Source organism: Leptodactylus fuscus, chromosome 10 (genome assembly GCF_031893055.1).
Source record: "Leptodactylus fuscus isolate aLepFus1 chromosome 10, aLepFus1.hap2, whole genome shotgun sequence".
Lineage (NCBI taxonomy): Eukaryota > Metazoa > Chordata > Amphibia > Anura > Leptodactylidae > Leptodactylus > Leptodactylus fuscus.
Window position 1 is genome coordinate 76,808,499 of NC_134274.1, and position 144,179 is coordinate 76,952,677.

A 144,179-nucleotide genomic window follows, 5' to 3' on the forward strand; every position below is an offset into this window, starting at 1 on the left:
GGCGAAGATGAGGGGTTAATATACCCCAGAGCTGCATATGGGGCCAATGGGAGCAGCGCGTGAGCGCCGCGCCGCTCGTCCGGCCCGCCGGCGTGATTGTGCCGCGGGACCGGAAGTGACGCGGCTGGAAGTACGCATGCGTTCCACCGGCGGCGCGCATGCGCACAAGCGACCGCAACACAGAAGACGCCGGGCACCGAGAGGGGAGCAAGTAAATAGATAGGAGAAATGCAATAATGGGACAGTACTGGAAAGGGAGAAAAGGATGGAGATGAGAAGTAAAGGCTAGAATGGGGGGAAAAAGAAGAGAAGAAAGAAAAGGAGGTGTATATAAAAGCAAAAGATAAGGGAACAAAAGAAAGACAATGAAAAGTGCATTACAAATAAAGGCACATAAAGGAAAAACAATGCACAATGTGAGGTAGCATAATTAAAGGTAAAAGCACAATAAAAAGAAAAAACATTAGAAATACACTCATGAACCTAATGTGATGATAATAAGTAAAAAATGAAAAAAATGCTGAAAAATAAAAATAAAAAAATAAAAAATAAAAAATAACGAAACAATAGTACAAAATCCCGAAAAAATAGGTAAATAAAGAAATAAATGGAAAACGAAGGATAAGGAAATTGAAAAAAATTGAAAAAGATTGAAAAAATGAATGAATAAAGAAATGAAAAAAACTAAAAAAATTAAAAAAATGATGAACATTAAAATAAATATGAGAATACTTAAGGAAAAAAAAGGGGGGGGGAAGGGGGGAATATAGTAACAATGGAAGGTAATACTAGCTTATGCTACCATATATCTCTACTATACCAGGGAGTGGCTGTGGGCTTTCATTTCATCTGTAAGAGATGGAAAAGATAAGCATTAGTATAACTGTAGTGGGAAAGCATAAGAAACGCACCAGCCGGCGAGAAACCTAAGGACAAAAAAAAGTATATGTCATCGACATGAACAAGACAAATGGAATAAATATTACAATCTTCTTGATACAGTATATAAGGAGGTCCGTATATGCAAATGATAGTGCAAACGATAACAGTAGACCGTGTCGTCCGTGTCAAAAGGAATAAGTTCTGTCGTAGGCCCGATTGAGACCCATAGGTTCAATCGTGTTCAGAGTGTGAATCCAAAAGGATTCCCTTTGTTTGAGTCTAGCAATACGATTTCCACCGCGTCGAGATTCAGGAACATGTTCGATCACTTGGAATCTTAACTGTGACACATTATGTCTTGCCTTTTTGAAATGTGCTGGTACCGGTAAAGCATCCACTTGATTGCGTATTGTAGACTTGTGTTTAGAAAATCGGTCTCTTATATGTTGGGTTGTTTCCCCAACATACAGTAATCCACAGGGACATTTACCGTATTTTTCGGACTATAAGGGTATGGATAATATGGGAGGAAAATGTGTGTGCGTCTTATAGTCCGAATGCAGCGTGCGCAGCGTCTGTGTCCCGTCTGTGCGAATGAAAAGAATAGCAGCATGGTGCCTGCCTGCTCTGCCCCTCCTTCCCTGTCTGTGTCGCGTGTTTGCAGGAGCGAGATCTGAGAGGCAGGGAAGTAGGGGCGGGCCAGACAGGTGAAGGAAGCGTGGTTTCAAGCTTGCCGAGAAAACCATGCCTCTTTCACCCGTCTGGCTCGTCCCTCCTTCACTGCCTCTCAGATCTGGCTCCGGCAATGAAACCACACAGACAGGGAAGGAGGGGCGGGCCAAACGGGAGGAGGAGGCGTGGTTTTTCTCAGCAAGCTTGAAACCACGCCTCCTTCACCCGTCTGGCCCGCCCCTACTTCCCTGCCTGTGTGGCTTCATTGCAGAAGCAAGATCTGAGAGGCAGTGAAGGGGGGACGAGCCAGAGAGGTGAAAGAGGTGTGTTTTCAAGTTTGCTTAGAAAACCACGCCTCCTTCACCCGTCTGGCCCGCCCCTTTTTCTCTTCTTACATAGCTTCACTGCAGGGTGTCTCTTTCCATCCATGGATGAGATTAGATAGAATAGACAGATAGACAGACAGACAGACAGACAGATAGGATAGGATAGGATAGATAGATAGATAGATAGATAGATAGATAGATAGATAGATAGATAGATAGATAGATATGTTCAAATCACCCCCATAGCCCTACAATACATATAAAACAAAAACATTACTGTGAAACACATACACATTTGGTATCCCTGTGTCCGAAAGCCCCCGGTTCTATTTACATTGGTGAAATATTATATTATTAGGTTATTAAATATTTCACCAATTTTTTTTCCTTAAATTTTTTTTTTCCCTATTTTCCTCCTCTAAAACCTTAGTGCGTCTTATGGTCCGGTGCGTCTTATAGTCCGAAAAATACGGTAAGTAGATAGACAACAAATGCTGAGTCGCATGTAAAGAAATCACGAATGGGGAAGCGATGTCCAGTGTGAGGATGAAGGAAGTGATCCCCACGGATGACAGCGGAACACTGTATACAGTGCAGGCACGGAAAAGTGCCCCGTTTGGGGGTAGCCAAAAATGTTTGTCTAGGTATTTTGATATTGCTACCGAAGTCGGCCTTGACCAAAGTATCTCTAAGGTTTTTCTCTCTCTTAAAGCTCATAAGAGGGGGATGTGAAAATTCTTCGATCTCTGGAAAAGATCTGTGCAAAAGGGACCAATGCTTACGGACAATACTATTGATTTTACTGGATAGGGGATGGTATTTTTGGACGAATGGGATTTGCTTGGGTCTGAGTCTACTAGAAGCGCTAGAGGGCTGATGGACCTCATGTGTAAGGGCTTTATGGAGAACTGGACTAGGGTAACCCTTTTCCCTAAATCGCTGTGTCATTTCACTGAGACGTGTTGTCTGGACCACAGGATCAGTGACAATCCGTCGTACCCGCTTGTACTGTGAAATCGGTAGTGAGTTCTTGGTGTTTGGTGGATGGTTACTGGAATAGGCTAGCAGGCTATTTCTGTCAGTGGGTTTGGTGTACAGATCATAGCTAATATATCCCAGCTCATCTTTAAGAACCCAAGTGTCTAAAAAGTTAAGTTTAGAAAGATCATGATGGATTGTAAACTGTAATTCAGGATGAATACCATTGAGTACATTGTGGAATGAGAGTAACGATGCGAGGGATCCATTCCAGACACAGAAGATGTCATCAATATAGCGACGCCAATAAATGGCGTGCTCTTTGAATAGAGAATGGGGATAAACATGGTCAACTTCAAACATGTGCATGTATATGTTGGCATAAGGTGGTGCCACGTTAGAGCCCATTGCGGTGCCCCGGATTTGCAAAAACATATCGTCATGAAGAAATTATTATGCAAGATAGTATGGAGAAGGTCAAGACAGAAATTAAGTTCCTCGCCAGATATGTTGTTGGCTAAGAGAAACCGTTTAGTGGCTAGAAGACCCTTGTCGTGTTGAATGGACGTATAGAGACTAGTGACGTCCCAAGAAACCAAGATGGTGTGACTGGGGCATGGAGAGATAGCAGTAAGTGTGTCCATAAAATGCGAGGTGTCAAGAAGGAAGGAGGTGGTATTGCGAATAAGCGGAGTGAAAATTTTATCAAGTAGCTTAGATAGAGGAGCAAGAATAGAATCTGTGCTAGCTACAATAGGACGTCCAGGTGGTTTGTGTAAGTTCTTGTGCACCTTAGGTAATATGTAGAAGACAGGAGTGATAGGATGATGATTGGTCAAATATTCAGAAGTTTTACTATCAATGATACCTGTCTGTAGATAATGTTCCAGATGTGAATGTATGAGGGCCGCTACTTGCGAGGTAGGGTTGTGAGATAATGGAAGATATGTATTAGTATCAGCTAATTGTCGTCTCACCTCCTCAAGGTAGTCTGTCTTGTTCATAACCACTAGGGCGCCCCCTTTGTCCGCAGGTTTGATTATAATGTCAGTATTGTTTTGTAACTCACTGAGGGCTACACATTCTTCGTGTGAAATATTAGACCGTTGCTTAAACCTTCCTAAGTTGACATCATGTAGGAGATTCCGTGTATCTCGTTCTACTAGTGCAATGTATGCCTCAATCGGATGACTATTTTTAGGTGGCAAATAGAGGCCCCCCTCCCTCCCTGATAATGCTCGTCTATGGACGAGTACTGCGAGCAGATGGAGGGGGCGTTCCTCCCCACTCACACAGAAACGCCCTTCTGACCAGAGAAGAGCTACGGTACCGGGACCGTAAGCTCTTCACACTGGGCCCAGATCGGGAAAGCCGACAGTGCGCTGAACTCAGTATATAGAACTGCCTGTGGGCAAAATGGTGAAGGGTCTTCTTTAAGTTGGCTTTTCCAATGACCATTAATAAATCCCAAGGACAAACGCTGAAAGTAACAGGAATACATTTGGCCACACCAGGCTCCTCACATGGACAACTTTATGTGGCTGCTCAAGAGTATCCTGTGCCCAAAACTTACATGTACTGGCGGAAAATAACAAATCATACAATGTCGTATATCCAAGTATATTCACCTGTAATACCTCTGTCCCAAAGACACTATGTACAGTTTATAACAACACCGTATAGCGGCTGAAATACAAATTATATTCAACACAAAACTCTCATGTATTCTCAGAATGACAGCAACAACAAGATACACAGTTACATTTTATATCCCATCCCTTATACGCAGTATGAAAACCTTACCCGCTCCTGTATTTACCCACTGCTACAATCACCGCAGACGAAGTCGCGGGTACCAGCTAGTAAATAAATAAAATGTAAAATAAGCCTTACAGATCATTTCATTCCTCTGCAGAGTGAGAACGTTCCCCAATACTTACACATGCACTATCGCACTTACCCTCTGGACAGAAGGCGGCTCATCTCAGCTACTTGCATCATTTACAAGATGGAAAAGGCTGAATGTCAGATAGTAGGCCTGAAAAACAAAATGGAGAGGGAAATCAGATGAAAACCAGCGGCCATGTCACTTTTTTAGTAAGAGATCTGTACAAAAGGTGCCGGAAAATAGTGAAACAGAGAATTAAGAAAAATATCCTCTTCTATATTGGTTGTAGGAAACAATGGCAGAGGTAGCCGGATGCGGGTGTCAGGCCCCTCCGATTTCCGATACTGATGGCCTACCCTATAGAAACATTAAATATACGTACACAAGCTTCCATTATATGCAGCCAAATACACTGAAAAAAAGGGGGCGCCAAACAAGGCTGGCGGGGGCATATGGCATATTCAGAGTGAGTCATGCCACAGTGTACAATCTTCTTGTATTACTCCAACGCTGCACAACTAGATTCCGAGCAAGGACACAAAAATTCCTTCAGGCCAGGGAAACATTGCAACTCCCCCCCCCCCCCCCTAGCGCTACTTATCGATATGAACTATCGGGTCACAGTCTACATTACTGCAAGCAACTTAGACTGAACACAATGCCAGAGAGGTTTCCAAACTAGCTGAAAGAGGAGACGTTGCTTACAGGACCCAATCCAACCTCATATTTCACAAAACCCTTGAAAGGATTAAGCAATGACCTGTTTGTTACCATGGCCGGCTACTCCAATTTTTGTTGGCGCAAGTCTTCATTCATTGAACCAAGGGCAATAGATTTGTTGTATTCTGTCACAGCAAAGTAAAAACCCCAACAAAATGGCTAAAGCTCCGTTCACATCTGCGCGGGGCCCCCTGAAAAACGGCAGATGAAGATATCCTGCATGGAGGACTTTCCTCCGCCAGTTTCAGTTTAAAAGCGACGGACACCTAATAGACCCCATTGACTATAATGGGGCTCCACTGGGCTCCATGTGTAACCGGTAACAAGGGATCAATTGTGTTATTGCACAAAGAGTTAAATCCATTGACATACAACCAATTATTCCACATTATCGTCTCCCAGTGAGCGGGAAACGGACTGCGGAGTTTGATGCCCAGGGGCCGGTTCTGTCGACTCTACACCATCATCTATTTCCAGGATCTTGACCAGCAGAAGATGAAGTGGATGTGCCCCTGCCCCCCTTATCAGATTTGGACATTACAGAACTTTAGCGCTACGAGTATCACATATGTTAGAAACACTATTATATAGGAATACTACTATGGAATATTATTGTATGGTTTCTAAGCGGTTTATTTTGTATTGGGGATATTTTCGGGGGATAATACTGTATGCAGGAACGCAGTTTGGGGGTTGATCGGTCGGGGTGGGCCTCCATATCAAATGTTCACCCTGGGGCCCCCATTCCTAGTTACGCCACTGTGTGATGATGTCATGATATTAGCCATGACACCCCCTAATAGCATTGGCGTAACTAGGAATGGCGGGGCCCCGTGGCGAACTTTTGACATGCCCCCCCAAACCGACGACCTCAACCAACCCCCTCCTCCGCACTCTATAATGCCCCATAGTGGCCCCTGCACACAGCATTATGCCCCATAATGCCCCCTGCACACAGTATTATGTCCCATAGTGGCCCCTGCAAACACTATTATGTCCCTCAGTGGCCCCTGCACACAGTATTATCCCCCATAGTGGCCCCTGCACACAGTATCATCCCCCATAGTGGCCCCTACACACAGTATTATCCCCCCATAATGGCCCCTACACACAGTATTATCCCCCATAGTGGCCCCTACACACAGTATTATCCCCCATAGTGGCCCCTACACACAGTATCATACCCCATAGTGGCCCCTGCACACAGTATTATACCCCATAGTGGCCCCTGCACACAGTATTATACCCCATAGTGGCCCCTGCACACAGTATTATACCCCATAGTGGCCCCTGCACACAGTATCATCCCCCATAGTGGCCCCTACACACAGTATTATCCCCCATAATGGCCCCTACACACAGTATTATCCCCCATAGTGGCCCCTACACACAGTATTATCCCCCATAGTGGCCCCTACACACAGTATTATGCCCCATAGTGGCCCCTACACACAGTATTATGCCCCATAGTGGCCCCTACACACAGTATTATGCCCCATAGTGGCCCCTACACACAGTATTATGTCCCATAGTGGCCCCTACACACAGTATTATGCCCCGTAGTGGCCCCTACACACAGTATTATGCCCCATAGTGGCCCCTACACACAGTATTATCCCCCATAATGGCCCCTGCACACAGTATTATGCCCCATAGTGGCCCCTGCACACAGTATTATCCCCCATAGTGGCCCCTGCATACAGTATTATGCCCCATAGTGGCCCCTGCACACAGTATTATCCCCCATAGTGGCCCCTACACACAGTATTATCCCCCATAGTGGCCCCTACACACAGTATTATCCCCCATAGTGGCCCCTACACACAGTATTATGCCCCATAGTGGCCCCTACACACAGTATTATGCCCCATAGTGGCCCCTACACACAGTATTATGTCCCATAGTGGCCCCTACACACAGTATTATGCCCCGTAGTGGCCCCTACACACAGTATTATCCCCCATAATGGCCCCTGCACACAGTATTATGCCCCATAGTGGCCCCTGCACACAGTATTATCCCCTATAGTGGCCCCTACACACAGTATTATCCCCCATAGTGGCCCCTACACACAGTATTATGCCCCATAGTGGCCCCTACACACAGTATTATCCCCCATAATGGCCCCTGCACACAGTATTATGCCCCATAGTGGCCCCTACACACAGTATTATCCCCCATAGTGGCCCCTACACACAGTATTATGCCCCATAGTGGCCCCTACACACAGTATTATGCCCCATAATGAACACTTATAAACAATTATTATACTGTGGGGTCTTTTCAGACTCCAGAGTATAATAATCGGAGACCCAGGGGGAGAAAAACATTAAAAAATAACTCTGTTACTCACCTATCTCCCGGTCCCTACGCTGTTGGCCTCCGAAGTAGTCGATCTTCAATGACGTCAGACGTCATCGTGGAAAGGTAAGTAACAGTGTTTTTTATGGTACTTACCTCTCTCGGACCACCAATCATTATACTCGGGGGTCCGAAAAGACACCCCCCCCTCTCCCCCCCCCCCCCCCCCCCGAGAATAATGATAGCAGCGGAAGCGGTTGTCAACGGGCCCCTAATGTCCCGGGCCCTGTGGCAGCTGTCTCTGCTGTTATGGCGGTAGTTACGCCACTGCCTAATAGTTATTGTGCCCCTGTACAATCCAGTTCTTTGTCATTTTCAGATCCCTGAAATTGATTTTAAAGGCCATCAGTTTTGAAAATATGGATAATCCCTTTAAGTACGTCTAAGCAGACACATTATATCACAGTTGAATGAACCTGGAATCGGTCAACGCTCTCACGTGTGAATGACGTCCTCCCGACTCTACAGCAAATGTCAGGTCAAAGGAGAATCAGACACGTTAGACTTCAACATGTACAATAGTATGCTGCGGGGGTAGATAAGGAGGGGTCTTGCTTCTTGCCATCCCCTTAGTGAAAAACCATGCATGCTCAGCGCAATGTACTAGCCATTAAGGCTAGGAGTGCACAAGACTGAAAAGCACTGAGCCACATAACCCTAAATCTGCAGATATCATGGTGTGGCCGTATGGCTAGGGGATCGATTCCTGTCTAATGGAAACAACAGTGCTATATATTTACCTATGTATCCACTAATAGGGAACTGGTGGGACTGGATCCAAGGGTACATGGCTCCTTGGGAAGACTCTGTAATACAACATGCAGTGAGGTATATCATATCATCTTATATCTATATGGGTCCATATTAGACCATAACCCTTTCACATCCAGGTCTGCATGGCAATCTAGAGATATGACATGGGCCCTGCCACCTGGCACACACAACACAATCTGAAGACATCTTAAATGCCAGAGTTCCCCTTTAACACTACCGTCACCAGGTATGGCACACTATTACACGTACGCCGCACGCACACATATATACACACACATATATAGATGTAAGCGTTGTCATCAGTGGGTGGTGAAATATCAGTTTATAGTGCGATATACACACAGATCACCGGCGTGAACCATTACGTTGCAGGTAACACATTGTGTAATGTACGGTGTGAATTGTACAATTCTGTAATGAAAATGAAGTGTGAATAAAAGCAACGACCGGACTACAAAGTGATCCGCCACAGGTTTACAGTACGGCCACTCATCTTACTTTACCACATGACTGTTTAACCCATTCTCCGCCATAAAAAAAAACCCCATTCACAAAAAAGTGACTGCCGATAAGTGACCGCCGAGTCAGCCATCTTGTCACAATATGGATTGCGGTATTGTAAAGATTTCCCTATCACCGGCCTGGTCACCATTTACATTTTCACGCGATCGATTCACTAATCAATAACAATTGTATTTTGCGGATATCGGCGAGTTATTGTGTCCTATGATCAGGATGGGGGTCAATGTCTAGTGGAACACAACTTGCTATGGAATAGGAAAATCCTGCGTAATTGCTTTACATTCAGGGGTTAATAAGCGAGTGAGCAAGCAACAGCGCGTGTCCTGCAGGGGTAACTTCCATTGCTGGGGACCTATAGCATATAGTATTGCAGTCCTATAGGGACTCCATTAGGAAATTCAGCCATAGAATGGATGCTATGCAGGATATCACACCTGTGTAATAATGGAGGGCAAGACACAAGAGCACATTGGGTTCAGCCCCCTTGGAGGTGACAGGGGGGAGCATTGCACAGGTTAGGCACTGAAAGGGTTACATGCTGGTTGCATGAGGTAAATGTATAGGGCTAGGCAGGAGTGAGGGCAGTATACACAGTGCAGGGCACGGCACTAAACCCTGCTCCACCTGTACAGCTCCTACCGTGTCCGTGCAGGCTGTGCTCACACCACCGGCTCCCAGTCACATAAATCCCGGGGAAATCCTCTGTCACAGCCCGGCTGGCTCCGGCTTCCTCTTCCCTGTTCGGCTAGAAGACATAGGCAGCTTTCTGAGGACTCACAAAGACAGCAGTGCGGCTGGGAAGTGCAGATCACACATTAGCAGACAGGTAGCGATGCCTCACACACGCCCCCTAGTGGCGGCCGGGGAACTACAAGCTCAGTGCCCAGACTTCTGAGGAGATTGTCAGCACTGTATATATGGAGTATATATATACTGTATATGGAGTATATAGCCCGTATATACAAGCATGTCATACACAGCATAATAGAAGATGGAAAAGTTCTCTTATGTTACACTATACAATGAATAGAATACAGATTACAGACTAGATGAAGCTTTTTCCAGTCACAGTTATTGTCAATGATATATACAGGACAGGGCTGCACTTAAAGGGGCATGCGCACACAGGGAACCCAATTTTGGGCATAAGTGTTGACACACCTCAATCACATATTATTGGTAAACCATACACCCCAATTTTTTCATGTGACCCCTCCCAGTATAATCCTCCTACAGTCACCCGTAAATTATATGTCCCCCCCTCCATCTCTGCCCTCAGATTCATGTCTTTCGCCCCCTTTATCTGCTCACAGTTTCATGGCCCCCTTCATGGTCCCCTCAATGTTTAACACAAAAAACACTTATACTCACCTTCCAACGCTCCCCCGCCGCTCTCTCCGCGGTCACTCACATAGTTGTAGGCGCAATGTGACGTCATCACATCGCGTCTACACATGCAGAAGCCGGAGCGCAGCAGTAAGGCAGGAGCTGAGCTGTGACAGTTCCTGCTTTACTCGCTTATGTGTTCAACTCATCGCCGACCAGACACCAATGAGTTGAAACCGGGACATACTTCCCAAAATCCGGGACCGCGGGACAAAACACCGAATTCTTGAATGTCCCGCGGAAATCGGGACAGTTGGGAGGTATGTCAATGGTCTGTATACAATGCATAAAACCCAGGTACACTAAATCTAGAGTAAAGCTCATTGTAAGAGGGGGAAGAATTTTCACATGATCATTTTCTGTACCCTTAGTGCCAGAGTGCCCCCTAAAGATTAGCGTGCCCCTAAAGAATATTAGAGTGCTCCCATAAAGAACATTACAGTGCCCCGATGAAGAAAATTACAGTGTCCCCATAAAGAAGAGTAGAGTGCCCCAATAACCATTGTCCGAGCCCTTTCAAATGATTGTTTTTTATAGGCACCCAGGAACATGTATTACACATATATTCTTTCCATACATATTAGTAGTAACACTTTCTATAATAATGGACTATGGGCACGGCCGGCCCTCATACAGCGGTCACTTCTTCCCCATCTACTAATAATGCAGCACTAGAAGTTGCCATAAAGGTCTCTCCCAATCTTCAGGACACTGGACGGTCCCCCATGATGCCAACCCCACAGTGTATGTGTCAGTGCAGGACAATGGAACACTGCCAGGCAGGAGCTACCTGAGGGTCTCACGGCCATGACATCACGTCACCTGCGCACGGCCAACTGACATTCAGAACTTAACTGTCGACGGCGGAGAGAAGACTTTCTACGGATTGCTTCAGATTTTATTGAACCTTTTGGACATATTTTGATTGTGAGAGACGACCAGAATGGCGTCCATTGGAAGAGGAGAGGAGAAGAAGAGGAAGAGGGAAGAGGAGAGCGATGAAGAGGAGAAGAAGAGAGAAGAGAAGAGGAAGAAGGAAGAGGAGAGTGACAGAGAGGTGAAGAAGAAAGAAGAGAAGAGGAAGAGAGAAGAGAGTGACGATGGATTAAAGAAGAACAAGAAAAGAAGAAGATCCCAGGATAAAGGATCGGAGGACCTGGAGCTGACCCCTGACAGCAGCCAAGACGCTGGACCATCAGGCCCCTACCCCGGCCTTACCATCGGCCGCTTCATCCTCCACAAGGAGTTGGGTAGGGGCAGCTTTGGCAAAGTAAGTTTTATCACTTCTTATTCATTTTGACCCCCATATTATTTTCTGTTGTCAACATTGCGGGCTGGGTAGATATTAACCCCTTAACCACTTCAGTCCCGGGCCAATTTGCGGTTTATTTTGTACGTGCGGTTTTGAGGGCTGTAACATTTTTCCCGTATGTCTCACTCAACTAATTTTTGCGTCTTTTTTCGGGGACACATAGGGCTTTATTTTTATGTTGTTTTTATTCTCAAATGTGTTTTAATTTTTTTTTATATCCGGGAAAATATAAATATAATAGGAGGGAAATTGTGTCTGGTTTTCAATGTATTATTTTTTATTATTATTATTTAATAACACAAAGTGTCACTGAAAAACTTTATAAAATAGTTTTTCCTCTCCGTTATGGTAATTTTTATTTTGCATGGTGTCGTCGGGGGTGGGGCTATAAACTTTAATAACAGCATTTTATTAGCGTATTATTGTTTTTTTATATTATTATTATTTTATTTAAATTTTTTAAAAACTTTTAATTATATTTTTATTTTGTTTTATTTTTTCAGATTGTGTCCCCATAAGGTGATAAAAGACCTTTGGGGACATCTGATCACTTTTTTTTGTATTGGAGGCCGATTTCCCCTGCAACTGGGGCTGGTACATTTAGCCTCAGTTGCAGGAGCAATACAACCTCCTGCACGCTGTATACACAGTATACAGAGCTGATCTGGGTCCTGTAGCTCTTGCAAGACGCTACTCCCGGCGGATCACGTAACCGCCAGGTCAGAGGGTGGCCGCATCATGGCGGCGCCCACAACCATGTATACAGCGCTCATTGAGCGATGTATACACAGCGATCGAGATGGCAGGGAAGGGAATAAAGCAGAAGAGATGACAGAATTCCGGCAAATACCAGGCATGGATGAATAAAAAACTTGAACCTTTATTCTTCAATCTGTAAAAACCAACAAACCATCCTATTCACAGGGAGTAACAAAGCTTATTCACCTTAGGCTACGCGTTTCGGAACGGCGGTTCCTTGTTCATGGCATGTTAGCAGATTGTGAATACCTGACTTAAAGGGATTCTACAATTAAACTACTTTTTTTCTAATTACCACATCGGAATAGCCTTAAGAAAGGCTATTTGTCTCCTACCTTTAGACGTGGTCTCCGCCACGCCGTTCCGTAGAAATACCGGTTTTAACCGGTATGCAAATGAGCTCTCCGCAGCAATGAGGGCGGGCCCCAGCGCTGAAAGGCCGATGAGCGCATCCCCAATGCTGCCTGAGAGCTCTTTCCTGCGCCGCCTCCTTCTTCTGCAGCAACTCCGCCTCTTCTGGCTTCTCTTGCACTTGTGGTTCTATAGAGGAGCATAGAGAGGCCACCCCAAAATGGCCGCCGGCCAGCTCCTGTATTGAACTGCAAGAGCGGCTACCCAAAAATGGCCGGCGGCCATTTTTGGGTAGCCGCTCTTGCAGTTCAATACAGGAGCTGGCCGGCGGCCATTTTGGGGTAGCCGCTCTTGCAGTTCAATACAGGAGCTGGCCGGCGGCCATTTTGGGGTAGCCGCTCTTGCAGTTCAATACAGGAGCTGGCCGGCGGCCATTTTGGGGTAGCCGCTCTTGCAGTTCAATACAGGAGCTGGCCGGCGGCCATTTTGGGGTAGCCGCTCTTGCAGTTCAATACAGGAGCTGGCCGGCGGCCATTTTGGGGTAGCCGCTCTTGCAGTTCAATACAGGAGCTGGCCGGCGGCCATTTTGGGGTGGCTTCTCTATGCTCCTCTATAGAACTACAAGAGCAAGAGAAGCCAGAAGAGGCGGAGTTGCTGCAGAAGAAGGAGGCGGCGCAGGAAAGAGCTCTCGGGCAGCAATGGGGATGCGCTCATCGGTGTTTCAGCGCTGGGGCCCGCCCTCATTGCTGCGGAGAGCTCATTTGCATACCGGTTAAAACCGGTATTTCTACGGAACGGCGTGGCTGAGACCACATCTAAAGGTAGGAGACGAATAGCCTTTCTTAAGGCTATTCCAACGTGTTCATTAGAAAAAAAGGGTAGTTTAATGGTAGAATCCCTTTAAAAACCCACATGTGATGGTGTCTCCACCCCTAATAAAAAAAAAAATCTGTGAATAAGCTTTATTAAGCTGCTCCCATACTGACATGAATAAACTCTATATAACAGAATTGTGTATATGTGCTGTCAGTTATTATGGATGAAGGTTATAAGTGAAATCCATGAATAAAGATGTAATAATCACATATCACACAAATCCATCCCAACCACAAACATACAATAGTCGTCAGTGCTTATGTAACAATCCTACCTGAATAGAACTCTCACCATAACCCCCGATCATCTTATAGTATGACTGACATGTAGACTGTCACATTGAATATGATTACACTTGCTGTTATACTGTCGCTGTGACACTCACCTATGATTATAAGAAGGCATCACCATGGTAAACATTCCCATACTGTGTGCGATCATGTGACTTGCTAGGGGCGTGTCTATGAGGACGGGAAGAGAGATCATCCAAGATACCTCTACTGTGGTGAGTGACTACATTCTAGTGTGAAATGCTCTCTATCTCCCCCTAGTGGTAACATATGGTAATGCGTAGGTCATTATGACTGCTTGTAACTACATGATAACAGATTTATCAATGTATAATTCACGATCTCAAGCACACTTATTAATAGAAAGTTCCCAATACATTACTCATAGGCAACCTGCAAGAAATTAAGATATAAATATATGTCTATAGGGTCTCCAGTCCACTGAAGTTATATAAACTCTTAATAGTGCATAAATGTGAGATAAACTAGATCTACTCTGCACATGTCTTATTAATACATAGAAAGGTAATGTTATGTACATATCGTTGATTTGATCTACAATAAGCACACTACTATGTAAAATTACCATGCAAGCACAATATTATAATTCTCCATGTGCACTTATGGGGATAAAAGAATAGACAGGAGCATATAGAGATGGAAATCCATATGTCATATTATCCTGCTTTTGAATCGATACATCATCAAATCCATCAACCACAAGGGCACGTTGTAATATTTAGTATGAACTATAGTGCAATTGGTCTATGGGCAAAAAACCATTAGTATACGTAAGACAAATCGGTCCGTATATTCAGTCCGTTAGGAATTCTGGAATTCAGTTCCATAATCCAATACGCTTCTCTGAGCATCAATTTTTTCCTCCAGTTCCCTCCCCTAATGGGTTTAGGAACTTGTTCAATGGCATAGAACTTCAATGTGTCTGTGTTACCATTGTGTTTAGTTGAAAAATGTCGGGAAACATTAGATACGTTCTCTGTATTTCTACTGCTGTCGGATATATGCTCTGATATCCTAGTTTTAACATTTCATATGGTGCAGCCAACATATAGAAGATTGCACATCTCACATTCAATCACATAAACCGTATGATGGCCATTACAGTTTAGGAAACTTTAATACCATACATTTTGGTGTTATTAGAGTCTGAGAAGGTTTTAGTTTATTTGACGTATTTGCACATAGTACAGCGATTAAGGCCACAACTGTAGAAGCCTTTAATGTCTAACCATGTAGTGGAAGATGTTTTGTTTCTGACATACAGACTGGGAGACAACCTGTCTCCAATAGTGCAGCCTCGCCTAGCTACTACTTGTATACCGTTTTGTAAAATTTGTCTCGTTATGGGATCTTGCATAAGAATAGGCATATTTCTGTGTATGAAGTTTTTAATAGAGTTAAACTGATTACTAAATGGGGTGGAAAACACTACAGCGTTTTGTGAACTACTGGATCCATTCTGCTGTTTATTATGTACTTTGTCTTTAAGTAAAACCTCTCTGGGTAAGGAATCCACTTTATTTGCTGCTCATTGTAATGACCATTTGGGGGAACCTCTCATATGTAATCTGTCCAAAGTAATCTGTTTTTTGTTCTTGGTATGAGGCATGAGTAGAACACGCACGTCGCGTGCGTATCAATTCGCCAACTGGGATGGATTTGAGTGTGTGATTAGGATGATGACTGCTGGCTAATAAAAGAGTATTGCCTGCTGTGCTTTTCCTATACACACTTGTATTGACACAACCAGTATTTAGATCCCCTTCCAACCAAACGTCCAGAAAGGATATTTTAGACGCCTGGTGGGAATAAACCTTCCCTGCCATCTCTCTGGGAGCTCCGGCTGAAGTTACAGCCGGGTCCCAGCTTCAGCAGCTGCACGATCTCCGTGCAGCTGCTGTGTTCTGACTGGACGTACCGGTACATCCTGTCAGAACTAGGCAAACACTATCCGGACATTTATAGTCTATGGGCGGTCCGCAGTGGTTAACCCCTTAAGGACGCAGGGTACTTTGGGCCGTAAGGCTCAGATCCCGTTCTTCAAATATGACATCTTTTACTTTATACTACAGTATTGCAGTGAATAGCAAAATCCCAGCAGTTCTATTAGAGGCTGCCTCTGGCATCGTGCAATAGAACCAATGCTATGACAAGCCTGGAAGTCTTCATAACAACCTCTGGTGACGTTCAGGAGGGCGGCGATCAGCGGAAAATGGCGCAGTTTACACGCTGCGGTCGCATTTGACCGCAGTCTGTAAAGGGTTAACAGCACCGACCGCTGCTGTTAGTGGCATGTCCTGGCTGTATTATACAGCTGGCATCTGCCGTGTATGGAGAGAGCTCAGCTCGTGAGCTCTCTCCATACATCCCCATGCGACCCATGACGTAATACTACGTCAAAGGTTGCTAAGGGGTTAATTGTATTCTAGGTCTATGGGGCGACTGTAAGGACACCCAGAGACTTTCCTGCCCCCATGACCACTGTTGTAGGCCCCATATCTCATCTGCTCTGTGTATCACCATAGTTAGGTTTAGTGTTAATACACCCAGAGACATAAGTATGGTAGATTACCCTTCTGTGTAGAAAATGGATCCATTTTGTTTTGAACATTGACCTCTATGTATACGGATGACCATCTGTTGGCATTCATTAAACGGATCAGAAAAACAGATGAAAAAACAAAAAAAACGTGATCTAAATTGAGCCGAATGCTAATCCCAAACCGATCCATCCCCCCATCTTGTGCCTATTCTGTTCATTCCCATATGGTAATAGTAGAGACCCCCTTTATGGCCTTTCCATACACAATCCCAGAGCTGACACTACATGATGCCTATGAGCCCCTTTTCCTTTTCGATGTAACAACCATTTTCTATTTGTCTCCTTCAGGTTTTCCTGGCATCAGTCCCTGGCCGACAGACCTTCATGGCCATCAAGACCATCGAGAAAGGAGAGGACGACATGGAGACCATCCTGAGAGAGCAGCAGATACTCGCCGCTGCCAGAGAATGCCCCTTCATATGCCACCTCTATGCCGCACACCACTCTGAGCAGCGGGCATACATCATCACCGAGTATCTGTCTGGAGGCAGCCTGGCAGATTTGATAAAGATGTGCGGCAGCCTGAACATCGGGAACGTAAGGTAAGAAAAAGGGGTAAAAACCGGGGGAGAGGGGGGGGGGGAAGGGGGAGAAGGTAAAAGCTGAGGTCAAGGGTTGTAGTCAGGGCTTTGCTAACACTGAGATTTCTCTTTGTTCTTCCCATGAGATTCTACACGGCAGAGGTTATTTGCGGACTTCAGTTCCTCCATGGACACGGCATCGTCCATCGGTAAGAACTTTCTTCCTTCTATGTCTCTCCTTTACATTCTGGATTTCATGCACCCAGCTTTCCTAGGGTCCTGCCTGGCTATTCTGCCTGGTCTTGTATTTACCCATCCCCTGTCTCCATTGTCACTGGGCAGATTCTCATTTTCTTCTCTTATTTCATTACAGTGACATCAAACCAGCGAACATTATGTTGGATGCAGAAGGGCACACCCGAATCATCGACCTGGGGCTGGCCCGAGATGGAATCACCGCCTCCACCAAAATCTGTGGCGTGACGGGCACCTTCAACTATATGGCCCCAGAGGTGCATTTCAAGCAAGGATACGGCATAGCAGTGGACTGGTGGAGCTTAGGCATCGTGGTGTCCCAGATGTCAACAGGACGCCACCCGTTGTATGAAGGATCAATCCGACGGGAAGGCTTTATAGCCAAGCTCACCAGACAGCCCGAATTTCCACCTGACATCGATGCGGACTTGAAACAACTCATCGAAAACCTGCTATGCAAGAATCCGAGGCAGCGCATGGGTTTGTGCAGGAACATCAAGGAACATCCATTCTTTTCTACCATCAGCTGGGAAGAACTGGAGCAGAGGAGAACACGGCCACCTTTTACACCATTTCAGCCAGTTCTGGAGAAGGAACATCTACAGTGGCCTGAGGATTGGAGCGCCCTTCACCCAGCGGAACATCAGGACTATACATCACCAAGCTGGGATGCCTTGCAGAACACACCGGCGCCCACAGACCAGAACTTGACTCCTCCATGTCTCTGCTGCTCTGTACGACCACGGCTGCAATGAAACACCGACTCTCTCCTCCATCATGCCACACTTGCCAGGCCAGTGTGAAGATCATCTATGTCACCAGGAGCGGCCTGTGCTCAGCCGAGCACAGGCCTGGTAAGTATGATGCACAACACACATCACATACACTACATGATAGGTATAGGCACCACATACACTACATGATAGGTATAGGCACCACATACACTACATGATAGGTATAGGCACCATGTAGACACATAGAGATAGCAGCCATTGATCCTGGGATTTATTCCGATTGCCAGATTTGGGGTCAGGAAGGAATTTTCCCCTATGCTGAGGATAATTGGCCCATTCCTCACAGGGTTTTCGCCTTCCTTAGGATCAAAACACGGCCTTAAATAGGATTAGATGAGAAGTAAGTAGTAGTAATAGTAAGCTAAAAATAGGAATTAATAGGAAAAAAATGTAGTTACAAAAATATAAAGATTAGATAAATGTATAAGAAACATAAATAGTATAGAAATCTAGGAAAAAAAAAAACTAAAAAAAAAAAAGATATAGCTTATAGTTCAGACATAAACACGCACACACACATATAGAATATATATACATATATACACTAGCTTAGTATAAAAAATAGGATAATATGTACCGGTAGTTCTAATATTATAGTACAAAAAAAAGGAAAAAAAAATAAAATAAAATATAATTTATAGATCTCATACACATATACACTAGGTTAGTAGACGTAGCTAAAAATAAAACTTAATACATAGTTTTAAGATTATAGATTGGAGGGAAATATAGAAAAATTAAAATAAAATATGTTAGAACACACACACACACATATATATATATATATATATATATATATATATATATATATAGTAGCTCAGTAAGTAAAAAAAAATAGCATAATATATTGTTATACTGCATAGTAATAAATAGTACAATATAATAATTATATAATATCATACATATACATATAGACATAATATAATAGTAATATAGTAATATAATATAACCCCTCCCCCATCTATAAATAAGATTAGTAACATACACATACATATAGACATAATATAATAGTAATATAATAATATATGACCCCTCCCCCATCTATAAATAAGATTAGTATCATACATATACATATAGACATAGTATATATAATAGTAATATAATAATATAATATGACCCCGCCCCATCTATAAATAAAATTCTCCCCTTTACCGCTTACATCTTTGTCCTTGTCTTTATTCTCATTGGATGTCCTTGTAGTAAATCTTGTACAGGCCTCAATGTCCTTTCCCCAGCACTCGGGATCTTCAGGGGTTTCCAATCACACTTAAGTCATTTTACCTATAGATGTCTATAGGTGGTGTGAACAGAGCCCCAAAGGGTTGTCAGCTCTTTACCATCCCTTCCTGTAACCTGTGGTCAGACCTGACTGCAGGCGTTCACATTCCCTACAGCGCCTCTAGAGGTAATGAAGTATAACACACTTCTCACTAACATCACTGGGTTGTCCATGGACGTGTTGGGTCTTCTAGAACAAGAGGCTCTGATTTTAGACTTTTTCCAATCTCGGTAATAGTTGGGGGTCCTGGCTGGAGGACCCCCCTCTATTACCTCAGAATTCCCTGGGGCAGTATGAAAATGGGTTTTCTAAGAGAGACAGCAACTTTATTGGTTAAATCATAAACAGAGTGTCTGCAGAAGACGGAAACCTGTCAGACTGTGTCTGGCTGTGAGCGCCGGTGAGCGTTTTATGCTCTCCGTGGTGAAACTGTTTTTTTTTAAACCAGACACAAAATCCTGCATGTCCGATTTTGTGTCCGGTTAAAAAAAAAATGGTTTCACCGCGGAGAGCATAAAACGCTCATGGGTGTTCACAGCCGGACACTTTTCAAACCCATTCAAATGAAAAATGCCTGCATAGCGGAGATCGGGCGCTGGTGTGAACGAGTCCTCACCAAACTTCTACAAACTCGTGAACAGTAAATCTGTCCAGTTATGTGGTGACATATCCTCTGCTCCTAGAAGGGCGAGTCCACTCTGCTTCACCATTTGGCCCGTCTCTGCTCCCGGAGTCTTATGAGCAGTCGGTGCGATGTAGTGATGTCATTGAAGTCTCCAGGAGCAGAGACAGGAGCGAACACAGGGGGATCTGGGAGAGGTATTAGTTTTTTGGTGTGATTGTTCAATACTGTGGTGCCACACGAAGAGCGACATAATACTGTGGGGGAACCAAAAGATACGCATGATACTGTAATGTATCATGTATTACAAAAGGTAATGCTTTCTTCAGGCGGATTCCGCGGCTGAGTCAGCCCCAGCGTCTGCCTCGCGAAAGCATCCTCCGGACTAGGTCCATTCATTTGGGACTACTCCGGAGCGGGAAGCTGTGACTGTCGGAGGCCGCAACAGTCGCATTTTGGTCGTATTCTCACGCAGCTTCCCACATCAGAATCAGGACCAAAATACGTGGTCCCGTGCCCCATGTGAATGGGGCCTTAGGTTTACACTATCGTTTGGCTCCTCATGGGAACCTGAAAAACAGATAGCCCATCCGCTAAAAAAGCGGTTACCCGCGGACCCCGAGGAACCCATAGACTGTAAAGCCATGACAGACTTTGCTCTAATGCAAATGTGAACCTCGCCTAAAACACTTCTATTTAACTTTTTTTTCACCTGTAAACATACCTCCCAACTTTTGAAGAACAGAAAGAGGGACAAAATGTGCTGCGTGCATAGCGCGCCGTGGCAAATTTAGCTCTGCCCAATTATGTTGACTCATTTTCATTCATTTTTCAAATGCCCCCACACAGTATAATCCTCCTAAGTCACCCGTACATTATATGTCCGCACATTGTAATGTTCCCTTCCAACTGCCCCACAGTATTAAGTCCCTCTCCTGGTGCCCCAGTTTAAACTGGTGGAAACTAGAGGGGACATGAAACTGGGGCAGCTGGAGGGGGACATTAAACAGTGCGGGTAGTTGGAGGGGGACAATAATTAATAGCAGCTTGAGCCGGACATTAAACTGGGGGCAACTAGAGGGAGACATTAAACAGTGAGGGTAGTTGTGGGGGCAGTAAATTAATGGCAGTTGAAGTGGGACAATAAACTGGGGGCAACTAAAGGCAGACATGTCCAGATACCTTCACGATTTAATGCCCCCTCCAATTGTCCCCAGTTTATTGCCCCTCCAGTTTAATGGCACCATTCATCTACCCCCAATTTCATGTCTTCACCCCCTCCATTTCTCCCTCAGTCTCATATCCCCCTTCATCTGCCCCATTTCATGTTCCCCCTCCATCTGCCCCCAGTTACATCTCCCCTCTTCATTTCTCCCCATTCTGCTTAAAAAAACAGTGAGACAAAAGGGTTTCCGTTTTTTAAGTGGATTGGGTTTCTGTTTTTCAAGTCCGCAAGTGGACCCGATGAACGGAAACCCGATCACAGGTGCGTAGCTAGTGTCCCTTGTACACCACATCCATACATCTAATTCCCCTACCTTTCACCTGCCTATACACATACTCCAATGTAAGGTGGCATTCGCACAGAGTAAAGTGGCGCTGATACTGCCATGATAACTCGTGGCAGAATCAGCACTGATAAAACGACTCCCATTGACATTGTTCTTCCTTCAGCACTTTTGACAGAAAGTTCACAGAGGTTTCCTTTGCGGACTTTCTGCTTCAATTATACCTATGGGGAAACCGCCGGCGTTTCCGTAGATATAATTGACATGCTGCAATTTCCAAAACCACAACAATTTTGGAAATCGCCACCTGTTTTCAGTGCATATTTTAACACAAAGTAGGGATGGAATACACTAGAATCCCATCCACTTTGCAGTGATTATAAACTTTTTCTTTCCATGGCTGTTCCGTCACAGGCGGATCGCAACGTTTATGCCACATGGGGCAACGCCAAAGGCTAAAGCCCAACACTGCAGAAAGGCAGAAGAAAAAAAACGCGGCATTTTACAATGAACATCCATATTATAGCAACAAGATCTGGACCACTCTGTACTGAACTACTGAGATCTCTATAGGGATCTATGTGAATATGTTAGGTTTAGCAGAAGCCTTGGTTGACCAGATGTCTTACCCCTCATTCACATCTGCGTTGGTATTTCATCCAGGGGAGTCCGCATGGGGACCCCCAAACGGAATACCAAACGCAAGTGCAAGCGCTGGTGCAGTAAAAGTACACGGACCCCACAGACTATAATGGGGTCCATGTGCTTACCGCCAGATCTCCGCAGGGAACATGCAGACAGGAAAGTAGTTCACCATCTACTTTCCTGTCCGCACGATTCGTGTGGGCAGTGCACGGCAAACACACGGACCCCATTATAGTCTATGGGGTCCGTGTGCTTTTACTGCACGAGCCCTTGCGTTTGTATTCCGTTCGGGGGGTCCCCATGTGGACTCCCCAGACAGAATCCAAACACTGATGTGAACGAGGGCTTAGACTAGCCTTACCCACAATGCATCAAGGTTTTTGGCTTTATTATATTTCCAATGAACTACGACTCAATCTGTAGAGGTTTCCATATTGTGTAAGTGTCACCCTATTAGATTTGCACGGTTATCTAGCATGTGACCTCCTGCCTACATGTAATGTTTAACAATCTCCTGCTGGTTTAGGAGTTTTTGGTGCAAACAAACCAGATATGGACACCGAATGATACTGAGTAGGCGTCTGCACAGAGGTGACATAAGAAATGTGGTTATAGTGCTGACACCACAACATAACCTCCTCAGATCAGCTATATCTTTACATAGCAATACAGTAACTTTACAGTAAGTACTCAATGTGGCCCCCAACCTCACCTAAGCTACAACCCCCGTGTATCAGGCGCTATATGCATATGTATCATATAGTTCCAGTAGGGGATAATTCCCAGTGACACTATTGGCAGACACTCAGACCATCGGCTTCCACATCGCTTGTATACTACTCCAATGACGGTCTACTGAATATTCATGCAGCTTATTTTCTACACCGCAGCACTTTCTGGGTTTCATTATATTGGTAAACAATGTATTGGATGGATTTAGATGACTCAGAAACAGATTATCTCAGCAAATGTCAATCTCAATTTATGGAAAATAAGAAATTAATAAACAAGAAAAAAAAAACATAAAAAAAAATCAAGCCTAAAATTGTTACAGTGGAATAAATTTCCTCTGACTTCTATAGGTGAGCCGAATTCTAATGAACCTTTACAATGTACTTACAGCACTGGGGATTGTTCAGGTACAGTTTGGCAAAAAGTGAGATTCTATCCGAAAAGGGAAAATACAGACCATTGTACTTCATATGATTTCCACGCAGAATTTCTCAGAAAAGAACCAAAATCTGTAAATAAAGTATATGACAATATTTCTTAATGTCACAAATGCTATCAAAGTGAAAATAGATTTTGCTGCACACACTGTTTTGTGATCAAAGGAATATAGAGATTTATTCTACAATATAGTTAACGCCTTTTGACACAATGCAAAATATTGGCATAGAAAGACAGGCTAGATCAATTGGATATGACGTTTCGGTCCTTAGACCTTCATCAGACGCGATCTAGTGTGGTAGCAGGATCAGTATAAGTGTCAACCTCATGCCTTGACACTTATACTGATCCTGCTACCACACTAGATCGCGTCTGATGAAGGTCTAAGGACCGAAACGTCATATCCAATTGATCTAGCCTGTCTTTCTATGCCAATATTTTGCATTGTGTCAAAAGGCGTTAACTATATTGTAGAATAAATCTCTATATTCCTTTGATCACAAAACAGTGTGTGCAGCAAAATCTATTTTCACTAGTATATTTGGGTCGAAGGACCTTTTTTCGCTAACACCACATATAATTTTAGAGTGTGCGGTACCATTGACTTTTTTGCTACAAATGCTATCAAAGTCAGAAGCTGGTAGAAGGTTTATTATGCTTTAAAGAGGACCTTTCACCACCTCCAATGAGTCCAATTCTTTACATCATGTAATAGCTGTTGCTCCACTGATTCTGGCACAGTTTTTCTCTAGCCCCCACCATTCCTGAGCTATCAGTGCTGTTAGTTTTGGTGGCTGATATGCTATTTAGACTCTGTACAGTCAGGGGGCAGTGTCAGGCAGGAGCAGTCAAGGGGTGTGATCCTGAGCACTGACACTGGCTGCCTCTGATTGGAGCTATGAATCACGCCCCCTGCCTGACACCGCCCCCCTGATATTACAGAGCTTAAATAGCACATAAGGCAGCCAAACTAACTGCACTTGTTACTCAGGAATGGTGGGGACTAGAAAGAAAATTACAACTGTGCTGGAATCACTGGAGCGGGGCCTATTAACAGATGCTTAGAGCTTGAATTTCTGGAGGTGGTGAAAGGTCCGCTTTAAGTCTGCCATACACGTAAGACATCTGTTGCCTGAACCATCACACCATCATCCCCTTTAAACTCTACACATGACTATATCGAAACTAGCACAGCAAATCTTCTGTACCTGCAGAAACACTGAGCTCCTACCTGTATCTTTACTGCTATTATATTTAATAGTATTGTCCGACCTCAAGGCCAACCCCTAATGGTGTAAAATGGCGAATTTTACGTCGTCTTTCGTGTTGGTACATTTAGTTGTGCACTCAAGCACTCGACAATAACTCCTGGTCAGAACTACAAAGGGCTGCGGCTCAGGTCCGCCGTGCACTTGTGTAGCAGATAATGGAAGGTGTGCGTCTTTCTTAGAAACTCTATAAATGTTGTAAGTGTAGGCTATGTGATGAACGAAGATCACTGCGAGTGAAATAATTTGTGAATGGCTTTTAATATTAGCAGTGACACAACTAAAGGTTTGCCAGGAAAATGAGTAATGAGTCAGCGAGGAAATCTATTCTGTATGTGGATAAATTACCTGTCACACCAGTGACTCAGGGAAGGAAAAGCCTCCCAATTACATTGTACGCTCCTGAATGAATTAAAATGGGGATAATCTGGTCACTTTGTTTCTCTCATTTACGAAATTAATCATCCTCTTCTTCTAAGACACAACAGATCAGAAGTGGTGCCGGGCTGCAGAAAACTGGCCTACTAGTCATGGCGTGGCTGAAATTGGTAGCAAAACAGTAGGAAACCAGTAAGGGTACACTTCACTCCAGGGGTCACAGTGGCGGTGTAGGGTGGGAAGCCAAAACTATACCCCAAATCTGGTAAGACCATCCATTTTTGGGTGTTTTGGTAAGCCATATCTTTCTTATGGCCTGGAACATAGTTGAATGTGTTGGAATTCTTTCTGGAAATTTGGGACAGTCCTGGCAAATATTTGAGATAGTTGGACACTATGAACAGTGGCATAAAAGAGAGGGAGCCCCAAGACACAGACCAAAATGGGCACCTTCATGACCCTTGGGTCAATTTTCATCATTGCTAAAACGTGATGGTTAACAACTTATCCCAAGGGACCCCATGGGGTCTATTAGTTATCCATTGCGTTTTAGGTCAAATAGACCTGCATGCAAGACTTTTTCATCTGTGATTTTAGGTGGACTCTGGACGGACCCTCCAACACAGATCAGAACATAGCTTAAATGGATCCACTAAGTGCATGGTATAAACACAATGTGAATTCCCCCATTAATGTTGATGTCAGATATGGGGGCTTCAAGAAGATAGTAATACGGCAAATTATACGAATCCCACACTGTTATAGTGGAGAAGGACTAATCTCTACAGCCTGGATATAGGGTGGGTGGTCTCAGCTGACAACTAGTTTAAACATTTTGACATACAGTAAACCTATTACCTCTAGGCTTCATTAATATGTCTTTGAGGATAACTGACCTTACCAAAAAAGGGGGTGTATTGTAAAGAGAAGCAAGATGGATATATTGTGATGGCTGGAAGTTTCACCAGGAGACAAAGAAAGATGACAAAGATGGAAACTCATGTTTTTCAAGGAACCTTTAGCCAAGTACTGCAGGCAAGGGTGAGCCATGAGGGGTGCAAAGATAGTGGTCACCTTGGAAAATGGCATAACTAAAGTCTTGTGGGCCCCGCTGCAATCATTTGTCCGGGACCCCCTACCCCATCCCTACAGCAAATTCTTGATAGTGATGGTTACTAGTGCTAAGGAGTTTAATGCACCTTAGTGTGGTTGGGTGTAGTGCAGAGCTGTGTGTGTGACAGGAGGAGTAGCTGGAGGGATGGTTGGCAGTAGTGCAGATCTGTTTGTGTGTGACAGGAGGAGTAGCTGGAGGGATGGTTGGCAGTAGTGCAGAGCTGTGTGTGTGACAGGAGGAGTAGCTGGAGGGATGGTTGGCAGTAGTGCAGAGCTGTGTGTGTGACAGGAGGAGTAGCTGGAGGGATGGTTGGCAGTAGTGCAGATCTGTTTGTGTGTGACAGGAGGAGTAGCTGGAGGGATGGTTGGCAGTAGTGCAGAGCTGTTTGTGTGTGACAGGAGGAGTAGCTGGAGGGATGGTTGGCAGTAGTGCAGAGCTGTTTGTGTGTGACAGGAGGAGTAGCTGGAGGGATGGTTGGCAGTAGTGCAGAGCTGTGTGTGTGACAGGAGGAGTAGCTGGAGGGATGGTTGGCAGTAGTGCAGAGCTGTGTGTGTGACAGGAGGAGTAGCTGGAGGGATGGTTGGCAGTAGTGCAGATCTGTTTGTGTGTGACAGGAGGAGTAGCTGGAGGGATGGTTGGCAGTAGTGCAGAGCTGTGTGTGTGACAGGAGGAGTAGCTGGAGGGATGGTTGGCAGTAGTGCAGATCTGTTTGTGTGTGACAGGAGGAGTAGCTGGAGGGATGGTTGGCAGTAGTGCAGAGCTGTGTGTGTGACAGGAGGAGTAGCTGGAGGGATGGTTGGCAGTAGTGCAGAGCTGTGTGTGTGACAGGAGGAGTAGCTGGAGGGATGGTTGGCAGTAGAGCAGAGCTGTGTGTGTGACAGGAGGAGTAGTTGGAGGGATTGTTAGGTGTAGCAGAGCTGAGCTCTGCTTCCTCTCCGGTGTCTGAAGTAGCCGAGCTGAGCGCACAGCTAGCGCTGCTTCATCTCACCATAGGAATGCATTGACCAGCATTGATTGGCCGAATGCCATACAGAGGACAGCATTCAGCCAATCAACACTGGTCAATGCATTCCTATGGGAAAAAGACAGCTCCAGCATATCGCAAGCTGACAGGGATCCCAACGAGATGGAGCCCCAAAGAGCTGGGTGAGTAACATTCCCCCTAAATAAAGGTAATCTCTAGCTAACCCTGCCTGTAGATCTGTCCCTGTCTCACAGTCACATAGTTCACAGTCCCAAATTAAACGAATGTTAAACCCGCTATTCGTCTAAATTGGAGGTCACCTGATTCCGGCCGCCAATTCTGTTTTCCGATTTTTTTTCAATGCCTCCGTTGTCGTAGTTCCTGTCCCATCTCCCCTGCACAGTTATTGGTGCAAAAAAAAGTGCCAGGGAAGGTGGGAGGGGGATACAAATTTTTATGGCGTTTGCATCGTGGTGTTCAATTGGAATTGAACACCTCGAACGGCCTGATATTCGATCGAATATGTACTCGATCGAACGGTGTTCGCTCATCTCTAATTGTGACCATTGTATGGTCCTATCTTTGTGGGAACAGTTTGGAGAAGACCCCTTTCTGTTCCAGCATAACCGTGACCCAGTGCACAAAGCAAGGACTATAAAGGTATGGTCGGGTGACCTGACTTGCCACAGAACCCTGACCTCAAACCGATCAAACACCTTTGGGATATACTAACACTCAGCCCTCTCACCCAACATCAATGTCTGACCTCACAAATGCTCTTCTGAATGGTCAAGAGAGGTGTCCTAATAAGTCTGTCCATATCGTGTTTGACGCTTTGCCAGATCCATCCCATGGAAGTTCTGACATAAATGTGGACATAGGATAATTTTGCTTCTATTGAAAGCGTAACTTAAAGCTTCTGGGCCCCATTGTAAAATCTCTAACAGGCCCTTCTAACCTTGTGTCATTTAGAATAATGGTACACTATGTGACAGCGGGACCTTTGGGACCCCCACAAGGCCCAGGACCCGGTAACAACGGCTACCTCTGCACCCTCTATAGCTATGCCCCCAATATGCCCCCGCTAGTGATCTCCAAAAAGAACGCTAGTGATTTCCATAGACCATGATTGTATGGAGGTGGATTTTGAGGCGAAATCCACTGTCAAAATCTGCCTCCTTGCCCCCGTGTGAACTAGCCCTAACAGTAAAGTAAATGGAACACTGTTCACACAAGTGCACTACAAAGACTTACTCTCCCGTACTCCTTTTCGCTCTTGAACCCCTTCAGCCATTTAACGCTGCTAGGACGTTGCGATCTATCTTTCCAATGTTAGGCGGCTGCCGTTACTACAGCTGGTTTATTACCATCACTGTGTACACAGCTATGGCATCCGCCATGATGCAGCTCCCCTCTGACCCGACGATCATGTGATCCAACAAGGCTTTGGGAACTACAGGAGTCCCCGCCAGCCATCGGCCCCCGCTCCCATAGTGACGGCCGTACAAGGGTCCCCACCAGCCATCGGCCCCCGCTCCCATAGTGACGGCCCTACAAGGGCCCCCGCTCCCGTAGTGACGGCCGTACAAGGGTCCCCGCCAGCCATCGGCCCCCGCTCCCATTCACTGTAAGGTAAAAAGCATGACAGTAGTTTTTACTTTTGTATTGGAAGAAAAAGTCCTACAGGAAAAACAAAGTATCAAACATGAGGAAGGAAAGCGGCCATCTTGTGTCTTATACTGTTTATACATCAGCCCTTCTATGGCCACTCAAGTCTGTTGCTCTGATAGATAAGAGCAATGGACTGTACTGACAGCGGAGTGAAACATAAAAGACATACTTAACAAGGTTACTAGATGTGGTAAAGAGGACCCAAGACAGGATACTCAGAAGGAAATTACGAAAAAGGATACAACAGAGCACAATCTGAAATGTTTTTACACAAACGCACAAAGCATGGGAAACAAACAAGGAGAACTAGAGCTGATGATACACAAGGAAAACTATGACGTCATCGGCATCACAGAAACCTGGTGGAACGACATGCATGATTGGAACATACAGATGGAAGGATACAACTTATTCAAAAAGAATAGAACTAATAAAAGAGGGGGTGGAGTTGCATTGTATGTTAAAAAAGAACACATCTCCACAGAAATGACAGTTTTACAGAATGATAATCTACTGGAAATTATTTGGGTAGTAATTCAAGGGAAAAACAATGATAAGGACATCATACTAGGCGTTTATTACAGACCACCAGGACAGACAGAAGACATGGATGAGATTTTTTCACAGCAAATGACCACGCTCTCAAAGAAACATGAAATAGTGATCATGGGAGACTTCAATTACCCTGACATTCATTGGGAAACCCACACAGCCAAGAGTAAAGGCTCCATCAAATTTTTATCCTCTCTAGCAGACAACTTCATTGCCCAGCTAGTAGAAGAAAACACGAGAGGAACATCCATTTTGGACCTAGTCCTAACCAACAAAGAGCACATGGTTAAGGGACTACGGGTAGCAGGGACACTGGGATTCAGCGATCATGCTATACTTGAGTTTGGGGTTGCAAGAAGAAGAAGACCTGAGAAGACACAGACTTCAAGGCTCGACTTTAGCAGGGCAGACTTCAAGAGCCTGAAGGCAAGGGTTAGCAGAATTCCATGGTGCAAAATTCTTAAGCACAAAAATGCACATGAAGGGTGGGAAATCTTCTGTAGGGAAATCATTAAAGCACAGGAACTAACAATACCTAGAAGGAAGAAAAATGGGAAGCACCTAAAAATATCAGGACGGATGACCAAAAAATTACATAACCTGCTAAAAAGGAAAAAGGAAACATACAAAAAGTGGAAGATGGGAACTATACCTAAGGAAGAGTACACAGCAGTCTGCAGACTCTGCAAGACAAGCATCAAAGGAGCTAAGGCTGAACACGAATTGAAGCTTGCAAAAGAGGCAAAGAGTAAGGTAAAAGGATTTTGGGGATATGTTAAAAGCAAAAGAAAAGTGAAGGAGACCATTGGAGTCCTGAAGAATGACAAAGGAGAAACAGTTAACATGGTGGAACAGCAGGTGGAGCTACTAAATTCATATTTTGTATCCGTCTTCTCCCAAGAAACTAATGGAAATATCAACATTAATGGTGATGGAGATGAGGGGAAGGAGGACTCCAAGCTGACTATAAGCGAAGGTCTGGTAAGAGAGCACTTAGCCAAGTTACAGGAAACCAAATCCCCAGGACCAGATGATTTACACCCTAGAGTCCTGAAAGAGATAGCAGAGGAAATAACAGAACCCCTTGCTATAATCTTCGGTAAGTCATGGGAAACAGGAGTGGTCCCTTTAGATTGGAAAAGGGCAAATGTTGTCCCCATCTACAAAAAGGGGAAAAGGGACTATCCAGGAAATTACAGGCCGGTAAGTCTGACCTCGATAGCAGGAAAAATCTTTGAGCAAATTGTCAAGGAACATTTACTTCGGTACCTGGATGGGAAGGCATTAATTAACCAGAGCCAGCATGGCTTTATGACCAATAAATCTTGTCAGACTAACCTGATTTCCTTCTACAACAAAATCACTGAATGGTTGGACCAAGGGAATGCCGTGGACATAGTATATCTTGACTTCAGTAAGGCATTTGATAAAGTATCACATAACCTTCTTATTGAAAAAATGATTAAGTATGGCTTTGACAAAAAATTAGTTAGGTGAATTCACAACTGGCTTAATGATCGGGCACAACGAGTAATACTAAATGGCTACACATCGAACTGGAAGAAAGTCAAAAGCGGAGTGCCGCAGGGCTCTGTTCTGGGCCCAGTACTTTTTAATATCTTTATAAATGATCTGGACGATGGAATTATTGGGGAACTCATAAAATTTGCAGATGATACGAAGATAGGAGGAATAGCCAACACTAGAGAGGAGAGAGAGTGTATTCAAAAGGACTTAGACACACTGGAACAATGGGCTGAGGCGAACAAAATGGTATTTAACAGGGACAAATGCAAAGTTCTACATCTGGGTAACAGAAATGTAAAAAACATATATAGTATGGGAGGAATAGAACTAAGTGATAGCATAGGGGAAAAGGACTTGGGCATAATAGTAGATCACAAATTCAACATGAGCCAACAGTGCGGTGCTGCTGCAAAAAAAGGCTAATAAAATTCTGGGATGTATTAAGACAAGCATTGAATCTAGATCAAGAGAGGTCATTATTCCGCTGTACTCTTCCCTGGTCAGACCACACCTGGAATACTGTGTACAGTTCCGCCTCAATTCAAGAAAGACATCGATATATTGGAGCAAGTCCAGAGAAGAGCAACCAAAATGGTGGAAGGTCTGCAAACCATGTCCTATGAGGAGCGGCTAAAAGAACTGGGATTGTTTAGTTTGCAGAAGAGAAGGCTGAGGGGAGATTTAATAGCAGTCTACAAATATCTGAAAGGTAGTCACAGTGCAGAGGGATCTACCCAGGGTCGGACTGGCCCGCCGGTGCACCGGGGAATCCCCCGGTGGGCCCCCGAGCCTGACTATTAGTTTTAGCTAAATACACTTGTCAGGGGCCCGATCGGGATCTTCAGGGGCCCGATCGGGATCTTCAGGGGCCCGATCGGGATCCTGACCGTGCCAAAATGGGCCCCTGTAGCAATCAGTGCGAGTGTGCGTCTCTGCTCCCTGCACTGTACACTGCCGTCACTAGCAGGAGCTGTGCTGCCCCTCCCCCACACAGATCGGAGTGTGCAGGGGGACGTCTGCCGGCTGCTGTAAATGAAGAGCTTTCACCACAGCCAGACAGGACAGACAGGACACAGCCAAATGTAAGTAAATTTTTTGAGTAAAATATGTATATTTAATGTGTGTATATTTGTGTAAAGTGCTGATATACTGTGTGAATCCTGTATATTTGTAGATAGGTGTGTGTGTGTGTGTGTGTGTGTGTGTGTGTAAATGTATGTTATATGTATTAGGCCTGGTTCACATCTTCCCTTTTCGGGAAGTCCACTGTAGGGAATAATACAGTGTGCAGGGGCCACTATGGGACATAATACTGTGTGCAGGGGCCACTATGGGACATAATACTGTATGCAGGGGCCACTATGGGACATAATACTGTGTGCAGGGGCCACTATGGGACATAATACTGTATGCAGGGGACACTAATGGAGATAATACTGTGTGCAGGGGCCACTATGGGACATGATACTGTGTGCAGGGGCCACTATGGGGTATAATACTGTGTGCAGGGGCCACTATGGGGTATAATACTGTGTGCAGAGGCCACTATGGGGGATAATACTGTGTGCAGGGGTCACTATGGGACATAATACTGTGTGTAGGGGTCACTATGGAGTATAATACTGTGTGCAGGGGACACTATGGGACATAATACTGTGTGCAGGGGACACTATGGGGTATAATACTGTGTGCAGGGGCCAATATGGGGGATAATACTGTGTGCAGGGGCCACTATGGGGTATAATACTGTGTGCAGGGGCCACTATGGGGTATAATACTGTGTGCAGAGGCCACTATGGGGGATAATACTGTGTGCAGGGGTCACTATGGGACATAATACTGTGTGCAGGGGCCACTATGGGACATAATACTGTGTGCAGGGGCCACTATGGGGGATAATACTGTGTGCAGGGGCCACTATGGGACATAATATTGTGTGCAGGGGCCACTATGGGACATAATACTGTGTGCAGGGGTCACTATGGGACATAATACTGTGTGCAGGGGCCACTATGGGACATAATACTGTGTGCAGGGGCCACTATGGGACATAATACTGTGTGCAGGGGCCACTATGGGTATAATACTGTGTGCAGGGGCCACTATGGGACATAATACTGTGTGCAGGGGCCACTGTGGGGTATAATACTGTGTGCAGGGGCCACTATGGGGCATAATACTGCGTGCAGGGGCCACTATGGGGGATAATACTATGTGCAGGAGCCATTCTGTGGGATAAGTACATTTTTGGGGTAAAATATGTATATTTAATGTGTGTATATTTGTGTAAAGTGTCTGATATACTGTGTGAGTCCTGTATATTTGTAGAATGGTGTGTGTGTGTGTGTGTGTGTGTGTGTGTGTGTGTGTGTGTGTGTCTGTGTGTGTGTGTGTGTGTATGTATATGAAGGTATGTGTGTAAATGTATGTTATATGTATTAGGCCCGATTCACATTTTCACTTTTCGGGAAGTCCACTGTGATACATAATACTGTGTGCAGGGGCCACTATGGGGCATAATACTGTGTGCAGGGGCCACTGTGGGGTATAATACTGTGTGCAGGGGTCACTATTGGGGATAATACTGTGTGCAGGGGCCACTATGGGACATAATACTGTGTGCAGGGGCCACTATGGGGGATAATACTGTGTGCAGGGGCCACTATGGGTATAATACTGTGTGCAGGGGCCACTATGGGACATAATACTGTGTGCAGGGGCCACTGTGGGGTATAATACTGTGTGCAGGGGCCACTATGGGGCATAATACTGCGTGCAGGGGCCACTATGGGGGATACTATGTGCAGGAGCCATTCTGTGGGATAAGTACATTTTTGGGGTAAAATATGTATATTTAATGTGTGTATATTTGTGTAAAGTGTCTGATATACTGTGTGAGTCCTGTATATTTGTAGAATGGTGTGTGTGTGTGTATGTATATGAAGCTATGTGTGTAAATGTATGTTATATGTATTAGGCCCGATTCACATTTTCACTTTTCGAAAAGTCCACTGTGATGCATAATACTGTGTGCAGGGGCCACTATGGGGCATAATACTGTGTGCAGGGGCCACTGTGGGGTATAATACTGTGTGCAGGGGTCACTATGGGGGATAATACTGTGTACAAAGGCCACTGAGGGACATAATACTGTGTGCAGGGGCTACTATGGCGCATAATACTGTGTACAGAGGCCACTGAGGGACATAATACTGTGTGCAGGGGCCACTATGGGGCATAATACTGTGTGCAGGGGCCGCTCTGGGGTGTAATACTGTGTGCAGGGGCTGCTCTGGGGGATAATACTGTGTGCAGGGGCCACTCTGGGGTGTAATACTGTGTGCAGGGGCCTCTCTGGGGGACAATACTGTGTGCAGGGGCCACTATGGGGGATAATACTGTGTGCAGGAGCCACTATGGGGCATAATACTGTGTGCAGGGGCCACTCTGGGGTGTAATACTGTGTGCAGGGGCCGCTCTGGGGGACAATACTGTGTGCAGGGGCCGCTCTGGGGGATAATACTGTGTGCAGGGGCCACTCTGGGGTGTAATACTGTGTGCAGGGGCCGCTCTGGGGGACAATACTGTGTGCAGGGGCCGCTCTGGGGGATAATACTGTGTGCAGGGGCCACTAAGGATTAGGCCCTACTGAGCAAAACACAGCTAACACTAGGTTCACACCAGCGTCTGGTCTCCATTCTGAGGTTTCCATCTTCTGCATGTAGAAGACGGAAACCTATCGGTTCGAGTCTGGCGGTGAGCGCCGGTGAGTGTTTTATGTTCTCTGCGGCAAAACCGTTTTTTTTTTAAACCAGACACAAAGTCCTGCATGTCCGACTCTGTGTCTGGTTAAAAAAAAACGTTTCGCCGTGGTGAGCACAAAACGCTCACAGGAGCTTACGGACACACACTTCATTTGAATGGGTTTGAAAAATGCCTGCAGGGCGGCGACCTCGGGCGCAGATGTGAACGAGCCCTTAAAAACACTTTCTATTTTTTTAAGCACACTTCCGATCGGAGTGTGCAGGGGGAAGTCTGCCTGTCCCAGTGTCTCCCAGTGTGGTCCAGTCCGGCATGTAACTAGCAGCAGAATTGCAGGACCGGAGCACTGGGAACAGATGATTGGGGTTTTTTTTATGTGTACTTTGTTTTTCTCCTCCCAGAACTAATTATAAACAAAAAAAAATAAATTATGCTGGACAACCTCTTTAAAGTGTGGGTCATTTGGGGGGAAAATTAAAGGGGTTGTCCAGGCATAATTTTCTATGGTTTATTGTCAGCATAGGCTATAAATGTCTGATCTGTAGGGGGCCCACACCCAGCCCTCAGACCGATCAGCTGTATGGAGCCACTTCTGGTACCAGTCCTGGGAGTTCCCAGAACAGCAGAGCCAATATGCATGCTGGGAGTTGTAGTTTTGCAACAGCTGGAGAGCCGTACGTTCCTTACCCCTGGGATAGACTATCAATATTACATCTGTGATGACACAACAGCCAGGACCTCTGCAGATCAGCTGTTCCAGGACAGCGCGGCTATAAGTAATGGTAACATTTCTAGGAGCCACGCTGTTCACTTTCCATACAGTATGTAGCAATAGGTTTAGGTAGTGCAGTATTGCACATTGTATGGCGGGTGAGCAGCATGGCTCCTGATATGTTATTACCTTCAACCGCCCTGTCTTGGTATCGCTGGTTTGCAGGGATCCTGATGGTGGGCCCCTAGAAATAATTCCACTGGTGGGCCCTAGACACCCCAGTCCGACACTGGATCTACCCTATTCTCATTAGCACAAGGAAGTACAAGAAGCAATGGGATGAAACTAAAGGAAAAGAGATACAGATTAGACATTAGGAAAAACTTTCTGACAGTGAGGGGAGTGAGAGAGTGGAATAGGCTGCCACGGGAGGTGGTGGGCGCTCCATCAATGGAAATCTTCAAGCGGAATCTGGATAAACATATAGCTGGGATGATTTAGGAAAACCTGCACTCGCAGGGGGTTGGACCCGATGGCCCTTGAGGTCCCTTCCAACTCTACCATAAAAAAAACCAAGATATATATAATGGCAGACATATCCCCCCATACAGTGATATACATGTGCCCCCTCCATATACAGTGACAGACCCATGTACCCATATATATATAATGGCAGACATATACCGCCATACAGTGATATACATGTGCCCCCTCCATATACAGTGACAGACCCATGTACCCATATATATATAATGGCAGACATATACCCCCATATAGTTATATACATGTGCCCCCTCCATATACAGTAAAAGACCCATGTACCCATATATATAATGGTAGACATATACCCCCATACAGTGATATACATGTGCCCCCTCCATATATAGTGACAGACCCATGTACCCATATATATAATGGCAGACATATACCGCCATACAGTGATACACATGTGCCCCCTCCATATACAGTGACAGTCCCATGTACCCATATATATAATGGCAGACATATACCCTATACAGTGATATACATGTGCCCCCTCCATATACAGTGACAGACCCATGTACCCATATATATAATGGCAGACATATACCCCCATACAGTGATATACATGTGCCCCCTCCATATACAGTGACAGACCCATGTACCCAAATATATATTGGTAGACATATACCCCCATACAGTGATATACAGGTGCCCCCTCCATATACAGTGACAGACCCATGTACCCATATATATAATGGCAAACATATACCGCCATACAGTGATATACATGTGCCCCCTCCATATACAGTGACAGACCCATGTACCCAAATATATATTGGTAGACATATACCCCCATACAGTGATATACATGTGCCCCCTCCATATACAGTGACAGACCCATGTACCCATATATATATACTGGTAGACATATACCCCCATACAGTGATATACAGGTGCCCCCTCCATATACAGTGACAGACCCATGTACCCATATATATAATGGCAGACATATACCCTATACAGTGATATACATGTGCCCCCTCCATATACAGTGACAGACCCATGTACCCATATATATAATGGCAGACATATACCCCCATACAGTGATATACATGTGCCCCCTCCATATACAGTGACAGACCCATGTACCCATATATATAATGGCAGACATATACCCCCATACAGTTATATACATGTGCCCCCTCCATATACAGTGACAGCCCCATGTACCCATATATATAATGGCAGACATATACCCCATACAGTGATATACATGTGCCCCTTCCATATACAGTGACAGACCCATGTACCCATATATATATATAATGGCAGACATATACCGCCATACAGTGATATACATGTGCCCCCTCCATATACAGTGACAGACCCATGTACCCATATATATAATGGCAGACATATACCCCCATACAGTGATATACACTCACCGGCCACTTTATTAGGTACACCATGCTAGTAACGGGTTGGACCCCCTTTTGCCTTCAGAACTGCCTCAATTCTTCGTGGCATAGATTCAACAAGGTGCTGGAAGCATTCCTCAGAGATTTTGGTCCATATTGACATGATGGCATCACACAGTTGCCGCAGATTTGTCGGCTGCACATCCATGATGCGAATCTCCCGTTCCACCACATCCCAAAGATGCTCTATTGGATTGAGATCTGGTGACTGTGGAGGCCATTGGAGTACAGTGAACTCATTGTCATGTTCAAGAAACCAGTCTGAGATGATTCCAGCTTTATGACATGGCGCATTATCCTGCTGAAAGTAGCCATCAGATGTTGGGTACATTGTGGTCATAAAGGGATGGACATGGTCAGCAACAATACTCAGGTAGGCTTTGGCGTTGCAACGATGCTCAATTGGTACCAAGGGGCCCAAAGAGTGCCAAGAAAATATTCCCCACACCATGACACCACCACCACCACCAGCCTGAACCGTTGATACAAGGCAGGATGGATCCATGCTTTCATGTTGTTGACGCCAAATTCTGACCCTACCATCCGAATGTCGCAGCAGAAATCGAGACTCATCAGACCAGGCAATGTTTTTCCAATCTTCAATTGTCCAATTTCGATGAGCTTGTGCAAATTGTAGCCTCAGTTTCCTGTTCTTAGCTGAAAGGAGTGGCACCCGGTGTGGTCTTCTGCTGCTGTAGCCCATCTGCCTCAAAGTTCGACGTACTGTGCGTTCAGAGATGCTCTTCTGGCTACCTTGGTTGTAACGGGTGGCTATTTGAGTCACTGTTGCCTTTCTATCAGCTCGAACCAGTCTGGCCATTCTCCTCTGACCTCTGGCATCAACAACGCATTTCCGCCCACAGAACTGCCGCTCACTGGATGTTTTTTCTTTTTCGGACCATTCTCTGTAAACCCTAGAGATGAATGTGCGTGAAAATCCCAGTAGATCAGCAGTTTCTGAAATACTCAGACCAGCCCTTCTGGCACCAACAACCATGCCACGTTCAAAGGCACTCAAATCACCTTTCTTCCCCCCCATACTGATGCTCGGTTTGAACTGCAGGAGATTGTCTTGACCATGTCTACATGCCTAAATGCACTGAGTTGCCGCCATGTGATTGGCTGATTAGAAATTAAGTGTTAACGAGCAGTTGGACAGGTGTACCTAATAAAGTGGCCGGTGAGTGTACATGTGCCCCTTCCATATACAGTGACAGACCCATGTACCCATATATATATATATATATATATATATATATATATATAATGGCATACATATACCGCCATACAGTGATATACATGTGCCCCCTCCATATACAGTGACAGACCCATGTACCCATATATATAATGGCAGACATATACCCCCATACAGTGATATACATGTGCCCCTTCCATATACAGTGACAGACCCATGTACCCATATATATATATATATATATATATATATATATATATATATATAATGGCATACATATACCGCCATACAGTGATATACATGTGCCCCCTCCATATACAGTGACAGACCCATGTACCCATATATATAATGGAAGACATATACCGCCATACAGGGATATACATGTGCCTCCTCCATATACAGTGACAGACCCATGTACCCATATATATAATGGCAGACATATACCCCCATACCGTGATATACATGTGCCCCCTCCATATACAGTGACAGACCCATGTACCCATATATATAATGGCAGACATATACCCCATACAGTGATATACATGTGCCCCCTCCATATACAGTGACAGACCCATGTAGCCATATATATAATGGCAGACATATACCCCCATACAGTGATATACATGTGCCCCCTCCATATACAGTGACAGACCCATGTACCCATATATATAATGGCAGACATATCCCCCCCATACAGTTATATACATGTGACCCCTCCATATACAGTGACAGACCCATGTACCCAAATATATAATGGCATACATATACCGCCATACAGTGATATACATGTGCCCCCTCCATATACAATGACAGACCCATGTACCCATATATATAATGGCAGACATATACCCCCATACAGTGATATACATGTGCCCCCTCCATATACAGTGACAGCCCCATGTACCCATATATATATATTGGCAGACATTTACCCCCATACAGTGATATGCATGTGTCCCCTCCATATACAGTTACAGACCCATGTACCCATATATATAATGGTAGACATATACCCCCATACAGTGCTATACATGTGCCCCCTTCATATACAGTGACAGACCCATGTACCCATATATATAATGGCAGACATATACCCCCCATACAGTTATATACATGTGACCCCTCCATATACAGTGACAGACCCATGTACCCAAATATATAATGGCATACATATACCGCCATACAGTGATATACATGTGCCCCCTACATATACAATGACAGACCCATGTACCCATATATATAATGGCAGACATATACCCCCAAGGCACTCAAATCACCTTTCTTCCCCCCCATACTGATGCTCGGTTTGAACTGCAGGAGATTGTCTTGACCATGTCTACATGCCTAAATGCACTGAGTTGCCGCCATGTGATTGGCTGATTAGAAATTAAGTGTTAACGAGCAGTTGGACAGGTGTACCTAATAAAGTGGCCGGTGAGTGTACATGTGCCCCTTCCATATACAGTGACAGACCCATGTACCCATATATATATATATATATATATATATATATATATAATGGCATACATATACCGCCATACAGTGATATACATGTGCCCCCTCCATATACAGTGACAGACCCATGTACCCATATATATAATGGCAGACATATACCCCCATACAGTGATATACATGTGCCCCTTCCATATACAGTGACAGACCCATGTACCCATATATATATATATATATATATATATATATATATATATAATGGCATACATATACCGCCATACAGTGATATACATGTGCCCCCTCCATATACAGTGACAGACCCATGTACCCATATATATAATGGAAGACATATACCGCCATACAGGGATATACATGTGCCTCCTCCATATACAGTGACAGACCCATGTACCCATATATATAATGGCAGACATATACCCCCATACCGTGATATACATGTGCCCCCTCCATATACAGTGACAGACCCATGTACCCATATATATAATGGCAGACATATACCCCATACAGTGATATACATGTGCCCCCTCCATATACAGTGACAGACCCATGTAGCCATATATATAATGGCAGACATATACCCCCATACAGTGATATACATGTGCCCCCTCCATATACAGTGACAGACCCATGTACCCATATATATAATGGCAGACATATCCCCCCCATACAGTTATATACATGTGACCCCTCCATATACAGTGACAGACCCATGTACCCAAATATATAATGGCATACATATACCGCCATACAGTGATATACATGTGCCCCCTCCATATACAATGACAGACCCATGTACCCATATATATAATGGCAGACATATACCCCCATACAGTGATATACATGTGCCCCCTCCATATACAGTGACAGCCCCATGTACCCATATATATATATTGGCAGACATTTACCCCCATACAGTGATATGCATGTGTCCCCTCCATATACAGTTACAGACCCATGTACCCATATATATAATGGTAGACATATACCCCCATACAGTGCTATACATGTGCCCCCTTCATATACAGTGACAGACCCATGTACCCATATATATAATGGCAGACATATACCCCCCATACAGTTATATACATGTGACCCCTCCATATACAGTGACAGACCCATGTACCCAAATATATAATGGCATACATATACCGCCATACAGTGATATACATGTGCCCCCTACATATACAATGACAGACCCATGTACCCATATATATAATGGCAGACATATACCCCCATACAGTGATATACATGTGCCCCCTCCATATACAGTGACAGCCCCATGTACCCATATATATATATTGGCAGACATTTACCCCCATACAGTGATATACATGTGCCCCCTCCATATACAGTTACAGACCCATGTACCCATATATATAATGGTAGACATATACCCCCATACAGTGCTATACATGTGCCCCCTTCATATACAGTGACAGACCCATGTACCCATATATATAATGGCAGACATATACCCCCATACAGTGATATACATGTGCCGCCTCCATATACAGTCACAGACATGTACCCATATATATAATGGCAGACATATACCTCCATACAGTGATATGCATGTGCCCCCTCCATATACAGTTACAGACCCATGTACCCATATATATAATGGTAGACATATACCCCCATACAGTGATATACATGTGCCCCTTCCATATACAGTGACAGACCCATGTACCCATACATATAATGGCAGAGATATACCCCCATACAGTGATATACATGAGCCCCCTCCATATACAGTGACAGACCCATGTACCCAAATATATATTGGTAGACATATACCCCCATACAGTGATATACAGGTGCCCCCTCCATATACAGTGACAGTCCCATGTACCCATATATATAATGGCAGACATATACCGCCATACAGTTATATACATGTGCCCCCTCCATATACAGTGACAGACCCATGTACCTATACATATAATGGCAAACATATACCGCCATACAGTGATATACATGTGCCCCCTCCATATACAGTGACAGACCCATGTACCCATACATATAATGGCAAACATATACCGCCATACAGTGATATACATGTGCCCCCTCCATATACAGTTACAGACCCATGTACCCATATATATAATGGCAGACATATACCCCCATACAGTGATATACATGTGCCCCCTCCATATACAGTGACAGACCCATGTACCCATATATATAATGGCAGACATATACCCCCATACAGTGATATACATGTGCCCCCTCCATATACAGTGACAGACCCATGTACCCATATATATATAATGGCAGACATATACCCCCATACAGTGATATACATGTGCCCCCTCCATATACAGTGACAGACCCATGTACCCATATATATAATGGCAGACATATACCCCCATACAGTGATATACATGTGCCCCCTCCATATACAGTGACAGACCCATGTACCCAAATATATATTGGTAGACATATACCCCCATACAGTGATATACAGGTGCCCCCTCCATATACAGTGACAGACCCATGTGCCCATATATATAATGGCAAACATATACCGCCATACAGTGATATACATGTGCCCCCTCCATATACAGTTACAGACCCATGTACCCATATATATAATGGCAGACATATACCCTATACAGTGATATACATGTGCCCCCTCCATATACAGTGACAGACCCATGTACCCAAATATATAATGGCAGACATATCCCCCATACAGTGATATACATGTGCCCCCTCCATATACAATGACAGACCCATGTACCCATACATATCATGGCAGAGATATACCCCCATACAGTGATATACATGTGCCCCCTCCATATACAGTTACAGACCCATGTACCCATATATATAATGGCAGACATATACCCTATACAGTGATATGCATGTGCCCCCTCCATATACAGTGACAGACCCATGTACCCAAATATATATTGGTAGACATATACCCCCATACAGTGATATACATGTGCCCCCTCCATATACAGTGACAGACCCATGTACCCATACATATAATGGCAAACATATACCGCCATACAGTGCTATACATGTGCCCCCTCCATATACAGTTACAGACCCATGTACCCATATATATAATGGCAGACATATACCCTATACAGTGATATACATGTGCCCCCTCCATATACAGTGACAGACCCATGTACCCATATATATAATGTCAGACATATCCCCCCATACAGTGATATACATGTGCCCCCTCCATATACAGTGACAGCCCCATGTACCCATATATATATAATGGTAGACATATACCCCCATACAGTGATATACAGGTGCCCCCTCCATATACAGTGACAGACCCATGTACCCATATATATAATGGCAGACATATACCCTATACAGTGATATACATGTGCCCCCTCCATATACAGTGACAGACCCATGTACCCATATATATAATGGCAGACATATATCCCCATACAGTGATATACATGTGCCCCCTCCATATACAGTGACAGACCAATGTACCCATGTATATTTAATGGCAGACATATACCCCCATACAGTGATATACATGTGCCCCCTCCATATACAGTGACAGACCCATGTACCCATATATATAATGGCAGACATATACCCTATACAGTGATATACATGTGCCCCCTCCATATACAGTGACAGACCCATGTACCCATATATATAATGGCAGACATATACCCCATACAGTGATATACATGTGCCCCCTCCATATACAGTGACAGACCCATGTACCCATATATATAATGGCAGACATATACCCCCATACAGTGATATACATGTGCCCCCTCCAAATACAGTGACAGACCCATGTACCCATATATATAATGGCAGACATATACCCCCATACAGTGATATACATGTGCCCCTTCCATATACAGTGACAGACCCATGTACCCATATATATAATGGCAGACATATACCGCCATACAGTGATATACATGTGCCTCCTCCATATACAGTGACAGACCCATGTACCCATATATATAATGGCAGACATATACCCCATACAGTGATATACATGTGCCCCCTCCATATACAGTGACAGACCCATGTAGCCATATATATAATGGCAGACATATACCCCCATACAGTGATATACATGTGTCCCCTCCATATACAGTGACAGACCCATGTACCCATATATATAATGGCAGACATATACCCCCATACAGTGATATACATGTGCCCCCTCCATATACAGTGACAGACCCATGTACCCATATATATAATGGCAGACATATCCCCCCATACAGTGATATACAGGTGCCCCCTCCATATACAGTGAAATACCCATGTACCCATATATATAATGGCAGACATATACCCCCATACAGTGATATACAGGTGCCCCCTCCATATACAGTGACAGCCCCATGTACCCATATATATATAATGGCAGACATATCCCCACATACAGTGATATACTTGTGCCCCCTCCATATACAGTGAATGACCCATATACTCATATATCTAATGGCAGACATATCCCCCCATACAGTGATATACATGTGCCCCCTCCATATACAGTGACAGACCCATGTACCCATATATATATAATGGCAGACATATCCCCACATACAGTGATATACTTGTGCCCCCTCCATATACAGTGAATGACCCATATACTCATATATATAATGGCAGACATATCCCCCCATACAGTGATATACAGGTGCCCCCTCCATATACAGTGAAATACCCATGTACCCATATATATAATGGCAGACATATACCCCCATACAGTGATATACATGTGCCCCCTCCATATACAGTGACAGACCCATGTACCCATATATATAATGGCAGACATATACCCCCATACAGTTATATACATGTGCCCCCTCCATATACAGTGACAGCCCCATGTACCCATATATATAATGGCAGACATATACCCCCATACAGTGATATACATGTGCCCCCTCCATATACAGTGACAGACCCATGTCCCCATATATATGATGGCAGACATATCCCCCCATACAGTGATATACATGTGCCCCCTCCATATACAGTGACAGACCCATGTACCCATATATATAATGGCAGACATATACCCCCATACAGTGATATACATGTACATTCTCCATATACAGTGACAGACCCATGTACTCATATATATAATGGCAGATCTATACCACCATACAGTGATATACATGTGCCCCCTCCATATACAGTGACAGACCCATGTACCCATATATATAATGGCAGACATATACCCCCATACAGTGATACACATGTGCCCCCTCCATATACAGTGACAGACCCATGTACCCATATATATAATGGCAGACATATACCCCCATACAGTGATATACATATGCTCCCTCCATATACAGTGACAAGCCCATGTACCCATATATATAATGGCAGACATATACCGCCATACAGTGATATACATGTGGCCTCTCCATATACAGTGACAGACCCATGTACCCATATATATAATGGCAGACATATGCCCCCATACAGTGATATACATGTGCCCCCTCCATATACAGTGACAGCTCCATGTACCCTTATATATAATGGCAGACATATACTGCCATACAGTGATATACATGTGCCCCCTCCATATATAGTGACAGACCCATGTACCCATATATATAATGGCAGACATATGCCCTAATACAGTGATATACATGTGCCCCCTCCTTATACAGTGACAGCCCCATGTACCCATATATATAATGGCAGACATATGCCCCCATACAGTGATATACATGTGCCCCCTCCATATACAGTGACAGGCCCATGTACCCATATATATAATGGCAGACATATGCCGCCATACAGTGATATACATGTGCCCCCTCCATATACAGTGACAGACCCATGTACCCATATATATAGTGGCAGACATATGCCCCCATACAGTGATATACATGTGCCCCCTCCATATACAGTGACAGACCCATGTACCCTTATATATAATGGCAGACATATCACCCCATACAGTGATATACATGTGCCCCCTCCATATACAGTGACAGACCCATGTACCCATATATATATATAATGTCAGACATATACCCCCATACAGTGATATACATGTGCCCCCTCCATATACAGTGACAGACCCATGTACCCATATATATAATGGCAGACATATACCCCTATACAGTGATATACATGTGCCCCCTTCATATACAGTGACAGACCCATGTACCCATATATATAATGGCAGACATATGCCCCCATACAGTGATATACATGTGCCCCCTTCATATACAGTGACAGACCCATGTACCCATATATATAATGGCAGACATATACCCCCATTCAGTGATATACATGTGCCCCCTCCATATACAGTGACAGTCCCATGTACCCATATATATAATGGCAGACATATCCCTCATACAGTGTGTTGGGGGAATCATAATACCCCAGAGATATTCTGTCTGTAAAGGAAAATTAATTAACAGGCCAAGATCGGCTACAGCCGATCTTTGACCTGGAGAATCACACAGACACATGGTAGTGGTGTATCAAAATGGATTCTGTTTATTGGTGGCTAGAACAAAGTATATATCACATGGCATAGACAGAACAGGATTGGCTAGTATAATTAGCCTAACATCTATTGGTGGAGAAGTTTGTAACAATAGACCTGATGCATATCTATTGGATAAGAAACTGGAGAGAGGTCACACCCCCCTGAGGGCTAGCTCTACTCTAAAATGGAGTCAGTGACCGCATGGTGGTCGCATGGTATAAATCAAAATGGCAGCCATCAGCACATGTCTCAAATACACACCCTAGATGTCTATCTCATGGTATTCTAAAGACAATAGACATCCTTGTTATAGACAATTAGCTTAATTACCCTTCTCTTGTCCCTTTATCTTTAAAAGGGTCTTTGGTCTTTGATCCTTTCCTAACAATGCCCCTGGTTCCAGACGATCTGTCTCTATCCTTTGTAAGATAGCATCACCCAATACACAGAGCATAGTATTTACATAACCAGTCTGGCAAGTCTCCAAATTGCTCATCTCTGGACAGATAGAACAATCTCAGCCCCCACCTCTATACACAATTTTTCATAAGATATTATTAGCCCCCCACAGAGGGGTACATGAAACTGGGGGAACTGATGGGTTCACCTCCCTTAGGCTAATTGTAAAAAAAAAAAAAAAAAGATTATACTGGACAACCTCTTTAAAGTGTCGCACATTAGCAGGTGTATATTAAAGGGGTCGTCCAGGCATAGTTTGTTATGGTTTATCCTCAGGATAGGCCAGTGATACCTGATCTGTACGGGGCCGATACCCAGCCCTTGGACTGATAAGCTGTACAGAGCCACTTCTGGCACCAGTCCTATACACAAAATGGGGCCAGAAGCAGAAAGTTCAGTCCACTGTATATCAGCCGGCACCTTCTCTGCATCTCAGCATTTATTGAAGTCAGTGGGAGCTGAGCTGCAGTGAAGGCGCTGGGTGACTAAACAGCGGATGGAGTTTTCTGCTTCTAGGCCTGCATTGTGTAAAGAACAGGGGCCAGAAGTGGTTCCGTACAGCTGATGGGACCATGTGTCAGCCCCCTACTGATCAGGCATTTATGCCCTATACTGAGCAAAGGACGTAAAAAAGATTGACATTGATTTGGACAAATCGCACATTTTAATGTTCAGTCTCATGGCGACGCCTCATTTCTGGAAATCCTGTACCTAATTGGTCTTTACAGTTACATGAGGTGCAGGACTCCCAGCAAGAAGGCGCTGGCACAAGACTGAATGACCATTAGCAGTGGACAACAGTGTGCCGGGGACAGATGAGTATGCTTTTTATTTATTTATTTTACACCTCATGCCTGCCACATCCATACCTCCCAACTTTTGAAGAACTGAAAGAGGGACAAAATATGCGGCGTGCGTAGCGCGCCGCGGCAAATTTAGCCCTGCCCACTTTTGTGTTGACTCCGCCCACTCGTTAATTTTTCATGTGCCCGCACACAATATAATCCTCCTACAGTCACCCGTAAATTATATGTCCCCCCTCTATCTCTCCCCCAGTTTCATAAACACCCTTCATCTGATTCATGTCCTCCATCTCTGCCCCCAGATTCATGTCCTCCATCTCTGCCCCCAGATTCATGTCCCCTCCATCTCTGCCCCCAGATTCATGTCCTCTCCATCTCTGCCCCCAGATTCATTTCCCCCCATCTCTGTCCCCAGATTCATGTCCCCTCCATCTCTGCCCCCAGATTCATGTCCCCCATCTCTGCCCCCAGATTCATGTCCCCCCATCTCTGCCCCCAGATTCATGTCCTCTCCATCTCTACTCCCAGATTCATGTCCCCACATCTCTGCACCCATTGTCATGCCGTCCTCTCCATCTCTGCCCCCAGTGTCATGCCGTCCTCTCCTTCATCTACTCCCAGATTCACGTTCCACCTCCACATTAAACTTACCTTCTCCTCCGCTCCCTCGCCGCTCTCTGCCCGCCTCTCTCGCTGACACGTGCGGCTGAAGGAAGGAGCTGACACAGGTCAGCTCCTCGCTTCGCCGCTGCGTGTCTCTCTCGCTGACACATGCGGCTGAAGCGAGGAGCTGAATACATACCGCCGATGAGCCAAATACATAGGCGTTTAAAGCAGGAGCTGTGAGCTCAGCTCCTGCTTTAACGCTGAGCTCAGTTGGAGTCGGGACATGCCGACCGGGACCATTTTGTTAGGTCCCGGCCGCGCCGCGGGGCCCTGCTAAGCGCGGGGCCCCGGGCGGTTGCCCGGCTCGACCGGCCCTGGATCCGCCCCTGCCCCGGGCCCACCAGAGGACATTATAGTCAGTGCTGGCCCTCTATGGATACAGAACATATGGATGCCCACTATTTCTTCTACCATTGATTGTAGTGTGCTGTCACTCGCTAGTTGTTAGTTTGGGTGCTCAGAAAAGGCATCTCACCGCCATAACCATGTACAAAAGGAATTGCTGGCACTCACAGGGAATCAGGAAGAATTATGTATTTATTTGCATCTAAAAGGGAGGGAGGAGAGAGATGTGAGGCCAGGAGGGAGAGAGGAGAGAGATGTGAGGCCTGTAGGGAGAGAGGAGAGAGATGTGAGGCCTGGAGAGGAGAGAGATGTGAGGCCTGGAGTGAGAGAGAAGAGAGATGTGAGGCCTGGAGTGAGAGAGGAGAGCGATGTGAGGCCTCGAGGGAGAGAGATGTGAGGCCTGGAGTGAGAGAGATGTGAGGCCTGAAGGGAGAGAGGAGAGAGATGTGAGGCCTGGAGGGAGAGAGGAGAGAAATGTGAGGCCTGGAGGGAGGGAGGAGAGAGATGTGAGGCCTGGAGGTAGAGAGGAGAGAGATGTGAGGCTTGGAGAGAGATGTGAGTCCAGGAGGGAGAGAGGAGAGAGATGTGAGGCCTGAAGGGAGGGAGGAGAGAGATGTGAGGCCAGGAGGGAGAGAAGAGAGAGATGTGAGGCCAGGAGTGAGAGAGATGAGAGGCCTGGAGGGAGAGAGGAGAAAGATGTGAGGCCTGGAGGGAGAGAGGAGAGAGATCTAAGGCCTGGAGGGAGAGAGGAGAGAGATGTGAGGCCTGAAAGGAGAGAGAAGAGAAATGTGAGGCCTGGAGGGAGAGAGGAGAGAGATGTGAGGCCTGAAGGGAGGGAGGAGAGAGATGTGAGGCCAGGAGGGAGAGAAGAGAGAGATGTGAGGCCTGGAGGGAGAGAGGAGAGTGATGCAAAGCCTGGAGGGAGAGATGTGAGGCCTGGAGGGAGAGAGGAGAGATATGAGGCCTGGAGGAAGAGAGGAGAGAGATGTGAGGCCTGGAGGGAGAGAGGAGAGATATGAGGCCTGGAAGGAGAGAGGAGAGAGATGTGAGGCCTGGAGGGAGAGAGGAGAGAGATGTGAGGCCTGGAGGGAGAGAGGAGATGTGAGTCCAGGAGGGAGAGAGATGTGAGGCCTGGAGGGAGAGAGGAGAGAGATGTGAGGCCTGGAGGGAGAGAGAAGAGAAATGTGAGCCCTGGAGGGAGAGAGGAGAGAAATGTTAGGCCTGGAGGGAGAGAGGAGAGAGATGTGAGGCCTGAAGGGAGGGAGGAGAGAGATGTGAGGCCAGGAGAGAAAGAAGAGAGAGATGTGAAGCCTGAAGGGAGAGATGAGAGAGATGTGAGGCCTGGAGGGAGAGAGGAGAGTGATGCAAAGCCTGGAGGGAGAGATGTGAGGCCTGGAGGGAGAGAGAAGAGATATGAGGCCTGGAGGGAGAGAGGAGAGAGATGTGAGGCCTGAGGGAGAGAGATGTGAGGCCAGGATGGAGAGAGGAGAGAGATGTGAGACCAGGAGGGAGAGAGGAGAGAGATGTGAGGCCATGAGGGAGAGATGAGAGAAATGTGAGGCCTGGAGGGAGAGAGGAGAGTGATGCAAAGCCTGGAGGGAGATATGTGAGGCCTGGAGGGAAAGAGGAGAGATATGAGGCCTGGAGGGAGAGAGGAGAGAGATGTGAGGCCTGAGGGAGAGAGATGTGAGGCCAGGAGGGAGAGAGGAGAGAGATGTGAGGCCTGGAGGGAGAGAGGAGGGAGATGTGAGGCCAGGAGAGAGAGAGAAGAGAGATGTGAGACCTGGAGGGAGAGAGATGTGAGGCCAGGAGGGAGAGAGGAGAGAGATGTGAGGGCACGAGGGAGAGATGAGAGAGATGTGAGGCCTGGAGGGAGAGAGGAGAGTGATGCAAAGCCTGGAGGGAGAGATGTGAGGCCTGGAGGGAGAGAGGAGAGATATGAGGCCTGGAGGGAGAGAGGAGAGAGATGTGAGGCCTGAGGGAGAGAGATGTGAGGCCAGGAGGGAGAGAGGAGAGAGATGTTAGGCCAGGACGGAGAGAGGAGAGAGATGTGAGGCCACGAGGGAGAGATGAGAGAAATGTGAGGCCTGGAGGGAGAGAAGAGAGTGATGCAAAGCCTGAGGGAGAGAGATGTGAGGCCTGGAGGGAGAGAGGAGAGAGATGTGAGGCCTGGAGGAAGAGAGGAGGGAGATGTGAGGCCTGGAGAGGAGAGAGATGTGAGGCCTGGAGTGAGAGAGGAGAGAGATGTGAGGCCTGGAGTGAGAGAGGAGAAAGATGTGAGGCCTGGAGAGAAGAGAGATGTGAGGCCTGGAGTGAGAGAGGAGAGAGATGTGAGGCCTGGAGTGAGAGAGGAGAAAGATGTGAGGACTCGAGGGAGAGAGGAGAGAGATGTGAGGCCTGGAGAGGAGAGAGATGTGAGGCCTGGAGTGAGAGAGAAGAGAGATGTGAGGCCTGGAGTGAGAGAGGAGAGAGATGTGAGGCCTCGAGGGAGAGAGGAGAGAGATGTGAGGCCTGGAGTGAGAGAGATGTGAGGCCTGAAGGGAGAGAGGAGAGAGATGTGAGGCCTGGAGGGAGAGAGGAGAGAAATGTGAGGCCTGGAGGGAGAGAGATGTGAGGCCTGCAGGGAGAGAGGAGAGAGATGTGAGGCCTGGAGGGAGGGAGGAGAGAGATGTGAGGCCTGGAGGGAGAGAGGAGAGAGATGTGAGGCTTGGAGAGAGATGTGAGTCCAGGAGGGAGAGAGGAGAGAGATGTGAGGCCTGAAGGGAGGGAGGAGAGAGATGTGAGGCCAGGAGGGAGAGAAGAGAGAGATGTGAGGCCAGGAGTGAGAGAGATGAGAGGCCTGGAGGGAGAGAGGAGAAAGATGTGAGGCCTGGAGGGAGAGAGGAGAGAGATCTGAGGCCTGGAGGGAGAGAGGAGAGAGATGTGAGGCCTGAAAGGAGAGAGAAGAGAAATGTGAGGCCTGGAGGGAGAGAGGAGAGAGATGTGAGGCCTGAAGGGAGGGAGGAGAGAGATGTGAGGCCAGGAGGGAGAGAAGAGAGAGATGTGAGGCCTGGAGGGAGAGAGGAGAGTGATGCAAAGCCTGGAGGGAGAGATGTGAGGCCTGGAGGGAGAGAGGAGAGATATGAGGCCTGGAGGAAGAGAGGAGAGAGATGTGAGGCCTGGAGGGAGAGAGGAGAGATATGAGGCCTGGAAGGAGAGAGGAGAGAGATGTGAGGCCTGGAGGGAGAGAGGAGAGAGATGTGAGGCCTGGAGGGAGAGAGGAGATGTGAGTCCAGGAGGGAGAGAGATGTGAGGCCTGGAGGGAGAGAGGAGATGTGAGGCCTGGAGGGAGAGAGAAGAGAAATGTGAGCCCTGGAGGGAGAGAGGAGAGAAATGTTAGGCCTGGAGGGAGAGAGGAGAGAGATGTGAGGCCTGAAGGGAGGGAGGAGAGAGATGTGAGGCCAGGAGAGAAAGAAGAGAGAGATGTGAAGCCTGAAGGGAGACATGAGAGAGATGTGAGGCCTGGAGGGAGAGAGGAGAGTGATGCAAAGCCTGGAGGGAGAGATGTGAGGCCTGGAGGGAGAGAGGAGAGATATGAGGCCTGGAGGGAGAGAGGAGAGAGATGTGAGGCCTGAGGGAGAGAGATGTGAGGCCAGGATGGAGAGAGGAGAGAGATGTGAGGCCAGGAGGGAGAGAGGAGAGAGATGTGAGGCCAGGAGGGAGAGAGGAGAGAGATGTGAGGCCATGAGGGAGAGATGAGAGAAATGTGAGGCCTGGAGGGAGAGAGGAGAGTGATGCAAAGCCTGGAGGGAGATATGTGAGGCCTGGAGGGAAAGAGGAGAGATATGAGGCCTGGAGGGAGAGAGGAGAGAGATGTGAGGCCTGAGGGAGAGAGATGTGAGGCCAGGAGGGAGAGAGGAGAGAGATGTGAGGCCTGGAGGGAGAGAGGAGGGAGATGTGAGGCCAGGAGAGAGAGAGAAGAGAGATGTGAGACCTGGAGGGAGAGAGATGTGAGGCCAGGAGGGAGAGAGGAGAGAGATGTGAGGGCACGAGGGAGAGATGAGAGAGATGTGAGGCCTGGAGGGAGAGAGGAGAGTGATGCAAAGCTTGGAGGGAGAGATGTGAGGCCTGGAGGGAGAGAGGAGAGATATGAGGCCTGGAGGGAGAGAGGAGAGAGATGTGAGGCCTGAGGGAGAGAGATGTGAGGCCAGGAGGGAGAGAGGAGAGAGATGTTAGGCCAGGACGGAGAGAGGAGAGAGATGTGAGGCCACGAGGGAGAGATGAGAGAAATGTGAGGCCTGGAGGGAGAGAAGAGAGTGATGCAAAGCCTGAGGGAGAGAGATGTGAGGCCTGGAGGGAGAGAGGAGAGAGATGTGAGGCCTGGAGGAAGAGAGGAGGGAGATGTGAGGCCTGGAGAGGAGAGAGATGTGAGGCCTGGAGTGAGAGAGGAGAGAGATGTGAGGCCTGGAGTGAGAGAGGAGAAAGATGTGAGGCCTGGAGAGAAGAGAGATGTGAGGCCTGGAGTGAGAGAGGAGAGAGATGTGAGGCCTGGAGTGAGAGAGGAGAAAGATGTGAGGACTCGAGGGAGAGAGGAGAGAGATGTGAGGCCTGGAGAGGAGAGAGATGTGAGGCCTGGAGTGAGAGAGAAGAGAGATGTGAGGCCTGGAGTGAGAGAGGAGAGAGATGTGAGGCCTCGAGGGAGAGAGGAGAGAGATGTGAGGCCTGGAGTGAGAGAGATGTGAGGCCTGAAGGGAGAGAGGAGAGAGATGTGAGGCCTGGAGGGAGAGAGGAGAGAAATGTGAGGCCTGGAGGGAGAGAGATGTGAGGCCTGCAGGGAGAGAGGAGAGAGATGTGAGGCCTGGAGGGAGGGAGGAGAGAGATGTGAGGCCTGGAGGGAGAGAGGAGAGAGATGTGAGGCTTGGAGAGAGATGTGAGTCCAGGAGGGAGAGAGGAGAGAGATGTGAGGCCTGAAGGGAGGGAGGAGAGAGATGTGAGGCCAGGAGGGAGAGAAGAGAGAGATGTGAGGCCAGGAGTGAGAGAGATGAGAGGCCTGGAGGGAGAGAGGAGAAAGATGTGAGGCCTGGAGGGAGAGAGGAGAGAGATCTGAGGCCTGGAGGGAGAGAGGAGAGAGATGTGAGGCCTGAAAGGAGAGAGAAGAGAAATGTGAGGCCTGGAGGGAGAGAGGAGAGAGATGTGAGGCCTGAAGGGAGGGAGGAGAGAGATGTGAGGCCAGGAGGGAGAGAAGAGAGAGATGTGAGGCCTGGAGGGAGAGAGGAGAGTGATGCAAAGCCTGGAGGGAGAGATGTGAGGCCTGGAGGGAGAGAGGAGAGATATGAGGCCTGGAGGAAGAGAGGAGAGAGATGTGAGGCCTGGAGGGAGAGAGGAGAGATATGAGGCCTGGAAGGAGAGAGGAGAGAGATGTGAGGCCTGGAGGGAGAGAGGAGAGAGATGTGAGGCCTGGAGGGAGAGAGGAGATGTGAGTCCAGGAGGGAGAGAGATGTGAGGCCTGGAGGGAGAGAGGAGAGAGATGTGAGGCCTGGAGGGAGAGAGAAGAGAAATGTGAGCCCTGGAGGGAGAGAGGAGAGAAATGTTAGGCCTGGAGGGAGAGAGGAGAGAGATGTGAGGCCTGAAGGGAGGGAGGAGAGAGATGTGAGGCCAGGAGAGAAAGAAGAGAGAGATGTGAAGCCTGAAGGGAGACATGAGAGAGATGTGAGGCCTGGAGGGAGAGAGGAGAGTGATGCAAAGCCTGGAGGGAGAGATGTGAGGCCTGGAGGGAGAGAGGAGAGATATGAGGCCTGGAGGGAGAGAGGAGAGAGATGTGAGGCCTGAGGGAGAGAGATGTGAGGCCAGGATGGAGAGAGGAGAGAGATGTGAGGCCAGGAGGGAGAGAGGAGAGAGATGTGAGGCCATGAGGGAGAGATGAGAGAAATGTGAGGCCTGGAGGGAGAGAGGAGAGTGATGCAAAGCCTGGAGGGAGATATGTGAGGCCTGGAGGGAAAGAGGAGAGATATGAAGCCTGGAGGGAGAGAGGAGAGAGATGTGAGGCCTGAGGGAGAGAGATGTGAGGCCAGGAGGGAGAGAGGAGAGAGATGTGAGGCCTGGAGGGAGAGAGGAGGGAGATGTGAGGCCAGGAGAGAGAGAGAAGAGAGATGTGAGACCTGGAGGGAGAGAGATGTGAGGCCAGGAGGGAGAGAGGAGAGAGATGTGAGGGCACGAGGGAGAGATGAGAGAGATGTGAGGCCTGGAGGGAGAGAGGGAGAGTGATGCAAAGCCTGGAGGGAGAGATGTGAGGCCTGGAGGGAGAGAGGAGAGATATGAGGCCTGGAGGGAGAGAGGAGAGAGATGTGAGGCCTGAGGGAGAGAGATGTGAGGCCAGGAGGGAGAGAGGAGAGAGATGTTAGGCCAGGACGGAGAGAGGAGAGAGATGTGAGGCCACGAGGGAGAGATGAGAGAAATGTGAGGCCTGGAGGGAGAGAAGAGAGTGATGCAAAGCCTGGAGGGAGAGAGATGTGAGGCCTGGAGGGAGAGAGGAGAGAGATGTGAGGCCTGGAGGGAGAGAGGAGGGAGATGTGAGGCCAGGAGATAGAGAGAAGAGAGATGTGAGACCTGGAGGGAGAGAGATGTGAGGCCAAGAGGGAAAGAGGAGAGAGATGTGAGGCCAGGAGGGAGAGAGGAGAGATGTGAGGCCTGGGGGGAGAGAGGAGAGAGATGTGAGGCCTGGATGGAGAGAGGAGAAAGATGTGAGGCCTGGAGGGAAAGGGGAGAGAGATGTGAGGCCTGGAGGGAAAGGGGAGAGAGATGTGAGGCCTGGAGGGAGAGAGGAGTGAGGCCAGAAGGGAGAGAGCAGAGAGATGTGAGGCCTGGAGGGAGAGAGGAGAGAGATGTGAGGCCTGGAGGGAGAGAGGAGAGAGATGTGAGGCCTGGAGGGAGAGAGGAGAGAGATGTGAGGCCTGGAGGGAAAGAGGAGAGAGACTAGAGGCCAGAAGGGAGAGAGGAGAGAGATGTGAGGCCAGAAGGGAGAGAGGAGAGAGATGTGAGGCCTGGAGGGAGAGAGGAGAGAGATATGAGGCCTGGCAGGAGAGAGGAGAGAGATGTTAGACCTGGAGGGAGTGAGGAGAGAGATGTGAGGCCTGGAGGGAGAGAGAAGAGAGATGTGAAGCCTAGAGGGAGAGAGGAGAGAGCTGTGAGGCCTGGAGGGAGAGAGGAGAGAGATGTGAGATCTGAAGGGAGAGAGGAGAGAGACGTTAGGCCAGGAGGGAGAGAGGAGAGAGACGTAAGGCCTGGAGGGAGAGAGGAGAGAGATGTGAGGCCTGGAGGGGGAGAGGAGAGAAATGTGATACCTGGAGGGAGAGAGGAGAGAGATGTGAGGCCTGGAGAGAGAGAGGAGAAAGATATTAGGAATGGAGGGAGAGAGGTGAGAGATGTGAGGCCTGGAGGGAGAGAGGAGAGATGTGAGTCCTGGAGGTAGAGAGGAGAGAGCTGTGAGGCCTGGAGGGAGAGAGCATAGAGATGTGAGGCCTGGAGGGAGAGAGGAGAGAGATTAGAGGCTAGGAGGGAGAGAGGGGAGAGATGTGAGGCCTGGAGGGGGAGAGTAGAGAGATGTGAGGCCTGGAGGGGGAGAGGAGAGAGATGTGAGGCCTGGAGGGAGAGAGGAGAGAGATGTGAGGCCTGGAGGGAGAGAGGAGACAGATGTGAGGCCTGTAGGGAGAGAGATGTGAGGCCTGGAGGGAGAGAGGAGAGAGATGTGAGACCTGGAGGGAGAGAGGAGAGATATGTGAGGCCAGGAGGGAGAGAGGAGAGAGATGTGAGGCCAGGAGGGAGAGAGGAGAGAGATGTTAGGCCTGGAGGGAGAGAGGTGAGAGATGTGAGGCCTGGAGGGAGAGAGGAGAGATGTGAGTCCTGGGGGTAGAGAGGAGAGAGCTGTGAGGCCTGGAGGGAGAGAGGATAGAGATGTGAGGCCTGGAGGAAGAGAGGAGAGAGATTAGAGGCTAGGAGGGAGAGAGGGGAGAGATGTGAGGCCTGGAGGGGGAGAGTAGAGAGATGTGAGGCCTGGAGGGAGAGAGGAGAGAGATGTGAGGCCTGGAGGGAGAGAGATGTGAGGCCTGGAGGGGGAGAGGAGAGAGATGTGAGGCCTGGAGGGAGAGAGGAGAGAGATGTGAGGCCTGGAGGGAGAGAGGAGACAGATGTGAGGCCTGGAGGGAGAGAGATGTGAGGCCTGGAGGGAGAGAGGAGAGAGATGTGAGGCCAGGAGGGAGATGTGAGACCTGGAGGGAGAGAGGAGAGAGATGTGAGGCCAGGAGGGAGATGTGAGGCCTGGAGGGAGAAAGATGTGAGGCCTGGAGGGAGAGAGGAGAGAGATGTGAGACCTGGAGGGAGAGAGGAGAGAGATGTGAGGCCAGGAGGGAGAGAGGAGAGAGATGTGAGGCTTGGAGAGAGATGTGAGTCCAGGAAGGAGAGAGGAGAGAGATGTGAGTCCAGGAGGGATAGAGGAGAGCGATATGAGGCCTGGAGGGAGAGAGATGTGAGGCCTGGAGGGATAGAAGAGGGAGGACAGAGGTGCAGAGAGGTGAGTGGTAAGAGAGGCAGAGGTAGGAGATGTGACGGGTAGAAGAGAGAAAGCTGGAGGGGTAGGATAGATAGGTAGGGCGTGACAGAGAGATGAGAGGTGCAGAGATGAAGGGGTAGAGTAAAGAGGAAAGAAGCATAAATAACAGAGAGACATAGACAAGAGGCATGAGGATCCCAGAGACATAGAGAGGCAAGAAGGGTTAGAAATAGGAGGTAGTGAATAGAGAAGGGAGGCAGAAGGCAAAAGATTCAAAGAAGGAAAGAGGAAAATGGTGCAAATCGGTAGAGCAGAAAGGGGCGAAGTTCGGCAGGGTAGCTCAAAGAGGCACAAGATGAGGAATAGGTGGAGGAGGAGAAGCAAGTGCAGAGGGGTAAAGTAGTGAAAATAGAGGCGTGAGGTAAAGAGGGGTAGAGGAGGGAGGCTCAGGGGTGGAGAGGCATGAGGTGCGGAGACGTAGAGAAGAGAGGCGAGAGGCACAGAGGAGTAGAAGAGGTAGGGGTAGATAAGGGAGACCTACCTAATACTATAATACCTATAGGTATCTTTGTAAACAGATATAGATATATATTTATATTTGTACAAGCATCGATAGATAGATAGATACAGTTGTAAACCCAATTAATGTAAGCTGTGTACTGCATGTACATATATCTGTAGTTACATACTTGTCACTTAAGCATTATATACTATATACTGTAAGTATAAGTTGTGTATTGTGTATATTTAAACATATAGTTAATTATATAGAATACATATATCTGTAATCCATTATAGTACATTATTATCATTAGTATCCTATAGTAGATTACTAGGAGGAGAGTAGTGGTAGGGGGTTAGTGTAGGAGGAGAGAAGCGTTCAGCGGAGGAGGGAAGGCAAAGGAGAAGAGGGGAGGTAAACGAAGAGCTGAGGTAGTAGGATGTGTAATATATCCTCTATCCTATGGATAGAAGATAAATACTGTAGTATATCCCATTTAATATGATAATACTTATAGGAATCTATATAAACAATATAGGTAAAGGTGTGTGTGCTAATTATATATGACGTGTCTATATCTATTTTACTTATTTATATTTACAATTTGTGCAGATGTCTGTATTTTATATATGTTTTGTCCAGTGTGTGTGTGTATATATATATATATATATATATATATATATATATATATATATATATATATATATATATATATATGTATATGTACACTTATTAGGAGGTATACATATACAGTTCGGGTACATTACATAAGTGGATACTACTTACTGACTATTACAAAGGTCGCATTACATGATGGGTGAATGAGCTCAGTACAGATTTTTTCACAATACCTTGTAGTGTTTTCTGTCATTTTGTCATTTGTCCATATACAGTATGTGTAAGGTGTGTATTGCATGTATATATTTCTCTGATTATATACTGTATATATACCTGTTTTAAGTTGTACCACTTATGTAATGTATCTCTGTATACAGTAAGTGTAAGGTGTATATTTCAACAAATTGAATAGACAGATGTTATATTACATTACTATTACTAGTCTCCTATCATATATTACTATGTTTTAGCCATAGAGATGTTAGAGCAGAAATTCTGCATGACATGTTTGATCCCATCAATCACTTAGTAGCCTTATTACGATGGGTCCCTATACTAACACTTTACATATAGGGCAGGAGATCACCTTCTTATAGACTCACTGTTACAGGGCAGTTTATAAAAACTTGATCTCTGGGGTGTATAGAGGGTGGGGGTCAGTATTTATTCTAGAAGTAAAGTCTTAGTGTAGGGACCCATCTGAATGAGGTCGCCGTGACGTGGCAGATGGGCTCGCACAATTTACTAAATTGTGCGCCAAGAACCTCACGTTTATAACTGTAGTCAGTGATACATGAAAGTGTAGTCTAAGAATTATATCATTACAAGCTCCGCACCAGAAGTATCAGCTCACTTGTCAGAAATGGGTCTAGTCTGTGTATCTAGAACTGGGTCTAGTCTGTGTATCTAGAACTGGGTCTAGTCTGTATCTAGAACTGGGTCTAGTCTGTGTATATAGAACTGGGTCTAGTCTGTGTATACAGAACTGTGTCTAGTCTGTGTATACAGAACTGTGTCTAGTCTGTGTATCTAGAACTGGGTCTAATCTGCGTATATAGAACTGGGTCTAGTCTGCGTATATAGAACTGGGTCTAGTCTGCGTATATAGAACTGGGTCTAGTCTGCGTATCTAGAACTGGGTCTAGTCTGCGTATCTAGAACTGGGTCTAGTCTGCGTATCTAGAACTGGGTCTAGTCTGCGTATCTAGAACTGGGTCTAGTCTGCGTATCTAGAACTGGGTCTAGTCTGCGTATCTAGAACTGGGTCTAGTCTGCGTATCTAGAACTGGGTCTAGTCTGCGTATCTAGAACTGGGTCTAGTCTGCGTATCTAGAATTGGGTCTAGTCTGCGTATATAGTACTGGGTCTAGTCTGTGTATATAGAACTGGGTCTAGTCTGTGTATATAGAACTGGGTCTAGTCTGTGTATATAGAACTATGTCTAGTCTGTGTATATAGAACTATGTCTAGTCTGTGTATATAGAACTGGGTCTAGTCTGAGCTTCTACAACTAGGCTCTGGTTCCTCTACAAACTTTCCTGGTGTCATCAGTCCTCATCTAATCTACCTGCTATTTTACTTTCCATTCATTAAAGTGTAACATTTTCTTTATTTTTATTGCACATCATATAGGAAATGTTTCTGTAGCTGTTTTCTAGTATACTTCAGGACTGACTTCTTATTAGTAAAAAAACAAACCAGGGTGACAGCACCTATCAGATGATTTATGGTATTGGTCTTTTTGGATCTGCTGAAAGGTCCTCTGTCATTTTAACACATTGCTAGTTTTTGTTAAAGAAATAATGAAACAATGTATTTTGTCTTGTTGTCTTGTTGACCTTTGGTTGTATTACATCATTGTAACCAGATGTTTGTATATCATTTGCTTGTATATAATATGCTGTAGTGGTCACATCCAGTACATGCCTATGAGGAGGGCTGGCTCCAGATTTGTGTGGGCTTTTGGGCAACAGATCCTCAGTGGGCCGCTTTTGGAACAACTCTTATGCACTGTAGCAAAAAGACAACCGAAATTGGGTGGTTTTTGCTCAGGCAGATGTACTGGAGTGGGCTGTAATATAGTCCATTCCATACAAGCGGATAGAACCTGTTCAGACATCAGAAAGTATCGCAGAATGCCTCTTTATTTGCTGCCACCGGCTCATAGTGGTGGAATATACACACACATATATATATATATATATATATATATATATATATATATATATATATATATATATATATACACACACTAACATCCTATTAATATTATAAATGTGAAAGTTTGTGAGTTTGGATGTTTGTGGGTTTGTGTGTTCGGATGTTTGTTAGTCAATCACGCAAAACCCGCTTGACCGATTTGGCTGAAATTTTCCACAAACATAGTTAGTACACCCCATTGCGCAATAGGCTACTTTTCGTCACAATAGCGCACATACGTTTTTCCCAGGACCCCCACAAACCCCAAACTCACATCACTATCTCTGCAATCTCACACACTTTGGACCCCGATTTGGCTGAAATTTTCCACAAACATAGTCCCTACACTCGATTGCGCAATAGGCTACTTTTTGTCACAATAGCTCACATACGTTTTTCCCAGGACCCTTTGGATGTTCTGATGTTTGGCGGTCAATCACGCAAAAACCGCTCCACCGATTTGGCTGAAATTTTCCACAAACATAGTCCCTACACTCGATTGCGCAATAGGCTACTTTTTGTCACAATAGCGCACATACGTTTTTCCCAGGACCCTTTGGATGTTCGGATGTTTGGCGGTCAATCACGCAAAAACCGCTCCACCGATTTGGCTGAAATTTTCCACAAACATAGTCCCTACACTCGATTGCGCAATAGGCTACTTTTCGTCACAATAGCGCACATACGTTTTTCCCAGGACCCTTTGGATGTTCAGATCTTTGGCGGTCAATCACGCAAAAACCGCTCCACCGATTTGGCTGAAATTTTCCACAAACATAGTCTCTACACTCGATTGCGCAATAGGCTACTTTTCGTCACAATAGCGCACATACGTTTTTCCCAGGACCCCCACAAAACCCAAACTCACATCACTATCTCTGCAATCTCACACACTTTGGACCATAGCAAGCCACAAAATTCATATTACCCCCTACAGCAGAGGTCAGCAACCCCTGGCACACATGCCAAGAGTGGCACTCCTGCCATATTTCACTGGCATGCCAGCAGCACAGGACCTGCAAGAGTTAAATAAAGTCTCTGCTAGAGCTGAGGCATAAGGACACTCCCCTTTGCGAGATGTGCAGGAAACCCAGGGGGTGGAGCTTAATCGCTCAGGTCTCTGCCTGCTATAGTGATAGCTCCTGCCGAAGCTGCTAGCAAACTGAAAGTAAGAAACACACAGCTCCCTTCCTGTAGTTCCTATTCTCATTAATGTCAGGCATTTGGGGTTATTAGTTTAGTCTTAGTAACTCCATGTGCCTCACATTAATAGGAATAAACCCCATCATGTCCCTCATATTAACCCCTGTGTGCCCCATATAAAGGTTACTAATATGTGAGACATATGGAGGCACTAATAAAAGACCTCAGTAATGAAGATACTTAATTATTACCTCCAAGTCTCTCACATATCAGTAACTAGAGATGAGCGAGTACTGTTGGGATCAGCCGATCTGAACAGCACGCTCCATAGAAATGAATGGATGCACCTGGTACTTCCGCTTGGACGTAGCCAGCGCGCTTAACCCCCCGCGTGCCGGCTACGTCCATTAATTTCTATGCGAGCGTGCTGTTCGGATCGGCTGATCCCAACAGTACTCGCTCATCTCTATCAGTAACTCTTACACTGGGGTTAATGTGAGGGACATGATGGGGTTAATTGCTATTAATAAGAGGCGCATGGAGTTACTAAACTGTCATGCACAGGGCCAGACTTTATGTTGCTTACTCAAGAGTATCCTGTGCCCAAAACTTACATGTACTGGCGGAAAATAACAAATCATACAATGTCGTATATCGAAGTATATTAACCTGAAATACCTCTGTCCCAAAGACACTATGTACAGTTTATACCAACACCGTATAGCAGCTGAAATACAAATTACATTCAACACAAAAGTCTCATGTGCTCTCAGAATTACAGCAACAACAAGATACACAGTTACATTTTATATCCCATCCCTTATACACAGTACGAAAACCTTACCCACGCCTATATATACCCACTTCTACAATCACCGCAGACGAAGTCGCGGGTACCAGCTAGTATAAATATATCTATGCAAGGGCATAACTAGCAAAAACTGGGTCCCATAGCAAACCTTGATCTTTCCTGTCCCCCACACGGTGTAACACCCCATTTACACACCTGTAAACTCAGTATAATGTCCCATCGCAATCCCTCCACACAGTATAATATCTCAAAACACCCCTTCACATATCCTGAAGCCACACCCCTTCACATATCCTGAAGCCACACCCCTTCACATATCCTGAAGCCACACCCCCAAAACAACACCTGTACAAACCTGACCTGTATTTTTGGATTGATACGGTGACATCCCTAACCCCAGTATGTAATAGTATGGTGGATAGTAATAACTAAATAGTTCTACCAAGTACAATGATGAGAGGGAATTAAAGACTGGACGCCATTTGATGGAAGTGTATATCATTACATGTGTTTGTGGACAAAAATATAATTTTAAAAAACACTATGGAGTTTTTGGCATCTTCAGAATGCATGTACATATACAGGTGAGCTTGCTTTGGTTACAATCCAAAGTGAAAGGAGTTCAAGACCACACTGATGTACAGTATCTTCTAGTGAACAGTATTTCATAAATGCAATTAACAACAACAACAACAAAAAAAAATATCCAAAGACATCTATGGCCTTTACAGGGGTTTTCCAGGTTGGAAGCCATATTTTATATATGACCTATTCTCAGACCCCGCAGCGATCAGTTGTTCCAGACAGTCTTCAAGTTGCAGGCACAGCTACTCCTCAGTATACAGTAGGTTCCAGCACCAACACCATTGAAAACAATGGGAGGAACAACCAGTGACAGAACTGGGGTTGTGGCTCCTCTTCTCCCCAGTCCTTGGATCTCTCCAGACACTCTGTCCATATGCAATGAATTGGTAGTATACCATGGTAAAAAGAAGAAAACATGGATGAACATGAATTTTTAGTCGTGTCCTTTGTGGGTAGGTGAAGTATCCTGGTAAAGCAATTCAACAGCGAGAGGTGACAGTGCTCACTTAAGCCACAGGGGGTCCTACTCAAGAAAGATCCAAATAGAACGTACATCTTCAACTCTCAGAAAGAACGCTATGATGGGTTATACACCAAAGATATGCAAATAATAAGCATTATATGGACGGCCACAATGGGTTCCCAATACAGCAGGCGTGACTAGCGATTAGTCCAGTGATGTCATACAGTATATACAGAATAAAATAGATAAAGGAGTAAATAAGTAAATATATTGCCGCACAAACAATTCATCATAAAAGAGTTAGATCATTACAAAAAGTCTGAGAGAGCCCAATAAATCATTTCATAGTCCATTGCAAGATATACACCAAGACCAGATCAATAACAAAATCAGTAAAAATACATAAAGTCTGCTCAAAAGCGCAAAAATCATTGTCTAAGAGTTAAAGGGGCTCTATGATTGGGAAAAGTTATTCTAAGATAAGCACATCCTTGCATAAGCTTTAGAATGAAAGATTATGAATGATAATCTGTTTTCCCTTAGCCCAAACAGCAGCACAACTGGGGTGTTCCTGCCCCTATGAGCTGTTAGGACAGGGGGAATTTTTAATTACCTAACAGCTTTGACCTCTATAAGAGTCCGGAAGACCAACTCTCCCTTGTGTTAGTAGCAAGTATAAAGTACAGCGTCTATTTCATAGAAATAATATAAAATAGTACAACATAGTACAAAATACAGCATAGGGAGGGAGCCTTGTGCTGCTGTTTGGGCTAAGGGAAAACAAATTATCATTCATAATCTTTCATTCCCCCTACGCCCAACAGCAGCACAATTGGGGATTTAGCAAGTATAGCTTTTACCCTAGGGTGGGTGATCCTGGCAGACTGATGCCAACACAGAGTTTCCAAACGCTGTAGAATCCGTCGTTCGCCAATCCAGTCTAAAATGCTTGGCAAATGTTAGATGCGAACTCCAAGAAGCCGCGGCACATATCTGCTCCAAGGAAAGGGACCGCCTTTCGGCCCAAGATGTTGCCACTGCTCGGGTGGCATGGGCACGGACAAAGTCTGGTACCGGAAGATCTTGAGCACGTAGGGAGCAGATAATGGCTTCCTTGATCCATCTCGGTGAGATGGTGAAAGATGTCTTGGTTTAGAGACCATTCTCCTGAGGCTGTCGAACCTCTGCTGAGCTGATCCGCCAGGATGTTCAGACAACCTCGGATGTGTACCGCTGACAACTGGAGAAGATTCTGTTCTGCACAGGCGAAGATCAAGTTGGTAACCTGCAGAAGAAAGGGGGACCTGGTTCCCCCCTGCTTGTTGATGTAACGGACTTCCGTCAGGTTGTCCGTCCGTATCTTGACTGCTTTCCCCCACAGAACAGGCGCAAACGTCAGAAGTGCTCGGTGAACTGTCGTAAGCTTGTGCCAATTGGATGAGCGCATTCTCTCCAGATGGTTCCATGTACCTTGCGCCGGGGTCTCCCCCAGATGAGCTCCCCATCCTGTGAGGGAGGCATCTGTTGTCAACAGGGTCCAGGTGAACCTGACCGAGGACTGCCCATCGCGGAGATGGGACCACCAGGCTAGTGAGCATCTGGTGCTGATGGTTAACTTGATAGGCTTCTGTAGTCCCGAAGGACTGTGATTCCAGACTCTCAAGATCTCGCTCTGCAGTGGGTGCATGTGCCACAGGGCCCAGGGGACTGCTTCTATGGAGGTGGAGATCAAGCCTAGGACCTTCATGGCCATCCTAATCGTAACCTTCCTGGTGACAGAGAGATGATGAACCGCTCGAGCAATATTTTCCTTGCGAGAAGAAGGCAGAGAGATCCTCATGTTGAGAGTCTAAAATGAAACCCAGGAGCTGGATTCGTGTTGATGGAATTACGACGGACTTTTGCCAGTTTATTAGTCAGCCCAGCTGGCTTAGCAAAGCTACTACGGTCTGTACCTGCGTGGTGAGGACCTCCTTTGACTGAGCCTTGAGAAGCCAGTCGTCCAGATATGGGACTATGAAGATCCCTTGGAGGCGCAGGGTGGAGTGACCGGAGCTATCACCTTTGTGAAGGTGTGGGGGGGCTGATGATATGCCGAATGGGAGGGCGGTGAACTGAAGGTGCAGTAATCTTCCGTCCATGTATATTGCAACTCTTAGAACTTTCTTGTGTGCGGGAAAGATAGGTACATGGAGATATTAGATTCAGGGTGACGAAGTGATCTCCAGGCTGCAGAAAGGCTAGCACAGACTTGATGGTTTCCATACAGAAACGTACCTTGTGGATGAACTGATTCATGTACCTGAGATTGATAATCATTCGCCATCCGCCTGAAGTCTTGGGTACCAGGAAAACCGGAGAGTAGACACCTTGGCCTTGTTCCGCCTGAGGAACAGGTTCCAGAGCTGCTTTGTCCACGTATTCTTGGACGGATCTCTCCAGATGAAGTTGTTTGGGGCCCTGAAAAGGGCAAGTTGTTATAAACCTGTCTACAGGATGAGATGTGAAGACTATCCTGTAGCCTTCCTGCACCGTTTGAATGACCCAGGGATCCCGGGTGTGCAGACGCCAGGCAGCCAGATGATAGGAAAGACAGCCGCCTACTTCGGAGGGCATTGGGGGGAGGGAGGTAACACCGTCAGAGGGTCTTTCTTCGTTCACGGGAGGTTCCGCGTCCTCTACCTCTGGAGCCTCTCTGGGAAGATCCACGACCTCGAAAGAATCTTCGCCTCTCAGCAGGTTGGGGAAGATTCTTCCCCTTAGAATCAGTGAGGCCCTCCATTATTCTGTCCAGCTCTCTGCCAAAGAGCCTACCTGGTTCAAAGGGGAGCGAGCAGAGGCTGAACTTCAAAGAGTTGTCTACTCGCCGAGGCTTTAGCCATGCCCATAGGGGACGTCTGGCCGGAGTGGAGAACGCCATAGCTCTGGCAGCCAGTCTTGCCTGGAAACGTGTGAGATGGTCAACCAGCAGGTTGGTGTCTTTCACTGCCGACGAAGGTAAGAATCCAGGGGGGGGGGAGAGGGAGCCCCGACCCCTGTAAGAGGCCAGAACACCTCTCCCCCAACCACATGTCCCACAGGACAGAAAAAAACACAAGTGGGAGTTGGTCTTCCGGCGTCTTATAGAGGTCAAAGCTGTTAGGTAATTAAAAATTCCACCTGTCCTAACAGCTCATAGGGGCAGGAATACCCCAGTTGTGCTGCTGTTGGGCGTAGGGGGAAAGGCTATTCCACACCTACCGTTAGTATGTAAATTGCCTCAGTAGATTTGGAATAAGTCCGTTTTTATTCATATGTTAATGAGCTTAGACCATGCAGCGGAAGTGTCTGTGTGCACTGTCTGCTCTATGTGTATGTATAGCAGAGAAGACTCATCAGCACAGCAGCCTCTGCTATACATACTGTATATACATATAGAGCAGACAGTGCACACAGACACTTACTGTGCACGGTCTAAGCTCATTAACATTTGACTTATTCAAAATCTACTGAGGCAATTTACATACAAAAGGTAGGTGTGAAATAGCCTATCCAAAAATGACTTTTCCCAACGATAGAGCCCCTTTAAGAGGATTAAATTTAGACTGAGATACCAGTAAGTCTCCACTAGATGTCAGTATTGCTGCAAGTCCAAAGATAAGACTAGATCACTTTAATATTTCCTATACTGGGAATAAGGAATATGGGACAAACAAGTAAGGCTGTGTTACAAAGGCCATTCTACTCCGACCTTCCATTCTTTTCTTCTCTCCACTCTTTCTGATAAAATCTGTTTCTTCTGTTATGCTAATTACGATCACAGAGCAGCGGGGGTGCTCTCCCTGTGCTCTGAGCACCCCTACATTATAATCTTCCACCGCCCCTTAGCTCATCGTGTTCACTCCCCTCTTCCTCTTCTCCGTCTCTTCTGCCTTTCGCAGATATCGAACGCAGCGCTGTAACAGACCACCATAAAATGTAGAAGAAAAGAATGGAAGGTCGGAATAGAATGGTCCTTGTACAAGGTATTCCTACATGCCATTGATTAAAAAGGTGTTTTTCTAATGATAAATCACATCTAGAGTATCATCCAAATGATAGAAGGGTCCAAATAAAGAATGCGGACAACATAAAATGGTATAGTCCTTTCCAGAGTATATAAAGGGAGTCTATCATTGCTATGTTACATCTGTAAATAAGCCCGTCATTATAGAAAAGTACAGTCCTATGAAAAAGTTTGGGCACCCCTATTAATCTTAATCATTTTTAGTTCTAAATATTTTGGTGTTTGCAACAGCCATTTCAGTTTGATATATCTAATAACTGATGGACACAGTAATATTTCAGGATTGAAATGAGGTTTATTGTACTAACAGAAAATGCGCAATATGCATTAAACCAAAATTTGACCGGTGCAAAAATATGGGCACCTCAACAGAAAAGTGACATTAATATTTAGTACATCCTCCTCTTGCAGAGATAACAGCCTCTAGTTGCTTCCTGTAGCTTTTAATCAGTTCCTGGATCCTGGATGAAGGTATTTTGGACCATTTCTTTCTACAAAACAATTCAAGTTCAGTTAAGTTTGATGGTCGCCGAACATGGACAGCCCGCTCTCAAATGATCTGAAAACAAAGATTGTTCAACATAGTTGTTCAGGGGAAGGATACAAAACGTTGTCTCAGAGATTTAACCTGTCAGTTTCCACTGTGAGGAACATAGTAAGGAAATGGAAGACCACAGGGACAGTTCTTGTTAAGCCCAGAAGTGGCAGGCCAAGAAAAATATCAGAAAGGCAGAGAAGAAGAATGGTGAGAACAGTCAAGGACAATCCACAGACCACCTCCAAAGAGCTGCAGCATCATCTTGCTGCAGATGGTGTCACTGTGCATCGGTCAACTATACAGCGCACTTTGCACAAGGAGAAGCTGTATGGGAGAGTGATGAGAAAGAAGCCGTTTCTGCACGTACGCCACAAATAGAGTTGCCTGAGGTATGAAAAAGCACATTTGGACAAGGCAGTTTCATTTTGGAAACAAAAATTTAGTTGTTTGGTTATAAAAAAAAGGCGTTATGCATGGCGTCCAAAAAGAAACAGCATTCCAAGAAAAACACATGCTACCCACTGTAAAGTTTGGTGGAGGTTCCATCATGCTTTGGGGCTGTGTGGCCAATGCCGGCATCGGGAATCTTGTTAAAGTTGAGGGTCGCATGGATTCCACTCAGTATCAGCAGATTCTTGAGAATAATGTTCAAGAATCAGTGACGAAGTTGAAGTTACGCCGGGGATGGATATTTCAGCAAGACAATGATCCAAAACACCGCTCCAAATCCTCAGGCATTCATGCAGAGAAACAATGACAATGTTCTGGAATGGCCATCCCAGTCCCCAGACCTGAATATCATTGAACATCTGTGGGATGATTTGAGAGTGGGCTGTCCATGCTCGGCGACCATCTAACTTAACTGAACTTGAATTGTTTGTCCAAAATACCTTTATCCAGGATCCAGGAACTGATTAAAAGCTACAGGAAGCGACTAGAGGTTGTTATCTTTGCAAAAGGAGGATCTACTAAATATTAATGTCACTTTTCTGTTGAGGTGCCCATACTTTTGCACCGGTCAAATTTTGGTTTAATGCATATTGCACATTTTCTGTTAGTACAATAAACCTCATTTCAATCCTGAAATATTACTGTGTCCATCAGTTATTAGATATATCAAACTGAAATGGCTGTTGCAAATACCAAAATATTTAGAACTAAAAATGATTAAGATTAATAGGGGTGCCCAAACTTTTTCATAGGACTGTATCTGTAGCTCACCATACAAAGGATCTTCTAAGCAGCATGAACCTCAGGGCGCCGCACAAAGCTTCTGCGGACTTGGAGTAATATAGCAATCCTTCAATTTAGAATAAAAATCGCCATCTCTCTGAAGTTAGCAGAAAATGTCACTTTTAATCCATAAGAATAAAAATATACAAACAAGAGAAGAAAAAAAGGAAAGTATAAAAAAAAAATAACGGGTTTTTTCCGCTTCCCATTGATTTCAATAGGTTTTTCAAGGCAAAATCTGCATGAAGATTGCTCATGTCACTTTTTTTTTCCTCTAGCTGAAAAAAATCAGATAGAGGAGAAAACTGCTACTGACTACCATGGAAATGAATGGGAGACGGTTTTTGTGGTGGATACCGCCTCATAATCAACCTGCAAAACCCCATGTGAACCCTTTCCAGGCTCATGTTTTTATGTATAACTAGCTTTTACCCGCGACTTCGTCTGCGGTGATTTGAGAATTGGGCGGACACAGACGTGTGAAACTGTAAAAGTGCTTTAAAAAGTTTGGTGGGCTAGCAAATGTGATGTGTTATATTGTGTATGTCGTGATACAGACAATGTGATGTGTTGTATTGTGTATGTTGTGATACAGACAATGTGATGTGTTGTATTGTGTCAGACAATGTGATGTGTTGTTTTGTGTATGTCGTGATACAGACAATGTGATGTGTTATATTGTGTCAGACAATGTGATGTGTTGTATTGTGTATGTCGTGATACAATGTGATGTGTTGTATTGTGTATGTTGTGATACAGACAATGTGATGTGTTGTATTGTGTCAGACAATGTGATGTGTTGTATTGTGTCAGACAATGTGATGTGTTGTATTGTGTATGTCGTGATACAGACAATGTGATGTGTTGTATTGTGTCAGACAATGTGATGTGTTGTATTGTGTATGTCGTGACACAGACAATGTGATGTGTTATATAGTGGAAAGCTATATGTAAATGTGAGTGAGTAGAGTGAGGGCTACTCCTGAGGTGACAGTAAGGAGTGTGCAGGCAGGTTGAGGTAGGAAATGCCAGGCAGTGTGTGTGAGTCTATAGCTGGGGCTAGGTGTCCTGCTTTTGTGAGTCTCCTGCTAGGAAGCCATGTTGTTTAGTGGCACCAAAAGTAGCCTGCGACTCCATCCTGAGGGAAAACTATGTTTGTGGAAAATTGCACGCAAATCCGTCCAGGCGTTTTAGCGTGATTGAGGAACAAACATCCAAACTCACAAACATCCAAACACACAAACTTTCACACTTATATCCTACTATTATACTGTATGTAATAATAAGAACATAAAAGAAAGAACAACTTTATTAAACAATGGCTCAGTAAAGTGGTGTTGACATTACCGCCGCTGTCCACTGTTTCCATTGTAAACCCTGGGGACACTGGACAGGGGACGGCTTGCCGGTGGTCAGCTTTATAACCCCTTCATTTGTACGTGCAGGACTTTCTGTCTGTGCAACAAAAAAAAAAACGTTTCCAGGCGGAGAGGCCACATATGGACACCGGTGGTCACCTTTAAAAATCCATTCAAAACAGTGGGTTTTAAAGCTGACCCCCAGCAAGCCGTCCCCTGTCCAGTTTCTCCGGGGTTTACTATCGAAACCCTGGTGCAGACTGCGGCCGTAGTGTGAATCCAGCCTAAGATAATATATCTGCCCATGTTATGTAATCCTATTAATATTATAAATGTGAAAGTTTGTGAGTTTGTGTGTTTGGATGTTTGCATGTTCGGATGTTTGTTCTTCAATCACGGAAAAACCGCTCCACCGATTTGGCTCAAATTTTCCAAAAACATAGTTAATACACCCGATTGCATAATAGGCTACTTTTCGTCACAATAACGCACATACGTTTTTCCCAGGACCCACGCAAAAAGCCAACTCACATCACTATCTCTGCAATCTCACACACTTTGGACCATAGGAAGCCCTAAAACTTCACATTCCCCTCTGCAGCCTAGCCCCTAACCCCACACAATCACATATACATATACTTTACCACTTTGCCCCTCACCTTAACGATACTCCAGGAGGCTCTCTTTAACGCTCCGGAGCAGCCATGTTTGCCGACCCCCACCGCTCTGACAATCCACGACACCGCCCACCCATGTCAATACCCCTAGGTGGTCTAATAAATGCAAAAAAAAAGTTTAAAAAAAGTAAGAAAAAATAAATATATATATATATATATATATATATATATATATATATATATATATATATATATATAAAAAGGATTAAAAATTCAAATCACCCCCCTTTCCGTAGAACACATATAAGAGTAGTTAAAAACTGTGAAACACATACATGTTAGATATCCCCGCGTCCGAAATCGCCCGCTCTACAAAGCTATACAAATATTTTTCCTGTTCGGTAAGCGCCGTAGCGGGAAAAATGGTCAAAAGTGCCAAACCGCCGTTTTTTCACTGTTTTGATTCTGATAAAAATTTAAATAAAAAGTGATCAAAGCAATAACATTTCCCGAAAATGGTAGAACTACAAAGTACACCCGGTCCCGCAAAAAAGACGCCCTATACATCCCCATACACGCACATATAAAAAAGTTACGGCTGTCGGAATATGGCAACTTTTCAAAAAATAATTTTTTAACACAGTTTTGGATTTTTTTTAAGGGGTCAAAATGTAAAGAAAACCATATAAATTTGGTATCCCCGGAATCGTAACGAAAAACAGAATACAGGGGACATGTCATTTTGGTTGCACAGTGAACGCCGTAAAACCAAAGCCCGTAAGAAAGTCGCAGAAATGCATTTTTTCTTCAAATCCACCCCGTTCTGAATTTTTTCCCTGCTTCCCAGTACATTATATAGAATAAATAATGATGGCATCATGAAGAAAAATTTGTCCCAGGAAAAATTAAGACCCATATGGCTCTGAGAGCGGAGAAATAAAAAAAATTATGGGGTTTAGAAGGAGGGGAGTCAAAAACGAAAATCAAAAAATGCCATCGACAGGAAAGGGTTAACTTCAAATCCCTCTGTCCCAAAGTCACTATGTAAAGTTTCTCACAACACCGTATATATAGCAGCTCACATACAACTCAACTTCAACACAAAAGTCTCACGTATTCTCTGAATTATAGAAAAAACAAGATACAAAGTTACATTTCATATCCCATCCCTTATACACAGTACGAAAACCTTACCCACGCCTGTATATACCCACTTCTACAATCACCGCAGACGAGGTCGCGGGTACCAGCTAGTGGTACATAGATGCCAATCTGTATTCTAAGTACTGCTTATACATCATCTTGTAAGCAGATCTGAGTGTACTTGTACTGATATTATATACTGATAATATCTTATGCATATATCTGGCCGTCCATAATAAAAAATGTCTAGAATCTGCATATACTTTATACTGAGTACCAGTGACGTAACTACCGTGGTAGCAGCTGCCACAGGGCCTGGGCCATTAGGGGGCCCGGTGACAGCCGCTACAGCTGCGTTTTTTTTTTTTTTTTTTTAATAGGCCGTTTAATAAGCCGTTACAGGCCCTATTTACTTGCTGATCCTGGCTGGGCCGGGATCGGTAAGTGACACCGCGGGCCCTACAAATACTATCATTATACTCGGGGGTCTTTGCAGGCCTCCTTCCTAGTTGTCTGACGTCTCTGACGTCACATGAACACGGCCTGCTTCCCGGGTCATGTGACATCTGACGTCATAGAAGAAGGACGGCAGCGGAGAACACAGTGTAGGAGCCGGGAACAGGTAAGAAACAGTGGTTTTTTAATGTTTTTATTCCCCTGGGTCTCCGATTATTATACTCTGGGGTCTGAAAAGACATAGAAGGAGGGGAGTCAAAGACGTAAAACCGGGGGGGGGGGGGGGTTGGGGGGGAGTTATCAGCACTATGATCCACCCCCGGTATCACCACCGCTCACACCCCGGAGATTTCTTACTTTCATACTTTGTATCTTTCTGTCTGTATTTGAACCCTACACATTGTACAGCGCTGCGGAATATGTTGGCGCTATAGAAATAACATGTATTATTATTATTATTATTCTATTTCCTATACAAGCTGTGGGGCGGCTCATGCTCGGGTGTCATGCTTACTACAGCTCAGGCTGCGGCCTAGTACAGGACAGCAGGGGCTCATCAGAATCTCAGGACTGGTCACATCATGAGATCACAGTGTCACACTTCCATCACTCGGCTTGTCACAGTCATTCCATGGAAACCAGGACCAGTAAGGCGGCCATTTTCAGCCCACAAGATCAAGCAATCGCTCCATTAAGATCTCCAGTACTGAGGTGTCCTGCTTGTGAGTTCGGAGGAGGGAGAAGTCTGTCCAGGAACAGCCGAGCCTTGACCAGAAGGACGTCACAGTTACTGCAGGATTTAGGAGGAGCAGGAAGTCTCCATTTGTGTCTGGAGGATCCATGCAAGACAGGTGAGAGCTGGGGGAGAGGTCACCTGTCCCCTCACTGGGTTACCCAGGGCTCAGTTGGGCGGCCCATGGATTATATTGGGTGCAGTCTAATGACTTCTGCCCCTGTAGCCATGACAGTGGGGTGCGGGCGGGTAATTATTAGGGGGAGCGAGAGAGACCGTCCTCAGGACCTTAGTGGTCCTCAGAGGTGGAGGATCGGTCAGGGACACTGTCCTGCTTATTGGGCAACAAAGGGGAACAGTAAGGAGGGAATGGGGGCAATTACCAATATGTGAGCCTGGGTCTGTCACTGTATATGGAGGGGGCACATGTATATCACTGTATGGGGGTATATGTCTGCCATTAGATATATGGGTACATGGGTCTGTCACTGTATATGGAGGGGGCACATGTATATCACTGTATGGGGGTATATGTTTGCCATTATATATATGGGTACATGGGTCTGTCACTGTATATGGAGGGAGCACATGTATATCACTGTATGGCGGTATATGTCTGCCATTATATATATGGGTACATGGGACTGTCACTGTATATGGAGGAGGTACATGTATATCACTGTATGGCGGTATATGTCTGCCATTATATATATGGGTACATGGGTCTGTCACTGTATATGGAGGGGGCACATGTATATCACTGTATGGGGGTATATGTCTGCCATTATATATATGGGTACATGGGTCTGTCACTGTATATGGAGGGAGCACATGTATATCACTGTATGGCGGTATATGTCTGCCATTATATATATGGGTACATGGGTCTGTCACTGTATATGGAGGGAGCACATGTATATCACTGTATGGCGGTATATGTCTGCCATTATATATATGGGTACATGGGTCTGTCACTGTATATGCAGGGGGCACATGTATATCACTGTATGGCGGTATATGTCTGCCATTATATATATGGGTCTGTCACTGTATATGGAGGGGGCACATGTATATCACTGTATGGCGGTATTTGTCTGCCATTATATATATGGGTACATGGGTCTGTCACTGTATATGGAGGGAGCACATGTATATCACTGTATGGCGGTATATGTCTGCCATTATATATATGGGTACATGGGTCTGTCACTGTATATGGAGGGGGCACATGTATATCACTATATGGCGGTATATGTCTGCCATTATATGTATAGGTACATGGGTCTGTCACTGTATATGCAGGGGGCACATGTATATCACTGTATGGGGGTATATGTCTGCCATTATATATGTGGGTCTGTCACTGTATATGTAGGGGGCACATGTATATCACTGTATGGCGGTATATGTCTGCCATTATATATATGGGTACATGGGTCTGTCACTGTATATGGAGGGAGCACATGTATATCACTGTATGGCGGTATATGTCTGCCATTATATGTATAGGTACATGGGTCTGTCACTGTATATGGAGGGAGCACATGTATATCACTGTATGGGGGGATATGTCTGCCATCATATATATGGGTACATGGTGCTGTCACTGTATATGGAGGGGGCACATGTATATCACTGTATGGGGGTATATGTCTGCCATTATATATATGGGTCTGTCACTGTATATGTAGGGGACACATGTATATCACTGTATGGCGGTATATGTCTGCCATTATATGTATAGGTACATGGGTCTGTCACTGTATATGGAGGGGACACATGAATATCACTGTATGGCGGTATATGTCTGCCATTATATGTATAGGTACATGGGTCTGTCACTGTATATGGAGGGGACACATGTATATCACTGTATGGCGGTATATGTCTGCCATTATATGTATAGGTACATGGGTCTGTCACTGTATATGGAGGGGACACATGAATATCACTGTATGGCGGTATATGTCTGCCATTATATATATAGGTACATGGGACTGTCACTGTATATGGAGGGGGCACATGTATATCACTGTATGGGGGTATATGTCTGCCATTATATGTATAGGTACATGGGTCTGTCACTGTATATGGAGGGGACACATGTATATCACTGTATGGCGGTATATGTCTGCCATTATATATATGGGTACATGGGTCTGTCACTGTATATGGAGGGGACACATGTATATAACTGTATGGCGGTATACGTCTGCCATTATATATATGGGTACATGGGTCTGTCACTGTATATGGAGGGAGCACATGTATATCACTGTATGGGGGTATATGTCTGCCATTATATATATGGGTACATGGGTCTGTCACTGTATATGCAGGGGGCACATGTATATCACTGTATGGCGGTATGTGTCTGCCATATGTATGGGTACATGGGTCTGTCACTGTATATGGAGGGGACACATGTATATCACTGTATGGGGGTATATGTCTGCCATTATATATATGGGTACATGGGTCTGTCACTGTATATGGAGGGGGCACATGTATATCACTGTATGGGGGTATATGTCTGCCATTATATATATGGGTACATGGGACTGTCACTGTATATGGAGGGGGCACATGTATATCACTGTATGGGGGTATATGTCTGCCATTATATATTTGGATACATGGGTCTGTCACTGTATATGGAGGGGGCACATGTATATCACTGTATGGCGGTATATGTCTGCCATTATATATATGGGTACATGGGTCTGTCACTGTATATGGAGGGGGCACATGTATATCACTGTATGGCGGTATATGTATGCCATTATATATATGGGTACATGGGTCTGTCACTGTATATGGAGGGAGCACATGTATATCACTGTATGGCGGTATATGTCTGCCATTATATATATGGGTACATGGGTCTGTCACTGTATATGGAGGGGGCACATGTATATCACTATATGGCGGTATATGTCTGCCATTATATGTATAGGTACATGGGTCTGTCACTGTATATGCAGGGGGCACATGTATATCACTGTATGGGGGTATATGTCTGCCATTATATATATGGGTCTGTCACTGTATATGTAGGGGGCACATGTATATCACTGTATGGCGGTATATGTCTGCCATTATATATATGGGTACATGGGTCTGTCACTGTATATGGAGGGAGCACATGTATATCACTGTATGGGGGGATATGTCTGCCATCATATATATGGGTACATGGTGCTGTCACTGTATATGGAGGGGGCACATGTATATCACTGTATGGCGGTATATGTCTGCCATTATATGTATAGGTACATGGGTCTGTCACTGTATATGGAGGGGACACATGAATATCAGTGTATGGCGGTATATGTCTGCCATTATATGTATAGGTACATGGGTCTGTCACTGTATATGGAGGGGACACATGTATATCACTGTATGGGGGTATATGTCCGCCATATGTATAGGTACATGGGTCTGTCACTGTATATGGAGGGGGCACATGTATATCACTGTATGGGGGTATATGTCTGCCATTATATATATGGGTACATGGGACTGTCACTGTATATGGAGGGGGCACATGTATATCACTGTATGGGGGTATATGTCTGCCATTATATATATGGGTACATGGGACTGTCACTGTATATGGAGGGGGCACATGTATATCACTGTATGGGGGTATATGTCTGCCATTATATATATGGGTACATGGGACTGTCACTGAATATGGAAGGGGCACATGTATATCACTGTATAGCGGTATATGTCTGCCATTACATATATATGGGTCTGTCCCTGTATATGGAGGGGCACATGTATTTCACTGTATGGCGGTATATGTCTGCCATCCTATTAATATTATAAATGTGAAAGTTTGTGAGTTTGTGTGTTTGGATGTTTGCATGTTCGGATGTTTGTTCCTCATTCACGGAAAAACCGCTCCACTGATTTGGCTGAAATTTTCCACAAACATAGTTAATACACCCGATTAAACAATAGGCTACTTTTCGTCACAATAGCGCACATACGTTTGTACCAGGACCCCCACAAAACCCAAACTCACACCACCATCTCTGCAATCTCACACACTTTGGACCATAGCAAGCCACAAAATTCATATTGCCCTCTACAGCCTCGCCCCTAACCCCACACAATCACATATACATATACTTTACCACTTTGCCCCTCACCTTACCGATACTCCAGGAGGCTCTCTTTAACACTCCGGAGCAGCCATGTTTGCCGACCCCTACCGCTCTGACAATCCGTGACACCGCCCACCCATGTCAATACCCCTAGGCGGTCTAATAAATGCAAAAAAAAAAGTTTAAAAAAAGTAAAAAAAAATATAAAAACAAAATAAAAAGGATTAAAAATTCAAATCACCCCCTTTTCCCTAGAACACATATAAAAGTAGTTAAAAACTGTAAAACACATACATGTTAGGTATCCCCGCGTCCGAAATCGCCCGCTCTACAAAGCTATACAAATATTTTTCCTGTTCGGTAAACGCCGTAGCGGGAAAAATGATCAAAAGTGCCAAACCGCCATTTTTTCACTGTTCTGATTCTGATAAAAATTTGAATAAAAAGTGATCAAAGCAATAACATTTCCCGAAAATGGTAGAACTACAAAGTACACCCGGTCCCGCAAAAAAGACGCCCTATACATCCCCGTACACGCGCGTATAAAAAAGTTACGACTGTCGGAATATGGCGACTTTTCAAAAAATAATTTCTTAACACAGTTTTGGATTTTTTTTAAGGGGTCAAAATCTAAATAAAACCATATAAATTTGATATCCCCGGAATCATAACGAAACACAGAATACAGGGGACATGTCATTTTGGTTGCACAGTGAACGCCGTAAAACCAAAGCCCGTAAGAAAGTCACAGAAATGCATTTTTTTCTTCAAATCCACCCCATTCTGAATTTTTTCCCTGCTTCCCAGTACATTATATAGAATAAATAATGGCGGCATCATGAAGAAAAATTTGTCCCAGGAAAAATTAAGACCTCATATGGCTCTGGGAGCGGAGAAATAAAAAAATTATGGGGTTTAGAAGAAGGGGAGTCAAAAACGAAAATCAAAAAATGCCATCGGCGGGAAAGGGTTAACTTCAAATACTTCTGTCCCAAAGTCACTATGTCACGTTTCTCACAACACCGTATATATAGCAGCTCAAATACAAATTAACTTCAACACAAAAGTCTCACGTATTCTCTGAATTATAGAAAAAACAAGATACAAAGTTACATTTCAAATCCCATCCCTTATACACAGTACGAAAACCTTACCCACGCCTGTATATACCCACTTCTACAATCACCGCAGACGAAGTCGCGGGTACCAGCTAGTTATATATATGGGTACATGGGACTGTCACTGTATATGGAGGGGGCACATGTATATCACTGTATGGGGGTATATGTCTGCCATTATATATATGGGTACATGGGTCTGTCACTGTATATGGAGGGGGCACATGTATATCACTGTATGGCGGTATATGTCTGCCATTATATATATGGGTACATGGGTCTGTCACTGTATATGGAGGGGGCACATGTATATCACTGTATGGCGGTATATGTCTGCCATTATATATATGGGTACATGGGTCTGTCACTGTATATGGAGGGGGCACATGTATATCACTGTATGGGGGTATATGTCTGCCATTATATATATGGGTACATGGGTCTGTCACTGTATATGGAGGGGGCAGATGTATATCACTGTATGGCGGTATATGTCTGCCATTATATATATGGGTACATGGGTCTGTACCTGTATATGGAGGGGGCACATGTATATCGCTGTATGGGGGTATATGTCTGCCATTATATATATGGGTACATGGGGCTGTCACTGTATATGGAGGGGGCACATGTATATAACTGTATGGCGGTATATGTCTGCCATTATATATATGGGTACATGGGTCTGTCACTGTATATGGAGGGGGCACATGTATATCACTGTATGGGGGTATATGTCTGCCATTATATATATGGGTACATGGGTCTGTCACTGTATATGGAGGGGACACATGTATATACCCCACTGACCTTATATCATCCTTCTCTTACAGGTGCTTGGACTATAATGAAGAAATGGCGATAATACTGAGAACACAAAGATCGGCATCAACAAGAAGGGAAGAATGTATATCTGTAACTGTGCCATTACTGAATGTGCATATGGAATCATGTACCCTGTGATATGTACATAGCCAATCATGTAACCCCTTGACTTGTACATAGCCAGTCATGTAACCCCGTGCCTTACATGATTGGCTATTTACAAATATAATAATATATGTGTATACTTAGAGACTGGTCTGGGATGTTACCATATAGGCCCGAAGCCTGTGCTAGTAGTACCGTATAGGCCCGAAGCCTGTGCTAGTAGTACCGTATAGGCTCGAAGCCTGTGCTAGTAGTACCATATATGCCCGAATCCTTTGCTAGTAGTACCATATAGGCCCGAAGCCTGTGCTAGTAGTACCATATAGGCCCGAAGCCTGTGCTAGTAGTACCATATAGGCCCGAAGCCTGTGCTAGTAGTACCATATAGGCCCGAAGCCTGTGCTAGTAGTACCATATAGGCCCGAAGCCTGTGCTAGTAGTACCATATAGGCCCGAAGCCTGTGCTAGTAGTACCATATAGGCCCGAAGCCTGTGCTAGTAGTACCATATAGGCCCGAAGCCTGTGCTAGTAGTACCATATAGGTCCGAAGCCTGTGCTAGTAGTACCATATAGGCCCAAAGCCTGTGCTAGTAGTACCATATAGGCCCGAAGTCTGTGCTAGTAGTACCATATAGGCCCGAAGTCTGTGCTAGTAGTACCATATAGGCCAGAAGTCTGTGCTAGTAGTACCATATAGGCCCGAAGCCTGTGCTAGTAGTACCATATAGGCCCGAAGCCTGTGCTAGTAGTACCATATAGGCCCGAAGCCTGTGCTAGTAGTACCATATAGGCCCGAAGCCTGTGCTGGTAGTACCATATAGGCCCGAAGCCTGTGCTAGTAGTACCATATAGGCCCGAAGCCTGTGCTAGTAGTACCATATAGGCCCGAAGCCTGTGCTAGTAGTACCATATAGGCCCGAAGCCTGTGCTAGTAGTACCATATAGGCCCGAAGCCTGTGCTAGTAGTAGTAGCCTGTTACTGCTAGCACAGGCTTTGGGCCTATATGGTAATATCTCAGACCATGTGACATCTGGGACATTATCATATAGGCCCAAAGCCTGCTAGGATAAAACATCCAATCCCAGAGAGGTAACACAGTTTATTATGTTTCCTCACCTCCCCTGGGGCCCCGATTATTATACTCGGGGGTCTGAAAAGAGTATAAGAGTATAATAATAATAGTTCATGAGTGAGAGACTGTGGGGCATAATAGTCGGGTGGGCAACTGTGGGGCATAATAGTCGGGTGGGCAACTGTGGGGCATAATGGGTGGGCAACTGTGGGGCATAATAGTCGGGTGGGCAACTGTGGGGCATAATAGTCGGGTGGGCAACTGTGGGGCATAATGGGTGGGCAACTGTGGGGCATAATAGTTGGGTGGGCAACTGTGGGGCATAATAGAGCTTGAAGGGTCTGCTGTGGCCCTGTAACCTCTATTATGCCCCGCAGTCTATTGTGCCACTGTGCGGTATAATATGGGCTGCAGGGGCTACTGTGGGTATATACTGGAGCGCACAATGGGTGGTGGTGATATACCTTCATTCTTTTGTGAGCGACGTATTAGGGGGGTCACGTGTTTCTAATGTAGCGGCATGCTGGTCCACTCTTCCCACTGTGTAGAGCGTTGTTAGTGGGTATATACTGGAGCGCACAATGGGTGGTGGTGATATACCTTCATTCTTTTGTGAGCGACGTATTAGGGGGATCACGTGTTTCTAATGTAGCGGCATGCTGGTCCACTCTTCCCACTGTGTAGAGCTTTGTTAGTGGGTGTATACTGGAGCGCACAATGGGTGGTGGTGATATACCTTCATTCTTTTGTGAGCGACGTATTAGAGGGATCACGTGTTTCTAATGTAGCGGCATGCTGGTCCACTCTTCCCACTGTGTAGAGCTTTGTTAGTGGGTATATATTGGAGCGCACAATGGGTGGTGGTGATATACCTTCATTCTTTTGTGAGCGACGTATTAGAGGGATCACGTGTTTCTAATGTAGCGGCATGCTGGTCCACTCTTCCCACTGTGTAGAGCGTTGTTAGTGGGTATATACTGGAGCGCACAATGGGTGGTGGTGATATACCTTCATTCTTTTGTGAGCGACGTATTAGGGGGATCACGTGTTTCTAATGTAGCGGCATGCTGGTCCACTCTTCCCACTTTGTAGAGTGTTGTTAGTGGGTATATACTGGAGCGCACAATGGGTGGTGGTGATATACCTTCATTCTTTTGTGAGCGACGTATTAGGGGGATCACGTGTTTCTAATGTAGCGGCATGCTGGTCCACTCTTCCCACTGTGTAGAGCTTTGTTAGTGGGTATATACTGGAGCGCACAATGGGTGGTGGTGATATACCTTCATTCTTTTGTGAGCGACGTATTAGAGGGATCACGTGTTTCTAATGTAGCGGCATGCTGGTCCACTCTTCCCACTGTGTAGAGCGTTGTTAGTGGGTATATACTGGAGCGCACAATGGGTGGTGGTGATATACCTTCATTCTTTTGTGAGCGACGTATTAGAGGGATCACGTGTTTCTAATGTAGCGGCATGCTGGTCCACTCTTCCCACTGTGTAGAGCGTTGTTAGTGGGTATATACTGGAGCGCACAATGGGTGGTGGTGATATACCTTCATTCTTTTGTGAGCGACGTATTAGGGGGATCACGTGTTTCTAATGTAGCGGCATGCTGGTCCACTCTTCCCACTGTGTAGAGCGTTGTTAGTGGGTATATACTGGAGCGCACAATGGGTGGTGGTGATATACCTTCATTCTTTTGTGAGCGACGTATTAGGGGGATCATGTGTTTCTAATGTAGCGGCATGCTGGTCCACTCTTCCCACTATGCAGGCTCCTGTATTCTATATTTATCATTTATTTTTAGTATTTGTCAATGTTACTTTTATTTTTTAGCACTGTTGTAAGGGAATTGATAGATACTAAATAAGACTAAATATTGTCACGTTTTTTATCAGGTATATGAACTTGGAAATGCAGTGAATTGCTGCAAATTTTTCAGCCCATCCCCCCCCCCCCAAAAAAAAAACAAAACAAAAACAAATGCAAGGGTTTTTTTTTATCAGGTATATGAACTTGGAAATGCAGTGGATTGGATTGCATCTATCTCTATGCAGTATATATGCCCCCACCAGTGTCCCCCTACCATACCCCGACACCTACGAGGTCCTACAAAGGGAAGCCGCCCAATTCCAACCCAAAGGCAGAGTACTAATATGCGGAGACCTGAATGCAAGGACAGGCACAGAGATAGACTACCTGCCCCCTGACGACAACCCACATACGCACGGTAGTGAGATCCACCACCCAGAACCCACACAGACAAGAAGAAACAGCCAAGACAGAATTGTCAACAAGAGCGGGAGACAACTGCTGAACATGTTCCGAAGCCTAGGACTGTACCTAATGAACGGACGTATCAGAGGCGACTGCATAGGACGCTTCACACTAAACAAGGGGGCAACAGCGTGGTGGACTATGCCATTACAGACACAGACCTGTCAGACATTGAAGACTTCACAATCGCCCCTGACTCCCATCTATCAGACCACAACCAGATCCTACTATACATGAGAACCATGAACAAAACACCCACACATGAGCCCCAACAGTCCGGCCTCTACAACCTACCAAGACATTTCAAATGGGCCAACCACCAGGCCATAGAATATACCAACGCAACCAACCGACCCGAAATCAAGACACTGCTCACAAACTTCCATACAAACACCTATCAGCAAGACCAACAGGGAGTCACCAGAGCTGTGAAGGATCTCAAGTACATCCTACAGACCACAGCAGAACTAGCAGGCCTGAAACCAACCAAACCAATAAGACAAACCAACAAACAGTCCCACAAATGGTTCGACAGCGACTGCAGAGCATTATGCCATACCCTAAGAACAACCTCCAACCAAAAACACAGGGACCCCAACAACAAGGAGGTGAGGGAAGCCTACAACAATCTATGCAAGCAATACAAAGGCACCCTCAGAGAGAAGAAACAGAGGTACCTCTCCAACAAAATAGAGCAACTAGAGGACTCCCTCCAGGACAGCTCATTCTGGGAGACCTGGCACCATATGGGCACAAAGCCCAAGAAAAACTCTCTCCACATCCAAAATGGCAATATCTGGCTCAACTACTTCAGAGGTCTCTACAAAAACATCCCAGAAGAAGAACTAACTCCAGAACAGCAACAGATAATCACCAAACTGAAGGACATGGAGAAAGTCATCAAAGACTTCCAGAACCCTCTGGACTCGCCAATCACCATAAAAGATATACAGGAAAGAATTGCCCTGCTGAAAGGAAAAAAGGCCAGTGGCCCTGACGGCATCCTACCAGAGATGATCAAATACAGCCCTCCAGCAATACACGCGGCACTGGCAAAGCTATTCACCCTCGTGCTCAATGCTGGACACTTCCCCAAAGACTGGAACAAAGGCCTCATAACCCCCATCTACAAGAATGGTGACCAATATGACCCCAACAACTACAGAGGGATCTGCGTCAGCAGCACGCTGGGGAAACTGTTCAACAGCATCATCAATAACAGAATCCTCACCTTCCTCACACAACACGGGGTCCTCAGCAAGAGCCAAGCAGGGTTCATGCCAAACCACCGCACCACAGACTATATCTACACCCTGCACAGCCTCATCAAGACACACGTCCACAACACCAGAAGAGGCAAGATATTCACCTGCTACGTGGACTTTAAGAAGACGTTCGACTCAGTATGGCACCCAGGCCTACTCCTAAAACTCCTAGAGAGTGGAATAGGAGGAAGAACGTACGACGTCATCAAGAGCTCCTACACCGGAAACCAGTGCAGTGTGAAGGTGAATGGGAAAAGGACAGCATACTTCCAACAGGCCCGAGGGGTCAGACAAGGCTGTAGCCTGAGCCCAACGCTCTTCAACATCTATATCAATGAACTGGCTACAGCCCTGGAGGCCTCACCAACCCCAGGCCTCACCCTGAACGACTGAGAGGTGAAGTTCCTGCTATACACCGACGACCTCCTACTCCTGGCCCCCACCGAGAAAGACCTCCAAGAAAGCCTATCAGTGCTGGAAAAATTCAGCACCACATGGGCCCTACCCATCAACCAGAAGAAGACCAAAGTCATGGTATTTCAGAAGAATGGCCACAACAAAGCCCCCACCCCACAATTCACACTGAACGGCTCCACACTGGAGAAAACCAACAGCTACACCTACCTGGGGCTGGAGCTCAGCCAATCAGGAAGCTTCAAAGCAGCAATAGAAACCCTGAAAGCAAAAGCCTCACCTCAAAGCACCGGTGAGGGTCTGGCTGAAGATATTTGACACAGTCATCTCTCCGATCCTTCTCTATGGCAGCGAGGTTTGGGGCCCAGCCACCTACCCAGACCAGTCAAAGTGGGATTCCAGCCCAACAGAGAACTTCCACCTGGAGTTCTGCAAATACCTGCTCCATGTCCATCGCAACACCACCAACATGGCCTGCAGGGCAGAGCTAGGCAGACTCCCCCTATGGCTCACCATACAGAAGAGGGCGCTAGCTTTCCAGGCACACATCCAGGGGATGAATCCTGACTCCTACCACCACCAAGCATGGCTAAGCCACCTGAGCAAACCAGACACCCACCAACCAAACAACAGCCAACCACCAAACCAAAAACACCAACAGATGATAACCAGGGCCAAAATAAAGGCGACCACAGAGGCAAACAGAGAGTGGTACATTGAAGAATGGAGAAACGAAATAAATAACGCCAAGAAACTCACCGTGTACCAATCCCTACAAAGAGACTACACCATGGCCACCTACCTGGAGAGAATACGCCACCCCAAACACAGACAGACCCTGAGCCGGTACAGACTGAGCGCCCACAACCTAGAGATAGAGACGGGGCGATACAGGCAGACGTACAAGCCACGGGAGAACAGACTGTGCCAGCACTGTAACCAGGGGGCCCTAGAAGACGAGACCCACTTCCTGCTACACTGCACCATATACTCAGCTGTGAGGGCCGTCTACTACCAAAGACTCTCCGCCCACATCCCAGATGAGAAGAGGAAACTCTACATCCTACTGGGAGAAGAAGAGGCCACTGTGGAGATCGCTGTCCAATACGTGTCCAGCTGTCACCAAACAAGAGGAAGATGAGACTCCACGGACTGTTATATTTATCCCAATACACCCGCCCCACCCCACCTCCCCATATAGCGGTCACCAACTAAGAGGAAGATGAGACTCCACAGACTGTTATACCCCAAACCAACCGCCCCACCCCACCCCACCTCCCCATATAGCAGTCACCAACTAAGAGAAAGACGAGACTCCATGGACTGTTATACCCCAAACCACCCACCCCACCCCCCCATACCCACCACTCACCCACCCGAATCCAACTCTCTCATCCCCCCCCCCCCACAATACTAGCTTTGGCAATGCCAAATATCTATTCGGACGTTCCAATAAAGTTTTTCTTGATTTGATTTGCTTCAATTTTTCAGGCCCCCCAAAAATGCAAGGTTTTTATCAGGTATATGAACTTGTAAATGCAGTGGATTGCTTCAATTTTTCAGCCCCCCCCCCCCCTCCAAAATTCAAGGTTTTTATCAGCTATATAAAATTGGAAATGCAGTGGATTGCTTCCATTTTTCAGCCTCCCCCCCCAAAAAAAAAAAAAAAAAAATGCAAGGTTTTTTTTTATCAGGTATATGAAATTGGAATTGCAGTGAATTGCTTCAATTTTTAAGGCCCCCAAAAATGCAAGGTTTTTTTTATCAGGTATATGAACTTGGAAATGCAGTGAATTGCTTCAATTTTTAAGGCCCCCCCCCCTTCCAAAATTCAAGGTTTTTATCAGGTATATGAACTTGGAATTTCAGTGAATTGCTTCAATTTTTCAGGCACCCAAAAAATGCAAGATTTTTTTTTTTCCCCTTCTTTTTATAACAATTTTATTGCTTTACACAACACATACAAAGTAGATAATGACAAAGCAATTGTGGATTGTAGACAAATGTAAGAAGAGTAATACGAGATAAAGGAAACATAACGATTAATTGTGTATAAAACTAGCAAATAAACATTAAGGTGGGGGAAGGACCTAACGAAAAAGGTAATAGTTGGCGTATATGGGCGGGGAAGGGGGGGGTTAAGGGATATTTAAGTAGAAAATAAAGGACGTCCATAAAACTTGAATCGGCTTCACGTGATATTCATATATGTCAAAATGAGTTTAAAAAGGATGTTGAAGAGAATTAGGAGGAGGAAATGAGAGATAATATTGTGGAGACAGAGGTAAAGAAGGGGAAAAAGAAAAGGGAGGGGGGGGGAAGGGGTAGGAAGGGGGGGAAAGGTGGTAATCTGACCATTGCAGTCCAGGACCTAAAAGAAGGCGTAGAAGGGTTTATAAATTTAGGTCTCTCCAGGGGGTCCAGATTTTCTGGTATTTATCATGTCTTCTAGCTTTCCAGCTGGACAATTCCTCGAAGCGGGATATTTGATGTACTTTATTGATCCATTCTGCAATCGTGGGTGAGTCAGGGTTGAGCCATTTCAGGGGTATGATAGAGTTCGCGGCTGAAAGGAGGAGGGAAGTAAGGTTTGACTTTGAAGGAGTATAGTCTGGGGAGTGTAAAGAGAGAATAAGCATCTCTGGGGTCAGTGTGAAAGAGGGCGAAGAAATGCGTCTAATTATAGACTGAATTTCTGACCAATAAGTTTGACTGTCTGGGCATTGCCACCATATATGTAGGAGGGAACCGGTGTGAGTTTTGCAGCGCCAACATAAATCTGAGTCGGCTAAATTTTTAAAGTGGAGCCATTGGGGAGTGCGATACTGAGTCGCCCCAGCTCGGCCTATGTAGATTCACGGTGCGAGCAGGCCCGACACCGGGGGCGGCAGCGCCTTGAAAAAGGGGAGTTTTAAGCAAAAATGGATTAAAGAAAAATAAAGAAAAATAAAAGTTTGTCGTGACGCCAGTTGGGGTTTCGGCTTGAGGTGAAGCCGGGCACTGTAGATTGGGCCTCTGGGAATAGGTGGTGATGCAGTGCCAGATGTTATACCCTCCCCAACCAGGGCAGGTCCCAGGGCCAGATGATATAGGTGAAGAAGGGGAGATTTCCAGGAGGAGTAACAGAGGATCGATGAAAGAATACAGTCCAGACAGGGGTTAACCAAACACTTACAGTTTACTTCTGTAGTCAGCAGGAGATAACAGATGTTACAGGAGGATTCACCTTGCTCCAGTATAGTGAGATGCCAGTCTTCCCTTTTACCACTAGTATGATTCAGCCTTCCATTGCTGCTCAAACTCTCTAATAGATTTCCTCTGGTCCTGGGTTCCAGGAGCTCAAAGGTTAATTGCAACTGGGTAGATCCCCCTTCTGGACAGCAGGTAACGCGAGTTCTTTGGGATGCTGAATACACTCACCCCCAACTCCGTATGTTACTGAGCCTCCAGGAATCTTGCATTCACTAGGCCTCGGTGAAACATCCCCCAACCCCCAAGAGCGTTGGTGCACCTGCATAAATTGCATTCCATGCACTTGAAGAGGTTGGTAGGCAAATGGAAGCTTGAAAGTTTCAATACCACAAGAAAGTTATTGTGGTAGGAACCCTGAAAAACTAAACATGTTAAGCACTGGCACAGTTCCTTTAGTCCATTCTCTCTTGGTAATGCCATGTTCAGGAAAGTAAGTAGTAATGCACAGTTCGTATTTCTGACTCACCTACTAGTGCAATCCGTTAGGGAGCCGGCACTGAAATTAAACCTTTAACTTTGCATAAACTCAATTGAACATATACAAATACAACACAACTATCTGCAAACACATTGGGTTAGTATACCTTTACTGATTGTCCCTGTAACGTATGGGGAGTTGCCCTTGTGTATTGCGCTGAGATCTACGCAGAAATGGGATTCCTGACAGTCTTCTACTTACTGGAGTCATCAGGGGAACGGTAGGCATACTTTCACTAGAAATCGGGCTTACTGGAATTTGTGCTGGTACATCATCCACTTGTTTAATAACCAACAAGGCCTCTTGCAGATTAAGGGCAAAATCTCTCACAGTGTCCTGCGGTTTTTGCTTACAGCTGAAAAACCGCATTTTTATCTCAGATGTGGTGCGGGTGTCAAAGGTGATCCTGAGTTTGGTAAAAATGTCCTTTACAGTCCTTTTATCACTCAATGGCCAGGATTTCACTTCCCTTTGTGCTGCACCACCAATTTGACTTATTAATATTGCAACCTTTTGCTCCTCTGCCATAGGGTATAGGTCAAACAGGTTACTCAGCTTTTCTTTAAAGTCTCTGAGGCTATGGGACTCGCCTGTATACTGGGGCAGCCAGGATGCACCCGGAATGTATGGCATGGTTAAGGGTAATATCATACCTCCCAACCGTCCCGATTTCCGCGGGACAGTCACGATTTGGGTGACATGTCCCGCGGTCCCGGTTGGAGGGAGGTATGTCCCGATTTCAACTCAGATCGGCGTCCAGAGGACGCCGATCTGAGTTGAACACATACGCGGCTGAAGCAAGGAGCTGACACAGATCAGCTCCTCGCTTCGCCGCTGCCCGCCTCTCTCCCTGACACATATGCGGCTGAAGCTGCTCGCGTGCTCGCTTCGCCGCTGCGTCTCTCTCTCGTTGACACATGCGGCTGAAGCGAGGAGCTGACCTGTGTCAGCTCCTCGCTTCGCTGCTGCCGCCGGCTCCTGGCTTGTAGACGCGATGTACAAGACAGGAGCCGGCGGCAGCGGCGAAGCGAGGAGCTGACACAGGTCAGCTCGTCGCTTCAGCCGCATGTGTCAGCGAGAGAGAGACGCAGCGGCGAAGCGAGCAGCTTCAGCCGCAGGTGTCAGGGAGAGAGGCGGGCAGAGAGTGGCGAGGGAGCGGAGGAGAAGGTAAGTTTAATGTGGAGGTGGAAAGTGAATCTGGGGGCAGATGAAGGAGGGGACGGCATGACACAGGGGGCAGAGATGGAGAGGACAGCATGACACTGGGGGCAGAGATGGGGGGACATGAATCTGGGGGCAGAGATGGAGAGGACATGAATCTGGGGGCAGAGATGTGGAGACATGAATCTGGGGGAAGAGATGGGGGACATGAATCTGGGGGCAGAGATGGGGGACATGAATCTGGGGGCAGAGATGGGGGGACATGAATCTGGGGGCAGAGATGGGGGGACATGAATCTGGGGGCAGAGATGGGGGGACATGAATCTGGGGGCAGAGATGGGGGGACATGAATCTGGGGGCAGAGATGGAGGGGGGACATGAATCTGGGGGCAGAGATGGAGGGGACATGAAACTGGGGGCAGAGATGGAGAGGACATGAATCTGGGAGCAGAGATGGAAGGGGGACATGAAACTGGGGGGCAGATGAAGGGTGTATATGAAACTGGGGGAGAGATAGAGGGGGGACATATAATTTACGGGTGACTGTAGGAGGATTATACTGTGTGCAGGCACATGAAACATTAACGAGTGGGCGGAGTCAACACAAAAGTGGGCGGGGCTAAATTTGCCGCACATTTTGTCCCTCTTTCAGTTCTTCAAAAGTTGGGAGGTATGGGTAATATAGGTGCCATAGTTACTTGGTTGTGACCACGGTTAGAGTCTATGGGGGAATCAGAGGGGCCTGGGGATGAGGATCTACTTGCTTGATACATCACCCCCCTTGTTAACCCCAGCAAGGCCACACTCACCGGACTTGATACTGTGAAGCGTTGATCCAGAGGGATGGATGGATGGATCACTTATCACTGCAGAGGATGCTGGTCCGGCTGCTACAGAGACTTCTACAGTTGTCAGGGGTAGACTGCAATTGAGGATGATGCAATCTGTATCTTTCACTGCTCCTTGCACAGGCATGTCACATGTTCTGCACTTAGCATGGCTTGCAAGAAAAAGACACCAACCCTGCGGCTCAGTGTAACATGAATCATGCAACTGCTGCTGGTGGCTATTTTGGAAAGCAGGGAAAATTTTGAAAAATGCAACAGTCTTTTTGAACAAAAATAAAAGTTTTGCGCACTTTCGCTATCCTGTTCTTGACGCCAAAAAGGCGAGTCGCCCCGGCTCGGCCTATGTAGATTCACGGTGCGAGCAGGCCCGACACCGGGGGCGGCAGCGCCTTGAAAAAGGGGAGTTTTAAGCAAAAATGGATTAAAGAAAAATAAAGAAAAATAAAAGTTTGTCGTGACGCCAGTTGGGGTTTCGGCTTGAGGTGAAGTCGGGCACTGTAGATTGGGCCTCTGGGAATAGGTGGTGATGCAGTGCCAGATGTTATACCCTCCCCAACCAGAATCCCATTGACTTCAATGGCTGCCATCTTACGCGCACTACACATTGAAGTCAATGGGATTCTGCTTTACAGCGCTCACTCTGACACTCTGACTATGATGTTTACGTATCAGAATGAGCGGCGCGTTACTCTGTGGGAACGGAGCCTCAATCTGCAGCAGTTTACAATATAGTACAAGTGGATGTGAGGTTTTATAACCCATTCAGATCTACCATAAAAATGACACAGAAATATCACAGCATGTCGTGGATTTTCATATCTGCAGCATCTTCTCTCTACTGCAGAAATCCCAGGCATTTTGTTCTTATTGTGGATTCGCATTTGCTCTTGGAGGATGGTCAGAAACCGTTCTTTATTTGTGGCCAATTTGTGAGTGAGCCCATTATTCCCTTGGATGAGCCATGCAGGTCTCAGGACGCTTTATTGTTGGCACCCAATGACCCTGAAGCATGATGAGTTTGCAAGTTGTAAAAGCAGTGAGACAAAAAGTCTATAGATATTTATTATCAATGTAATCGTCCTGAGCCATTACATAAAATAAATATATGTTAGGTATGGTGAATGGAGTAAAATATCAAATGCAAAATCAGTATCGGAATCGGTGTTTTATATTCCACACATTAAAGAGAGTTACTACAAGTGAGTGAGTTAGTAATATGTGTCTTATCCTGCAATAAACAAGACCTTATACAGTAATGTGAATAGACAGATACAAAGGCCTTGGTGCTAAAACAGTGTTGGCATTGAAAGGGTTAAATCCTCAGGCTGCATCATATGTCACCATGGTAACCGCAGCCACAACCAATAGGATTGCAGGACAGGAATTAGAAAAATCAGTTATCTGCGGTCAGTTATTAGATGAGAGAAGACGTCCACGTGAGCGCTCTGCAGACGGGAGGACGCTGGTAAGTGAGCGGGATCTAATACTGAAGATCTTATGACATGACTGATCATTACACAGACTGTATTACAGGGAACACTAGGGGGCGACTGTGAGGAACTGACCAGTATTAGTCTCTCTTCACATCAGCTTCTCCCTGTTTATAGGAAACATTTACATGAATGTCTCCAGTCATTTCTAATAAGATTTCATGTGCAATGGGACACTTGTAGCTTCTCTCCCATCCCCCAGCTCCCTGTGGTAGGAAAGAGGCGACAGTATGGCCAGGACAAATGTATGAGCTCCAGTATAAGCTGGTGGGAGATCATCACATGACATCAGACGTATAACAATGTCATTACATAGGCTCCATACAGGACTCAGATTTATGGGGGAAAAACCCCGAAATATATCAATTCTGTCATATTATATATATCTCACTGCTGCATGACTTACCATGACGGACTTCACTGGACTAGAAGATCTTCTGGTTAATTGGTTAATTGTCTCCTAATAAATAAGAGCAATGTATATTGTTATTGTGCCAGTGACTTCTATTGTACAGACACTATTCTATTAGGTCCATATCACTGCTCCTACCTGGCCCCTCCATACACCTGGCCCTGATAGAAATGCTTATTATCCCCTATTATCTTACTGTATATATCTGTAATATGTGATACAGTGACAGACGGGGGTCCCCGGGCCCACCAGAGGACATTATAGTCAGTGCTGGCCCTCTATGGATACAGAACATATGGATGCCCACTATTACTTCTACCATTGATTGTAGTGGGCTGTCACTCGCTAGTTGTTAGTTTGGGTGCTCAGAAAAGGCATCTCACCGCCATAACCATGTACAAAAGGAATTGCTGGCACTCACAGGGAATCAGGAAGAATTATGTATTTATTTGTATCTAAAAGGGAGGGAGGAGAGAGATGTGAGGCCTGGAGGAAGAGAGAAGAGAGATGTGAGGCCTGAAGGGAGAGAGGAGAGAGATGTGGGGCCTGGAGAGAAAGAGGAGAGAGATGTGAGGCCTGGAGGGAGAGAGGAGAGAGATGTGAGGCCTGGAGGGAAAGAGGAGAGAGATGTGAGGCCTGGAGGGAAAGAGGAGAGAGATGTGAGGCCTGGAGGGAGAGAGGAGAGAGATGTGAGGTCTGGAGGGAGAGAGGAGAGAGATGTGAGGCCTGGAGGGAGAGAGGAGAGAGATGTGAGGCCTGGAGGGAGGGAGGAGAGAGATGTGAGGCTTGGAGGGAGAGAGGAGAGAGATGTGAGGCCTGGAGGGAGAGAGATGTGAGGCCAGGAGGGAGAGAGGAGAGAGATGTGAGGCCTGGAGGGAGGGAGGAGAGAGATGTGAGGCTTGGAGGGAGAGAGGAGAGAGATGTGAGGCCTGGAGGGAGAGAGATGTGAGGCCAGGAGGGAGAGAGGAGAGAGATGTGAATCCAGGAAGGAGAGAGGAGAGAGATGTGAGGCCTGGAGGGAGAGAGGAGAGAGATGTGAGGCCTGGAAGGAGAGAGGAGGGAGATGTGAGGCCTGGAGGGAGAGAGGAGAGAGATGTGAGGCCAGGAGTGAGAGAGATGAGAGGCCTGGAGAGAGAGAGGAGAGAGATGTGAGGCCGAGAGAGGAGAGAGATGTGAGGCCGAGAGAGGAGAGAGATGTGAGGCCTGGAGAGGAGAGAGATGTGAGGCCTGAAAGGAGAGAGGGGAGAGAGATGTGAGGCCTGAAGGAGGGAGGAGAGACATGTGAGGCCAGGAGGGAGAGAAGAGAGAGATGTGAGGCCTGGAGGGAGAGAGGAGAGTGATGCAAAGCCTGGAGGGAGAGATGTGAGGCCTGGAGGGAGAGAGGAGAGATATGAGGCCTGGAGGGAGAGAGGAGAGAGGTGTGAGGCCTGGAGGGAGAGAGGAGAGAGATGTGAGGCCTGGAGGGAGAGAGGAGAGAGATGTGAGGCCTGGAGGGAGAGAGGAGAGAGATGTGAGGCCAGGAGGGAGAGAGGAGAGAGATGTGAGGCCTGGAGGGAGAGAGGAGAGAGATGTGAGGCCAGGAGGGAGAGAGGAGAGAGATGTGAGGCCTGGAGGGAGAGAGGAGAGAGATGTGAGGCCTGGAAGGAGAGAGATGTGAGGCCAGGAGGGAGAGAGGAGAGAGATGTGAGGCCTGGAGGGAGAGAGGAGAGAGATGTGAGGCCTGGAGGGAGAGAGGAGAGAGATGTGAGGCCTGGAGGGAGAGAGGAGAGAGATGTGAGGCCAGGAGGGAGAGAGGAGAGAGATGTGAGGCCTGGAGGGAGAGAGGAGAGAGATGTGAGGCCAGGAGGGAGAGAGGAGAGAGAAGTGAGGCCTGGAGGGAGAGAGGAGAGAGATGTGAGGCCTGGAGGGAGAGAGGAGAGAGATGTGAGGCCTGGAGGGAGAGAGGAGAGAGATGTGAGGCCAGGAGGGAGAGAGGAGAGAGATGTGAAGCCTGGAGGGAGAGAGGAGAGAGATGTGAGGCCAGGAGGGAGAGAGGAGAGAGATGTGAGGCCTGGAGGGAGAGAGGAGAGAGATGTGAGGCCTGGAAGGAGAGAGATGTGAGGCCAGGAGGGAGAGAGGAGAGAGATGTGAGGCCTGGAGGGAGAGAGGAGAGAGATGTGAGGCCTGGAGGGAGAGAGGAGAGAGATGTGAGGCCTGGAGGGAGAGAGGAGAGAGATGTGAGGCCTGGAGGGAGAGAGGAGAGAGATGTGAGGCCTGGAGGGAGACAGGAGAGAGATGTGAGGCCAGGAGGGAGAGAGGAGAGAGATGTGAGGCCTGGAGGGAGAGAGGAGAGAGATGTGAGGCCTGGAGGGAGAGAGGAGAGAGATGTGAGGCCTGGAAGGAGAGAGATGTGAGGCCAGGAGGGAGAGAGGAGAGAGATGTGAGGCCTGGAGGGAGAGAGGAGAGAGATGTGAGGCCAGGAGGGAGAGAGGACAGGGATATGAGGCATGAAGAGAGAGACAAGAGAGATGTGAAGTCTGAAGAGAGAGAGGAGAGAGATGTGAGGCCTGGAGGGAGAGAGGAGAGAGATGTGAGACCTGAAGGGAGAGACGAGAGAGATTTGAGGCCTGAAGGCAGAGAGGAGAGAGATGTGAGGCATGGAGGGAGAAAGGAGAGAGATGTGAGGCCTGGAGGGAGAGAGGAGAGAGATGTGAGGCCTGGAGGGAGAGAGGAGAGAGATGTGAGGCCTGGAGGGAGAGAGGAGAGAGATGTGAGGCCTGGAGGGAGAGAGGAGAGAGATGTGAGGCCTGGAGGGAGAGAGGAGAGAGATGTGAGGCCTGGAGGGAGAGAGGAGAGAGATGTGAGGCCTGGAGGGAGAGAGGAGAGAGATGTGAGGCCTGGAGGGAGAGAGGAGAGAGATGTGACGCCTGGAGGGAAAGAGATGTGAGGCCTGGAGGCAGAGAGGAGAAAGATGTGTGGCCTGGAGGGAGAGAGGAGAGAGATATGAGGCCAGGAGAGAGAGAGATGTGAGGCCTGAAGGCAGAGAGGAGAAAGATGTGTGGCGTGGAGGGAGAGAGGAGAGAGATGTGAGGCCTAGAGGGAGAGAGGAGAGAGATATGACGCCTGGAGGGAGAGAGATGTGAGGCCTGGAGGCATAGAGGAGAAAGATGTGTGGCCTGGAGGGAGAGAGGAGAGAGATGTGAGGCCTGGAGGGAGAGAGGAGAGAAATGTGAGGTCTGGAGGGAGAGAGGAGAGAGATGTGAGGCCTGGAGTGAGAGAGGAGAGAAATGTGAGGTCTGGAGGGAGAGAGGAGAGAGATGTGAGGCCTGGAGTGAGAGAGATGTGAGGCCAGGAGGGAGAGAGGAGAGAAATGTGAGGCCTGGAGGGAGAGAGGAGAGAGATGTGAGGCCAGGAGAGAGAGAGGAGAGAGATGTGAAGCCTGGAGGGAGAGAGATGTGAGGCCTGGAGGGAGAGAGGAGAGAGATGTGAGGCCAGGAGAGAGAGAGGAGAGAAATGTGAGGCCTGGAGGGAGAGAGGAGAGAGATGTGAGGCCTGGAGTGAGAGAGATGTGAGGCCAGGAGGGAGAGAGGAGAGAGATGTGAGGCCTGGAGGGAGAGAGAGGTGAGGCCAGGAGGGAGAGAGATGTGAGGCCTGAAGGGAGGCAGGAGAGAGATGTGAGACCTGGAGGGAGACAGGAGAGAGATGTTGGGCCAGGAGGGAGAGAGGAGAGAGATGTGAGGCCTGGAGGGAGAGAGAGGTGAGGCCAAGAGGGAGAGAGATGTGAGGCCTGGAGGGAGAGAGGAGAGAGATATGACGCCTGGAGGGAGAGAGATGTGAGGCCTGGAGGCAGAGAGGAGAAAGATGTGTGGCCTGGAGGGAGAGAGGAGAGAGATGTGAGGCCAGGAGAGAGAGAGATGTGAGGCCTGAAGGCAGAGAGGAGAAAGATGTGTGGCGTGGAGGGAGAGAGGAGAGAGAAGTGAGGCCTGGAGGGAGAGAGGAGAGAGATATGACGCCTGGAGGGAGAGAGATGTGAGGCCTGGAGGCAGAGAGGAGAAAGATGTGTGGCCTGGAGGGAGAGAGGAGAGAGATGTGAGGCCTGGAGGGAGAGAGGAGAGAAATGTGAGGTCTGGAGGGAGAGAGGAGAGAGATGTGAGGCCTGGAGTGAGAGAGATGTGAGGCCAGGAGGGAGAGAGGAGAGAAATGTGAGGCCAGGAGGGAGAGAGGAGAGAGATGTGAGGCCAGGAGAGAGAGAGGAGAGAGATGTGAAGCCTGGAGGGAGAGAGATGTGAGGCCTGGAGGGAGAGAGGAGAGAGATGTGAGGCCAGGAGAGAGAGAGGAGAGAAATGTGAGGCCTGGAGGGAGAGAGGAGAGAGATGTGAGGCCTGGAGTAAGAGAGATGTGAGGCCAGGAGGGAGAGAGGAGAGAGATGTGAGGCCTGGAGGGAGAGAGAGGTGAGGCCAGGAGGGAGAGAGATGTGAGGCCTGAAGGGAGGCAGGAGAGAGATGTGAGACCTGGAGGGAGACAGGAGATAGATGTTGGGCCAGGAGGGAGAGAGGAGAGAGATGTGAGGCCTGGAGGGAGAGAGATGTGAGGCCTGGAGGCAGAGAGGAGAAAGATGTGTGGCCTGGAGGGAGAGAGGAGAGAGATGTGAGGCCAGGAGAGAGAGAGATGTGAGGCCTGAAGGCAGAGAGGAGAAAGATGTGTGGCGTGGAGGGAGAGAGGAGAGAGATGTGAGGCCTGGAGGGAGAGAGGAGAGAGATATGACGCCTGGAGGGAGAGAGATGTGAGGCCTGGAGGCAGAGAGGAGAAAGATGTGTGGCCTGGAGGGAGAGAGGAGAGAGATGTGAGGCCTGGAGGGAGAGAGGAGAGAAATGTGAGGTCTGGAGGGAGAGAGGAGAGAGATGTGAGGCCTGGAGTGAGAGAGATGTGAGGCCAGGAGGGAGAGAGGAGAGAAATGTGAGGCCTGGAGGGAGAGAGGAGAGAGATGTGAGGCCAGGAGAGAGAGAGGAGAGAGATGTGAAGCCTGGAGGGAGAGAGGAGAGAGATGTGAGGCCAGGAGAGAGAGAGGAGAGAAATGTGAGGCCTGGAGGGAGAGAGGAGAGAGATGTGAGGCCTGGAGTGAGAGAGATGTGAGGCCAGGAGGGAGAGAGATGTGAGGCCTGGAGGGAGAGAGAGGTGAGGCCAGGAGGGAGAGAGATGTGAGGCCTGAAGGGAGGCAGGAGAGAGATGTGAGACCTGGAGGGAGACAGGAGAGAGATGTTGGGCCAGGAGGGAGAGAGGAGAGAGATGTGAGGCCTGGAGGGAGAGAGAGGTGAGGCCAAGAGGGAGAGAGATGTGAGGCCTGGAGGGAGAGAGGAGAGAGATGTGAGGCCAGGAGGGAGAGATGTGAGGCCTGGAGGGAGAGATGTGAGGCCTGGAGGGAGAGAGGAGAGGCATGTGAGACCTGGAGGGAGAGAGGAGAGAGATGTGAGGCCAGGAGGGAGAGAGGAGAGAGATATGAGGCCTGGAGGGAGAGAGGAGAGAGATGTGAGGCCTGGAGTGAGAGAGATGTGAGGCCAGGAGGGAGAGAGGATAGAGATGTGAGGCCTGGAGGGAGAGAGATGTGAGGCCTGAAGGGAGGCAGGAGAGAGATGTGAGACCGAGAGAGGAGAGAGATGTGAGGCCAGGAGGGAGAGAGGAGAGAGATGTGAGGCCTGGAGGGAGAGAGAGGTGAGGCCAGGAGGGAAAGAGATGTGAGGCCTGAAGGGAGGCAGGAGAGAGAAGTGAGGCCAGGAGGGAGAGATGTGAGGCCTGGAGGGAGAGAGGAGAGGCATGTGAAACCTGGAGGGAGAGAGGAGAGAGATGTGAGGCCAGGAGGGAGAAAGGAGAGAGATATGAGGCCTGGAGGGAGAGAGGAGAGAGATGTGAGGCCTGGAGTGAGAGAGATGTGAGGCCAGGAGGGAGAGAGGAGAGAGATGTGAGGCCTGGAGGGAGAGAGAGGTGAGGCCAGGAGGGAGAGAGGAGGGAGATGTGAGGCCTGAAGGGAGGCAGGAGAGAGATGTGAGGCCAGGAGGGAGAGATGTGAGGCCTGGAGGGAGAGAGGAGAGGGATGTGAGGCCTGGAGGGAGAGAGGAGAGGGATGTGAGGCCTGGAGGGAGAGAGGAGAGAGATGTGAGGCCTGGAGGGAGAGAGGAGAGAGATGTGAGGCCTGAAGGAAAAGAGGAGAGGGATATGAGGCCTGAAGGGAGAGAGGAGAGAGATGTGAGGCCTGGAGGGAGAGAGGAGAGAGATGTGAGGCCAGGAGGGAAAGAGGAGAGGGATGTGAGGCCTGGAGGGAGAGAGGAGAGAGATGTGAGGCATAGAGGGAGAGAGGAGAGGGATATGAGGCCTGAAGGGAGAGACAAGAGAGATGTGAGGCCTGAAGGGAGACAGGAGAGAGATGTGAGGCCTGGAGAGAGAGGAGAGATTTGTGAGGCCTGGCGGAAGAGAGGAGAGAGATGTAAGGCCCGGAGGGAGAGAAGAGAGAGATGTGAGGCCTGAAGGGAGAGAGGAGAGAGATGTGAGGCCAGGAGGGAGAGAGGAGAGAGATGAGAGGCCTGAAGGGAGAGTGGAGAGGGATATGAGGCCTGGAGGGAGACAGGAGAGAGACGTGAGGCCAGGAGAGAAAGAGGAGAGAGACGTGAGGCCTGGAGGGAGAGAGGAGAGAGACGTGAGGCCTTGAGGGAGAGATGAGAGGGATGTGAGGCTTGGAGGGAGAGAGGAGAGAGATGTAAGGCCAGGAGGGAGAGAGGAGAGAGATGTGAGGCCTGGAGGGAGAGAGGAGAGAGATGTGAGGCCTGGAGGGAGAGAGGAGAGGGATTTGAGGCCTGAAGGGAGAGACGAGAGAGATTTGAGGCCTGAAGGGAGAGAGGAGAGAGATTTGAGGCCTGAAGGGAGAGAGGAGAGAGATGTGAGGCATCGAGGGTGAGAGGAGAGAGATGTGAGGCCTGGAGGGAGAGAGGAGAGAGATGTGAGGCCTGGAGGAAAAGAGGAGAGGGATATGAGGCCTGAAGGGAGAGAGGAGAGAGATTTGAGGCCTGGAGGGTATGAGGAGAGAGATGTAAGGCCTGGAGGGAGAGAGGAGAGAGATGGGAGGCCTGAAGGGAGAGAGGAGGGAGATGTGAGGCCAGGAGGGAGAGAGATGAGAGGCCTGAAGGGAGAGAGGAGAGAGGAGAGAGATTTGAGGCCTGGAGGGTGAGAGGAGAGAGATGTGAGGCCTGGAGGGAGAGAGGAGAAAGATGTGAGGCCTGGAGGAAAAGAAGAGAGGAATATGAGGCCTGAAGGGAGAGAGGAGAGAGATGTGAGGCCTGAAGGGAGAGAGGAGAGAGATGTGAGGCCAGGAGGGAAAGAGATGAGAGGCCAGGAGGGAAAGAGGAGAGGGATGTGAGGCCTGGAGGGAGAAAGGAGAGAGATGTGAGGCATAAAGGGAGAGAGGAGAGGGATATGAGGCCTGAAGGGAGAGACAAGAGAGATGTGAGGCCTGGAGGGAGACAGGAGAGAGATGTGAGGCTTGGAGGGAGAGAGGAGAGATTTGTGAGGCCTGGAGGAAGAGAGGAGAGAGATGTGAGGCCTGGAGGGAGAGAGGAGAGGGATTTGAGTCCTGAAGGGAGAGACAAGAAAGATGTGAGGCCTGGAATGAGAGAGGAGAGAGATGTGAGGCCAGGAGGGAGAGAAGAGAGGGATGTGAGGCCTGGAGGGAGAGAGGAGAGAGATGTGAGGCCTGGAGGGAGAGATGAGAGGGATGTGAGGCCTGGAGGGAGAGAGGAGAGAGATGTAAGGCCAGGAGGGAGAGAGGAGAGAGATGTGAGGCCTGAAGGGAGAGAGGAGAGAGATGTGAGGCCAGGAGGAAGAGAGGAGAGAGATGAGAGGCCTGAAGGGAGAGAGGAGAGGGATATGAGGCCTGAAGGTAGAGAGGAGAGAGACGTGAGGCCAGGAGGGAAAGAGGAGAGAGACGTGAGGCCTGGAGGGAGAGAGGAGAGAGATGTAAGGCCAGGAGGGAGAGAGGAGAGAGATGTGAGGCCTGGAGGGAGAGAGGAGAGATATGTGAGGCCTGGAGGGAGAGAGGAGAGGGATTTGAGGCCAGAAGAGAGAGACGAGAGAGATTTGAGGCCTGAAGGGAGAGAGGAGAGAGATGTGAGGCCTGGAGGGTGAGAGGAGAGATGTGAGGCCTGGAGGGAGAGAGGAGAGAGATGTGAGGCCTGGAGGAAAAGAGGAGAGGGATATGAGGCCTGAAGGGAGAGAGGAGAGAGATGTGAGGCCTGGAGGGAGAGAGATGAGAGGCCTGAAGGGAGAGAGGAGAGAGATTTGAGGCCTGGAGGGTGAGAGGAGAGAGATGTAAGGCCTAGAGGTAGAGAGGAGAGAGATGTGAGGCCTGAAGGGAGAGAGGATAGAGATGTGAGGCCAGGAGGGAGAGAGATGAGAGGCCTGAAGGGAGAGAGGAGAGAGATTTGAGGCCTGGAGGGTGAGAGGAGAGAGATGTGAGGCCTGGAGGGAAAGAGGAGAGAGATGTGAGGCCTGGAAGAAAAGAGGAGAGGGATATGAGGCCTGAAGGGAGAGACAAGAGAGATGTGAGGCCTGAAGGGAGAGAGGAGAGAGATGTGAGGCCTGGAGGGAGAGAGGAGAGAGATGTGAGGCCTGGAGGAAGGGAGGAGAGAGATGTGAGGCCTGGAGGGAGAGAGGAGAGGGATTTGAGGCCTGAAGGGAGAGACAAGAAAGATGTGAGGCCTGGAGCGAGAGAGGAGAGAGATGTGAGGCCTGAGGGAGAAAGGAGAGAGAATTGAGGCCTGGAGGGAGAGAGGAGAGAGATGTGAGGCCAGGAGGGAGAGAGAAGAGAGATGAGAAGCCAGGAGGGAGAGAGGAGAGAGATGTGAGGCCTGGAGGGAGAGAGGAGAGAGATGTGAGGCCTGGAGGAAGAGAGGAGAGAGATGTGAGGCCTGGGGGAGAAAGGAGAGAGAAGTGAGGCCTGGAGGGAGAGAGGGAGAGATGTGAGGCCTGGAGGGAGAGATGAGAGGGATGTGAGGCCTGGAGGGAGAGATGAGAGGGATGTGAGGCCTGGAGGGAGAGATGAGAGGGATGTGAGGCCTGGAGGGAGAGAGGAGAGAGATGTAAGGCCAGGAGGGAGAGAGGAGAGAGATGTAAGGCCAGGAGGGAGAGAGGAGAGAGATGTGAGGCCAGGAGGGAGACAGATGAGAGGCCTGAAGGGAGAGAGGAGAGAGAGATGTGAGGCCTGGAGGGAGAGAGGAGAGAGATGTGAGGCCTGGAGGAAAAGAGGAGAGGGATATGAGGCCTGAAGGGAGAGAGGAGAGAGATGTGAGGCCTGAAGGGAGAGAGGAGAGAGACGTGAGGCCAGGAGGGAAAGAGGAGAGAGATGTGAGGCCTGTAAGGAGAGATGAGAGAGATGTGAGGCCTGGAGGGAGAGAGGAGAGGGATATGAGGCCTGAAGGGAAAGACATTAGAGATGTGAGGCCTGAACGGAGAGAGGAGAGAGATGTGAGGCCTGGAGGAAGAGAGCAGAGAGATGTGAGGCCTGGAGGGAGAGAGGAGAGGGATTTGAGGCCTGAAGGGAGAGACAAGAAAGATGTGAGGCCTGGAGCGAGAGAGGAGAGAGATGTGAGGCCTGGAGGGAGAGAGGAGAGAGATGTGAGGCCTGGAGGGAGAGATGAGAGCGATATGAGGCCTGAAGGGAGAGAGGAGAGAGATGTGAGGCCTGGAGGGAGAGGAGAGAGATGTGAGGGCTGAAGGGAGAGAGGAGAGAGATGTGAGGCCAGGAGGGAGAGAGATGACAGGCGAGGCCTGGAGGGAGAAAGGAGAGAGAAGTGAGGCCTGGAGGGAGATAGGAGAGAGATTTGAGGCCTGGAGGGAGAGAGCAGAGAGATGTGAGGCCTGGAGGGAGAGAGGAGAGGGATTTGAGGCCTGAAGGGAGAGACAAGAAAGATGTGAGGCCTGGAGCGAGAGAGGAGAGAGATGTGAGGCCTGGAGGGAGAGAGGAGAGAGATGTGAGGCCTGGAGGGAGAGATGAGAGGGATATGAGGCCTGAAGGGAGAGAGGAGAGAGATGTGAGGCCTGGAGGGAGAGGAGAGAGATGTGAGGCCTGGAGGGAGAGAGGAGAGAGATGTGAGGCCAGGAGGGAGAGAGATGAGAGGCGAGGCCTGGAGGTAGAAAGGAGAGAGAAGTGAGGCCTGGAGGGAGATAGGAGAGAGATTTGAGGCCTGGAGGGAGAGAGGAGAGAGATGTGAGGCCTGGAGGGAGAGAGGAGAGAGATGAGAGGCCAGGAGGGAGAGAGGAGAGAGATGTGAGGCCTGGAGGGAGAGAGGAGAGAGATGTGAGGCCAGGAGAGAGAAGAGAGGGATGTGAGGCCTTGAGGGAGAGAGGAGAGAGATGTGAGGCCTGGAGGGAGAGAAGAGAGAGATGTGAGGCCTGGAGGGAGAGACGAGAGGGATGTGCGGCCTGGAGGGAGAGACGAGAGAGATGTAAGGCCAGGAGGGAGAGAGGAGAGAGATGTGAGGCCTGGAGGGAGAGAGGAGAGAGATGTGAGGCCAGGAGGGAGAGAGATGTGAGTCCAGGAGGGATAGAGGAGAGAGATATGAGGCCTGGAGGGAGAGAGATGTGAGGCTTGGACGGATAGAAGAGGGAGGACAGAGGTGCAGAGAGGTGAGTGGTAAGAGAGGCAGAGGTAGGATGTGTGACGGGTAGAAGAGAGAAAGCTGGAGTGGTAGGATAGATAGGTAGGGAGTAAAAGAGAGATGAGAGGCGCAGAGATGGAGGGGTAGAGGAAAGAGGAAAGAAGCATAAATAGCAGAGAGACATAGACAAGAGGCATGAGGAGCCCAGAGACAGAGAGAGGCAAGAAGGGTTAGAAGTAGGAGGTGGTGAATAGAGAAGGGAGGCAGAAGGCAAAAGATTCAAAGAAGGAAAGTGGTGCAAATTGGTAGAGTAGAAAGGGGCGAAGTTCGGCAGGGTAGCTCAGAGAGGCACAAGACGAGGAATAGGTGGAGGAGGAGCAATTTAGTGAAAATAGAGGCGTGAGGTGAAGAGGGGTAGAGGAGGGAGGCTCGGGGGTGGAGAGGCATGAGGTGCGGAGACGTAGAGAAGAGAGGCGAGAGGCACAGAGGGGTAGAAGAGGTAGAGGTAGATAAGGGAGACCTACCTAATACTATAATACCTATAGGTATCTATGTAAACAGTCTATTTATAGATGCTTGTTCTAAATAAACAAATATATATATATATATATATATATATATATATATATATATATCTAGATAGATAGATAGATAGATAGATAGATAGATAGATAGATAGAGTTGTAAATCCAATTAATGTAAGCTGTGTACTGCATTTACATATATCTGTAGTTACATACTTGTGACTTAGGCATTATATACTATATACTGTAAGTATAAGTTGTGTATTGTGTATATTTTAAACATATAGTTAATTATATAGAATACATATATCTGTAATCCATTATAGTACATTATTATCATTAGTATCCTATAGTAGATTACTAGGAGGAGAGTAGTGGTAGGGGGTTAGTGTAGGAGGAGAGAAGGGTTCAGCGGAGGAGGGAAGGCAAAGGAGAAGAAGGGAGGTAAACAGAGAGCTGAGGTAGTAGGATGTGTAATATATCCTCTATCCTATGGATAGAAGATAAATACTGTAGTATATCCCATTTAATATGATAATACTTATAGGAATCTATATAAACAATATAGGTAAAGGTGTGTGTGCTAATTATATATGACGTGTCTATATCTATTTTACTTATTTATATTTACAATTTGTGCAGATGTCTGTATTTTATATATGTGTTGTCCAGTGTGTGTGTGTGTGTGTGTGTGTGTATATATATAAATGTATATGTACACTTATTAGGCTGTATACATATACAGTTTGGGTACATTACATAAGTGGATACTACTTACTGACTATTACAAAGGTCGCACTACATGATGGGTGAATGAGCTCAGTACAGATTTTTTCACAATACCTTGTAGTGCTTTCTGTCATTTTGCCATTTGTCCATATACAGTATGTGTAAGGTGTGTATTGCATGTATATATTTCTCTGATTATATACTGTATATATACCTGTTTTAAGTAGTACCACTTATGTAATGTATCTCTATATACAGTAAGTGTAAGGTGTATATTTAAACAAATTGAATAGATAGACAGATGTTATATTACATTACTATTACTAGTATCCTATCATATATTACTATGTTTTAGCCATAGAGATGTTAGAGCAGAAATTCTGCATGACATGTTTGATCCCATCAACCACTTAGTGGCCTTATTACGATGGGTCCCTATACTAACACTTTACATGTAGGGCAGGAGATCACCTTCTTATAGACTCACTGTTACAGGGCAGTTTATAAAAACTTGATCTCTGGGGTGTATAGAGAGTGGGGGTCAGTATTTATTCTAGAGGTAAAGTCTTAGTGTAGGGACCCATCTGAATGAGGTCGCCGTGACGTGGCAGATGGGCTCGCACAATTTACTAAATTGTGCGCCAAGAACCTCACGTTTATAACTGTAGTCAGTGATACATGAAAGTGTAGTCTAAGAATTATATCATTACAAGCTCCGCACCAGAAGTATCAGCTCACTTGTCAGAAATGGGTCTAGTCTGTGTATATAGAACTGTGTCTAGTCTGTGTATATAGAACTGGATCTAGTCTGTGTATATAGAACTGGGTCTAGTCTGTGTATCTAGAACTGGGTCTAGTCTGTGTATCTAGAACTGGGTCAAGTCTGTGTATCTAGAACTATGTCTAGTCTGTGTATATAGAACTGGGTCTAGTCTGTGTATCTAGAACTGGGTCTAGTCTGTGTATCTAGAACTATGTCTAGTCTGTGTATATAGAACTGGGTCTAGTCTGTGTATCTAGAACTGGGTCTAGTCTGAGTATCTAGAACTGGGTCTAGTCTGTGTATCTAGAACTGGGTCTAGTCTGTGTATCTAGAACTGGGTCTAGTCTGTGTATCTAGAACTGGGTCTAGTCTGTGTATATAGAACTGGGTCTAGTCTGTGTATATAGAACTGGGTCTAGTCTGTGTATATAGAACTGGGTCTAGTCTGTGTATATAGAACTGGGTCTAGTCTGAACTTCTTCAACTAGGCTCACAACTAGCACCTATCAGATGATTTATGGTATTGGTCTTTTTGTTAAAGAAATAATGAAACAATGTATTTTGTCTTGTTGTCTTGTTCACCTTTGGTTGTATTACATCATTGTAACCAGATGTTTGTATATCATTTGCTTGTATATAATATGCTGTAGTGGTCACATCCAGTACATGCCTATGAGGAGGGCTGGCTCCAGATTTGTGTGGGCTTTTGGGCAACAGATCCTCAGTGGGCCGCTATTGGAACAACTCTTATGCACTGTAGCAAAAAGACAACCAAAATTGGGTGGTTTTTGCTTAGGCAGATGTACTGGAGTGGGCTGTAATATAGTCCATTCCATACAAGCGGATAGAACCTGTTCAGACATCAGAAAGTATTGTGGAATGCCTCTTTATTCGCTGCCACCGGCTCATAGTGGTGGAATATATACACACACACATTATATATATATATATATATATATATATATATATATATATATATATATATATATATACTAGCTGGTACCTGCGACTTCGTCTGCGGTGATTGTAGAAGTGGGTATATACAGGCATGGGTAAGGTTTTCGTACTGTGTATAAGGTATGGGATATGAAATGAAACTTTGTATCTTGTTTTTGCTGTAATTCAGACAATACATGAGACTTTTGTGTTGAAGTTGATTTGTATTTGAGCTGCTATACGGTGTTGTGAGAAACGTGACATAGTGACTTTGGGACAGAAGTATTTGAAGTTAACCCTTTCCCGTCGATGGCATTTTTTGATTTTCGTTTTTGACTCCCCTCCCTCTAAACCCCAAAACTTTTTTATTTCTCCGCTCCCAGAGCCATATGAGGTCTTAATTTTTCCTGGGACAAATTTTTCTTCATGATGCCACCATTATTTATTCTATATAATGTACTGGGAAGCAGGGAAAAAATTCAGAATGGGGTGGATTTGAAGAAAAAATGCATTTCTGCGACTTTCTTACGGGCTTTGGTTTTACGGCGTTCACTGTGCAACCAAAATTACATGTCCCCTGTATTCTGTGTTTCCTTACGATTCTGGGGATACCAAATTTATATGGTTATATTTACATTTTGACCCCTTAAAAAAAATCCAAAACTGTGTTTAAAATTTTTTATTTTTAAAGTCGCCATATTCCGACAGCCGTAACTTTTTTATACGTGCGTGTACGGGGATGTATAGGGCGTCTTTTTTTGCGTGACTGGGTGTACTTTGTAGTTCTACCATTTTCGGGAAATGTTATTGCTTTGATCACTTTTTATTCAAATTTTTATCAGAATCAAAACAGTGAAAAAACAGCGGTTTGGCACTTTTGACCATTTTTCCCGCTACAGTGTTTACCGAACAGGAAAAATATTTGTATAGCTTTGTAGAGCGGGCGATTTCGGACGTGGGGATACCTAATATGTATGTGTTTCACAGTTTTTAAGTACTTTTATATGTGTTCTAGGGAAAAGGGGGTGATTTGAATTTTTAATCCTTTTTATTTTTTTTTTATATTTTTTTAACTTTTTTTTTTTAAAAAAGAATTTTTTGCATTTATTAGACCGCCTAGGGGTATTGACATGGGTGGGGGGTGTCACGGATTGTCAGAGCGGTGGGGGTCGGCAAACATGGCTGCTCCGGAGTGTTAAAGAGAGCCTCCTGGAGTATCGGTAAGGTGAGGGGCAAAGTGGTAAAGTATATGTATATGTGATTGTGTGGGGTTAGGGGCGAGGCTGTAGAGGGCAATATGAATTTTGTGGCTTGCTATGGTCCAAAGAGTGTGAGATTGCAGAGATGGTGGTGTGAGTTTGGGTTTTGTGGGGGTCCTGGCACAAACGTATGTGCGCTATTGTGACGAAAAGTAGCCTATTGTTTAATCGGGTGTATTAACTATGTTTGTGGAAAATTTCAGCCGAATCGGTCGAGCGGTTTTTCCGTGATTGAGGAACAAACATCCGAACATGCAAACATCCAAACACACAAACCCACAAACATCCAAACTCACAAACTTTCATCTTTATAATATTAATAGGATTTATGCAAGGGCATAACTAGCAAAAACTGTGTCCCAGAGCAAACTTTGATCTTTCCTGTCCCCTACACGGTGTAAAACCCCATTTACACGCCTGTAAACTCAATATAACGTCCCATAGCAACCCCTCCACACAGTATAATATCTCAAAACACCCCTTCACATATCCTGAAGCCACACCCCTTCACATATCCTGAAGCCACACCCCTTCACATATCCTGAAGCCACACCCCTTCACATATCCTGAAGCCACACCCCCAAAACAACACCTGTACAAACTTGACCTGTATTTATGGATTGATACGGTGACATCCCTAACCCCAGTATGTAATAGTATGGTGGATAGTAATAACTAAATAGTTCTACCAAGTACAATGATGAGAAGGAATTAAAGACTGGACGCCATTTGATGGAAGTGTATATCATTACATGTGTTTGTGGACAAAAATATAATTTTAAAAAACACTATGGAGTTTTTGGCATCTTCAGTATGCATGTACATATACAGGTGAGATTGCTTTGGTTATAATCCAACTTATATGATCGCTGCGGACAGAAGTGAGAGGAGTTCAAGACCACACTCAGGGCCGGTGTCAGCGTACGGCGTAGTCGGGCAAGTGCCGGGGCCCACAGATCCTTTGGAGGATCCCCGGCACTTGCCCGCCCCAGGACTTGCCTGTCCCGATTTCAGCTCATTGGCGTCCGATGGATGGCGATGAGCTGAATACATAGGTGATTAAAGCAGGAGCTGTGACAGCTCAGCTCCTGTTTTAACGCTGCGGCGTGTGTAGGCGCGATGTGATGACGTCACATCGTGTCTACAACTATGTGAATAGCGTGAGAGCAGAGAGAGGAGCGGCGGGGGAGCGATGGAAGGTGAGTGTAAGTGTTTGTTTTTTGTGTTAAACATTAAGGTGGAACATAATGAAGGGGGCCCATGAAACTGGGGGGCAAATGAAGGGGAGGGGGGGAACGGCATGACACTGGGCAATGAAGGGGGGGAGGGGTGGCATGACATTGGGGCAGATGGGGGAGGGGGGAGAACGGCATGACACTGGGGCAGATGAAGGGGGGGTCGGCATGACACTGGGGCAGATGAGGGGGGGGAGAATGGCATGAAACTGGGGCAGATGAAGGGGGGATCGGCATGACACTTGGGCAGATGAGGGGGGGGGGAGAATGGCATGACCCTGGGGCAGATGAGGGGGGGGGGGAATGGCATGACCCTGGGGCAGATGAAGGGGGGAGGATGGCATGACACTGGGGCAGAGGAAGGGAGGGGAGAATGGCATGACACTGGGGCAGATGAGGGGGGTAGAACAGCATGACACTGGGGCAGATGAGGGGGGAGAACGGCATGACACTGGGGCAGATGAGGGGGGGAGAACGGCATGACACTGGGGCAGATGAAGGGGGGACGGCATGACACTGGGGCAGAGACGGGGACATGAAACTGTGGGCAGATGGAGGGGGAAAATGGCATGAAACTGGGGACAGAGATGGAGGGGGGACATGAAACTGGGGGAGAGATGGAGGGGGCATGTAATTTACGGGTGACTAGGAGGATTATACTGTGTGGGAGCACACGAAAAATGAATGAGAATGGGCGGAGTCAACATAAAAGAGGGCAGAGCTAAATTTGCTGTGGCGCGCCGCACATCTTATGCCTCTTTCTGCTCTTCAAAAGTTGGGAGGTATGGCGTTGGTGATGCCACACTCCTGCGTGACGTCACTCACTTCATCTGCGACGTGTAGTGTCCCGACTCCCCCGTCTCCTCCACAAGGGGGCCCACTGAGGCTCTGGGCCCATAAAAACCTGGCGCCGGCCCTGACCACATTGATGTATCTTCTAGTGAACAGTATTTCATAAATGCAATTAACAAAAAAAAAAAATTATCCAAAGACGTCTATGGCCTTTACAGGGTTTTTCCAGGTTGGAAGCCATATTTTATATATGACCTATTCTCAGACCCAGCAGCGATCAGTTGTTCCAGACAGTCTCCAAGTTGCAGGCACAGCTACTCCTCAGTATACAGTAGGTTCCAGCACCAACACCATTGAAAACAATGGGAGGAACAACCAGTGACAGAACTGGGGTTTGTGGCTCCTCTTCTCCCCAGTCCTTGGATCTCTCCAGACACTCTGTCCATATGCAATGAATTGGTAGTATACCATGGTAAAAAGAAGAAAACATGGATGAACATGAATTTTTAGTCGTGTCCTTTGTGGGTAGGTGAAGTATCCTGGTAAAGCAATTCAACAGTGAGAGGTGACAGTGCTCACTTAAGCCACAGGGGGTCCTACTCAAGAAAGATCCAAATAGAACGTACAACATCTTCAACTCTCAGAAAGAACGCTATGATGGGTTATACACCAAAGATATGCAAATAATAAGCATTATATGGACGGCCACAATGGCTTCCCAATACAGCAGGCGTGACTAGCGATTAGTCCAGTGATGTCATACAGTATATACAGAATAAAATAGATAAATGAGTAAATAAGTAAATATATTGCCACACAAACAATTCATCATAAAAGAGTTAGAGCGTTACAAAAAGCCTGAGAGAGCCCAATAAATCATTTCATAGTCCATTGCAAGATATACACCAAGACCAGATCAATAAGAAAATCAGTAATAATACATAAAGTCTGCTCAAAAGCGCAAAAATCATTGTCTAAGAGTTAAAGGGGCTCTATGATTGGGAAAAGTTATTCTTAGATAAGCACATCCTTGCATAGGCTTTAGAAAGGCTATTCCACACCTACCTTTAGTATGTAAATTGCCTCAGTAGATTTGGAATAAGTCCGTTTTTATTCATATGCTAATGAGCTTAGACCGTGCAGCGGAAGTGTCTGTGTGCACTGTCTGCTCTATGTGTATGTATAGCAGAGAAGACTCATCAGCACAGCAGCCTCTGCTATACATATATACATATAGAGCAGACAGTGCACACAGACACTTACGGTGCACGGTCTAATCTCATTAACATTTGACTTATTCAAAGTCTACTGAGGCAATTTACATACTAAAGGTATGTGTGAAATAGCCTATCCAAAAATGACTTTTCCCAAAGATAGAGCCCCTTTAAGTGGATTAAATTTAGACTGAGATACCAGTAAGTCTCCACTAGATGTCAGTATTGCTGCAAGTCCAAAGATAAGACTAGATCACTTTAATATCCTATTAATATTATAAATGTGAAAGTTTGTGTGTTTGGATGTTTGCATGTTCGGATGTTTGTTCCTCAATCACGGAAAAACCACTCCACCGATTAAACAATAGGCTACTTTTCGTCACAATAGCGCACATACGTTTGTGCCAGGACCCCCCCAAAACCCAAACTCACACCACTATCTCTGCAATCTCACACACTTTGGACCATAGCAAGCCACAAAATTCATATTGCCCTCTACAGCCTCGCCCCTAACCCCACACAATCTCATATACATATACTTTACCACTTTGCCCCTCACCTTACCGATACTCCAGGAGGCTCTCTTTAACGCTCTGGAGCAGCCATGTTTGCCGACCCCCACCACTCTGACAATCCGCGACACCGCCCACCCATGTCAATACCCCTAGGCGGTCTAATAAATGCAAAAAAAAAAGTTTAAAAAAAGTAAAAAAAATATAAAAAAAATAAATAAAAAGGATTAAAAATTCAAATCACCCCCCTTTCCCTAGAACACATATAAAAGTAGTTAAAAACTGTGAAACACATACATGTTAGGTATCCCCGCGTCCGAAATCGCCCGCTCTACAAAGCTATACAAATATTTTTCCTGTTTGGTAAACGCCGTAGCGGGAAAAAAGGTCAAAAGTGCCAAACCGCCATTTTTTCACAGTTTTGCTTCTGATAAAAATTTGAATAAAAAGTGATCAAAGTAATAACATTTCCCGAAAATGGTAGAACTACACAGTGCACCCGACCCCGCAAAAAAAGACGCCCTATACATCCCCGTACACGCACGTATAAAAAAGTTACGGCCGTCGGAATATGGCGACTTTTCAAAAAATAATTTTTTAACACAGTTTTGGATTTTTTTAAGGGGTCAAAATGTAAATAAAACTATATAAATTTATATATCCCCGGAATCATAACAAAACACAGAATACAGGGGACATGTCATTTTGGTTGCACAGTGAACGCCGTAAAACCAAAGCCCGTAAGAAAGTCGCAGAAATGCATTTCACGTGTCACGTGTTCTCTGAATTACAGCAAAAACAAGATACAAAGTTACATCTCATATCCCATCCCTTATACACAGTACGAAAACCTTACCCGCGCCTGTATATACCCACTTCTACAATCACCGCAGACGAAGTCGGGGGTACCAGCTAGTAAGAACATAAAAGAAAGAACAACTTTATGAAACAATAGCTCAGTAAAGTGGTGGTGACATTACGGCCGCCGTCCACTGTTTCCATCGTAAACCCTGGGGACACTGGACAGGGGACGGCTTGCCGGTGGTCAGCTTTATAACCCCTTCATTTGTACGTGCAGGACTTTCTGTCTGTGCAACAAAAAAAAAACCTTTCCAGGCGGAGAGGCCGCATATGGACACCAGTGGTCACCTATAAAAATCCATTCAAATGATTGGGTTTTAAAGCTGACCCCCGGCAAGCCGTCCCCTGTCCAGTTTCCCCGGGGTTTACTATGGAAACCCTGGTGCAGACTGCGGCCGTAGTGTGAATCCAGCCTAAGATAATATATCTGCCCATGTTATGTAATGGTACATAGATGCCGATCTGTATTCTAAGTACTGCTTATACATCATCTTGTAAGCAGATCTGAGTGTACTTGTACTGATATTATATACTGATAATATCCTATGCATATATCTGGCTGTCCATAATAAGAAATGTCTAGAATCTGCATATACTTTATACTGAGTACCAGTGGCGTAACTACCGTGGTAGCAGCTGCCACAGGGCCCGGGCCATTAGGGGGCCCGGTGACAGCCGCTACCGCCGTGTTTTTTTTGTTGTTTTCTTTTAATAGGCCGTTTAATAGGCCGTTACGGGCCCTATTTACTTGCCGATCCTGGCTGGGCCGGGATCAGTAAGTGACACCGCGGGCCCTACAAATACCATCATTATACTCGGGGGTCTTTGCAGGCCTCCTTCCTAGTTGTCTGACGTCTCTGACGTCACATGAACACGGCCTGCTTCCCGGGTCATGTGACATCCGATGTCATAGAAGAAGGATGGCAGCGGAGAACACAGTGTAGGAGCCGGGAACAGGTAAGAAAACAGTGTTTTATTAATGTTTTTATTCCCCTGGGTCTCCGATTATTATAGTCTGGGATCTGAAAAGACACCAGAGTATAATAATTGTTTATGGGCATCCACAGTGGGGCATTATACTGTGTACTGGGGCCACTATGGGACATAATACTGTGTGCAGGGGCCACTAAGGGACATAATACTGTGTGCAGGGGCCACTAAGGGACATAATACTGTGTGCAGGGGCCACTAAGGGACATAATACTGTGTGCAGGGGCCACTAAGGGACATAATACTGCACCGGCCGCGGCGATCACAGGCATTTAACCACTTAGATGCTGTGGTTACTTTGCTCTACTAGGATTGGTAAAGGGGTGGCCAGTGGCTTGCTGAAGGCTCCCAGGCCTGCCAAATTTTTTAAAGGTAGTAGCAGTACCCGCGACTTCGTCCGCGGAACCCTGACCCCCTGCACGAGCCACCTGTAGCGCCGCACAGGCTTCTTCCTTTGCCTTGTGTCCACAGCGGCTCCCTTTTCCTCATCTCCCCCTGGCGCCCGCCAACCCCCTTTTTTCCTACCCACTCCCTCATGTGCTCGCTTCTTTCTCCTACCCCGTGTCCCCCCCCATGCCCCCTTCCCCATGTTACCTACCCCGTGTCCCTTTTTTCCCACCACCCCATGCCCCCTTCCCTGTCTTACCTACCCAGTGACCCCAACCCCCCCCAGACCCTGTGTCACCTTTCCCCCCACCAACCTGTGCCCACGGCCTCACCAAACCCTGGGCTCTGAGTGCAATAACTTGGCAGGGACCCCTGATCTCTGTAAGGTTGCCAAACCTTGCTATAGGGTGACGCATGATAATGGCATCAAATCTGAGTTTTGTTTTTCTTAAATCCAGATTTACATAATGAAACACAATGTTTAAAAAAAAATTATAATACAAAAATAAAGGAATCTGCCTCTGGTTTTAGCCCCACCCCCAGCGACACAACAATAGTGTTACCAAAGTAAAAAAGACTGTAACAGAGGGAGAAAATTACAGTATTTACTTTTTTTTTTTGTTTAGGGTTCCGTCCTGCTGTTAAAAAAAAAAAAACTTCCCTGCTTTTTAACATTTTCCCCATTTAACATTAACCCCATAAACAGGGCGATGAATAATTGTTAGTTTGCGGGGGAGCCAACCACAAGGTTCTCCAGCATTCACAGGACACTCCAGTGACTTCTATGTGTCACCTCCGGCATCACTCACAGCTCCATAAGGGCTAGTTCACACGGGGGCAGGTGGGGCAGATTTTGGCCCTGGGAGTGACTCGGGGAGCCGTATCACTCTTGGATCAAAACCTGCCTGCCACAACTGTCGCGGCTTCCCCCTCCGGAGTCGGCTCAAATGAATGGGTCGACACCGGAAGTTGCTGCCGCCTGAAGAAAGGGCAGCTCGCTTCTTTTTTCCGCTATCGGCAACATGTCTATAGCGGAAAAAGAACGCTAGTGATCTCCATAGACCACGGTTGTATGGAGGCGGATTTTGAGGCGAAATCCACTGTCAAAATCCGCCTCTTTGCCCCCGTGTGAACTAGCCCTAACAGTAAAGTAAATGGAGCACCGTTCACACAAGTGCACTACCTGGAGACTGTTGGAGGACTTTTACTCTCCCGTACTCCTTTTCGCTCTTGAACCCCTTCAGCCATTTAATGCTGCTAGGACGTTGCGATCTATCTTTCCAATGTTAGGCGGCTGCCTTTACTACAGCTGGTTCATTACCATCACTGTGTACACAGCTATGGCATCCGCCATGATGCAGCTCCCCTCTGACCCGGCGATCATGTGATCCAACAAGGCTTTGGGAACTACAGGAGCTGCTGGGTCCTAAAGGCCTTAGATCAGATTTTTATTGCATTTGTATAGTAAAAGTAAAATAAATTTTAAAAAATCCACTCATATCACATCACAGGTTCTCACCCCAAACACATTGTGTCAGCTACATAAAATAGATAGGAACGGAGAGGAAAAATTATTTTAATACTGAGGCCCTACATTGCAAAAAAGTCAATGCAAAAACTGCTGAGTATTACATTACCTGCACAGTGGAAGAGATTCTGGCGAATCCCATCTACACGTTGCCGAAAAATTTCTGCAGCGGACCTGCTGAGAGATCGAAAACACCCGCAGCGCGCCAATTATCACTAGGTAAACGCCGGCATAGAGGAAGAAAAACCCGCAATGCGTTTCCGCTGTGGTCTTTTCCGCAGCAGTTTTCTTGTCGCGGCTCGTTAAGTGGGGACTTCACGTAAAAATTTAACTAGCACTTTGTGCCATCAGGAAATAAAAAACCAAAGAAAAAAACATGAAAACACATACGCGCTTCACTCCTTTTTGTTTGCATTTTCCTGGATGTTAAAAATCCCAAAAAACATATCAATAAGGAACCGAAAGAAGAAAATTATTTAAATAAGCCCAAAAAAACACAAAAATGTGTCCAGGCCTGAAAAGGTTAAATGCATCCATAGTGACGGCCGTACAAGGGCCCCTGCCAGCCATCAGCCCCCGCTCCCATAGTGACGTCCATACAAGGGCCCCGCCAGCCATCGGCCCCCGCTCCCATAGTGACGGCCGTACAAGGGCCCCCGCCAGCCATCGGCCCCCGCTCCCATAGTGACGGCCGTACAAGGGCCCCCGCCAGCCATCGGCCCCCGCTCCCATAGTGACGGCCATACAAGGGCCCCCGCCAGCCATCGGCCCCCGCTCCCATAGTGACGGCCGTACAAGGGCCCCCGCCAGCCATCGGCCCCCGCTCCCATAGTGACGGCCGTACAAGGGCCCCCGCCAGCCATCGGCCCCCGCTCCCATAGTGACGGCCGTACAAGGGCCCCTGCCAGCCATCGGCCCCCGCTCCCATAGTGACGGCCATACAAGGGCCCCGCCAGCCATCGGCCCCCGCTCCCATAGTGACGACCGTACAAGGGCCCCGCCAGCCATCGGCCCCCGCTCCCATAGTGACGGCCGTACAAGGGCCCCCGCCAGCCATCGGCCCCCGCTCCCATAGTGACGGCCGTACAAGGGCCCCCGCCAGCCAACGGCCCCCACTTCCATAGTGACGGCCGTACAAGGGCCCCCGCCAGCCATCGGCCCCCGCTCCCATAGTGACGGCCGTACAAGGGCCCCCGCCAGCCATCGGCCCCCGCTCCCATAGTGACGGCCGTACAAGGGCCCCCGCCAGCCATCGGCCCCCGCTCCCATAGTGACGGCCGTACAAGGGCCCCCGCCAGCCATCGGCCCCCGCTCCCATAGTGACGGCCGTACAAGGGTCCCCGCCAGCCATCGGCCCCCGCTCCCATAGTGACGTCCATACAAGGGCCCCCGCCAGCCATCGGCCCCCGCTCCCATAGTGACGTCCATACAAGGGCCCCCGCCAGCCATCGGCCCCCGCTCCCATAGTGACGTCCATACAAGGGCCCCCGCCAGCCATCGGCCCCCGCTCCCATAGTGACGGCCGTACAAGGGCCCCCGCCAGCCATCGGCCCCCGCTCCCATAGTGACGGCCGTACAAGGGCCCCCGCCAGCCATCGGCCCCCGCTCCCATAGTGACGGCCGTACAAGGGCCCCCGCCAGCCATCAGCCCCCGCTCCCATAGTGACGGCCATACAAGGGCCCCGCCAGCCATCGGCCCCCGCTCCCATAGTGACGGCCGTACAAGGGCCCCCGCCAGCCATCGGCCCCCGCTCCCATAGTGACGGCCGTACAAGGGCCCCGCCAGCCATCGGCCCCCGCTCCCATAGTGACGGCCGTACAAGGGCCCCCGCCAGCCATCAGCCCCCGCTCCCATAGTGACGGCCGTACAAGGGCCCCGCCAGCCATCGGCCCCCGCTCCCATAGTGACGGCCGTACAAGGGCCCCGCCAGCCATCGGCCCCCGCTCCCATAGTGACGGCCATACAAGGGTCCCCGACAGCCATCGGCCCCCGCTCCCATAGTGACGGCCGTACAAGGGCCCCGCCAGCCATCGGCCCCCGCTCCCATAGTGACGGCCATACAAGGGCCCCCGCCAGCCATCGGCCCCCGCTCCCATAGTGACGGCCATACAAGGGCCCCCGCCAGCCATCGGCCCCCGCTCCCATAGTGACGGCCGTACAAGGGCCCCCGCCAGCCATCGGCCCCCGCTCCCATAGTGACGGCCATACAAGGGCCCCCGCCAGCCATCGGCCCCCGCTCCCATAGTGACGACCGTACAAGGGCCCCCGCCAGCCATCGGCCCCCGCTCCCATAGTGACGGCCATACAAGGGCCCCCGCCAGCCATCGGCCCCCGCTCCCATAGTGACGGCCGTACAAGGGCCCCCGCCAGCCATCGGCCCCCGCTCCCATAGTGACGGCCATACATGGACCCCGCCAGCCATCGGCCCCCGCTCCCATAGTGACGGCCGTACAAGGGCCCCGCCAGCCATCGGCCCCTGCTCCCATAGTGACGTCCATACAAGGGCCCCCGCCAGCCATCGGCCCCCGCCCCCATAGTGACGGCCATACAAGGGCCCCCGCCAGCCATCGGCCCCCGCTCCCATAGTGACGGCCATACATGGACCCCGCCAGCCATCGGCCCCCGCTCCCATTCACTGTAAGGTAAAAAGCATGACAATAGTTTTTACTTTTGTATTGGAAGAAAAAGTCCTACAGGAAAGACAAAGTATCAAACACGAGGAAGGAAAGCGGCCATCTTGTGTCTTATACTGTTTATACATCAGCCCTTCTATGGCCACTCAAGTCTGTTGCTCTGATAGATAAGAGCAATGGACTGTAATAACAGCGGAGTGAAACATACCCAAGACAAAGGGTTAACTGAGGTAGAAATGATAAGGACTGGGTAAGGCAGGCTGGGAGTTGTAGTGCACTAAGGCCTAACCCCACCCCCCATGACATCAGTCCCTCCCCTCAGCTACTCCTATAGTACAGTCCCATGTGAATTACATCGCTGCAGCCCCTCCCACACCCGGCTCAGCCCCTCCCACACCCCGCTCAGCCCCTCCCACACCCGGCTCAGCCCCTCCCACACCCCGCTCAGCCCCGCCTTCCTCCTCGCCGCGCTCGGCAGCTTCTGGAGACCCCGCCCTTTCCGGTGACGTCACTGCTCCCAGGACCCGCGCTTCACTTCCAGACACGACCACGCGGGGAGTCGCTTTGGCTGCTGTCGCAGTATCTGGTAGGTTCTGCTGTGTCTCGGAGTTTCAGCTGGAAATCACATTAACCCCTTAATTGTCCCCTATCCACCATCTTGTGGTTGCAGACAGGTGGCTTGTCCTATAGTATAAGCTACACGGTCAGAAGGGCTAATGCAGGTCCCGGGTCTGTCACTGACTGCAGCCAGAAGACACAGCAGCTTATACAAGGCAGGCTAGAGAATCAGTCACATTGCATCCCATAATGAGGAACAAATCTCATACAGCAATCTGAGCCCTCTGTATATCACATACAGCAATCTGTATATCACACTTTGGGAACCTTCACATGGAGTAAACGTCCGTGTATTTTTGCAAAATACACGTGTAAAAATAAGACTCCCATTGACTTCAATGATATTTTTTACTCTTGTAAAAATCCGCCTGTAAAATGTCATTGAAGTCAATGGGAGTCTTATTTTTACACCTGTATTTTGCAAAAATACAGGCGCGTTTACTCCGTGTGAAGGTCCCTTAGACAGATGGCTGGAATCCTTCTATGTGCTATACGGATGCCTGTATGTGATAGGGCTAGTTCACACGTGAGTATAAGGGGAGGTTTTTGACAGCGGATTTCGCGTCCAAAACCTCCCCTTATAATGGTGGTCTATGGAGACCGCCGGGCTTCTGTTCTCCGCTAGCGGCGAGCTGCTGCTAGCGGAGAAAAGAAAGGACATGTCCTTTCTTCAGGCGGAAGCCGCGCAGGCTCAGCCGCGCAGCTTCCGCCCCCGGCAGCTCCCTCCTATGTTGGCTCATTCATTTGAGCCGACAGCAGAGGGTTAAGCCGCGACAGCGATGGTCGCGGCGGGCGGGTTTTGACAAGAGAGAGACGCGGCTCGCCGCGTCTCTCTCTGTGTCAAAACCCGCGCGGGCAGTTCACGTGTGAACTAGCCCATACACAGATGGTTGTATGTGATATACAGAAGGCTCAGTTGGCGGTATAAGTGTGATATATGGATCACTGTATATGATATACAGGTGGCTGGAATACTCTCATATACAGTGGTTTGAGCCATCCATATATCACACCTGTACAGCGATCCGCATATCACACTTGTAGAATCATTACGCCACAGCCTGAAAAGGAGAATACAGCTACAAATAACGTTAGGTTTTATTTAATCCCAAACAATGGTAGAGAAGTGATGGAGAATTGGTGAGTGCCCCGAAATCTACTGCTGAGCCTACAAAATACCAATGAGGCCAATAAGTGACCTAAGGAAGCAGCCCGGAGATCTGCAGGAGCGGGCCACGCCGGAAGGTATAGAGGACAGGAAAGGGTGTTTCTTTAAAAAAAAAAATTCACGTCCCCGACCTAATTAAAAAATATTATTTTATCCTGGACAACCCCTTTAACCCTTTCCCAACATCCACTGTACTAGTAAAGTGGATGCTGAGTGTTTAAAAGGATTCTATCATTAGAAACCCTTTTTACAGTAAATATAAGTAGTATCCTTCTCTTACCTTTATTATTCTGGACCGCGCCGCCGTTCCTTAGAAACATCTTCTTTATGTAAATGAGTTTTCTCGCAGCACTGGGGGCGTTCCTCGGTGCTGTTTGAGCTCTGGGGAACGCCCCCAGAGCTGCTAGAAAACTCATTTACATAAAGAAGATAAGGCCAGAATAATAAAGGTAAGAGAAGAATAGCCTTTCTTAAAGGGGCTCTAGCATTAGATTTTAGGGTTTTTAGGCTATTAGGTGCTGCTAGTCGTTTTTAAAAAGAACCCCTCCCCCCCTGTTTTTGTTAATTACCATTGAAATGGATATGCAAATCACTCTCACTGTGCACGGTGGGCGTTCTGTGCACCCTTTTGCTTGCCCTGCAAAACTCCTCCTCCTCCTTCTTCTTCACCACCTCCAGTGTTGTCCTTTCCGGCGGTTTCTATTGAAATTTTGCCCATGTGCAGTAGCGCTCTGGAGAGAAATGGCGCTGGAGCGTGCTCAGTAGTGCTCTGGAGGGAGCGCTACAGCACACGCTCCAGCGCCAGTTCGCAATGTTCTCTTCAGAAAAATGGCGTTGGAGCATGTGCAGTAGCGCTCCGGAGTGAAAATTCAATAAAAGCCGCTGGAAGGGCAACGCTGGAGGCGGTGAATAAGAAGGAGGAGGAGGAGTTTTGCAACACAAGCAAGAGGGTGCACGGAACGCCCACTGTGCACGGAGGGACTGATTTGCATATCCATTTCAAAGCTAATTAACAAAAACAGGGTAGGGCTATTCAGGCATATCTTTCTCTCCAAACCCTAAAATCTAATGATAGAGCCCCTTTAAAGAGGAACTTCCATCAGATCGGGCACATGCAGTTCTATATACTGCTGGAAAGCTGAGAGTGCGCTGAATTCAGTGTACTATCGGCTTTCCCGATCTGTGCCCGGTGTAAAGCGCTATCGGTCCCGTTACCGTAGCGCTTTTGTGTCAGAAGGGCGGTTCTGACACTTAGCCAGGGACGCCCTTCTGCCCAGCGCCCTGTCACGCTGCACAGTGTGAGCAGGGAGGAACTCCCCCCCCCCCCCCCCCCCTCTGCTCACACAGCTCGTCCATAGACGAGTATTATCAGGGGCGGGAGGGGGGAGTTCCTCCCCGTTTACACTGTACAGCGCGATAGGCGCTGCTGGGCAGGAGGGCGTCCCTGGCTAAGTGTCAGAAAGGCCCTTCTGACACTAAAGCGCTACGGTACCGGGACCGATAGCGCTTTACAACGGGCACAGATCGGGAAAGCCGATAGTGCACTGAATTCAGCGCACTGTCAGCTTTCCAGCAGTATATAGAACTGCATGTGCCTGATCTGATGGAAGTTCCTCTTTAAGGCTATTCCTACTTATATTTACTGTAAAAAGGGTTTCTAATGATAGAATCCCTTTAAAGGTGGTGGACACTCAGGAGCGGGGCGACCGCCATAGCCCCCAGGCGTCTGCTGTTTTATACAGTAAACGCCCGGCGCTAATGCCCGCGATTGGTACCTGCTCTTATCACGGGCACTAACCCCTAGGTTCCTTGGTGATTTTACCAGGGATCGCCCTCACCCATTTCTATAGCAGCCAGAAGCCTTGTGAAGGCTCCCAGGCCTGTCTGCAATTATTTTCTATTAAGGGAGCGTTCACACTACCGTCAGTGTCCGACAGGTAGTGTCCGCTGCAAATGTCCGTTCAAAATCTCGCGCGGACATTAGGAGCGGACACTAGCTGTAGTGTGAACGCTCCCTAAGTTCAAATCACCCCCCTTTCCCTAGAACACATATAGTACTAAGAACTGTGTAACACATATTAGGTATCCCTGTGTCCGAAATCGCCCGCTCTACAAATCTATAAAATCATTTTTCCTGCACGGCAAACGCCATAGCGGGGAAAAAAAAAATCTAAAGTGCCAAACTGCCATTTTTTTTATGTTTTGTCTCTGATAAAAATTGGAATAAAAAAATGATCAAAGCAATACCAATACCCCAATATGGTATAACTAAAAAATTCCAGTGAATGGGTTTGAAAACTGACTGCCGGGTTTCCGTCTCCCTTCCAGTTTCTCGGGGCAGAAGATGGAAACATGCAAAGCAGAGACCGGGTGTTGATGTGAACCCGCCCTAAGGGCCCCTTCACACGGAGTTTACGCTCCGTGTATTCTGTACATTTTACACATGTAAAAATACACGTGTAAAACGTAGTTAGCCATTGAGTTCACCCAACTTTCCAATGCTCCTGCAGCATTTCATATAACGCTGCAGGAGCATCGGAAAGTTGGGTGGATGCACAAAAAAGATAATGATAAAAACAGGAGAACAATTTAAAATTTGTGATTTTGTTAATTATAAGACTATGGGGAAATCTACGTGGCCACAAGAGACATTTCGCCGACGTATACGGGAACATATCTTGATATTACGTGTGAACGTGAGACCCCTATTACCAAACAGGACTGGATAGACAGATTTCAGGCAATTGAATGTACCACCCGAGGTGGTGATTGGGGTAACCTCATCCTAGGAAAGGGGACCCACTGGATTTTTCGGATGAGAGTATTATCTTTCCATCTTCCTCTTGTGTCTTTCATCCATCCATACTGGATTCGCCCACCTATGGTTTCTCTATTAAAATGTGTTGGGTAATTTTTGATTTTGATAATATTTTAGCGACGATTCACCTATTTTAAAATGGAGATTTATTCATAGAAGGATTTAATGTTTATATCAGTAGTATCCAATATGATTAATACCCAGCTTTTCTAGGCTCCTGCAGGGTTATTGATTTATTTCTGGGCTGGATGGGATTATTGATATGATTTTATCACTCTCCCGTGAACACCCAGCTTTCCTAGACTTCTGGTTACCTATGATGGTTAGTATCCAGCTTTGTTAAGCTTCTGCAGGGTTATAAACAGAACCATTTATTTACATTTTTGGGCTTTATGTGATTATGATTACAACTTTGTTATCACTGGGTGTTGGTTTTTATCTTTTTTTTTTTTTTTTTGCATCCACCCAGCTTTCCAATGTTCCTGCAGGGTTTATTTTCCTGTACCTGAACCTGTACTGCACATCTGAGACTACTTAGCTCTTCAGATGATGTGATGAATAGTGATCGTGGCATCTGGGGGATTTGGTGGCAAGAATGAAATTGCGGGGTCTGATGAGTTACAGCCGGAGAGCCTATGTGCGGTGTATTGCAATACAATGTATAACATCTCACTGGGGATCAGCACATCCCAGGTTCAAGTCCCCTTTTATCCTGGACAGCACCTTTAAGGGTGCATTCACACGGAGTAAACGCGACCGCAAACATGCACCGTCAAAAACGCGGCGCTTTGCGCGCCGCGTTTACTCTGTGTGAATGCACCCTAACACATTCACTGGGGGTATGAAAAACAGATTTTGCTGGAATAGTTTTTGAGTGCCATGTCTCATTTGTAGAGCCCCTAAAGTACCAATACAATAGGAACCCCTAAAGTGACCCCATTTTATAAACTACACCCCCTCTCAGAATTCATCAAGGGTATAGTGAGCATTTTGACCTCACAGACATTTCACAGATTTTATTAACATTGGGATGTAAAAACTAAAAAATGACTTTTCTTTCCCCCAATAAAGCGTTAATTTACCACCATATTTTTAATTCTTACAAGAGAAAAAAATCCCCCCACAGTTTGTTACACAGTTTCTCCTGAACACGGTACATGTTGGGGCTCAGAGTGGAAAGAGCGCTGTTTGGCTTTTGGAGGGCAGGTTTTGCTGGAATCGTTTTCAAGTGTCAAGTCTTATATGCCCTTAAAGTACCAATACAATGTAAATCTGCCAAAAGTAACCCATTTTAGAAACTACACGCTTTTTAGCTTTTGGAGTATAGATTTAGAGGGACTTTTTGCAGAGTCCTGGAGGTGTCAGTATACTGCAATGCCACAAGAAGAGACCTCATTTTGTAGGGACAATTTTAGGGTCTCTGCAAATGTGACATCGCCAAAAACCAACAATTTAAATCTGCGCTCAAAAGTCACATAGCGCTCCTTCACATCTTCGCCCTGCTTTGTGCCCATACTGCAGTTTATGCCACCTGTATGACACTCGTGTACCCAGGATAGTGTACTTAATGTCATATGTGGTATAAACTGCTGTTTGGGCACAGCCGGACACAGAAGGGAAGGAGCGCTATTTTGGTTTTTGGAGCACAATTTGGTTGTCCCGGGCATAACAGTTTTTGGAGCGTTCGTCTCTTATACGAGCAAAGTATAACATATTACACACTGGTGTATCCCTTCACCATCTGCTGCACATTCATGTTTGGAAAATAAATTAATGCAAGACTTGGAGGTTAGGAATGCTCATTATACCCCTGGATAAATTCCTTCAGGGGTGTATTTTTCCATAAGAGGTCACCTGTCAGGAGATTACACTTTATTGGCATCTCAGGAGCTCTGCAAAAGTGTCATGGCGTCCAAAAACTAAGCCGTCTGTTCTCCTTAAACTACATGAAGCTCCTTACCTTCTGTGCATGGCTGTGCTCAAACAGCAGTTTACTCCACATATAACATTAAGGACATTATTCTGGGTACACCAATACCATACATGTGCCCAAGCAGCAGTTTATACCACATATGACATCAAGTACATTATCCTGGGTATATCAGTGCCATACATTTGTGCCCAAACAGCAGTTTATACCCAGATATGGCATTAAGTTTGTTATCCTGGGTACACCAGTATCATACACGTGGGCATAAACTGCAGTTTTGGCACACAACAGGGCACAGATGTGAAGGACCCCTATGTGGCTTTTGGAGTGCAGATTAAAGAAGACATTTCACCACTTGGGACACATGCGGTTTTATATACCGAAGAAATCCAACAGTGCGCTGAATTCAATGTACTGTCGGCTTTCACGATCTGTGCCCCAGGTGAAGAGCTATTGGTGTCGGTACCGTAGCTCTTCAGCGTCCGAAGGGCATTTCTGACAGTCAGGAACGCCCCTCCTCACAGTAGTGTCTATGGCGCTGACTGTGAGCAGTGAGGAACGCCCCCCCCCCCAGTACTCGTCTATGGATGACTGGGGCTGGAGCTCAGCCAATCAGGAAGCTTCAAAGCAGCAATAGAAACCCTAAAAGCAAAAGCCTTCTACGCCATCAGACGACAACTGTACCACCTCAAACCACCGGTGAGGGTCTGGCTGAAGATATTTGACGCAGTCATCGCTCCGATCCTTCTCTATGGCAGTGAGGTTTGGGGCCCAGGCACCTACCCAGACCAGCCAAAATGGGACTCTAGCCCAACAGAGACCTTCCACCTGGAGTTCTGCAAGTACCTGCTCCATGTCCATCGCAACACCTCCAACATGGCCTGCAGGGCAGAGCTAGGCAGACTCCCCCTATGGCTCACCATACAGAAGAGGGCGCTAGCTTTCCAGGCGCACATCCAGGGGAGCAATCCCGACTCCTACCACCACCAAGCATGGCTAAGCCACCTGAGCAAACCAGACACCCCCCAACCAAACAACAGCCAACCACCAAACCAAAAACACCAACATTATAACCAAGGCCGAAATAAAGGCGACCACGAGGCAAACAGAGAGCGGTACATTGAAGAACGGCAAAACGAAATAAATAACTCCAAGAAACTCACCATGTACCAATCCCTACAAAGGGACTACACCATGGCCACCTACCTGGAGAGAATACGCCACCCCAAACACAGACAGACCCTGAGCCGGTACAGACTGAGCGCACACAACCTAGAGATAGAGACGGGGCGACACAGGCAGACGTACAAGCCACGGGAGAACAGACTGTGCCAGCACTGTGACCAGGGGGCCCTAGAAGACGAGACCCACTTCCTGCTACACTGCACCAAATACTCAGCTGTGAGGGCCGTCTACTACCAAAGACTCTGCCCACATCCCAGACTTCATATCTGCAGACGAGAAGAGGAAACTCTACATCCTACTGGGAGAAGAAGAGGCCACTGTGGAGATCGCTGCCCAATAGGTGTTCAGCTGTCACCAAACAAGAGGAACATGAGACTCCACGGACTGTTATACCCCAAATCAACCACCCCATACCCACCACTCACAGCCCCGACCCCAACTCCCCCCCACTTTACTAGCTTTGGCAATGCCAAATATCTATTCGGACGTGCCAATAAAGCTTATTTGATTTGATTTGATTTGTACTATCAGGAGGGGAGGGGGGTACTATCAGGAGGGGAGGGGGGTACTATCAGGAGGGGAGGGGGGTACTATCAGGAGGGGAGCACTATCAGGAGTGGAGGGGAGTACTATCAGGAGGGGAGGGGAGCACTATCAGGAGGGGAGGGGAGTACTATCAGGAGTGGAGGGGAGTACTATCAGGAGTGGAGGGGAGTACTATCAGGAGGGGAGGGGGGTACTATCAGGAGGGGAGCACTATCAGGAGTGGAGGGGAGTACTATCAGGAGGGGAGGGGAGTACTATCAGGAGTGGAGCACTATCAGGAGGGGAGGGGAGTACTATCAGGAGGCTCGTCTCCTTGCCTCTCCCTATTCATCTATCTATCATGCTGCCAACCCATCAGTGTCCATAAACCCTCTGACCACTCACAAAACAATGCCTGTCTAATGGATACAGGGAAGAGGCTAGAAAGGTTAAAAATAAAAACCTGTGTTTGTCTACCTTACATTCTGCTGCTGCCGCCTGTCATCATTGTTATGAAGTAGGTTCTGGCTTGTCTTGTGATAAAAACCAGCCCCAACTCCTCCTGGCTGCTTTGGCAGTCAATAAAGTTTAGACAAATTCTGCTTTCATCAGTGATTACATCACACGCATGGTGGGTGTGACTAACAACTGAAGTTATTTGGCAGTCCGTAAAGATGTTTAAAATTGGCTCTGCCATTTTGGGGTGGATCAGCAACTCCCAGAACGAGATCCAGGGCTGGCGATCCATTGCCATGTCAGCCAGGAGTCTTTTGAAGGCTCCCAGGCTTGTCTGGCATACACTTGTATTACAGGCTGCTTTACTTTTACAATGCTTTGCTGTGCATTGTATTAGTGATCAGACACCACTGGGATTCAAGACCCCTAGGGGGTCTAAAAAAAATATAGTTAAAAAAAAAATAAAAATTCAAATCATCCTCCGTTTCCAAAGAACACATATAAAAGTAAAAAACTAAAGTGAAGCACATACACCTTAGGTATCCTTTGTCTGAAAACGTCCAGTCTATAAACAAAAATAATCGCTGTGCCTGGGAAAAAAATCAGAAGAGTTGACCAAGTGTTTCCCAAATAACTCAGACTAGTGTAAGATTCATCCCTTACCCAGGAGCCCATGTTATAGACCTATCGTATTTCTCTCCTTTCAGTGCGGATTACAATGCCGGGGAATCCTGCGGAGAACTGTTCAGGATCAGACACGATCAGTGAGTATTCTGCTCCTCAGAGGCCGATCAAAAGGGATACAGTGAGAAGAAGTTCGATCATGAGCATCGAAACGGGGGAGAGGACGGAGTATACAGACAGCAATACCCAGAACGAACCTATGAAAAGAAAGAAGAGTAAGTAGGACAACTCTAGAATGTTTCTTAAAGGGCACCAGAGTTTTTGTCAAAAGTTGAAATATGTGCAGAGTTCTCTGACTGTACAAGTCTTCATATATGGTGTCCGATCAGTGTTTCTGCTGCTAATAGCTCCATTATGGCTGTAGCACATTTTACTTTTCTATCTGAGACTGTGGGTGTAGTAAGGAGCAGTCTGATGGTTTCAGGAGCCCCAAACATGTATGTGTGACTGGAGATGGGCATGAAAGCGTGACCAGGAAAGTTAAGGAGCCATTAAAAGTTTTATAAAGTTTGTTGATTAAAGTTTAATCGTTAAATTGAAGGGGGTCACTGCTGGGGACAGCAAACTATATGGGGCCACTGGTGTAGATATTAAACTATATTGGGCCACTGGTGGGGTATTAAACTATATGGGGCTACTGGAAGGAAGTTTAATTTTTTCTTTTTGCGGCCCATTTGTCCCACGTGGCCATAATATAAGAGATCCAGAAACACTGAACTGCAAATACAGGACATTATGTAGCTAAAAAAGGGACTGAGCAGAGTCAGGAAAGCTGCTTAGTGTTTCATACCATGGCTGAATTTGATGTGGATTCCACCACAAAATCATCTCCAAATTATGCCTGAAAAATCAGCTTTCTTTTCCTTTTACTGGGAGGCAGACGCCATTTTTCTCCTCTGGTTAATTTTTTCAGCTAGTGGTAAAAATAAGCCTTAACGGGATTTTCCAGCCCAAAAAAAAATCTTTTTTTTTTTGTTTTAAATAAAAAAGGTCTGTTAGTGCTATTAATGGGCTAATAAGTTCACCGAAATACCTTTAGCTTTGTTTTGAGTGATTTCTGGGTTTCTCTGGGAGCTCCTGGCACTCTGTGCATTTGTGTACCTGGTTCAGCTTCCTGCTGTCTTAGCTCCTGCAATGTATCAAGGTAGGCTGACTCACACTACCTCCCTCTCAATCCCACGCACCCCCTCCCCTTCCTGTCTCCCTAGCTTCTAACCCTTCCAAACTATCTCAGCCTACCCCTCCACCCCATCATACATACTTGCTTTCTTGTCCAGATTTCCATTTCTGCAGGTCGGCTCTTTTATGATTCTGCTGGCACGTGCGCAGGCTGGAGGTTGACTTCGATGGGTTCCGTTTAGTGCGCGTAACACATTGAAATCAATGGGATTCTGTTCTGCAGCTCTGACTCTGACACGAGTTTACGTGTCAGAATAAACGGCGCGTTACATCGTCTGAACGGACCCTCACACGTCTATTAAGGAGTTGTATCACAGTCCTTCCTCTATAGCAGATTAAAACATTTGCTCATCTCCTTTCCAGAACGCTCCAAGAAAAATAAAACAAAAATCAAGGAATCTCAGGAAGAGACTAAAGCCGTAACAACAGAAGTCATGTCCTCATCATGTCTTATTTACCAGGAACCTGCTAAAAAACTAACAAAATCTAATAAAAGTAAAGACTCCAAGAAACGCCATGGAAAAGATTTTACTGGTGACGCTTCACATCCCAAGCTTCCTGTGGTAGAAGGTAGTTCAAAGAAGAAGAAACTGCAAAAAGGTGACAAAAAACGACTTTTAGAAGATGGTTTAAAGAAGGATTCGTTAACTCCTGAGACTCAGAGCACAGCCAGAGAACAGCAGAAAGTTACACATCTTCAGAGATGGGATGAAGACAATAAGCAACATGAGGTCACTGAACTCTTCTCCCAAAGAAATGATCCAGATTCTCCTGAAACCACATGTCAAGTACATGAAAGTGTGGGCCAGTCACAAGAACCTGTCAAGAAGAAGAGAAAGCGAAAGACTAAACTTCACCAGGTGGCTGATAACATATCAGTTGGTGATGTCTTCTCCTCAGTTGGCCACCACAGGGGTGAACCCTCCTATAGTGCACTCGCTGCGTCAGAAGATCGTCAAAGGTGGAAGAAATCTAAGACAGTTTACATGGAACATCCTTTAGAAGACAGGACTGTGGAGGAAAGGTCTTCTCACTTGTATGTTGAGCACCAGGAGTCAAACTTGGAAGACTGTGAAAATAAAAACAATTGGAAGCAAGGGCTCACTGAGGAAGTTGTCACCCAACAAAGGAATGAAGGAGATCTAGTGATCCGAGAGCAAGTGGACAAATCTGTAGACTCGGGTGAGGTATATGTGGCGAACGTAACAGCGGAAGAAAGGAAACACTCAGACAACGAGGACATGTCAGAAATCGTTCCAGGAAATGTGGAACTGGAAGACAGTAATGGTCCTACGGAAATATGGATTATGGTACCGATAATTATGGTGGAAATAGAGGAGGAGGAAGACACCGAACAAGCATCAATAAGTAGAAGGGACAGAGCCCAAACCTCTGCAGATGCTGACCAGAATCTGACCATACAAGGACAGTGCAAGGTGACTTCAAGCAAAAGTGACAATAGGTAAGTGACCTTAGAAGAGGCAACATATGTGTCTAACAATTGTGTCCTTGCTGTGATGGAAATCGTCTCTCCTTGTCCTTCTGGAGATCTGAAGCTTATACACAGCAGCCATTCTGGGGAAGTAGCGCTGCAGTGTAAAGCAGAGGAAACAGACAGAAGGACAGCCTGAACCGGTGGAGAAAGGAGATGGAAATAAAATCATTGCTACAGCCTATTTACTGTTAAACTCTTTACAGGCCACAAACTTCAAAGGAAAACTCCACTTCCTTGCGGGATAAAGACATAGCGCTGCTTGAAGAATGTGTTCCCCAAGTATTGTCTGTGCGCCCCTCACTATACCAATTTGTTACCGAGTGGATGGAGGACCTTCTGACTAAGCAGCGAGGTAGGTGACATTCATGATCTCTGTATATTTGCACACCCAGCTTAGAATCTCATACCTATTATACATGGTGGTGTTAGGACAGAACGAAGAAGAAAGTATGTGTGTGAATAGTAGCTGAGACTTAAAGGGGTTTTCTAGGTGTATCAATTGATAACAAATCCGTTATAAACTGAAAATGAGCAGGGGCTCAATACCTGGGACCCTTGTGGATCAGCGGTGCTCTGTGTGGTCTGCTTCATGTTACAGTCCATGTGATGTCATGTTCCTCATCACATGACCGATTCACTGCAGCTAATTCTTATATAAGTGAACTGGGCTAAGCTGCAATACCAAGCACAACCACTGTGTAGTGTATGGTGCTGTACTTTGTATACTGTGAATGCTGCAGTCTGTTCAAGCAGCTGAGGGGTGGGGGGCCTGGTTGTCAGACCCCGGCTCATCTTCAGTTGATGACTTAGGGATAGGTCATCAGTTGATAAGCCTAGAAACCTCATTATAAAGGGGAGTCCTGCTCCCTCTGCCCAGTGAAACAAGAAAAATTGGAAATAGGCACTCACCGTACAGAAAACGATACAAAAATGTTCTGGAATGGCCATCCCAGTCCCCAGACCTGAATATCATTGAACATCTGTGGGATGATTTGAAGCGGGCTGTCCATGCTCGGCGACCATGACACTTAACTGAACTTGAATTGTTTTGTAAAGAGGAACGGTCCAAAATCCCTTAATCCAGGATCCAGGAACTGATTAAAAGCTCCAGGAAGCGACTAGAGGCAAAAGGAGGATTTACTAAACATTAATGTCACTTTTCTGTTGGGGTGCCCATACTTTTGCATCGGTCAAATTTTGGTTTAATGCATATTGCACATTTTCTGTTAGTACAATAAACCTCATTCCAATCCTGAAATATTACTGTGTCCATCAGTTATTAGATATATCAAACTGAAATGGCTGCTGCAAACACCAAAATATTTAGAACTAAAAATGATTAAGATTAATAGAGGTGCCCAAACTTTTTCATAGGACTGTGTGTGTATGTATATACATACATATATATATATATATATATATATATATATATATATATTTATATTTATATAATTTGTGTGTTTTCAGAGCTTGATTTCGGTGACTGGAGCGTAGAAGAAGTAAATTGCTTGATTGTAGCTGTGAGGGAATTTGTGCTGGACTCTCTTCGGAAGGAGAATAACGGGGAAGAACCGCTAACCGTACTCAAAGAAAGGTTGTACAAGGGCATACCATGGTTCGACATACAGGAAAAGATGGCAAAAAGAAACTGGATCCAATGTGGTAGAATATGGTGAATATACAAATTATTACATATTTCTAGTTTTATATCAGTCAGGCAGTCTAGTGCTACATTCAAATACAAGAGAGAAATGCTTTTCAGCTCACCGTATAGATCCAATAAAGTCCTTAATCCTGGGAGGCAAGGAAACTGTGTGGACTCATACCAGTCATAAATACATCTACTCCATAAAATCCAGCTCCAAACTAGGAAAGATCCGAAGTAATTCCAAGGTAGGTATAAAAAATAACTTTTATTGTTGTCCAAAGGATAAAAAAGTTACATCGTAACTGTAAAGGTTGGTTGTATCATGACTGAGCTACGCGTTTCGGGACTGGCGTGTCCCTTCCTCGTGGCATGAAAGCAAACTAACCATGAATGCTTTTAAAACACACCTAGACCTAAACCAACTCCACCCCTAAAATTTAACTCTAAACTGACCATCATTCAAAAATTACAAAACCATGTATTAAATGTCATCGTATACAGAGTATGTAAAAAAACACATTTATAATAATCTTAAAGAGGACCTTTCATCAGATCAGGCACATGCAGTTCTATATACTGCTGGAAAGCTGACAGTGTGCTGAATTCAGTGTACTATCGGCTTTCCCGATCTGTGCCCGGTGTAACGCGCTATCGGTCCCAGTACCGTAGCGCTTTAGTGTCAGAAGGGCGTTTCTGACAGTTAGCCAGGGACGCCCTTCTGCCCAGCAGCGCCTATCACGCTGTACTGTGGAGCGGGGAGGAACGCCCCCTCCCTCTGCTCACACAGCTCATCCATAGACGAGTATTATCAGGAGGGGAGGGGGGGAGTTCCTCCCCGCTCCACAGCACAGCGCAATAGGCGCTGCTGGGCAGAAGGGCGTCCCTGGCTGTCAGAAATGCCCTTCTGACACTAAAGCGCTACGGTACTGGGACCGATAGCGCTTTACACCGGGCACAGATCGGGAAAGCCGATAGTGCGCTGAATTTAGCGCACTGTCAGCTTTCCAGCAGTATATAGAACTGCATGTGCCTGATCTGATGGAAGTTCCTCTTTAAATGAACAACTTAATTAATAATCTCAAGGAAATAAATATATATATTACATTTCCATCAAACCGTGTAAAGTCACATCTGAATACAAACATAACGGCAGTTTTATATTCTATATATATGATATACAGTATATGATTATATTTGTTGTCCTTATGTATTTATTTTTTAATTGTTTATTTAAGGAATTTTTAACAATAAAAGGTAAAACAGGTTTGATAACCAGCATCATTAAAAAAGAAAAAAAAAAGAGAACAAACAAAAAAAGAACTAAGGGAACAGTGCAAATGCGGTAATGAAATCAACACAGGTCATGAAAACAAACAAAAACACATTACACAGTCAGAAATACAAGGGGGACACCAGTAGACAAAGACAGGACAAGACAGGAGACAGAGGGAGAACACCAGTAAGGAAAGACTGGGAGAGTTCAATAGACCATTGATTCAAATAGTCTGAGATGCCCAGAAAGCATTGCACAGATTCCAAATGGCGTGAGACCGCTCCTCCTCATTATTAAGGATTCCAGAGAGCGCGCATTCCTGACCCTGCAGTATAGTTCTTCTAGGGATGGGGGGCCGGTTGGCGCCAATGCTTGGCTATCAGACATCTAGCAGGCGTCAAAAGAGATAAGAAGAGACGAAGAGTGGGCTTGCGCAACTTGACAGGTGGGAGGTGCAGGAGAAATGTCCTAGGAGAAAGGGGAAAACGCACCCCCATCACCCGATCCAGGAGGTCCTGAACCTGGCACCAGAAGGGAACTAGGGACAGGACCAAAATAAATGGAAAATATGAGCGGGGCGAGCACTGCAGCGCCAGCAGCAATCGGGGATAGACCTATCAAAGGAATGGAGAAGAGCTGGCGTTTGGTTGTTGTCCGTATTTATTGTGTTAAAACTGCCATTATGTTCGTATTCAGATGTGACTTTACGGGTTTGATGGGAATTTTATATTTATTTCCTTGAGATTATTAATTAAGTTGGTCATTTAAGATTATTATAAATGTGTTTTTTTACATACTCTGTATACGATGACATTTAATACATGGTTTTGTATTTTTTGAGTGATGGTCAGTTTAGAGTTACTTTTTAGGGGTGGAGTTGGTTTAGGTCTAGGTGTGTTTTAAAAGCATTCATGGTTAGTTTGCTTTCATGCCATGAGGAAGGGACACGCCAGTCCCGAAACGCGTAGCTCAGTCATGATACAACCAATCTTTACAGTTACGATGTAACTTTTTTATCCTTTGGACAACAATAAAAGTTATTTTTTATACCTACCTTGGAATTTCTTCGGATCTTTCTTAGTTTGGAGCTGGATTTTATCGAGCAGGGCTACAGTCACTTCTTTTATTCTGAATGTTACACATTCATGCTATATAAGAAAAGGATGTTCTATTTTCTAATTTGCACAGTTTTAATATGTCCTTCATAACTATTACTAACCTCAGTACCCAAAAATCTAACTACTATAATATTGCTGCCTATGTACAAGAATATAACTACTATAATACTGCTCCTATGTACAAGAATATACCTACTATAATACTACCTCCAATGTACAAGAATTCAACTACTATAATACTGCTCCTATGTACAAGAATATAACTACTATGATACTGCTCCTATATTCAAGAATATAGCTACTATAATGCTACGTCCTATGTACAAGAATATAACTACTATAATACTGCTCCCTATGTACAAGAATTCAACTTCTATAATAATGCTCCTATGTACAAGAATATAACTACTATAATACTGCCCCGTATGTACAAGAATATAACTACTATAATACTGCTCGTATGTACAAGAATATAACTACTATAATACTGCTCCTATGTACAAGAATATAACTACTATAATACTGCTCCTATGTACAAGAATATAACTACTATAATACTGCTCCTATGTACAAGAATATAACTACTATAATACTGCTCCTATGTACAAGAATATAACTACTATAATACTACCTCCTATGTACAAGAATATAATTACTATAATACTGCCCCTATGTACAAGAATATAACTACTATAATACTACCTCCTATGTACAAGACTATAACTACTATAATACTGCTCCTATGTACAAGAATATAACTACTATAATACTACTCCTATGTACAAGAATATAACTACTATAATACTACTCCTATGTACAAGAATATAACTACTATAATACTACTCCTATGTACAAGAATACAACTACTATAATACTACTCCTATGTACAGGAATATATCTACTATAATACTACCTCCTATGTACAATAATATAACTACTATAAATACTACTCCTATGTACAAGAATATAACTACTGTAATACTGTTCCTATGTACAAGAATATAACTACTATAATACTGCCCCGTATGTACAAGAATATAACTACTATAATACTGTTCCTATGTACAAGAATATAACTACTGTAATACTACTCCTATGTACAAGAATATAACTACTATAATACTGTTCCTATGTACAAGAATATAAATACTATAATACTGCTCCTATGTACAAGAATATAACTACTATAATACTGCTCCTATGTACAAGAATATAACTACTATAATACTACTCCTATGTACAAGAATATAACTACTATAATACTACTCCTATGTACAAGAATATAACTACTATAATACTACTCCTATGTACAAGAATACAACTACTATAATACTACTCCTATGTACAGGAATATATCTACTATAATACTACCTCCTATGTACAATAATATAACTACTGTAATACTACTCCTAAGTACAAGAATATAACTACTATAATACTGCTCCTGTGCACATGAATATAACTATTATAATACTGCTCCCTAAATATGTCTATGTGATTGTCTGGTGGGGTTTCTTACCAATACTTGTTATTAGAGATGAGCGAATAGTATTCGGCGAACAGTTTTGAATACCTCCGCTCCCATAGGAATGCATGTAAGCGGCTGAACATCAAGGGGTTAAGCGCCGGCCACTAACACGCATTTCTATGGGAGCAAAGTATTCAAATCTACTGCTCAACACTACTTGTTATGGTTTCATAAATCTTATATTTGAAACTGTTGAAATCTCTCTTAGGTTTCGACTCATGTTGCTGCGGATGAACAATTTCATCCATCTTTTTAGAGGGACGCACAGAATTCAGTCCAGTATAAAAATAATCAGATGGTAAGTGATACGGCCGGACAAGGTTTGGTTTCCTTCATGTTTGGTGATGATTTACTTTTTATGTCTTAATAATCAATGTCGATTCACATCAAACATAAGGAGTCAATGCAGGATTTACATGTGTGTGGGATGTTATAGGAGAAAGGATGTCATAAGTAACGTATAGATAATGAAATACAACCAGTACTCTCTATGAATGTGATCACTGTGTATGCCTATTATACTGTTCCCATATATGCTATAGCAATATAACTACTGTGATATTGCTCCTATATACAAGAATATAACTACTATAATACTGCTCCTATGTACAAGAATATAACTACTATAATACTGCTCCTATGTACAAGAATATAACTACTATAATACTGCTCCTATGTACAAGAATATAACTACTATAATACTGCTCCTATGTACAAGAATATAACTACTATAATACTGCTCCTATGTACAAGAATATAACTACTATAATACTACCTCCTATGCACAAGAATATAATTACTATAATACTGCCCCTATGTACAAGAATATAACTACTATAATACTACCTCCTATGTACAAGACTATAACTACTATAATACTGCTCCTATGTACAAGAATATAACTACTATAATACTGCTCCTATGTACAAGAATATAACTACTATAATACTACCTCCTATGTACAAGACTATAACTACTATAATACTGCTCCTATGTACAAGAATATAACTACTATAATCCTGCTCCTATGTACAAGAATATAACTACTATAATACTACTCCTATGTACAAGAATATAACTACTATAATACTACAAGAATATAACTACTATAATACTACTCCTATGTACAAGAATATAACTACTATAATACTACCTCCTATGTTCAAGAATATAACTACTATAATACTGCGCAATGTACAATAATATAACTACTATAATACTGCCCCTATGTACAAGAATATAACTACTATAATACTACCTCCTATGTACAAGAATATAACTACTATAATACTGCTCCTATGTACAAGAATATAACTACTATAATCCTGCTCCTATGTACAAGAATATAACTACTATAATACTACTCCTATGTACAAGAATATAACTACTATAATACTACAAGAATATAACTACTATAATACTACTCCTATGTACAAGAATATAACTACTATAATACTACCTCCTATGTTCAAGAATATAACTACTATAATACTGCGCAATGTACAATAATATAACTACTATAATACTACTCCTATGTACAAGAATATAACTACTATAATACTACAAGAATATAACTACTATAATACTACTCCTATGTACAAGAATATAACTACTATAATACTACCTCCTATGTACAAGAATATAACTACTATAATACTACTCCTATGTACAATAATATAACTACTATAATACTGCTCCTATGTACAAGAATATAACTACTATAATACTGCTGCTATGTACAAGAATATAACTGCTATAATACTGCTCCTATGTACACGAATATAACTACTATAATACTACCTCCTATGTACAAGAATATAACTACTATAATACTACTCCTATGTACAAGAATATAACTACTATAATACTGCTCCTATGTACAAGAATATAACTACTATAATACTGCTCCAATGTACAAGAATATAACTACTATAATACTACCTCCTATGTACAATAATATAACTACTATAATCCTGCTCCTATGTACAAGAATATAACTACTATAATACTACTCCTATGTACAAGAATATAACTACTATAATACTACAAGAATATAACTACTATAATACTACTCCTATGTACAAGAATATAACTACTATAATACTACCTCCTATGTTCAAGAATATAACTACTATAATACTGCGCAATGTACAATAATATAACTACTATAATACTGCCCCTATGTACAAGAATATAACTACTATAATACTACCTCCTATGTACAAGAATATAACTACTATAATACTGCTCCTATGTACAATAATATAACTACTATAATACTACTCCTATGTACAATAATATAACTACTATAATACTACAAGAATATAACTACTATAATACTACTCCTATGTACAAGAATATAACTACTATAATACTACCTCCTATGTACAAGAATATAACTACTATAATACTACTCCTATGTACAATAATATAACTACTATAATACTGCTCCTATGTACAAGAATATAACTACTATAATACTGCTGCTATGTACAAGAATATAACTGCTATAATACTGCTCCTATGTACACGAATATAACTACTATAATACTACCTCCTATGTACAAGAATATAACTACTATAATACTACTCCTATGTACAAGAATATAACTACTATAATACTGCTCCTATGTACAAGAATATAACTACTATAATACTACTCCTATGTACAAGAATATAACTACTATAATACTACAAGAATATAACTACTATAATACTACTCCTATGTACAAGAATATAACTACTATAATACTACCTCCTATGTTCAAGAATATAACTACTATAATACTGCGCAATGTACAATAATATAACTACTATAATACTGCCCCTATGTACAAGAATATAACTACTATAATACTGCCCCTATGTACAATAATATAACTACTATAATACTACCTCCTATGTACAAGAATATAACTACTATAATACTGCTCCTATGTACAATAATATAACTACTATAATACTACTCCTATGTACAAGAATATAACTACTATAATACTACAAGAATATAACTACTATAATACTACTCCTATGTACAAGAATATAACTACTATAATACTACTCCTATGTACAAGAATATAACTACTATAATACTACAAGAATATAACTACTATAATACTACCTCCTATGTACAAGAATATAACTACTATAATACTACCTCCTAGCTGTGAGGACGTGTTTTTGTAGCTCTCCTGAGGCTCCTGATGTCTGGAGATAGCCCAGGGCGGGGCCGCCCTGGGTGGGGAAGTTCCCCTGCCAAGGCCCAGGCTCCAAGGCCTTCTCTGGGAAGCAATTCCCAGACAACTAAAAAAATGGATGGAAATCCTAAAGTCCCCAGTAATGGGAATCGTGTCCAGTGTGTCAGCAGTCCTAGTGCAGCAAGCCAAGATGGGAAGAAAGTTGTAAAGGAAGAAGTAACGGAAGCAAGCAGTAGTACGGTGCAACAACCAAGCAAAATGGTTGAATGTAAGGAGCAAACTTTGCAGCCTGTGCAGACTCCATTGCAGGTTGCAGGTGTCCAGTCCACCCCACCCTCCTGCAGACAGAGGAGAACATCCCTGGAGAAGCAGACCATGCAGGAGAACATGCAGCAGTCTGTATTGGTACGGTCTGAGCGGACAAGATCTGGAAGCGGTAACTACAAAAATGTAGTGAAGGCAGTGGAGGAGATCAAAGGGAGACCAGCGGGGAAGCTTCAAGGTACCAGCAGTACAGTCACTGGAAATAAACTGGGACATAGTCCCCAGTCTGGACATTGTGGGCCCATGGCAGTGACAACAGCCGTAGCATGTCAGAAATCACAGGCTACACCAACCAGAAGCCATACTGGGGGTAACCAACCTGCAAAGCTTTCCAACAATGCACAGACTGTCACAGCTACTGAGCGAGCACCAGAACTGCGCCTGGCAGATGAGATACCAGCACTGGTCAAGCGACTGGAGACATTGAAGGCCAGTAAAATATATCTGCAGAGACAGATTGAATGTGCGTATAATCTAAAAAAGTCTGCATGCCCTGAGAAACTGGTGTTACTGGACAGGAAGCTGAGCGCACTGGCGAAAGAGCTCGCCGAGAACGTACGGGAGACCGAGACTGTACTGGAGCAAATGGGACCGGTGGGAGAATCATACAGAAACCAGCAGCGGTTCCAGGAATACCAGAAGTCACCATCACCTTGTGCTAAAGCTGGGTCTGAACCCTCTCAAGGTGGCAGCCAGCAGTCCCATGTAAAACCAGTTCTGCAGCCAGCAAGTTTCCCTTTTAAGGAAGGGAATTTGTACGGGAAAGCGACCAGTGTTCAGCAACAGCAAAAACCTGCAGCAGTTCTCAGCAAGGCACCACAAGTCCCAGCAACCAGCACTTTGCAACCAGGTCATGGACCCCTGCCTAATGGTAATGAAGTAGCAGCTGTGCAGACACCACAAGTCCCAGGAGACAAGTCATTGCAGCAGGACTATGGACTCTTACCTGAAGGTACTGGGGGAGTAACATATTTGGGGTTACAGGTTGTGGACTCTGTTGTGCAGGACTCTGCTGCCGCTGACTGTAGTGGTAATATGGACTCTGCTATGCAGGACTCTGCTGCCGCTGACTATAATACTAATATGGACTCTGCTGTGCAGGACTCTGCTGCCGCTGATTGTCTGACTAATGTGCCTGATATTATGGATATTCCTGTATGTGATAACGGCCCAGCAGGGGAAGGTGTTTCTGGGGGGGATCCTTCACGATCTATGGCGTCAGACCCCTCTGCAGTCCAGTCTCTGGAGTCTGGTGATATTGCAGACATAGAGGTTGATGGTGGGGCGGACACAGGACAGTCCAGTGTGCAGGACTTTCCCCCTCTGGATACTCGCACAGTAGCAGAACCACATGGTACAGGTGCTCAGCAGCCCACACAGCGCCCACAAACACGCCAAGATGGCGGATCCGGCCGTACCTCCTCAAGGAATGCCTGGAGCCGCGGTGCTCCATCTTTTGCATCAAACTCCAGTTATACAGGCCAGGCTTTCAGGAGGAGGAATGTAGTCAGGTTTAGGCACGGAGGTGCCAAGGAGGATCTGCCGGATAGGAGGTTTGTGGTCCGAGAGCTCCTATGTACCCAGATGGGCTTTGTGCCGACTGATATCCTGGCCGTCATAAACCTTCCTGACCGCCAGGGGTATGATGTTAGTTTTAAGCTGATGTCTGATCTGGACCGGTTCTGGGCCAATCTCACCAGGTTGAGAGATACGGAAGGTTGGGATAAGTTCAGTTTCATCCCCATCTCTAGGCCAGATACAGCCTCTGTCACAATTGTATTTTGGAATGAAGCCGTTCCCCCTCAGGACATAGTCATCTGGCTCAGGAGGCATTGTGACCTCATGTCCGATCTTAGTAAGAACAGGGATGAAGACGGGGTCTGGACCGGTGGGTGGCGGGTCCTGGTGAAGTTGCGTCAGCAGAACAACATAACCCAACATCTGCCCAATTCGTTCTTTATAGGCCGAGAAAAAGGGATCTGCTTCTATGCGGGTCAGCCTCGCCGGTGCTTCAAGTGTGGGAAGGCCGGCCATGTGGCCAGTGTATGCTCCATGGTAAAGTGTAGCCTATGTAATGAAATGGGCCACGTGAGTGCCACATGCCAAAGCATTAGGTGTAACCTGTGCGGTCGGATCGGTCACCCCCACAGAGATTGTCCTGATGCCTGGCATAACATCTGTAAGGATAGCCCTGATGAGGATTTGCTGGCAGCGGCTGATGACATACAGGAGGAGGAGGAGGCGCTATTGTCAGGGTCAGTAGTCACGGAGGCGGAGCCTCAACCACATACAGGTGATACCACCCAAGACCAGGCCGAGTCAGGTCCCATTGAGACGACCATGGAGGTTGTTGAGCAGGTTGTACAACCCTCAGTGGTCGTCTCTTCTCCTGCCCGATCATCCAACAATAATAAAAGGAGGAAGAAGGATAAAGCCAGCCGTAAGCCTGAGGGTGAGTGGACCACGGTAGAAAAGCCCACAAAGATGAGAGTAAGTAGTGCAGGCGAGGTCACTGCAACAGGGAATAGATTTAGTGTCCTATCAGAGTCAGACGGAGAAGCAGAACTAGACAGAGAACTCTCACGAATGATGGCGGAGTATGAGGATGAACCAGAGGGCGATCCTCCCAATAAGAGGAGACCCCACCAAGATGAGGGGCAGTCCGAATCAGACATGGAAACAGCTGGTCACCAGGACACCTCTGACTCTGATCTATGACAATGGGGCCCATCTCTCTGTTTCTCATATTCCTAGTTGTTCTGATGGCAGGTTTCTATCTTAAAGTTATCTCTAGTAATGTGAATAGCATCCGAGCAAGGAGGACAAGACACGCAGTGTATGAACATCTGAGATATCTTGATGCCGATGTCTATTTCTTACAAGAAACCCGTTTAAATACTTTAGGACTAATACGAGAAGCAGAGAGAGAATGGAAATCTGGCCCGTCCTTCTGGTCTCTGGCTGTGGAACCTTATGCCGGGGTTTCTATACTGTTTAACACCCCTGATGTCACCATACACAGATTCACTGAGGTTCTGATGGGGAGGTGCCTGGTTTTAGAAGTTACCATCCGAGGCAGAAGGCTCCGACTCATTAATATCTATGGTCCACCGCAGTCGGTGATGGAAAGGGCACGTCTGTTTGATGAAGTCAAGCAGTACTTGTTTACATCTGTTCCGGTAGTCATGGCAGGGGACTTCAATGCCACCATGTCATCCAGTGACAGACCTACTGGTCGGCCTCTCACCAGGGACTGCAAGGTCTTAAGCAGAATTATTTCACAGGCTGGTCTGTCTGATGTGTTTACTGAGGGTGGTAGGAAACCAAAATTCACTTACTCCTGCGCTGGTAGATGCAGTCGGATAGACTTAGCTCTGGTCAGTCCCGCTGAGCATGTTAGTGAGAAAAGTGAAAAGACAGTCCCTTATTCTGACCATCTGGCTTTGTATTTTTGCTTGGGCTCCACAAAACGCCCTGATATTGGGAGAGGCCTATGGAAGCTCAATTCCAGCCTCTTGGACGATGACTGTGTCCGGAGTTGTGTCCACTCTCTATTTCAGAACCAGCTTGAGAGAGTGGTGTTTTATGACAACATGGCAGACTGGTGGGAGGATGTCAAGGAGGAGATCAGATCCCTCTTAAGGAGACTGTCAGTTAAGAAGGGGAAGAGTAAGTATAGCCAGTATCTCAGGCTGCGGAAAGAATTAGAGTCACTCTATTCGGCGGGCGGGGATAACCAACAGAAGATTGACCGGCTGAAATCTGAGATCAGTCAGTATCAGTACCGCAGGTATACATCCCTGGTTCTTGAACGGGATTATGGGTCCTTAGGGGCTCCGGATCCTTTTGAGAATTGCAGGGAGCGGGTGGCAAATAAATCGGTCACAGGTCTCACTGACTCCCAGGGTGTGTTACAGGAGTCTCGGGAGGGTATCCTGGGGGTGGTGAGAACTTACTATGCTGACTTGTTTCAGAAGAAGGTTTTGGATAGAGAGAAGGTGGCTCAATTCTTGGAGGCAACTCCAGGTCCTGATACTAATGATTTGGACTTTTCTCCTTTGACAGCAGAGTTAACAGTGGAGGAGGTGAAAGAGGCCATAGATAAGTTACATCTGAAGAAGGCACCAGGTCCAGATGGGATTACAGCTGAGTTCTATAAGAAATTCCGAGACCTCTTGGCACCAATTCTCGTGGATGTATACAAAACTAGTCTAGAAAACCACCTGATGCCTCCATCCATGAGAGTGTCCTCCCTGATCCTGCTGTCTAAAGGTAAAGAGCCTAGTGACATCAAGAACTGGAGGCCGATTGCCCTCTTGAATGTCGATAGGAAGATTCTTGCAAAAATTCTGTTCTCTAGATTAGTTTGTTTGTCCCCGGCACTGTTGGCAGGCTCACAGTTTGGCACAGTTAAAGGGCGGAACATCTCTGGAGCAGTTATCTCGATAAGGGAGATGTTTGAGAGATGTAAAGCTCTGAGGTGTGGGAGATATGTTGTGAGTCTGGACCAGGCTAAGGCCTTTGACAGAGTAGACCATGAGTATCTATGGGCGACTTTGACAAAGTACGGTATTCCGGGACAATTTGTGGATTGGCTGAGAACTTTGTACCGCGAGGCGGAGAGCTTTCCTCTGATTAATGGTTGGCAGGGTGATGCTTTCAGGGTTGAGGCAGGGGTGAGACAAGGTTGCCCACTGAGTCCATTACTGTATGTGTTTGCCATAGACCCGTTTCTTAGGTCACTGCAGGAGTGTGATTTTCAGGGGGCGCCGGTCCCCCACTGCTTGCCCCTGAGAGTTGTTGCCTACGCGGATGATGTGACTGTGGTGATATCTGAGCCTCGTGAGGTGGAGATGTTGTCTGCAGCCATCAGAAGTTACTCAGAGGCCTCCGGGTCTCTTGTCAACCTTGAGAAGAGTCAAGCTCTCTGGACGGGTCATACTGGTCCTACATTTGATCTGCCGCAGTTTGCCCAGGCCTCCTCCTATATTAAGATCCTTGGGGTGAAATTCGGGAGGGATGATAATTGCAGACTAAATTGGGAAGAAAAGTTGGAATCCGGAAATGCAAAGGTTCAGCGATGGAAGAACTGGAGGCTGACCTATAGAGAAAGGGTTAAAATGTTGAAGACTTACCTGGTCCCTGTCTTCTTGTACGTCTCTGTTGTCTTTCCTTTGCCAGAATCTTTCTCCGCTAGGCTCTTTAGCCTGTTCTTCCAACTTTTGTGGGGGAACAGGTTGAACCCAGTAAAAAGAGGGATAACCTACCTACAGAGGAGAGAGGGTGGGCTGGATATGTTAAATCCAAGGGTGTTTTTTGACTCCATGTTTCTAAAAGTAAATTTTGGTTGCCTGGACTCAGATAACAGCTCCCTGTGGGTAAATAGTATCAGGGACTGGATATTGCC